The sequence below is a fragment of the Loxodonta africana genome, chromosome 14 (genome assembly GCF_030014295.1).
Source record: "Loxodonta africana isolate mLoxAfr1 chromosome 14, mLoxAfr1.hap2, whole genome shotgun sequence".
In the NCBI taxonomy this organism is placed as follows: Eukaryota; Metazoa; Chordata; class Mammalia; order Proboscidea; family Elephantidae; genus Loxodonta; species Loxodonta africana.
Genome location: NC_087355.1, coordinates 24663365 through 24807543, shown reverse-complemented (window position 1 = coordinate 24807543; position 144179 = coordinate 24663365). Strand labels below are relative to the sequence as shown.

At 41.0% G+C, this 144179-nt stretch overlaps 2 protein-coding genes and 1 long non-coding RNA gene across 7 annotated transcripts; all 3 read right to left on the bottom strand.

The window, feature by feature from the left end:
* Nucleotides 1-30157: 30157 nt before the first annotated feature.
* On the bottom strand, nucleotides 30158-48964 carry LOC135227616 (uncharacterized). Its single transcript, XR_010317783.1, has 3 exons — nucleotides 41493-48964; nucleotides 38639-38704; nucleotides 30158-32716 (listed from the first exon to the last, which is right to left on the bottom strand). It is a non-coding gene; the product is annotated as an uncharacterized LOC135227616 (long non-coding RNA).
* Nucleotides 48965-73374: 24410 nt separating this feature from the next.
* LY96 (lymphocyte antigen 96) lies at nucleotides 73375-106370 on the bottom strand. 5 transcript variants are annotated; one of them, XM_023545810.2, is made up of 6 exons: nucleotides 106172-106284; nucleotides 103185-103430; nucleotides 94473-94562; nucleotides 91049-91177; nucleotides 74710-74762; nucleotides 73376-73608 (listed from the first exon to the last, which is right to left on the bottom strand). In XM_023545810.2, exons 2-6 carry the CDS (start codon nucleotides 103342-103344, stop codon nucleotides 73525-73527), a joined length of 516 nt encoding a protein of 171 aa, XP_023401578.2. In that variant the 5' UTR covers nucleotides 103345-103430; nucleotides 106172-106284; the 3' UTR covers nucleotides 73376-73524. The 5 variants fall into 5 exon arrangements, with proteins under 5 accessions (XP_064123924.1, XP_023401578.2, XP_010586659.1 ...); XM_064267854.1 differs by lacking the exon at nucleotides 106172-106284 and having other exon boundaries at nucleotides 73375-73608; XM_010588357.3 differs by lacking the exon at nucleotides 103185-103430 and having other exon boundaries at nucleotides 73387-73608; nucleotides 106041-106272.
* Nucleotides 106371-115199: 8829 nt separating this feature from the next.
* On the bottom strand, nucleotides 115200-124249 carry LOC100656288 (transmembrane protein 70, mitochondrial). The gene is given in 4 exon segments (XM_064267857.1): nucleotides 115200-115451; nucleotides 115453-115846; nucleotides 122275-122380; nucleotides 124022-124249. Coding segments are annotated over 4 exon segments (744 nt in total). The 5' UTR covers nucleotides 124205-124249; the 3' UTR covers nucleotides 115200-115390.
* Nucleotides 124250-144179: the final 19930 nt, after the last annotated feature.

Sequence of the window (144179 nt, the reverse complement as noted above, 5' to 3'; positions counted from 1 at the left end):
AGCTGCCTCTCCAATCATATTCTCCCAAGTACAAAATTTTAAATAAATGATTAATCTACCAAAGAATTTTTTAGAAAGATAGGCAGGTTATCAATTGCAAAGCTGCCCAAATCATCCTTCTGAGCCCAAACTTGCCCACATTGCAGAAGATGGAGCCTAAGTAGGGTGTTTCCCTTTCCTAGAGGAGTGAAGCTACTTGCCCAGCCCACAGCTTTCTATTCCCCAGCTACTGGGGTAGGCTCTTAATGCTGCAGAGCGAGCAGGAAAGGGTTTTCTCCTTTGCAAGCAGTTGTCTTTTTCCTGGCAAACAAACCAGGTGCCAGAAACTTTACCCAGACTGGGAGGGAAAGAGATTAGAGGAAGCAGAAGAGGGAGGGCAACTAATGAAGAAAATAGAATCAGAGGGAAAAGTGCAAGATGGTGTCAAAATGGCTACAATTCGAAACAATTTCAGGAAATCTACTTGTTTTTCAAAGCATGTAAAGCCTCTCCAAATTCTGAAAAGGCGTAAGCCTGCGTGGAAGTGTATTTCCTCAGTATTGTAGTTCTCTCATCCAACTGTGGAAAAACAGAAAAGAGATCTTCCCACTCAGGAGTCACAAAAGTATGCGCACTGTGTGCACACAGTGGACTGCTGGGTTTAATTTATTTGTACTAAACAGAAACCATTCTCTCAAGTTACCACCAAACCCCAGGGACTCCTCGCCGGCGTGTTTCCCAGCACTTACGTCATTTTGTGCTTTCATTGCACCTGCTTCTTTCTATTTGTCCCACATTCCTCTCCCTTTCACCTGAGCAACTGATGGACCTCCCCCAAGTTCCTTAATTAACCCTGATTTTATCTTGCAGCTATCAGAAAAGAACAAAGTCAGTTGGGGTCATCCCTTCAAGGTTGAGAAGCCTGAGCCGCCCACCTGCTCCTGCTCGTCAAAATAAGATCTGCCAAGTGCTGAGTTGCTTGAAAATGTCCTGTTAAGTCATTTAAAGATGTAGTTCTGCGTGTATCTAGCAAAGCATAGCCTTAATTTGAGACATACTCCTTGTCACAATGACAGAACCTCTCCATATAGTCTTTTTCTTTATTAGAAAATAAACTCCCATCTGAAAATGTCATTATTATCCATATTTCTTATGGATATTTCCATATTTCTTACTTCCTTAACAAACAGAGAATTCTTTCATGCAACCAACCATGGAATCTTGTGCTTAGTAAGGGCTGTTTTAAAGTGAACAGGTCACTTGGACCTGCAGCGTCTTATACCAGTTGCCATGGAGTCAACTACAACCATGGCAACCCCATGTCTGTCAAAGTAGAACTGTGCTCCATAGGGTTTTAAATGGCTGATTATTCAAAAGTAGATTGCCTGGTCTGTCTTTCTTCTGTGTGGACTCGAACTTCCAACTTTTTGGTTAGCAGGCAAATGCATTACCATTTGTATTACTCAGGGACCTCCAGTGCCTTATGACAAGTTTCTATCCTCTCCTTCCTCGGTAAGCAGCTGGGATTACAGAATGAGTGTTTTAAGAGTTTCAGGTCCAAGAACTAGGCTGTCAATCTATACCAAACACCAAAAAACCAAACTGGTTGCTGTCAAGTCAATTCTGACTCATAGAGACCCTATAGGACAGAGTAGAAGTGCCACATAGGGTTTCCAAGGAGCGGCTGGTGGATTCCAACTGCCGACCTTTTGGTTAGCAGCCAAGCTCTTACCTACTGTACCACCAGGGCTGCTCATCAATCTATACATGTCCAATGACTTCTCCGGACATTTCCATCTAATCTATTTGCCTTAAAATCCCATACCACTTATCTGTCAGTTTGTTGTACTCTGGTGGCTTGCATGTTGCTATGATGCTGGAAGCTATGCCACCAGTATTTCAAATACCAACAGGGTCACCCATATTGGACAGGTTTCAGCAGAGCTTCCAGACTAAGACAGGCTAGGAAGAAAGCCCTAATAATCTACTTCTAAAAATCAACCAACGAAAACCCTATGGATCACAACAGAATATTGTCTGATTTAGTGTTGGAAGTCACTAGTGGAAGGCACTCAAAATACACAGTGGTCACAACGATGGGCTTAAGCATACCAGCAATCGTGACAATGCAGCAGGACTGGACAAGGTTTTGTTATATGGTACATAGGGCTGCCATGAGTTAGAGCCGACTTGATAGCAACTAACAACAACATCTTTTGAATAATCTAGGACACAATATTACCCTAAATTTAAGGCCTGAATAAATGCCTTAGTAAATGGTGCCTTTGCCTTACACCAGTCTCTGGTTGTTAAAAATTTTTATCACATTCTTCAAAATAAACTCCAGAGAATCATTTTCATGAAATGAGTTTAACATCATTTATAAAGTTCTTACTGTGTCTCTGAGAATTGCCCTGCACTTCCGACAGTGAGCTCAGTTTGGCCGGTGTCTGCAGAGGCAGAAACATTCCAAGAGTCTTGCTCCCTGGGGCCCTTTGTTGTGTCCAGCTCAGTAAGGACAGACACAGGCTTCCACTGTGGGTCCACTTGATTCAGACGAGGCAGGTAAGTCACAACTTCTTTTGGCCTCAGTTTCCTTGTATGAAATTTAGAGAGTTCACTACATGATCCCTTAATTCCCTAAGGGTCTAAATCCTCCAGATCTGTGACTATGACCAGGACGTTGCAAGATGACTTGATAACAGTTGGCCCAGTTCACACTCTTAGACACTTTGTAGCTCACAGAGCCTTCTCACACAGCCTACCTCCTAGAAGTTTCATGACACCCCATGAGGTAGCCAGCACAGAAATGTTATCCTCATTTTGCTAATATTGACACTGAGGCCCAAGGTGTCACAATCAGTAATAAGCAAGACCAAAACTCAAACCCCAACCTCAGGTTGTTTTGTTTTGTTTTCTTATTGTACTTTAGATGAAGGTTTACAGAGCAAACTAGTTTCTCATTAAACAATATACACATCGTTTTGTGACATTCGTTGCTGACCCCACGACATGTCAACACTCTCCCCTTCTTGACCTTGGGTTCCCCGTTACCAGCTTTCCTGTCCCTTCCTGCCTTCTTGTCCTTACTCCTGGGCTGGTGTGCCCCTTTAGTTCTCGTTTTTCTTTCTTTCTTTTTTTTTAACGGGCCTGTCTAACCTTTGACTGAGGAGTGAACCTCCAGGGTGACCTCATTACTGAGCTATAAGTGTAGCTGGGGGCCATACTCTCAGGGTTTCTCCAGTCTCTGTCAGACCAGTAAGTCTGGTCTTTTGTGTATGAGTTAGAGTTTTGTTCTACATTTATCTGCAGCTCTGCCCCAGACCCTCTATTGTGATCTCTGTCAGAGCAGTCAGTGCCAACGTCAGGTTTTTAGATTTCCATTCTGGTGCCCTTTCTACTCTACAGTGATGCTCCTCATAAAGTTTCTAAATATAATCACCAAACTGATTGTATGAGAAATTCTCACTCTCTATCCACGCTTCCACTTAAGTTCACCCAGACAGACTCACACGCAGGTGCCCTCGCTCCAGCACTGTGTCCTGGGCAGAAGTGAATATTATTTCCCTTAGGGAATGTGACGGTCTGGCAATGAGTGTTCATCCACTTAAGAAATGTTTGTGAACCACAAACACTGCAATAGTCAGGGCTCTGTGATAGGTACTTCATTGGCTCATAGATTCCCCTCCCACCTCCGGGAGTTGAAGTCCTAATGGAACAATGGGGTATACTTAAATAAGCTACTCTAGAGGATGGAAAGTCTAAGGATGAGGCACAAAGTCCCATGGGAACTTTCTCCGGGAGAATCAGAAGAGCCTTCACAGAGGAGATGTCATTTTAACAGAGCCTTGAAAATGAGCTAAAACTCTGACATGAGCAGCAGAGAGCAAAGCCATTCTAAGAGGATTCTTGAGCAGTGGCATGGGAGCAGACAATCAGGGGCACCCTGGTTGCATAATGGTTAGGACCTGTGGCTGCTAAGCAAAGGTTAGCAGTTTGAATCCACCAGCTGCTCCTTAGAAACCTTACGGGACAGCTCTACTCTGTCCTTATAGAGTCACTATGAGTCAGATTCCACGGCAGCAAGTTTGGTTTTTGTTTTTTTAGGAGACGGGAGTCCTTCGGTAGGGCAAATGGTTACAAGCTTGGCATGGTGGAATTTGGAGGTTCGAGTCCATCCAGAGGTGACTTAGAAAAAAGGCCTGGTGACCCACCTCTGAAAAATCAGTCACTGAAAACCCTATGGAGCACAATTCTAGTCTGATGCACATGGGATCGCCGTGAGTCAGGATCACCAGGAGTCGGGATTGAATCTACACCAACTGGTTAGAAGGACAGAAACATGCCTGAGGGCAACAGTAAGAAATAAAGTTGGAAGGATAACTTGAGGCCAAGTCAAGATGGGTCATGAATATGAACAAGGCCAAGGAGGTTGACCTCGGTTTTGTCAATGGTAAGGAGATGCTGGAAATCTTGCTAGTGCTTATCAAAATGTTTTTTAAAAGAAACCACACCCTTTTCAGTTTCCTGGTTTAGAAAATAAGAGCTATTTCTAGGAGGCCTTCCTTACTAACAGCAAGTGATTACTGACTGCATTTCAAAAGATTAATCTCTTAGAATTTCTTGTTCTCTCTGATATAAAACCTATGAGAAAATTATCTCACCAAAAGAGAGATAATTCTTAAAGGTCATTGTTTTTATTCTAAAAGTGTTTATGATTAAGACAAGTAGCTTCCACCAAGAGCACCAGAATCCTGCTAGTTCTTAGAGGGTGCCATCAAATAGACATTAAAACAAAATAAGACATACCCATGAGATTTAAAAAAAATACTAAAGTCCAACAATTTTCTCGTGGTTAGCTTGTGTATAGAGGGTATTATTTAGGAACATTTCTCCAAGGCCTTATTCATATTCGGTTTCCAAATAAAATTCTGGTCTATTTAACAATCTACTCAAGTTAAATGGGAACTGATGAGCAGCATTGAATCGTAAGGAGCCTCTGGGTGGTACAAACAGATAATGCACTCACCTGCTAAGTGAAAGATTGTAGGTTCAAGTCCATGCAGAGGTGCTTTGGAAGAAAGGCCTGGTGAACCACTTCCAAAAAAAAATCGGCCATTGAAAACTCTGTGGAGTGTAGTTCTACTCTGGTGCACACAGAGTCACCATGAATCTGAATTGACTCGATGGCAACTGGTCTATTGAACCCTGAAGAGCCAGAGCTGGGAGAATACTGCAGAAAGTATTCATTTCCAACTCTTTCAATTCACAGACAAGGAAGCTGAAGCCCAGAGACGTGCAGTGATTGGTCTGAGGCTCGACAGCTACTTATTAGAACAGAAATAAGTTTCAGAGGTCTGATTCATGAAGAAATACATAGTATTTGATATGTGCCAGGCACTGCTTTAATTCCATGTTTCTCAAACAAGGTGCACAGGAAGTACCTGGAGATCTTGTCAAAGTGCAGATTCCGATTCAGAAAGTCTCGGGTGGGGCCTGAGATTCTGCATTTCTGATAAGTTCCCAAGTATAGCTGATGGTACTGGTCTGAAGATAATACTTTGAGTAGTAGGGTTCTAAGAGTGTGTAAAACCTTAACACTTTTATTCTCCAAAATAACCTTGTGATACAGGTACTGCAACTATCCCAGTTTTACAGAGGAGGAAACTAAAGCACAGAAAAGTTAAGTGATTTCCCTAAGGTCACGCAGCCAAGATTTGCACCCAGATGGCCTAATGCTTAGCCTGTGCCCCTAACAGTTACTCTACCTTGGATTCTTGAAAACAAAGAAAACAAAACAAAATCCGTTGTCATCGAGTCGGTTCTGACTCATAGCGATCCTACAGGACAGACTAGAACTGCCCCATAGGACTTCCAAGGAGCAGCTGATGGATTCGAACTGCCAACCTTTTGGTTAGCAGCCAAGCTCTTAACCTCTGAGCCACAAAGGCTCCTCTTAAAAACAATCCATGATAATCTCCATGCTTAGCCATCTCAGTTTTCAAGGAAGTTTTCAATGACCATTAAGTATGCATTTTACTGACTGCATGTTCAATACATAGTCATTAAAATAATAATCTTGTAAAAAATTTGGAAAAGTGCTTATGGAATAGTATTAAGTAAAAATATCAGAATATTTTGCCACATATACATACAGAATATACCTGCCGACCAGGCCAGGACTTCTGAATCAACCAGCTTCATCGCTCAAGTAGGAACAAACCAACTGAGCACCCCAATAGCAGGACAGGTTTGCTTTTCTCTTTTTCTTCCCTCTCACCAGAAACCATTCCAAGGAAAACCTCACAACAAACATTTTAGAAAGTAGAGTCTTGATGGAGCAAAGGCCTGGGAGAGAACAAGTCACAGTACTTGGGAGCAGCCAGCCTGCAGCCTTCAGCATTCACAGCTCTTGTTCGTTCATTCAGCAAGTGTTTACTGGGAACCTACCGTGTGCCATGTACCATACTAGGTCCTAGAATACAAAACAGACAAAAGCCCCTGCCCTTGTGAAGATTACATTCTAGTGGGGAAAGGCTGACAATAAAAAAATAAGCATAATAAATAATTGTATGGTATAGTGCTTTACTAGATGATCAGTGTTACAGGAAAAGATTAGAGCAAGGCAGGGGGATCAGAAAAGCTGGCAGGATGAGAAGGGCAGATTGCTGTGTTAAGCAGGGTCATGAGGGTGGCCTCACCAAGGAGGGAACATTGGAGAAAGGCCTTGAAGTAAGGGAGTTAATTACACACATGTCTGAGAAAGAACATTCCAGGCAGATAGGACATTGGATGAAAAGGCCCTAAAATGGAAATACATCTGGAATGTTTAAGGAACAGCAAAGAGACCATTTTACTTGAAGGGAGTGAGTGATGGGGAAAGTAATAGGAGAGGAAGTCAGATGGGTAATGGGTGGGGAAGGGATGGATTGTGTACAGCCTTACAGACGTGAGAAGGGCTTTGGCCTTTATTCTGCGGGAAATAGGGAGCCACTGAAGTGCTTAGAGCAGAGAAGTGACAAAATCTGACTGATACATTAAAGAACCTGTCTCGCTAACCTATGGAGAAAATACTGTAGAAGAGCAAGGATAGAAGCTTGGAGACCAGTTAAAAGGCAATTACAGAGATCACAATAGAGAGTCCCCAACAGAGTGGGAGAAAAAATATAGAAAGAAAATCAAATTCATGAAAAAAGACCAGACTTACTGGCCTGATACAGATCGTGGCCCTCAGACACCCCCTCTGACTTGCAACTGCAGCCATCGTGGAAGCCACCTTCCAGCCAAGCAATAGACAGGCCTATAAAATAAACACTAACATCCGAAAAGAACACGCTTCATAGAACAAACAATTATATAAGACCAAAAGGGCAACATTTGCCCAAAAGTAAAGATGAGAAGGCAGGACGGGGTAGGAAAACTAGACAAGAGGGAACGGGGAACCCAGGGTGGAAATGGGGACAGTGCTGACAGTGTGGGGATTGTAACCCATGTCATGGAACACTTTGTGTACAATTTGTTGAATGGGAAACTAATTTGCTCTGCAAACTTTCACCTAAGACACAATAAAATATTTTTTTAAAGATTGTTATTATAATCCACGCAGAGGATGTCGGTGTCAGACTAATGTGGTAGCCATGGACATGATGAAAAGTGCTGAAATTCTTGGTATCAGGGTTCCTCAAAGGATTAGATGTGGAGTGAGAGAGAAAGAGAGGAGTCTGGGATGTCTCCAAGGTATTTGGTCTGAGCACCTGGAATAATGAAGCTGTCCTAACTGAGATGTAAAAGACTGCAAGGGAAGTCCATTTGGGAGAAAGATCCAGTCAGTTTTAGACATGTTAAGGTGGAAATGCAGAGATGTAGACTAGATGGTTGGATAAATGAGTCTGGAATGTAGGGACAGGAATGAGCTGGAGATCTACATATGGGAGCCATCAGCATATGAAGCAGGAGACCAGATGAGATTTCCAAGGGAGTGCTTAAGGTAGAGAAAAACAGGAGCTCTAAGATCTGAGCCCTAGAGGTGTCAGCGAAAAAGGAAGGAACCAGTAAGTGTCTGGGAAGAAGCAGCCAGTAAGGTAGTAGAAAAGGGTGGTGCCATGGATGTCTAGATAAGAAAGTGTTAGGCTGAGGAGGAAGTGATCAGTTGTGTCAAATGCTGCTGAAAGGTCAAACAAAAGAAGACTGCGACTGAGCATCGGATTTAGCAAGGTGGAGGTAGGTCATGGGTCACCCTAACAAATGTCAGGTTTAGCTAGGTGGAGGTAGGTCATGGGTCACCCTAACAAATGTCAGGTTTAGCTAGGTGGAGGTAGGTCATGGGTCACCCTAACAAATGTCGGGTTTAGCTAGGTGGAGGTAGGTCATGGGTCACCCTAACAAATGTCGGGTTTAGCTAGGTGGAGGTAGGTCATGGGTCACCCTAACAAATGTTGGGTTTAGCTAGGTGGAGGTCATGGGTGACCTTAACGACTATTGGATTTAGGGAGGTGAAGGTCATAGGTGATCCAGGGAGTGAGGAAAGGAATTTCTTTACCTAACGGGAAGAAAAGGAAAACCTCAGTGATAAAAAGAGGAAAGGAGTACAGTGCCTGGCGTTAAACCTTTAGGAAAAGGCGTAGAGGAAGCAACAGCGCCATTGGCGTTTAAGGGACAAACTTATGTAAAGCAGGCATAGATGTTTCTGAGTGTGTACATAAGCCTTGATTTTCTTGTGACTCAACAGATTATGCTGCTAACTTACTAACTCTTTGTTCTCTTTCAACTCTGCCCTAAATAAAGCTTAATCTTTTAAGTGGAAGAAAAAAATAAAAGGTCACCTACGAGCTGTTAAGCCATCGCTCAATATGAAACCTGGACTCAATTCATTACATGAAAGGGATGCTTGCAACATTCTTCTTCCATTTGAGATTCATTGCTCCAACAGTGGATTTTGTTTTTGATATTGTTGCCACACCTTTGGAACAATATTGGGAAATTCACACTGTCCTTTCTCAGTATTCAGCCCAAAGAGGACAAACTTCTGCATTCAAGGCCAAACTTGCTCTTTCTATCATCACACACTCCATCTCCCGTAAAATCTTCTCCCTTCACCAGCATTCCTGCCAAGCCACCCATTTAGAACTGTCTCTTTCTTTTTCACAGAAAGCCATATGTGGAATGCAGATGAGATGATATTCTTAAACCCATCAGAATAATTCATCTTTTTTATTTCAAAAATGGATGATCTGCCTCAAAAATTCCTGGACAGTACCCTCTAACTCATTAACAATTTACCAAATGCTGATTTCTCTACTTAAACCAGAAAATAAAATATATTTGGGGGGAAGCCTCTATTTATATCATTTATCTTCTGCTTTGGTACAACTTGATGGGAAGAACTATCATTAACTTTCATGATTAAAAATAGGAAATTTTCAGTAAGACCTCTTTATTTCAAATCCTGTTCCTTTGAAGATAATGGTAATTCGACCTTGACTGAAGATTACCTTTGCAGCATGTTTGAAAAAGGGGCATTGCAAAGCAAATTAATAACATTAATAATGCTCAGGAAGGATATTTAACCCATTCAAAACATACAGTGTTTCAAATATTATCTGTTTGTTAAAGGAGACCTGTCTGTGACACTACTAGTATAGAAAGGCAGGATATAGTTTATGGATAATGGCTATCCATTTATAAGTTCACTATATCATTCCCACTGTTTTTCTAAACTTAGGAGGTTTTGTCATAATCACTTATCTACACATACATAGTCACCTACAGCCATGCAAGTATACACAAACAACCTACCAACCCACTTACTGTATTTGCCAACACCCACAGCCCACCAGCAAGTCAAAGTTTCCCAGGTGAGAAGAAAAAGCAGAAATTCTGGGTCCTTTCTTTTCGGGCACAATAACAGTTCCCTCTAAACTTGAGTGGTAAATGGACCACACCCCAAACTGCTTTTACCTAATTATGTAATTACAATTTCAGCCATGTAAAATTAAAAGAAAAAAAATGTTATTTCTTGGGTTGACTAAGGAGTAACCTATAAAAGAGATTTGCCTCTTTTCCATGTCTGTAGAATTCATCACAGAGCAGAAAAGATCAGAATCTGTGCTTCACTGAGGACAATACGCGAAGATTCATTTACTAAACTCAAAATAAATAATATGCTTTCTTAAAATACTATTTTTTAGATGTTGGGTTGTATAAGAAACCAGCAGAAAATGAAATTTGAAGGCAGCTTCTCACAAGATATAAGTATGTGAGGCATATATTAAGAATCTTACCGGCCCAGGACCAGCAGATGATAAAATATGACAGATTGGCTGGCATTATCTTCCCCCATTCTGGGTGCTTGTCTCATGCAATCTGCTCCCACGGGGCTGAGCCATTGCCTTGTTCTAAAAACATCAACCACACACACACCACCTCCGATCCTGGAAACTAAAGAACTCTGCACTGTGGTAAACATTTGTTCTCTGAAGTTTTCTTAACTAAACTTTCAGTATTCATCTTTATCACATGTTAAGAATGTACTCAATATACAACATTCAGAAAATTTCCTCCATTGCTATCCACGATAGTTCAAAAATATTTGTTCAACAAACATCTATTGAGCACCTGCTATGTGCCTTGCACTGCAGCAGCTATTAAAGATGTAAAGCTGAATCAGAGACTGATCTTCTCCTAAATGAGATGGGCATGTACATTAAAAAAAACAACGTTGCGTCAACAAACTATGGCTTATGAGCCAAATCCATTCTGCCATCTGTTTTTGTAAATAAAGTTTTATTGGAACACAATATAGGTCACAAATATGATACTAACAGCACAATAGGAGAAAAGAAGGAAACGTGATTCATTCTGAGATTGAGGAAAGTCACGTTAAACAGGTTATGTTTGATCTGGGCTCTTAAGGATGAAAAGGAATTCACTGAGGAAGAAGGGCAGAAAGAACAGTCCAGACACAACAAAGCACTGAGACCTATTTGGGAAACCGAAAGCCTAGATTGACAAAGGTGTGAACACAGAGGAAATCAGACTAGAATGATGAGTTGGGCAGGAAAGGTCTTGGATGCCATGCTTTTATTTTATACTAAAAACAATAAGGAACCATGAAATATTTTTAATGAATGAGGAACAATCAAATCCACGCTGTATAAAAATAAGTAGGGCAGTTTGTAGGATGGATTGAAACAGCAAGAAAATGAAGACTTGAAGTAGAACTGTGGCAGCACAAAGAGAGAGAGTACAAGAGCTATCCCAGAGATAAGAGGAGCAGGACTCAGAGACTTTTGGGTATGAGAAGTGAAGAGAGAGGAGCATAGGACAAATCCAGTGATTCCAACTACAATGAGAGGGAAAGATACTTCTGTGATCTGAAAATGGGAGTAGAGAAGGAGGAGCAAACTTGAGTGAAGAAATGAGCTCAGCATTGGCGATTTTGTGGGTTGCCTAAGAGAAGTAGAGGAGAGGGCTGGCGGTGGAGGTCAAGAAATGCTAAGGCCACGAATCATCAATGCTGAAGTTAACGTCAGCAGCATGATATCAGGAAACAGAGACAGGAGAGAAACAGTGGCCTGGGAGTCAATGGATGTGACAGAGAGACCTGGATATTGATATGTTATGACAACTTGTGTGGAAAAGCATAATCCCTCGGGGCAGGTGTTTTTACTTAACTAACTGAAGAGCCATCCCCAACCCTTCTCCCTAAAGCCAGACACTAGTATTTCCAGTGTTCCTATTAGCTAGAGGTAGCAATGGTGGCAATGGAGATAATGGGAACTCTGCTGGGAGCCTTCTGTGAAAACGCTTGCTTCTCTAATAAAAGGAAGAGACGTAGTTGGTGAGTTCTCCTTCTTTCTGCCTTCAATGCAAAGATGATTGTCTAGAGCTTCTTGGAGCCAGCTTGTCACCCACGAGGTAACAAAAAGCTAATACGTTAATGATGGTAAGGTGGAAAGATAGAAAGCCTCACTTTCAAGCCCTGGGCTAAGGGGAGCTTTTAGACAAGGCTCAAAGAAACGCAGGATCATCAGAGGAAACTCAGGCTTCAAACGAATCAAGGAGGAGAAGGTTTATTCTAGGGGAAGGTTGAGGATGTGACGGTTCCCTGCTGTTTTCCACACCCAGCACAATGCCTGGTACATAGTAGATACACACCACTCATTTGCAGAACCAATAAGCACTGAGTAGATGGCATAGTAGAAAGGTTTGAAGAAAGGCCAGAGGGTGGACTTTGTCAAAGGAAAGAGCTGAGCAGGCTGGGGATATGGCAGAGCACTTTGTCCCCTACACAGAGGTCTCTGACCACAGTGAGGAGGGCAGAAGGTGCTACCTCGAGAGGAAAAGGGAAAGGCAGGCTAATTCTGTGCTCTCTGCAATTTAAGGCCCAAGATCTCGGAGAAGAAAAGACACAAATATTGCTTGAACAGAAAACAATCTTAAGTCAATATATTGGCCTGGGCACTTTTTTCAGGTCCACTGGTAGCGGCGGTTTTCAATGCCTACATTTCTGGAGATCTACATCGTAGGTGTTTCAGTGGTAGAATTCTCACCTTCCATACGGGAGACCCAGGTTCGATTCCCACCAATGCACCCCATGTGCAGCTACCACCTGTCCATCAGTGGAGGCTTGCATGTTGGTAAGATGCTGAGCAGGTTTCAGGGGAGCTTTCAGACTAAGACAGATTAGCAAGAAAGGCCTGGCAATCTACTTCTGAAAATTAGCCAATGAAAATCCTGTGGATCACAGTGGTCCCATCCCCAACAAATCATGGGGATGGCATAGGACTGGGCACCATTTTGCTCCATCGTGCAAGGGGTTGCCATGAGTCAGGGACCTGCTCAGCGGCAGCTAACAACAACATCATTAATACCGTGAAAGAGCACAGACTCAACCTCAGAAACCCACACCTCTAAAGCCCACCCAGGACCTCTTCAGAGGACACAAGTCATCTCATAAAGCAATGTTTATTCAGGCTGACTCATTGGAAAGCCATGAATTCACCCCAGAACATCTGACCTCCTGTTCTTCAGGCCTGGCAGTACGGAAATCTCAGAATGCCTGACTGTGGCTGTGTTTAATCTATAAGAACCTATTCTAATGGCAGGGAGCTGGGCACTGGACAAGAAGAAACCAGCCAGCTGCAGGGTTCTGGGCAAGCAGTCATTAAGGAAGTGGTGCTGCTTTCTGGGTAGAGAAAGATGGCCCAGCAGCGGGAGAAGGCTCGTGGTTGGAGAAACTCTGCCACCTGAAAAGCATTCGTAGAATTTCCCACAAAACGCACAACCTCTGAAACTTTACTGCAGCTTCATTTCCCCCTTGCATAGCCTCCTCCCTGCATGGTTCCTTCCTGAACTTCCACCTCCCTGAACAAATTCAATACAGAAAATAAATCCAATGATACCTTATGTGGTCTTTGTACAAATAGCAGCCAAAACATATATACTGAAAATACATGCATAAACCAGGATCACACAGAGAAGGAAATAAAGGAAATTTGTCATCAGGCGTTTAAGGCATCTGCACCATGTGGGCTCTGCTCTGTTTCCAGTATTGAGACTATATTCTATCATTTAGATAATATCTTAATGCTCCGCTTAAGGAAGAACGGCGTTTTCAAATGTTACTTTCTTACATACAATTCCAAGAAAATCCTGTGAAATTACTAGAGGAATTTATCTAATTTTCAATAAAACAAGTATATACTCCAGTCAAGCCGCATTTAACACTTTGGTCTACTTTAGTGAGCCTCCTCACACTTAGCCTAGTGGGAATGAAGCCCTAACAAGATACAGCACCACCTACTGACCTCACTCTAAAAATACAGTCGGGTGGTCCATCTTAGCACATTGAGGCTTACAGGCTGTAATGACCTTCAGATTCATAGTTTATTTCATATCAACTGATCTTTAACATCTTAACAGATTTAATAGAAGCAAGATGGGGGCTATATAAAACAACTATAAATAGAAGAAAAGTGAGGACTACATAAAACAACTATAAAACACTATCAAGGCATTCTGCCTTTCCCAATTCCTTTAGTGCGATTTCTTACATCTGGATTGCATGAAATCTTGTTATATATTGTGTTCACCCACTGGCTTATTAAATTCATATTTATTGAGCACCTACATGTGCCAGTCCATGTATGTAGAACTAGAACTACAGTGATAAACAAGACTGACCTGGCCCCTTGCTCCCTGGAACTTACAACTTTTCCAGATTCTGACCATTTCCCATCACCTCCACCATGAAAACCTTCATCAAAGCCATGGTGACCCTCCCTTCACTCTAACTCCTCCCCAATCTCTTCTCCACAGAGACCTAGAGCAAGTCCTTTAAAACATAAGGGAAGACCCTATCCCCTCTACTTTGGCACCCTAAACCTCCTTGACCTGTTTTATTTTTCTCCCCAGCATGTATCATCACCGTGCTTCTGTCAGTTTGTCATACTACGATGGCTTGTGTGTGGCTGTGATGCTGGAAGCTATGCCACCAGTATTTCAAATACCAGCAAGGTCATCCATGGTGGACAGGTTTCCATGGAGCTTCCAGACTAAGACAGACTAGGAAGAAGGACCTGAAAACATCGGCCAGTGAAAACCTTATGAATAGCAGTGCAACACTCTCTGACATAGTGCTGGAAGATGAGCCCCTTAGGTTGGTAGGCACTCAAAATATGACTGGGGAAGAGCTGCCTCCTCATAATAGAGTCAACCTTAATGATATGGATAGAGTAAAGCTTTTGGGACCTTCATTTGCTGGTGTGGTAAGACTCAAAATGAGAAGAAACCGCTTCAAACATCAATTAATAATTGCAACATGGAATGTACAAAGTATGAATCTAGGAAAATTGGAAGTTGTCAAAAATTAAATGGAAGACATAAAGGTCAATATCCTAGGCATTAAAAAAGTGAGCTGCAATTGACTGGTACTGGCCCTTTTGAATCAAACATGTGGTCTATTATGCTGGGAATAAGAAGTTGAAGAGGAATGGCATTATATTCATTGTCAAAAAGAACATTTCAAGGTCTATCCTGAGGTACAGTGCTGTTGGTGATAATATCCATATACCTACAAGAAAGACCAGTTACTACGATTATTATTTGAATTTATACACCAACCACTAACGCCAAAGACAAGGAAACTGAAGATTTTTACCAACTTCTGCAGTCTGAAATTGATCAAACATGGAATTATGATGCCTCAATAACTACTGATGATTGGAATGTAAAAGTTGTAAACAAAGAATAAGGATCTGTAGTTGGAAAATATGGCCTTGGTGATAGAAACGATGCTGGAGATAGCATGATAGAATTTTGCGAGACCAGCGACTTCTTCATTGTAAATACCTTTTTTCAACAACATAAACGGCCACTATACACTAGGCTTCACTGAATGGAAAACACAGGAATGAAATCAACTACGTGTGTGGAAAGAGACAATGGAAAACTCAATATCTTCAGTCAGAACAAGACCGGGGGCCAACCACGGAACAGACCATCAATTGCTCCTACGCAGGTTTAAGCTGAAGCTGAAGGAAATTCAAACAAGTCCACGAGAACCAAAATATAACCTTGAGTATATGCCACCTGAATTTAGAGACCATCTCGAGAATAGATTTGACGCACTGAACACTAATAACCGAAGACCAGAGGAGTTGTTGGATGACATCAAGGACATCATACACGAAGAAAACAGAAGGTTGTTAAAAAGACAAGAAAGAAAAGAAAAGGCCAAAATGGATTTCAGAAGAGTGTCTGAAGTTTGCTTTTGGATGTAGAGTAGCTAAAGCAATACCGAAAGATTCTATCGGCAAAATATTGAGGGGCACAGGAAGTATCAAAAGAAGATATAAGGAATACACAGAGTCACTGTACCAAAAAAATTGGTCAGTGTTCAACTTTTCAAGAGGTAGCATATGATCAAGAACCGATGGTATTAAAGGAATAAGTCTAAGCTGTATTGAAGACATTGGCCAAAAAAAGGCTCTAGGAATTGAAGGAATACCAACTGAGATGTTTCAAAAAACAGATGCAGTGCAGGAGGTGCTCACTCATCCAGGTCAAGAAATTTGGGAGACAGCTACTAGGCCAACCAGCTGGAAGAGGGCCAAGGAAGGTGATCCAACAGAATTAATGCCTTTGAATTATGGTGTTGGCAAAGAATATTGACTATATCGTGGACTGCCAGAAAAAACAACAAATCTGTCTAGGAAGAAGTACAGCGAGAATGTTCATTGGAAATACAGATGGAGAGACTTCGTCTCACTTACTTTGAACATGTTATCAGGAAGGACTAGTCCCTAGAGAAGGACACCATGCTTGGTAAAGTAGAGGGTGAGCAAAAAAGAGGAGGACTCTCAATGTGATGGCTTGACACCATGGCTGCAACAGTGGGCTCACACATGGCAATGATTGTGACTACGGCACAGGAACGGGACAGAGTTTCATTCTGTTGTACATAGGGTTGCTATGAGTTGGAGCCAACTGACTCAACAACACCTAGTAACAACAACAGCACATATCCCCATCTGACATATTATATGTAGGTATATGCCTGTTTGTTGTTGTCTTCACCCACTAGAATGCAAGTTCCAAGAGGACAGGGGCTGTGTTTTGTTTACTCTAGAATCTGCAGAGCCTAGAAGAGTGCATGGCACATATTTGTCAAATAAAATCTCACTTGCTTCTCCTGTGGATCTCTCTCACTTTCCAGAGTCCTGGATCCTGCGGACGGGGAAGGAATAAGATATGAGAAACCGTCACATCAATCCCCTGGTCTAAAACAAAGAAGAGCATGTCCCATGTACGTTTGGGGGCAGGGTCTGCTCCATAGGTGTACAACTTGTGCAATCACACAGAGCTCTCCACTCAGCAGGGCCCATGCTGGGTTTAATGCTGTGCAGTCACCAACTTGAAATTCTTACTAATTTTTGAACAAAAGGCCCTGCATTTTCCACTGGGCCCCATAAATTATGAAGCTGATGTCGGGAGTGAGGGGGATTGTGGTAAGAGATGTGTGAGTAAAATAGCCTATTGAGAACATCCACTGAAAGATGGACCATTTTCACAGCCACCAACTATTCCATCACTCATAACTGAAGGAAGGGAGCTTAGCCCCAAGGCACGTAAGATTTTACTACCTTCAGACTAGGATGGAGTCCCTGGATGGTGCAAATGGTTAACGCGCCCAGGTGATTACTGAAAGGCTGGAGGTTCAAGTTCACCCAAAGGAGCGTGGGAAGAAAGGCCTGGAGATCTACTTCCGAAAACTCAGCCATTGAAAACTCTGTGAAGCACAGTTCAGCTCTGACACACTGGGGTTGCAGTGAGTCAGAGATGACTCTATGGACACCGGTATTTTTCTTTTTTTTTTTTTTTTCAGACTAGGACAACGTAACCCATTAGTGAGTCATGGGGTCCTTCCTGACAGTTCTTTCCTCTGCACCTCCTCTCAACTCATATCCCCCTTTCCCCAGGCCACGTGCTGAAATCCCCCACTAGCAGACTCAAGGTCAACACGTGCCCGCAGAGAGAAGCAGTATCACATTAACATGGATAAAACTGCAACATTAACTACTGTCTACCTCAAATTTAAAATAAACTGCAGAGCGGGAAGAGAAGAAAATGGTTTGTGATTTTAGCATCTGATGTTGATGAGCGGGAAGAGAAGGTACTTGGCCCAGGAAAAAGTGAATATTTAGGCGTGTGTGATGCAAAAGCAAGAAGCAGAGGGAAATGGTAGGGAGGAGAAGTAAAACATCTCTGAAGCCTTAAATGACTGCTTTGTCCCAGCTCAGGATACCAACAAATGGCTGCTTGTGCTTTCCTGGGCGTAGGCGAGAGGCGTGGTAAACAGAAAGGACAAGTAAGTTCAGTGAGTGTTCCAGACGCCCCCTGCTGGCTCTTGACAGACATGTCCTCCGTGGATAGTGCTAGCAAGACTTCTGAGGGTTTTTGCAGAATGATGAGTACACACCCAAATGTGCACGATTCCTGGGAGTAGGGAGAACGGCAACATGTAGGTAAGGATCACTTTCTAAATTATTTCTCTCAACAGTGTAATTACTGGTGATCCACATAAAAACGTCAAGGGAAAAAGCTCAGCTCCTGTTTTCAGAGAAAGGTTAGAATGACGTCATAAAAGGCATCATCTCTTGAGATTCTTAAATACATACCGACTAGACACCAGCAGTCTACAGTCATGGAACAGAAAAACGTGGAACTCTTAAGATGTCTGCCTCTCTGTTTCTCCTCTCCCTCCCTGAGTGAAGGCAGTTATGAGAGGTTGGCAGACAAAAACCTACCTTCTACTACGTTCAAAGGAGCTGCCGGTAAAGTCTCTAGTCACCCCTCCTTCAGTTCTATTATGCATAAGGTAAAAACGACATTTCATTTTCATTAGATCCAAAGAAACTATCTGGAGAGAATTTTGCAGAAAACTGTTTAAAACCCCTTAAGATGGAACCAGAAAAAGATACATAGACTTTTACATGACACAGGGATTCATTTTCATTTCCTTCCTCAAGTTTTCTAGAACTTCTGGAAAAAAAAATGTTTCATTTGCTTACATTTCTCTCTAAAAAGCATAGTTTTATAAACACAAAGTGGTATTGCCTCACTACAAAACTTGAGGAAATAAAGGCATAAAGAGACGATGCTTCTAGAACAAGACCAGTTTTTAAATATATAGGTAGACTGACAAGTCTATAGCTGCCAAAAAGCCCTCCTCCCATTGCTAGCATAAAAATATCAAGAAACTAGGTAAAACTGCCTTTGAAATGTTCGCTTTTGAACTTCACTCCTTCCTGAGCCGTAATCATCCCAGCTGCATCCATCCCAATTCTTCTGCAATACTGACCTAACCATCTAGTCAATCAATCAATCAATCAACCTGAATTTATCAGATGTTCACCAGGCACCCAAAAAAGGTATCATTCAGGCTCCTTGTCTTCAAATTTATACCACAGAGAAAGCACAATTAAGTACTAAACAATATGTACAACTGCTTTGGGGATCCAAAGGAGGGAAAAGTCCAAGGTAGGTGGGAGTTTACTAGATAAAGACAGACTTGAATTTGATCTTGAAGGATAGGAAGGATTCAGCAAGTGGGGGAGGAGGGAATTAGAAGGGGGAGAGAAGCGTTCTGAGAAAGACACACAGAGACAAGGACAGATACAGAAGAGAGATGTTTGAGCCCAGCTAACACTTTGAATACTGAAGAGACATTGTTTGTATCAACAGTGAGCACAAACTATGCCTTTCCCAGGCAAAAATATAAAAGTAACATCTAAAAGAGTAAAGAAATTTCTACTGACAGGGCACCATCTAGAAAGTTTGGAGATATGTTTTATTAGACTTGTTAATCTGGAAGTCTCAATTTTCACACCCCAGTGAAGTAGAAAGCAGGCAGGCCACAAGCAAAAACCCCCAGGTGAAGCTATGTGATCAAAGCTCTTTAAAGCAATACAGGCAGTCCCCAGGTTATGAATGTCAGATGTAAAGAGCTGGTAGTTACCAACCAACCCCAGTAAAACCCATTATATTAAAAATTCAAGGGACATACAAAGATTCGTAACAAAAAACAGGCACTGTTTTGCAATGCACATCAAAATATTATTGTTATTAAAACTGTATTTTCATGTTAAAGATGTTTTAGTGAATGTGGGACTATTTCTTTAATGTTTTTTATGCATAGAAAGGTACAGTGTATACTATATATACTAAGACAAACAATTGACTGACGTTAGATATGAACCGTACCTAACTGTCCTGGCTTACATACAAATTCAACTTAAAGACAGATTTAGGAACAGAACTCACTCATAATCCAGGGACTGCCTGTGGTTACTTTTATTATTATTGTATTATTATTATGAACTATATTGTTATGTTTAAGATGTTTTAGTGTGTTTGAAAGTATTTTTTAAGTGTTTTTTATGCATAAAAAAAAATACTATGTACTAAGACAAACATTTGACTAACTGATGCTAAATAAAAACCATATGTACCCGTTTCAACTCACCTACAAATTTGAATTAAAGGCAAACTTACGAATGGATCTCATTCGTAACCCGGGGACTGCCTAAGGTTCTCAACCTTAGCTACTCCTAAGTTTGCAAAACTCCCGATGTCCAGATACACCAAGACTAATTGCATCAGAACCTTTGGGGGTGGGACTCGGGCATCTGAATTTTTTTTTAATTCCAGCAGTGAGCAAAACAAAAGTCTTTAATTTTGATGAAGTTCAATTTATCTAATTTGTCTTTTGTTACTCGTGCTTTTGGTGTCTTATCTAAGAACCAACTTTGAAAAACTAAATCCCAAAGCTTTACCTCTATGTTTTCTTATAAGAATTTTATGGTTTTAGTTCTCATATTTAGGTCATTGATCTATTTGAGTTAATTTTCATAAACAGTGTACAGTATGGGTCCATTGTCATTCTTTTGCATGTGGAGACCCTGTTGTCCCAGCACCATTTGTTGAATAGACTTGGCACCCTTAACAAATATCAGTTGACCAGAGATGTATGGGTTTATTTCTGGACTCTCAATTCTATTGCCTTGGTCTATATGTCTATCCTTATTCCACTACCACACTGCCTTGATTGCTGTAGTTTTATAGTAGGTTTTGAAATTGGGATATGTGAGTCCTCCTACTTTGTTCTTCTTTTTTCAAGATTGCTTTGTCTATTTGGGGCCCCTTGAAATTCCATATGAATTTGAGAATTGGCTTTCCCATTTCTGCAAAAAAGGCTGTTGGGATTTTGACAGGGATCGCGTTGAATCTATAGATCACTTTGGGTAGTACTGAGGAGTAGGAGCTTTGCTATCCAACTTTGGAAGAGTGCCTGAGATTCTTTCAGTTCTGTCATGATTTTCTTTTACTCAGAGGAATTCAATATTCACCCCAAGAAGGGAGAATTTGAGAGACTCACCATTTCAAAACTGAGGAGTGGTTTATCGCTAGGGAAAGTAGTGTAAAAACATCTTCCTCTGCCTCTTTCCTTTTCCCATCACAATCAAACTACTTCTGAACTAAATCACTCTCATATCAGGGGAGACAGACTAAGCTTGAGTAAACAAGTTTTAGTTAGAATATGAATCATCTTGGACCTCAGCCTAATTCCTAACCAAAACAAAGAGGAGAAAACTAGGTAGGGAAGGAGGGTTTAACCCCTGAAATCTTTGCACTATTTGGGAACAAATTTATTCTTTATTATCTATTAATAAGGGGAAAGAATCCTGTACAAACTGCATTTCAGGGTAACCAAAGGTGCATGGGAGGAAGTTTCTCTTTATAAAAATGTATACTAGCTAACCCATAAGAATCAATGATAGAATTGGAATATGACCATTTAGCAACTTCTAATGAATTAATGGAGCCCTGGTGGCACAGTGGTTAAGAGTTTGGCTACTAACCAAAAGACTGGCAGTTCAAATCCACCAGCTGCTCCTTGGAAACCCTATGGGGCAGTTCTACTCTGTCCTACAGGGTCACTATGAGTCAGAATTGACTGGACAGCAATGGATTTGGTTTTGATTTTTAGAATGAACTGATGAATCAAGGCAATGATCATCAAGGGCTGCTTGCATGACAAAAAGAGAGAAGAACTAGACGTTTTGTTTCCCCGGATGGAAGTATACACGACCACCTATGCAGTACTTATGCCGAAAACTCAAGCCTAAATCTTTAGATATAACCATCAGTTTTAAGGAAATACAAAGAACAGAGGAACATGTTCGATATCACAGGGAAGCAATCAACAAAATCCAGCCTGTGGGAAATTCTACAAGATAAACCGCCCAGCTTCTTCAATAGATAAATTGCAAGGAAAAATAATGTACAGAGAAACCTACAGATTAAAAAAAATTTAAGAGACACCCCAACCAACTATAACATATGGACCTGCTGAAGATTCTGATTGAAACAAATCAAGTATAAGTTTTAATTTTTATGATTAAAATCAGGGAAATCGGACTGGATACTCGATAACATCAAGGAATTGATGGTACATATTTAGATGTGATTATGGTATTGTGGTTTTTTGTTTTTTTTTTTAGGATTCCTTATCTTTTAAAGATATATACTGGAATGTTTATAAATATTTATATATGATATATATATGTATACTCTGTCCTATAGGGTCGCTATGAGTCAGAATCGACTCGATGGCACTGGGTTTTTTGGGTTATTTGTAGATATTTATAAATATCTATGAATATATATATTTATATATAAAGATGGAGCCCTGGTGGTGCAGTGGTTAAAGAGCTATGGCTGCTAACCAAAAGACTGGCAGTTCAAATCCACCAGTGGCTCTTTGGGAACCCTATGAAGCAGTTCTAGTCTGTCCTGTAGGGTTGCTATGAGTCAGAATCGGCTCGATGGCAATGGGTTTTAGATACATAAAGATACGTGTACCAATTTTTATATACTATCTGTGATTTGCATCAAATTAATTCAGTGGGGGGAGAGGGGAATGAGGGCTTTATTTTTAAGAATAGCACAACCATATTTTTAAAAAAATAAATAAAATCAAAAAATATTTTTTAAAATATCTTCATGGTTTTCCTTATGGTTAGTGCTTCCTATACACATTATCACTGAGTACTGGTATCCAAAGGCCTACTCAGAGTAGGAAGCATTTAAAAGCCCTTGACAGTGGGTGTAGTAACAGTGATGGTGATGATAACTAACATCTATTGACAACCTATACATTTGACTACAGCCAATCAGGAAAATGCTCAACCAGAAGAAAACTGGTGCCATCATACTGGAAAGAACAGAAAGATGAGAAAAGAGTCACTTGCTATTAGTTACTCACATTTGTCTCCCTCAGTTCACTGTAAGCTGCTAAAGACGAGAGGGCCAGATTCTGGCACAATGCCTAGTACATAGCAGCATCATGGAACCTAAGTGAGAAAGGACAGAAAAAATAGAAATACAGAGGGAGACGGTGCTCCCGGTATCTGAAGCGGGAAGAAGAAAGCTAAGGTAAATCTACTGGCCTAGCTGGGGAAGGGTAAGGGTAAAAGGCACCGCTCCATCTACACCAAGCCAGATGAAAACCAACCAGAGAAAACCAAGTGGATAGGAAGGGGTTCTACCACCCATCTGTCAGTTTGTCATACTGTGGTGGTTTACATGTTTCTACGATGCTTGAAGCTATGCCACCAGCATTTCAAATACCAGCAGGGTCAACCATGGAGGACAAGTTCCAGAGGAGCTTCCAGACTAAGACAGACTGGGAGGACAGGCCTGGCAATCTACCTCCAAAAATTAGTCGATGAAAACCATAAACCCTATGAATCATAACAGAATATTGTCTGATACAGTGCTGAAAGATGAGCCCCTTGGATTGGAAGGAGCTGCACTGTAACTACAACAGCCTCAAACATACCAGTGATCGTGAAGTTGACACAGGACCTGACTTTTCATTCTGTTATACATGGGGCCGCCGTGAGTCAGAGCGGACTCAATGGCAACTAACAACAACAGTGGGAAAGGGATTAGGAAATCAACAGGAATTAGGTGATGTCATTTGTGACTTTAAGCTAATTTAGTCTCTCTCCGTGCAAGCATCGCGCGTCCCCCCCCAGGCTGAGTCTGGGAATCTTTGAGCCTTGAAGAAAACCAAGCTCTTATCCGCCAGGGCCAGCAAGGAGCTAGAGATCCTAAGAGGTCTTGAAACCAGTCAACCAAAGAGAGGACTCTGGCATTTCCTGCTGCGAACTTCCAATCTTTGCATCAATGTTTACCTCTCACCGGGCAAGAAAAAAGTGCATAAGGAGCTTTTGGGAGGGAGGGTGAAAACAGGCAATCAGTAGCAGTGTGGGAAGAATAAACATTGCTGTGACAAAGTGATAGTGGAAAAGGTAGAGCATATCAAGCAGAAAGGTTTTCATATACACGTCCTGAAAACCTGCATGTATCTAAACCTCAGTTCCAAATCGTTCTGCAACAATTCAGTGCATGAGCGCAGCCATATAACAACTTCACAAAGCCTGATTCCTAGCACCTCCACAACTCAGCCATGAAGCAAAATCATCTGAAACCACTTTAAGCTTCAGTTCATTACTGGCATTCTTACCCCTGGATTCCTTGTTGCTCTCTCCAACCGTGGCCATAAGCACCAAAAAGAGCTTCTGATGAGACACTGGGGCTTTGGGGATAAATCACAGTCAACTGGGCTAAACACACAGCCACAGTGCACAGATTTTCTTGCAGCTTGTTTTCAAGACCTGCCGAACACCCCAGACAAACCTGCAATTGGCACCCCTGCTTGGGAAGAGCTTGGCTATGTTTCAACTGTCTTGTTTTCACACAGATAAAGGGATCTTGAACAATGCTTCCAGTGTCATCTGCAGAAATATACTTTCCCTTTAGTTCAAGTGCAGAATTCTCCATCCTCTTCTCATTGCAAACGGTGTTGGATGTGAACTTGAAAAAGAAATATTCCCTCCCTGTTTTTTTTCCTTCTCTCCATTCTCATTGCAATATCCCACAGAAATGATCAGGCCTTCCCCGATCTCTGCTACACACACATAAGCACGCACACACACACGTACATTTTGTTAGGGTCCATCTTTGAGAACCACCACTCATCTGTCAGTTTGTCATATTGTGGTGGCTTGTGTGTTGCTGTGATGCTGAAGGCCATGTCATTGGTATTTCAAATACCAGCAGGGTCAGTGTCATGGATTGAATCGTTTCCCCAAAAAATGTATGTCAACTTGATAAGGCCATGATTCCCAAGATTGTGTGGTTGTCCTCCATTTTGTGATTGATGTAATTTACCTATGTGTTGTAAATCCTCATCTCTGCCTGTCGTTAAAGAGGCAAGATTAGATTATGTTAAAGGGGATTAGGGTGGGATGTAACACCCCTACTTAGGTCACATCCCTGATCCAATGTAAAGGGAGTTTCCCTGGGGTGTGGCCTGCATCACCTTTAATCTTAGAAGAGATGAAAGAGAAGTGACCAGTGAGTTGGGGACCTCGGACCAGCAAGAAAGCAGCACCAGGATCAGAGAAGATCATTTGGACCCAGGGTTCCTGCTCAGAGAAGCCCTAGCACAATGAAGACTGATAACAAGGACCTTCCTCCAGAACTGACAGAGAGAGAAAGCCTTCCCCTAAGTGCTGGGGTCTGAATTTGGACTTCTAGCCTCCTAAACTGTGAGAGAATACATCTGTGTTTGTTAAGGCCGTCCACTTGTGGTATTTCTGTTATAGCGGCACTAGATAACTCAGACAGTCACCCATGGTGGATATGTTTCAGCAGAGCTTCCAGACTAAGACTAGAAAGAAAGATCTGAGATCTATTTCCAAAAATTAGCCAATGAAAACATTATAGAGCACAACAGATCATTGTCCAACTAATTTTGAACACATCATTAAAAAAAAAAAAAACCCTGTTGCCATTGAGTCAATTCTGACTGATAGTGACCTTATAGGACAGGGTAGAACTTGTCCCCTAAGGTTTCCAAAGCTGTCAATCTTTATGGAAGCAGACTGCTACATCTTTCTCCTGTGGAACGGCTGGTTGGTTTGAACCACCAACGCTTCCGTTAGCAGCCAAGTGTTTAACCACTTCACCACCACAGCTGCTTTTCTTTTTTTTTTTAAGAGAGAATCAATCACTAGAGAAGGACATCATGTTTGGTGAAGTAGAGGGCCAGCGAAGGCAAAGGAAACCTTCAGTGAGATGGATTGGTACAATAGCCTCAATGAGGGCTCGAACATGCCAGCAATCATGAGGATGATGCAGAACCAGGCAGCATTTTCTTTTGTTGTACATAAGGTCGCCGTGAGTCGGAAATGGACTCAACGGCAACCAACAACAACAGCTTTGAGAATCCACAGAGACCTCCTAACAAAACTCTCTCATGACTTCTCGCAGTGTTGTTACACAGGTTTTATTGGAGAATGAGATGTATTGGATTTAGGCAGACAACAAATTACAAAGGGCATCAGCAGAAGATGTGCAGATGAGTGAACAGAAAATAAGTACCATTAAAAGGGAAACCTCAGCACTTACTAAGATTCAGAATTAGCATCTTTCTGTCTTTTTTTTTTTTTTTAGGTTCAGGAATTGAGGCAAACCTGGTGGAACTCTCTGGAGAAAATGTTGTTCATCAGAGTTGTCCTTCATCAGGCCAAAAAGCTGGACCCTTGTACCCCTGCTTTGCTCAATCGCTGAGTGTAGGCTGCCAGGGGAGACATGATCTCAGGCGAGGTGAGGCAGCTCTCACACATGAATCCGTAGGAACTGAGTGCCAAAGGCCATCTGCTGACCTCACACTCCCAGCTGGGCAGCAGGTTCCCCCTGAGGGGGGGTGGGATACAGGTGGTGCACAACTGTGGCTACCGCAGAAACCGTTATAGATTAAAAGAGACTAAAGAGACATCAACCAAAGGTATATATAGGACTCCTGATTCTAACAAGCAACCATAAAAAAACACTTTTGAGATAACTGGGGGAAATGAATATCGATGAGGCATTAAATAATATTAAGGAATTATTCATAATTTTGTTGGGTGTGATAATAGTGTAGTTATGTTAGAAAATGTCTTTATCTGTTAGCAATACATCCTGAAGTTTTTATAGTGATTGTTATGGATTGAATTGTGCCCCCCCAAAAAAAGATATATTGAAGTCCTAGCCCCTGTACCTGTCAATGTGACCCTGTTTGTAAATAGGATCTTTGAAGATGTTATCAGCTAGGTTAACATGAGGTCATACTGGAGCAGGGTGGGTTCGAATCCAATGAGAGTGGTGTCCTTATAAAAGAGGAGAAGAGACACAAAGACAGAGAGACAGGAAATACAGTCCTGTGTTGATGAAAACAGATGTAGCTGTAAGCCAAAGAATGCCAGAAGCTAGGAGAGGGCCACCTTGAGCAACCACATGCTGTGGGGAAACTGCATGGATTAGAACCCAAAACCTATTCTAGAATACCTGATCATATAAATGGAAAATTAGCTGATCCAAAGAGGTCCTACCTCCATCCTTCCCTGACTACACGACTCCAGCAAGTTGCCTTCCCTCTAGAATCTCATTTTTCTCATCCATAAGTTAGAAATGATTACACCTCCCACTTCACAAGCTGTTGTGAGGACTGAACAAGATTGTGGGTGAGAAAGCACCTTGTACGCTATTAAACGTCAACACCTGTAAATCCTTTCCTTCTCTCTGGGCAGCTTCTTTCCCATTCCTCACAGGGACCCCTGCAAATGTAGGCTATTCACCTTAGGATACTTGTCCAGTTCCCACACCCCTCTCTCTGCAGAGACCCTGGCTCCAACTTCTTTGAGAAATAGGAGCTATCAAGCCCCCTCAACTTCCCCACTGTGATGTCTTTGCCATGTGTCAACTTGGCTACATGTCCTGGTGACAGTGAGCCACAGAGAGTTAAGTGGGAGGTTTTGGAGGGTAGCAGGGAAGAGGGAACCATTTTGTAGCTCTCACACACATCACAGTTGCTGATCTGCTGACTCGCCTAGGTGAGAAGCCGCAGCTGGAGCCACAATTGTCCCACCTTCCCCTGGCTCCTCCTTCTGCTTCTCTGACTCCCAGGCCAGGTGTGTGTTTAGCTCCATGACGGAGGGACCAGGCTTCTGCAGAGCACCTACACCATCAAGGTCAGAGGCAACCAGAACCAACACGGGATTCAGTCTGTTCTTGTGGGCTTCAGCCCATGCTTGTGAGGTCCAGCCCACTCTCGCTCTCCCCCACTTTCCATCCGTCTTCCATTCATGACTGTGTGCTCTCTGACTTCAAGCTCCAGCCTCAGACAGACACGGGACCACAGCTTTACAGAGCCTGCTGAACCAGCTCCCACATTGGCATAAGACCAAATCCCTTTATATATAGCTGCTAGTGGTTCTGCTACCCTGGTTGAACCCTGGTGAATACACCCACACACTCACCTCCATCTCATGCATATTTCTAACTTTTCTCAGAAGAGCCATCCAGAGCATGACCTCATTCTCTTCCAGTTCTTCCCAGGATTTGCCCATACCTTCTTCCTTTTATTCTAACTTGGTCAAAAGCCACAAAGCTGCCTAGGTTCCTCACAAGTTTAAAAGAAAGTCCCCTTCCTTAAAGATTGCCATCTTTTCTGAAGGCCAGTGTAGCAGGGTGTACCAAAGCCTTTCTAAAATGAGCATATCCACCACCTTTCCCTACTCCCTTTCTACGATTTATTGAAAGAAATGATCTTGGATGTATACAAAGGACTGTTATGTCAGTTTTACTTATAATAGCAAAATATTTAGAAAGAAAAAAAATGCCCAGCAATAAGGGACTGATTAAATTGTATTATAGCCATATAGTGGATTTTTATGCAGCTGTTAGAAATGGTACAGGAAAGGACAAATTGCAAGGAGCAGGCCTGTCACGAGAGAAAGAAAACACTCATGAAAAAAAAGGCTTAATTAATGTGTGTAATTATGAGAATATGAATGTCAAAAAGAATAACAATTACAATTGAATGACATGCATTGAATCTACAAAAACCCAACCAACCAATCAGTTGCCATCAAGCCCATTCCAACTCATGGAGTAGAACTGGGCTTCACAGGGTTTTCCATGGCTGAGTATTTTCAGAAGTAGATAACCAGACCTTTCTTTTGAGGTACCTCTGGGTGGACTCCAACTTCCAACCTTTCGGTTAGCAGCTGAGTGTATTAACCATTTGCACCCCCCAAACCAATCTATAAAAAATCCAAAACATACTGTTGAAAAAAGATAAAGCCAGGTGTCGGGGGGACTCATTTGTCACCATCTGAAGAAGCTATTAAACCAAATTATTATTTTTTTAATTGATAAAAGGAAAGAATTAAGCATTTATCTTGTCTTTCTAGTATAAAATATAAGACAGCATAGTCAAATGGCCCTAGTTGATGACGGGAAGCTCTGCTTTGAGGAGAATGCTAGCTGATTAATACAGAAGGGATAATAGAATAAATTATGGTTAGGAGCTAACCAATAGGTCCACAGTTCAGATCCACCAGCGGCTTCTTAGAAACCCTACAGGGCAGTTCTACTCTGTGCTGTAAGGCCACTATAAGTTGGAATCGACTCGATGGCAACAGGTTTGGTTTTTGGTTTAGTGAAATTATTGATTCATTTTTTAACAAATGAATGAATTGGTTGACCGTTGAGTAATGGAGTTAAAAACATTAGTTGAATGGTTGATGAGGGACTTGACATTCCTCTGGTGCTGGAGGAATACCACGTAGGTTCTTCCTGGCCATAGCTGGGGAATATCACTGTCCATCAGAGCCATCAGGCTTCTGTTCCCCCAATGTCTCTTCATGGCATGTATATGACGTGCACAACAGCACTTCTGACATATAAAAAAAAAAAATATGCTAGCCAAAAATCCTCTCTCCACACCTTTAATTCAAAATAAATTCCAGACCTAAACATAAAACAATAAAACTTCTGGAAGAAAACACTGGGGAAAATCTTCATAACCTTGGGTAAGGCAAAAAAAGTGTGAACCGTTAAAAATAATAATGATAAATTGGACTTCATGAAAATTAAAAATTTATCCTCTTCATATGACATTATTTAAAAAAAAAAAGAAAAGGCTGGGAGAAAATATTCACAATACATGTTTCAGACAAAGGACTTACATACAGAATATCTGAAGAATCCTTAAAACTCAGCAGCAAGAAAATAAACAACCCAATTTTTTAAATAGGCAAAAGTTTTGAAAACACTTTTATAAAAGAAGACATATGAATGGCCAATAAGTACATGAAAGATGTTCAACATCATTGCAAATTAAAACCACAATGAGATACCACAGTACACCCACTAATGGTTAAACTTAAAAAGACTGGCAATATCAAATGTTAGGATGTGGAGTAACTGGAACTCTCATACTTTGCTGGTGGGAATGTAAAATGGTACAGCTACTTTGGAAAACATTTTGGCAGTTTCTTAAAAAGTTAAACATATACTAACCATGTGAACCAGTAATTCTATTCCTAGGTATCTACCTAAGAGAAATAATTTGTTCACACAAAGATAAGCATATAAATATCTATAGCAGCTTTATTCATAATAGCTAAAACCTAAAACAACTCAAGTGTTCCTCAAAAGGTCAATGGTTAACAAATTGTAGTATATCTTTAAAACTGAAAACTATCCCAAAATAAAAAGAACCAAACTCCTGATACACATAATAATATGGATGAATCTCAAAAACATACTGAATAAAAGAGTACCTTCTCTATGATTCCATTTGTCTGATCTCTAGAAAAGGAAAAGCTAATTTATGGTGACAGTAAATAGACCAGGGATTTCCTGGACCAAGGATGGGAGATACTGACTGAAAAGAGAACAAGGAAATTTTGGATGGGAATGTTATACATCTTGACGTTGTGGCAAGTACAAAGATACTCTTTTTTAAAATATTTTATTGATTTTTGGTAAAAGTTTACACAAGTTAGATCCCTATTTGACAATTTCTGCTCAGTATTGAGTTCTGTTTGTTCCATTTCTAGTACTCTAGTATCCCTGCCCCTTATCTTCTCATCTTTGCTTTTGAGAACTTATTGCCCCTTGGTCTCATACTGATGGGTTTTGGTTTTTTGGGTTTTTTTGGAGTGCAGACAGCCCATTTTATTTTTCATAAAGGAAGAAATGCCCAAAGGTGAATGATGGATGAGTCTTAAAACTTTTTCAAACTTTTTACACAGTTTTATATTGACAGATACTAGTCAGAACTTACCAAAATATATGCATAAAATGGGTATATTTTATTGTATGTAAACTATTCCTAATTAAAGCCGATTAAAAAAAAAAAACTCACTAAATAACAAACCAAAACAAAAAACGCTCATGACCTAGTCTTATTCTATGAATAAGGATGGATTTAGCATTAGGTGGACAATTAGTATAGCTTACCACATTTTTTTTTTTACCACATTAACAAATTAAAGGAGAAAAATATATGATCATCTTTAGAAAAATCATTTGATAAAAATTCAGCAATCATTTTTTTTTTTTTAATTAACAATCTAGAGCTTAAAGGGAATATCCTTATCCTGATAAAAGGGATTCACAAAAAACCTGCAGTAAGTTTTTAGTTAGTATTAGCTGTGTTATACACATACAGGTGCTATCAGTTTATGGCTAATGTGACTTGCTGTACAATTCAGAAGATGTTTGTTAAGCCCCCTAGATGCCAGCTCTGGGCTGTAAAATGATATAATTCATAGATCCTGACCACACAGATAATAAAAACCCAGTTCAGAAGTTTCAAACATAGTCACTAAAGAAACAAACTCAGTTTGTAAGTAGGACTACATGATTAAGCACAGAGTACAAGGCACAGAGCAGAAACTTAATAAAGGTTTGTTTAATGGAGAAAAAAAAAAGAATCATACTCATTTTAAATGCAAAGCAATATGATTAATACCAAATGAACGATGTCTTTAATTCATTAACAAATATTTAAAGAGTGCAAATCATTATGATTGTTCCTGGGATTGTTACAATAAACAAGAGAGCTAAGAAGGCTATATTTTTTTTAATGAAATCATGTAATGTTCCAAAGATTTAATTTGCCATACAAGAGAGAGAAAATTGTCTCTTTAATTATGTTTTATTCTCTATATTTTACTTTTCTCATTCAGGAATTATATTATTAAGCAGGTTTTCCCAAAAGTACAGTCTTGTGAAAAATTCAGCACTTTATTAAGGACTGGGAATTTTCACAGCAAAAGAAGAAAACATCTTCTTTTTGATTTAGGATATCAAATAAATTATTAAGACCCATAAAAATGTTTTCTCAGAAGAACAACAAAAAGGGTAAAACAGAAAGCAATTGATCTTGCAACAAAATGGGGGTAAATTGGCAACATATGTCAGCCTCTCATACCAGAGCACAGCTTAAATCAAAGCAAATTGACAGCTTGGGTATGTTGCAAATGAAACCAGACTTGAGTAATCGTGTTGTTAATCCTCTCCAGCATCTCCGTCCTTTGAGTCTCTCCTCTTTTAGTATAGCATAACTACCGGGCTCCGATCATTTTGCGTTTATCTTTCCTTCTGGCTGCTGCCTCTCAGCACTTGGTGAAACTGCTCTCTGTAAGGTCACCAACAGTCCCATAACTGGCCAGCGGCCTTTTTTTGGCCTAACCCGTAAGTTGTTTCATAGCTGACACTCCTAATACCCTTCTCCTCATTTAGCTTTTGTGATACTTGTATTTTTTACTACTCCTTCTTCTAACATGACAATCCCCCTCAGTCTCCTTCTCTCTCCCAGAAGGAACCTCAAGGCACCCCATGGCTGCAGTCATCTTAGACAACAATGGCACAAACTCTGAGCCAACCCATCTTGATTCAAATCCAGGCTCCGCCACATACTAGCCATGTGACTATGAGCAGTGTCTAGCCATGTGACTACCTCAGTTGACTCACCTGTAAAGTGGAGATAATAACAATATACCACACAGGATCATGGTGAGAATTAAGTAGTCGATACAAGTAAATGACCTAGAAGAGGACCTGGCACATAGGAAACATCTGAGAAGTGTTGGCTGCTCTTATTAACTCACAAAAGAGGAAATCTGAACGGTCATTCTGCTTACAGCTGCAGAGACAGCTTGTAGAACATGTCTGACATGCTGAGCACTCAGCTACATGCCTCTGAAAAGAAGGGTGCCTGGAAGAAGCAGTATTCAGGATTCAAAAACGATGAAGGACTCAAAACCTGGAAAGGAATTAAGAATAAGTTAGACAAGAGGCCCTGGTGGCACAGACATTAAGCGCTCGGCTGCTAACGAAAGGTTAGCAGTTCAAACTTCTCATTTCGAAGCGGCTCTGCAGGAGAAAACACCTGGCCATCTGCTTCCATAAAGACTACAGCCTAGGAAACCCTAAAGGGCAGTTCTACTCTGTCACAGAAGGTTGCTGAGAGTCGGAATCAACTCCATTGCACCAAACAACAATGATGCTGAAGCTGAAAGAGATTTCAGTTTAACGAATATATTTGTAGGAAGGTAAGAAACAGTCTAACGGTAAATCATGTATTAAATTTTATGTTAATAAATTTATTTTTAAAAAAGAATGAGTCAGATAAAGGCAGTGAAGAGTGGAAGAGGTTATTGTCTTACAATTAATCCAGTAGTTCTGACAGATAAAAGTAAAATCTCCCTCCTAAAGTTATAAGGAAACCATATGAACTATCTAAAATCATTTAACCCATGCCCAGGTAGCATAGTGGTTAAAGCATTCGGCTGCTAACCAAAAGGTCTGTGGTTCAAACCCACCAGCCACTCCACAGGAGAAAGATGTAGCAGTCTGCTATCAAGATTTACAGCCTTGGAAACCCCATGGAGCAGTTCTACTCTGTCCTATAGGGTCACTGTGAGTTGGAATCAACTTGACAGCACTGGGTTTGGTAAAATCATTTAAAAGAAAATTAAAAGAAACAGCCATAAAGAGAAATGAAATCCTGATAGATGCAACAACATGGATGAACCTGAAAACACTATGCTGAGTGAAATAAGCCAGTCACAAAAGGACAAATATTACATTTTTTTTTTATATGAAATGTCTAGAATAGGCAAATGTATAGAGACCAAAGTTTGTTAGTGGTTACCAGGGTCAGAAGGGGGCGGAAAGTGAGAGTCGTTGTTTGGAAAACACTGAGTTTCTGTTAATGGTGATGGAATAATCAGAAACAGATAGTAGTGATGATTGCAAAACTTGATGGATATAATCAATGTCGCTGAATTGTCCAGGAGCCCTGAGAGTGTAGTGGGTAAGCGCTATCTATGGCTGCTAACCAGAAGATCAGCAGTTAGAATCCACCAGCCATTCCTTGAAAACCCTGTGGGGCAATTCTACTCTGCCTTATAGGGTCACCATGAGTTGGAATCAACTCAATGGCAATGGGTTTGGGTTTGGGTTTTGAATTCTACTTGTAAAAACTTGACAAATGTTTTGTTATATATTTTTTACCCCAATAAAACAATTAGAAAAAAATAAAATAGGAAGTTAAAAACAGAGTGAAATGTCTGAGAACCTTCTAGTCTCCATATGCTGTCTCCTGACTGAATACTTGTGTTGGGTCAGCAGCAGTGAACACATATGCTCCAGTGACAGCCACACTTGTAGGAAGACTAAATGGGAAAAGTCACTCATAAAAACCATTTGAAAAAAAAAAGCTTGGACACCACTGCCTGATAGCCAGTCCACATGTCATCCAAAGTCTTTTGGCTTTGGTAACGTTTGAAAGATCATTTGATTTGAATAAGATGCACTTAGAATTTTGTCTTTTTGTTTATTAGCTGCCATTGATCCGGCCCTGACTCATGGGGACACCATACACAATGTAATGAAACATTGTCGGTCCTATACCATCCCCATGATCGATTGCACTTTGGGCTGTTGTGATCCATAGAATTTTTTCATTGGCTGATTTTTGGAAGTAGATAGCCAGTCCTTTCTTCTCAGTTCAGAACCTCCCCTGAAATCTGTTTAGCATCACCGCAACCCACATCCCTCCACTGACAGATAGTTGCTGCAAATGAGGTAAATTGGCCAGGAGTCTAACCCAGGTCTCAAACATGGGGGTGAGAATTCTACCACTGAATTACCAGTGCCTCACATTTGAAATAGGTAATTATTTTTATTTCAAGAATCGAATGACCCAACCAGAGCCCTATCATAATTTCTAGAAAGTAGCACAGGAATGTGTTTAAATAAAACTTGCTAACCACAAGAGTCAAAGCAGCATAGTGAGAGTAGCACTGCTAAGTCAGAAGACTCAGCTCTTTTCAGGGTCCCCTACGACTGTGTAAGCCTCAGTTCCCTCGTTTGTAAAAAGACATAGGGGTAATACATAGAAGAATTGCTCTGAACAAACCATGGTACATTCACACAATAGAATACCATGCAACGATAATGAACAATGATGAATCTGTGAAGCATCTCACAACATGGAAGAATCTGGAGGGCATTATGCTGAGTGAAATAAGTCAATCACAAAAGGACAACTACTGTATAAGGCCGCAATTACAAAAACTCAAGGAAAGGTTTACACACAGAAAGAAACAATCTTTGATGGTTATGAGGGAGGGCAAGGGTAAGAAGGGAAAAACACTAACTAGATAGTAGATAAGTGGTAACTTCAGTGAAGGGTAAGACAGTACATAATACTGGGAAAGTCAACACAACTTAACCAAATCAAAGTCATAGAAGCTTCACAGACACATCCAAACCCCCTGAGGGACTGTTACTGGTCTGAGGGCTAGGGACCATGGTCTCAGGGGACATCTAGCTCAATTGGCATAACACAGTTTGTAAAGAAAATGTTCTACATCTGACTGTGGTATTGTCTGGGGTCATGAAAAGCCTTCGAGAAGCCATCTAAGATATATCTGCTGGTCCCAGCCCAGTTGGAGCAAAGGAGAATGAAGAAAACCAAAGACACAAGAGAAAGATTAGTCCAAAGGAATAATGGACCACCACCACCACAACCTCCGCCAGTCTGAGCCCAGAACAACTAAATGGTGCTTGGCTACCAGCACTGATGACTCTGTCAGGGATCACAATAGAGGGTCCTGGACAGAACTAGAGAAAAATGTAGAACAAAATTCAAATTCACCAAAAAAAAAAGACCAGACTTGCTGTTCTGACAGAGACTGGAGAAACCCCAAGAATATGGCCCCCGGACACCTTTTTAACTCAGTACTGAAGTCACTCCTGAGGTTCACCCTTCAGCCAAAGATTAGACAGGTCTACAGGGCAAACAATAACACAGGTGAGAAATGCACCTCATAGTTCAATCATGTATATGTGACTAAATGAGCACACCAGCCCAAAAGCAAAGATGAGAAGGCAGGAAGGGACAGGAAAACTGAATGAATGGAAACAGGGAACCCGAGGTGAAGGGGAAAGTGTTGACACATCACAGGGTTGGTAATCGATGTCACAAAACAATTTGTGTGTTAATTGTTTAATGAGAAACTAAGTTGCTTTGTAAACTACCACCTAAAGCTCAATTTAAAAAAAAGCAAAAAATAAATAAATCTGTGCTCTGCCTTACACACACACACACATCTCATTGTTAAGAACAAATGTTTTAGAGCTCTACATAGTAGGAGAGGAACTGCCTTATTAAGCTAAACAAAATATTCTGTTACACCCTTTAAAAAGACCTGGGTGCCTCTCTGACAGTGTTGCCCAGTGTGGTCTGCACTCCCCCCCTTAGTGACACCACTGCACTGGGGCTACAGAAGCTGAGATAAGGCTCTTCCCCTAGAGCCAACAGACAGACAGCCTTCCTCAAGAACTACTGCTCTGAATTTGGACTTCTAGCTTCCTAAAACAAGCCCATGACAGCCAAAGTACAACCTTGAATATATCCCGCTTGAATTTAGAGACCATCTCAAGAATAGATTTGATGCACAGAACACTAATGACCGAACTCCAGAAGAGTCGTGGGATGACATGAAAGACATCATACATGAAGAAAGGAAAACGTTATTAAAAAGACAGGAAAGAAAGAAAAGACCAAAATGGTTGTCAGAAGAGACTCTGAAACTTGCTCTTGAGTGCAGAGTAACTAAAGCAAATGGAAGAAATGATGAAGTACAAGAGCTGAATAGAAGATTTCAAAGGGCAGCTCAAAAAAGCAAAGCGAAGTATTATGAAACATGCAAAGACCTAAAGTTAGAAAACCAAAAGGGAAGAGCATGCTTGGTATTCCTGAAGCAGAAAGAGCTGAAGAGGAAATTCAAGCCTCGAGTTGTAATACTGAAGGATTCTGTGGGCAAAATATTTAATGACACAGGAAGCATCAAATAAAGATGGGAGGAATACACAGAGTCTCTGTACCAGAAAGACTTTGTCAATGTTCAACTATTTCAGGAGGTGGCATATAATCAGAATCAGTGGTACTGAAGGAAGAAGTCGAAGCTGCACTGAAGGCATTGGTGAAAAACAAGCCTCCAAGAATTGAGGCGATACCAGTTGAGATGCTTCAACAAACGGATGCACCCTGGAAATGCTTGTTCATCTATGCCGGAAAATTTGAAAGAGAGCTACCTGGCCACCTGACGACTGGAAGAGATCTATATCTGTGCCCATTACAAAGAAAAGCGATCCAATGGAATGCGGAAATTATTGAACAATATCGTTAATACCACGTGCAAGCAAAATTCTGCTGAAGATAATTCAAAAACAGCTGCAACCATACGTCAACAGGAAACTACCAGAAATTAAACCTGGATTTAGAAGAGGACATGAAACAAGAGATATCATTGCTAATGCCAGATGGATCTTGGCCAAAAGCAGAGAATGCCAGAAAGAATTTCCTGTTTTTTGTAAATGCATTCAACTGTGTAGATCATAAAAAATTATGAATAACATTTCAAAGAATGGGAATTCCAGAACAATTGTGCTCATGCGAAACCTGTACATAGATCAAGAGGCAGTCATTCAAACAAAACAATGGGACACTGCATGGTTTAAAATCAGAAAGGTGTGCGTAGAGGTTGTATCTTTTACCCATACTTATTAAATCTGTATGCTGAGCAAATAAAGAAGTTGGACTACACAAAGAAGAATGAGGCATCAGAATTGGAGGAAGATTCAATATGCAGATCACACAACCTCGCTTGCTGAATGTAAAGAGGGCTTGAAACACTGTTGAAGATCAAAGACTACAGCCTTCAGTATGGATTACATCTCAACATGAAGAAAACAAAAATCCTCAAAACTGGAACAATAAGCAACATCATGATAAACAGAGAAAAGATTGCAGTTGTCAAGGATTTCATTTTACTTGGATCCACAATCAATGTCCATAGGAGCAGCGGTTAAGAAATCAAATAATGTATTGCATTGGGCAAATCTGCTGCAAACAACCTCTTTAAAATCTTAAAAAGCAAAAATTTCACTTTGATGACTGAGGTGCAACTGACTCAAACCGTGGTATTTTCAATCACCTCACATGCACACAAAAGCTGGACAATGAAAAAGGAAGACAAAGAAGAGTGGACACGTTTAGTTCATGGCGTTGGTGAAGAACATTGAATATACTGTGAGCTGCCAGAAGAATGAACAAATCTCTCCTGGAGGAAGTACAACTAGAATGCTCCTTAGAAACCAGAATGGTGAGACTTCCTCTCCCTTACTTTGGATGTTATCAAGAGATACCAATCCCTGGAGAAGGACATCATGCCTGGTAAAGTAGAAGGTCAGCAAAAAAGAGGAAGGCCCTCAATGAGAAAGACTGACACAGTGGCTCCAACAGTGGACTCATAGTAACGGTGGTGGGGATTGCTCAGGAATGGGCAGTGTTTCGTTTTGTTATACATGGGGTAGCTATGAGTCAGAGCCATCTCGAGGGCACCGAACAACCCAACAACAAACTGCGAGCAAATAAATTCCCATTCTTTAAAGCTACCCACTTGTGGTATTTCTGTTACAGCAGCACAAAGAAACTAAGACACTGGCGCTTTATTGGACTAACCCAAAGATCCCCATCAATGAACAAAAAATTAGTTTTTAGTTTACATTAATCGACTACCAAATGATCAATATTTTTCACTATGTACCTACCCAGGTTAGCTGTGATTACACACTTGGCTTCTCTGGGTTTTTTTTTTTTTTTTTTCCTCACCTGTACTTAGATCTCTAAGGTCCTTTTTGACTTCAGCTTTCTGTGATGATATGGTTACAATACTAGCTGTGGAAATGAAAAAAAAAAAAAATCAAGGACAAGAGAAGAAAGAGAGGTATGTATATAGTGCCAAGAAGGAGCCAAGAGCATATTTCTCATGTGTATAATTTTCTACTTTCTCCATGAATCTTCTTTAGATTTTGGGAGTGCAAGTAATATGTGCCACAAAATCCAGCCCTTCATTATGTTTTAGGCCACGCTGTTACCTCTAACTGTAGCATATATGTAGGTTCTCACTTGCCTCCACGCATCCTCATCTGGCCACAAGCTCCTAAGAGTAGAACTATATATTTCTGCATCAGCGCTGCCAAAGCCCAATATGTTCTCACAGATATTCAATATATGTTTATGAGTTGAAATGGTGAACACTGATTTCCATATACTTCTGCCAAGAAATTTTTCCACACACTTTTATTTTCATCTGTTTTTTTGTTTGTTTAGTATGTTTTGTAGGAGGAAAAAAGTAGTGGCATTTTGGGGCTTGAATTATTTTCTCCCAGTTTGGAAATATTTATATTTAGAAAACTGGTATATTAAGGTAAACTACCCAAAACTAGGATAGGGTTATAAATAGACCCAAAATTTTAGTGGCTTAACCCACCCAGAGGCACCTCGGAAGACAGGCCTCGTGATCTACTTCCAAAAGGTCACAGCTTTGAAAACCCTATGGAGCAGTTCTGCTCTGTGCACATGGGGTCATCACGAGTCACAGAAACTAACAACTCCAGGACCCTTTTGTTTGCCTTGCATCTACTAGGTAGAAAGAGAAGGATTGTAGAGGGGGCAACGCCCATCTCTCCTGAGCCCCAGCCCAGAACTAACTCCACTGGTGAAAACATGGTCACATGGCCACGCCTAAATGTGAAGGAGGCTGGTGTCTTAGTTGCATAATGCTGCTGTAACAGAAATATCACAACTGGTGACTTTAACAAACAGAGATCTATTTTCTCAAAGTTTAGGAGGCTATTGTTTTAGGTGCCATCAAGTTGGTTCTGCCTCAAAGCGACCCTTTGTACAACAGAACAAAACACTGCCCCATCCTGTACCAGCCTCAGTTGGTATTTCGTCAGTTCCTGGAACCTTGTTTTCTTCCTGTGCCCTCAGTGCAGCTTGGACCTCTTCCTTCAGTACCATTGGCTCCTGCTCATATGCTACCTCCTGAAATCACTGAACATTGACCAATTCTTTTTGGTATCGTGATTCTGTATAGTCCCTCCATCTTCTTTTGATGCTTCCTGCATTGTTTGATATTTTCCCCATAGAATCCTTCAATATTGCAACCTGAGACTTGAATTTTTTCTTTAGTTTTCAGCTTGAGAAATGCCAAGCGTGTTCTTCTCATTTGATTTCCTAACTCCAGGTCTTTGCACACGTCATTATAATATTTTACTTTGTCTTCTCAAGCTGCCCTTTGAAATCTTCTGTTTAGCCCTTTTACTTCCTCATTTCTTCCATTTATTTTAGCTACTCGACATTCAAAAAAAAGTTTCAGAGGCTACAAGTCCAAATCTGTGATGCCAGCTCTGGGGGAAGGCTCTCTGTCTGCTTTGGTTTCTTGACTCTTTTCTGTTTCTATTCCTAGGTTTCTTAGAGATCACTTTGTGCGTATCTTCCCCTTTGGGCTTCCTGCTTGCTGCTTAATCTACTCCTTTATATCTGAAAATAGATTGAATTAGAACACACCCTACCCTAATACTGCCTCATGAACATGACAAAGAGAACTCATTCCCAAAAGGAATTGTAACCACAGGTATGGGGATTAAGATTTACAACACATAATTTTGGGGGACACAATTCAGTCTGTAACAGCTGTAGCCACGTGGCCAGCTACAGCATCACTAACATGGAACAAAGAATAGATTTCGTTAGACAGATAGTAGTCTGTGCCAGAAATGGGCAGTAAAAATTGAAGTAGCCTAAATCAGCTTCTTTGAAGAGTGCTGTTGTGTGTCATAGAGTCCATTCTGACCCACAGCAACCCTAAAGGAGAGAGTAGAACTACCCCTACAGGGTTTCCTAGGCTGAAATCTTTATGGGAGCAGATCACCAAGTCTTTTCTCCCATGGAGCAGCTGGTAAGTTCAAACCACAGATCTTTTGGTTAGCAGTGGACAGCTTAACTATTGCGCCGCCAAGGCTCCATTCTTGAAAGAGTAAATTACATTAATTCCTCTCCTTCCACTTATTGTTAATTGGGGAATTTTTTAAATACAGAAAAATACAAAGAATAGTATAATCAACACCTATAGTCCCACAACCAAAAAATGATTATTAACTTTTTGTCATGTTTGCTTTATATCAACTTTATAGATAAATGTGAAGTGCCCTTCCGTCTCCACTCCCTGCCCCAATTCCTGTATAGCCTTTCAATCCATTTTCTATGCTTTACATAAGACGTGGTGTATATCCATAAACACTATATATTATAGCTTCACATTGTGTGTTCTTTGAACTTATCTAACTGATATTATACCATAAATATCATTCTGCAACATGTTTTATTCTGAACCTTTTCTTGTTGGTATCTAGTCATATAAATACACGTAGATTCTATTGTGTGATTATTTCTCTGTTTCCTTTTCGTTTCCATCTTTTCACTGTTTCAAACAACGAACAGGCTTATCCATTTCCCCTGAGTGCGCTGTACAAGGGTTTCCTCAGACTATACACTAAAAGTAGAACTCTGGGTGGTAAAGTATACATATTTTCAACTTAACAGGGTATTAGACAGATTAGACAAACTGCTGTGAGAAACAATCCCAGTATTTTAATACAATGTTAAGTTTATTTCTCACCAATGTCACTGTTCATTGAGGCTTGAATTATTCTCCAGTAGTTTTCTTCCAAGTCATTACTAAGGGATCCAGTTCCCTTTAGCTTCACCATTCCCGAGACCCTCTTCGGAGCCTTCCCCTGGGTCTCCTGCATTCAGCTGGCCAAAGAGCAAGAGACAGATGGAGGCGTTGTCTATTATGTTAATATTTTACTGACCACAACCAAGCTGTATGATCTCCAACCTAGCTGGCAGAGGAGAACTGCCATCTCTCTGTGAATTCTAGAACAGAAGAGAGTTTTGGTGAGCATCTAGTCTCGTTTTTCTCAAGTTTGGCAACATTAGAATCAACTGGGAAACTTTTTTCTAAATTTGCATTCCCAGTAGGCACCCAGGAACAATTCAATCAGAATTGAGAGGACAAACCCAGGTATCAGTTTTTTTAAAGCTTTCCAGGTAATTTCAATATGCAGCTAAAGTTGAGACTAACTGATCTACATGCTACCAAAATGTTTCCCCAAAAGCGTCTAAACCAATTTGCATTGTCATCAGCAGTTTATACCGATATATTTTTCCCGTATCATCGATAATCAAATTTCTCTATTTTTGCCAGGATAAGAAGTATAATGTGTCATTGTTTTAATTATCATCTCTCTGATGTTATGATTGAGAATCATTTTACATTTATTGATCATTTGCATTTTCTCTTCAGTGAATGTCCTGCCATACCCTGTCTATTGTTTTATTAGATTTTTTAACTTTGCTAATTTACTTACTGACTTTTTAAAAATGTGCTCTAGATAACAAGCTTTTGTTAACAGTAACTGAAAACATCTCCCTGACTGACTCTTAACTTTTATCTTTGTTAATGGTGTCTTTTGACAGTAAAATTTTAAATTTTTTGGTATAACCAAATTTACCTTTTTTTTTTTTTCATTTATAGTTTTGACCTTTGTGTCTTTGGTAAATACTTCCCCACCCTTAGCTACTCTCCTAATAGCTTTAAATAGATTTTCTTGTAATAGTTTTAAAGTTTTGTTTTTCACATTTAGATCTTTAATTCATCTGGAATTTAGTTTTTAAATAATGTGAAATAGATTTTTTCCCCCCATGGGAAAGCCAATTTGCCAATGGCATTTACTGATAGTTCATCCTTTCCTCATTGATATGTGATGGCCTGATATTTAGGAGCCCTGGTGATAGACTGGAAACCCTGGTGCCGTAGGGGTTAAGAGCTATGGCTGCTAACCAAAAGGTTGGCAGTTTGAACACACCAGGTGCTCCTTGGAAACCCTATGAGGCAGTTCTACTCTGTCCTATAGGGTCGCTATGAGTTGGGATCGACTTGATGGCAATGGGTTTGGTTTTTTTGTTTTGGTGGTACAGTGGTTAAAGCACTCAGCTGCTAACTGAAAGGTTAGTGGTTCGAACCCACCAGCCGCTCCTCAGGAGAAAGACGTGGCAGTCAGCTTCCGTAAAGATTACAGCCTAGAAAACCCTATGGGGCAGTTCTATTCTGACACGTGGGGTTGCTATGAGTTGGAATTGACTTGATGGCAATGGGTTTTTGGTAAGCCAAATTCCTATCAAAATGATCTATTTCTAGATCTAGTCTATTCTTCACCAATAACATGCTGTTTTATTTACGTAGCTTTTATTTTTAGTAATAAGTAGTCATATCTGATAAATTCCCATCTCCTTCCTCTTTTCCAGAATTGTCTTAGCTAAAGCCAAAGTTTTTAGAATCGGTTTATCAAGTTCCACACAAATCATAGTGGGATTTTGATTGGAATTGAGTCGTACTTATAATTTAACTTATAGAGAATTGGCATGTTTTTATCAAGCATTCCTTTCCATAAATACTTTACATCCCTTCACTTCTTCAGCTTTTCTTATACGTCCTTCAATAAATTTTTCAAATGTTCCCCATAAAGGTTTTGCAATGGAAGATATTTTGTGAAGCTAAAGCTAACGAGTAACAGGTTTAAGGTAGAAATTGAGATTTCCTCTGGATCATCTCAACACGAATAAAACTATCTTGACTATTTAAACTGGAAACTCATTTTAATGGACCACTCTAGAAGACAACGGATATGTGCAGTATAATCTGTGCAGTAATATTTAGTATTTTTTTTTTCACTCGTATAAGGGATCCCTGGCGGCACAGTAGTTAAGAGCCCGGCTGCTAACCAAAAAGTCTGCAGTTTGAATCCACCAGCCACTCCTTGGAAACCCTATGGGGCAGTTCTACTCTGTCCTATAGGGTAGCTATGAGTTGGTTTAAAGGATCAAAATGCAGGCTACCCTACTGTTCATTGAAACTCAATAGGCTAGAGTCATAGGAGTCTGAAAGGCATGCTTTGTAAAAAGTTGCTCAACACTATACCAGTTGCATTGAGTCAATTCTGACTCATGGCAACCCCATAAGCGTTAGAGTAGAACTGTTATCCATAGGATTTTCAATGGTTGATGTTTTGGAAGTAAATCACCAGGCCTTTCTTCCAAGGTATCTCTGGGTAGACTTGAACCTCTAATCTTTCAGTTAGCAGTTGAGCATGTTTATTGTTTGCACTACCCAGGGACTCCTGCTCAACCCTAGGTCTGGGAAAGTATCCTTTTCAAATAGACTGCTGGTTGTTTACTGCCTGAAAAAGTGACTATGGGCACTTGGACTCCAGAAAGTGACTACGTGATCTTACCCGTCTCTGGAACTCCTTTGCGCTCCTCTCAGGTACATACTGTCCACTTCTCCCGTCTCCATTTTCTTCCAATTCCACACATTCACACTAAGGTATAACTAACTAGGTTAACACCTCATCCCATGGCTTGTTTTATTTCAACTGAGATAGAAACAAAAAGTAAGCTACTGAAGAATGAAATGGCAGATAAAAGCCAGACCACCAACTCACCATATTAGTGAGTTCAGGCCACTAAAATTAAAACTGATCTATATCAATGACCTAAAAGTAACCATAGCAGGATGAGGGAAATTTGTGTGTGAGAGTGTGAAGAAATGACCGAAAATGATGATTTCCGTGTGGCAGGGGACAGTGAAATTGGGGTCACCTACTCTAGAGGTCCTCTGAAATGTGAATCAGCCACATGAGATAAAGGGGAGTTTACTGTCCTAAGGGCCACTCAGGAAGGATTTCTTAGAAGGGAGTCATTATATAGATTCTCCGAAGGAGAGAAAGACCTTCCAGTTACCTTCTAAGAAGGAAGACAATACAAGTTAAGGTAGTGCTTGTAAGAGCACTATGAAGTGTCCTGAACTACAATGTCTGTGTATTTGCCATCTGTGTTAAAGTACTGTAATCCTTAGAAGTGGTCAGCAGTAAAATCCTGAAAATTAAAAAAGTCTGCAGGCTGCCTTTGAAGACATCAGGGAAGATAGGAGAGCTCCCCGACATAGTCTTAGAAAATGAGAATTGGTGAAGAGGAAACACCCATATTAAATTCTTTATTGTTGCAGGAGAAAAAGTGCACTATGGAAAATTACTGTCTGCATGAAGAGTGTGATTTAATCTTCAGGAAGCCAAACCGCATAATAATAAGATGTTTCCCAAGACAGCCTTCCTACATACAAGGCCTCTCCTTTTAAGCTCTGCCATTTTAGTTGGCTAGGAGTCTATGTTTGGGCAAACTGAATTAATGATGGTGCTAATAATGCTTTTTTTTACATAGCGTATGAGCTTCCTATTGCTGCCATAACAAATTACCACAAAATTAGCAACTTAACACAAAACAAATTTATTATCTCATCGTTCTGTAGGTCAGAAGTCTGATGGGCTTAGCTGATTCTCTGCTGTGTATCTCACAAGACCAAAATCAAAGTATCACCTGGCCTGGACTCTTATCTGGAGACTCTGGGGAACAATCTGTTGCCAAGCTTTTTCAGGTCTCTATTGTCTGGCTGGCCAGCTGCAGGAGCCACCTTTACCTCCTAGAGGCCTCTCGCAGTCCTTATGCACGAACACCTGGCTCTCTACATCTCAGAATCAGCAGTGGGGCATCAAATCCTTTGTACACTTGGAATCTCTCTGAATTCTCCTTTTGCTACATCTCTTTTGCCTCCGGCAGAGAACATTCTCTGCTTTTAAGGGCTCATGTTATTAGATTGGTCCCACTCAGACAATCCAGGCTAATCGTCCTATTTTAAGGTCTATTCATTTAATTACAGCTGCAAAGTCTCTTTTGCCATATAACATAACATTTATGAATTCTAGACATTTGGGCGTGGACATATTTGGAGAGCCATTCTGCCTACTGTTGTTGTGGTGATGGTGGTGGTGGTTAGTTGCCATGGGGTTGATTCAGACTCATGGTGACCCCATGTGTGCAGAGTAGAACTGCTCTATAGGGCTTTCAAGGCTGTGACCTTTTGGAAGCAGATTGCCAGGCCTGTCTTCCAAGTAGCCTCTGGGTGGGTTCGAACTGCCAACCTTTTGTCTGGTATGGAGTGCTTAACAATTTGTGCCACCCAGGGACTATTCTGCTTACTACATGGTATGTTTTATTTATGTACTGGACCCTGTCTCGGGTTCTTTATATACATGAGTTGACCTAATCCTCACAAAAACCCTATAATTTGTCACTGTTAATATCATAACCAACCAATCACAACCAAGGATGGGGAAACCAAGGCAAAAAAGGTTAAATAACTTGCCCAGTATCACACAGTTAGCAAGGGGCACTGCCGAGCTTCAGACCCAGGAAGCCTTGCTCCCAAGTCTGTACTCTTTCCCACCACAGGCCCCCCACCCCATATGACTGCTTCTGCCACCAAGAGCACGTGTTCTCACCATGTGTCAGAGGACCCAAGGATGGTTCTGATTGCTGAAACCATTTTGGGCTCAGCCAATACAAATTCATCACTGGTTTTTTCTTTTTATGGAGTCCCTGGGTGGTGCAAACAGATAACATGTTTGGCTGCTAATCAAAAGATTGGAAGTTCAAAACCACCTAGAGGCACCTCAGAAGAAAGACCTGACAATCTACTTCAGAAAAATCAACCATTGAAAGCCCTATGGAGCACAGCTGTACTCTGACACACATGGGGTCACCATGAGTCAGAATTGACTCGACAGCAGCACACAGAAGAAATCCCTGGCAATCTGCTTCGGTAAAGATTATAGCCAAGAAAACTCTATTGCGTTGCCATGAGTCAGAATCAACTCAATGGCAATGGGTTTGGTTTTGGTTTGGTTTTAAGGCTGGAGGAGTTGGGGAGAAAGGGGAGTAGTGACTGCTAATGGGTATGGAGTTTCTTTTGGGGGATGATGAAAATGCTCTAAAATTGATTGTGGCAATGATTGCACAACTCTGTGACTATACTAAAAACCATTCAATTATACATTTTAAACAGGCTCATTGTATGGTATATGAATTATATCTCAATAAAGTTGCCTTTAAAAAGAGAGAGAAGGAGACTACAATGTCTCATATGCCCTAGTCTCAGAAATCACACACTATCACTTCCTGCACATTCTGCTCGTTAGAAGTAAATCTCAACAGGGAATCATTCTCTGGGAAGTAGTGAATTTTTGTCTATGATGATGGGAAAATTGGCATTAATGAAGGATAATGGTCACATAACTTGACTAATGTAACTGATATCACTAAGCTGTACACCATAAAAAAAAAAAAGGAGGTAGGCAAAATGACAAATATAGTGTTATATATAATTTTACAACAGCAGCAGCCAAAAAAAAAAAAGGTTGTATTTGTTGTTACTACTTAGGTACAACTAAATACCTCTTGGGATTAGTTTTCTTGATTTGAAGGTTTAAGGTAATGGCTTCATGGGTCTCTCCTGTCAGCTGGCCTAATGTTGTTTTAGAGTTTTTGTTCTACCTCCTAGTTTGGTGAATAGTGCCTGGGGTTTTAAAAGCTCGCCCGCAGCCACCCAAGGCACAACAATTGGCCTCTGCTTACTCAGAGCAGCACAGGAAGAAGACCCAGAAATCAGAGAAGGAAATAGACTACAGGTGTAATTGCCTCCATGAACTACTACCTCCTTTGCCATGAGAGCAGAAGAAACGGTAGTGCCCAGCTACCAGTACCAAACGTTTTGATCAAGGAGCGAATAGATGGATCTTGATCAAAAGGAAGAAAAATGTGGAACAGAACATCTAATTCTGATGGAAACCAGACTTACTGGACCCATTGAGACTGGGGGAATCCCAAATCTATTGCTCTGAAATAATCTTTAAGCCTCAAACTGAAACTATCCCACAAAGTCATCTTTAAACTACACTTCAGCTCAATGAATAATGTCTCCTTGGAACATTGCCCTCTTTTGAAGAATTAAATATATGAGATCAAATTGTCAACAGTAACCCTGAAGCACAGATGAGAACTTTAAGGGGCAGAGAGTCTAAGTTAAAGGTGGTGAAACAACATGGGTAGAGATAATGAGAATGGTGACAAAATGTGAAGAATGCAACCAATGTCAATGAACTATACATGTAGAAATTGTTGAATGGGTGTATGTTTTGTTGCATATATTTTCACTAAAAAAAAAAAAAAGTGAGTCTCTAAGTTCAGCCTGCCCTCAAGGGGAGGAAAATCAAGCTCCACCTCTTGAAAGAAGGAGTATCAAATAATTTGTGGACATATTTTGAAACTACCACATGTTTCTCCAGACACTATCTAATTTTCTATAGGATTATCTACCTATCGACTAGGCTATTTTACAACTTCATCGAGATGATCAGGAGCTGATGGTACTGAAGGAAGAGGCTCAAGCTGCACTTAAAGCACTGGTGAAAAACAAGGCTCCAGAAATTGACAGAATACCAATTGGAAGTGCTCACTCATCTATGCTAAGAAATTTTGGAAGACAGCTACCTGGCCAACCAACTGGAAGATATTCATGTTTATGCCTATTCCCAAGAAAGGCAATCCAACTGAATTCGGAAGTATCATTAATACCACACGCAAATAAAATTTTGCTGAAGATCATTCAAAGTAGCTGCAGCAGTATATCAACAGGGAATGCCCAGAAATTCAAGCCGGATTAAGAAGAGGGCATGGAACCAGGGGTATCATTGCTGATGTCAGATGGATCCTGGGTGAAAGCAGAGAATACCAGAAGGATGTTTACCTGTGTTTTATTAACTATGCAAAGGCATCCCACTGTATAGATCATAACAAATTATGGATAACATTGAGAAGAATGGAAATTTCAGAACACTTAATTGTGCTCATGAGGAACCTGTACATAGATCAAGAGGCAACTATTTGAACAGAACAAGGGGATATTGCATGGTTTAAAATCAGGAAAGGTGTGTGTCAGGGTTGCATCCTTTCCCCAATTTATTCAATCTGTATGCTAAGCAAATAATCCGAGAAGCTGGACTATATGAAGAAGAACAGGGCATCAGGATTGGAGGAAGACTCATTAACAACCTGCATTATGCAGATGACACAACCTTGCTTACTGAAAGTGAAGAGGACTTGAAGCACTTACTGATGAAGATCAAAGACCACAGCCTTCCGTATGGATTACACCTCAACATAAAAAAAAAAAAAAAAAAAAATCCTCACACCTGGACCAATAAGCAACATCACGACGAACAGAGAAAAGATTGACGTTGTCAAAGATTTCATTCTACTTGGATCCACAATCAACACCCATGGAAGCAGCAGTCAAGAAATCAAAAGACATGTTGCATTGGGAAAATCTGCTGCAAAAGACCTCTTTAAAGTGTTAAACAGCAAAGATGTCACCTTGAAAAATAAGGTGCACCTGACCCAAGCCATGGTGTTTTCAATCACTTCATATGCATTTGATAGCTGGACAATAAATAAGGAAGAACTGAGAAGAATTTACGCCTTTGAATTGTGGTATTGATGACGAATATTGAATATAACATGGACTGACAAAAGAACGAACAAACTACGTCTCGGCTACTTTGGACAGAGTATCAGGATGGATCGGTCCCCAGAGAAGGACATCATGCTTGGTAATGTCTAGCGTCAGCGAAAAAGAGGAAGACCCTCAATGAGATGGATTGACACAGTGGCTGCAATGACGGACTCAAGCATAACGATTGTGAGGACAACGCAGGACCCGGCAGTGTTTCATTCTGTTGTACATAGGGTTGCTATGAGTCAGAACCAACTTGATGGCACCTAACAACAACAACATGGGGGTAAAAGTTAAGTTGTAAAAAGCTGTTAGTAAGGCAACTGTTCCTGTTGTAGCAATTCAGATGAGTTTGTTCATAGAGATACAATTAATTCTACCCTGTAGAAAGGATAACCCCAAATATTACATTTTGTTGCCCTATAGGATGCTAACCAGTTTTGCCTCTATTGATAACTTAATTTCAGCATTCCTGATTGCCTATATATCTCTATTCTTCCCATTCTTCTTTGAATTGGTTGTAACACTACTGGTTCTTTCATAAATTAATGAATTGAACACAATCCCTGATACATATTCATTTTATATTTGCATAATTCTTTCAACTTTTTAAAAATTATACTTTAGCATTATGATTCATGCATCTACACTGCTTTCTGTTAAAATGAGAAGATAAATACTCTCAGTACAGTGTTACATAGAATATCAGAATGATCAACCCAATAAAACAACCCACTACCATTAAGTGCATTCCGTCTCATATCGACCCCATAGCGTTTCCAAGGCTGTAGATCTTTACTGAAGCAGACTGCCATATATTTCTCCCACAGAGTCGGTGGTGGTTTCAAACCACCGACCTCTTGTTTAGCAGCGATCACTTTAACCACTGAGCCACCAGAGCTCCTTAACATGACCAAGAGGTCACAAATTACCAAGTTCTTCTATTCCTAAACTCTATACAATGTGTAGCACATATTTTAGAGTCAAGCATAATATGAGAGTTCATCAGATGTTTGGGATGGTGGAGCTGATGATAAAAAATATATATATATGACACCCATGTCAGGATCTCAAGCTCTGAAAGAAAAGGTGACTTACCCGAATTGTTGTGATACCTATAATTTACTTTAAAATGCTTCAGCATAAACAGGGTGAGACATTTGTGCGTACATGTGTTAGCTTTCGCCTATATTCAAGAAGCAACTGGTTGCCCCAGTCAGGCATGTGTACTCCAGGTGTGGTAAGCAAACATTTAAGCAAAAGGATACACTGACAGTGACGGTATAAGAGCTTTTGTTATATTTATCTCTGAGAAACTACAGAGATTTGGCTTATCAGAAAATGCGGTTATAAACGGTCTTTTAGCAGTGAAACTAGTTGTTCAAGAACTAGAAAAAATTGTTTCCACCTATTCATGAACAAGGTATGGAAATCCAGCTAGCCCCATATCTGCACACCTAATGATAGTGCTTGATTTTTAAATGGTCCCAAGTTTAGCCACTGGGCAAAGATTTTTGGACACCTGACTTCAATTAGCTGATGAGCTGGATCCTGAATGTTGCTTCATTTGCCTCAGGTAAAACTTTTACACAAGGTGCTGTTGGCACACCTAAAAGGACAAAGAACTGATGGAACGACTGTTTTGCGCCCACTGATTAATAAATCCCTGTGTGTGTGGTTGAAATTGGTCTAAGACTTGCTATCATTGTAAAGTGACAGAAATATAGTAGGGAGGAGACCTGGAGCCATCACTACCAGTAATTATTGGAGGCTACCACTATTTATCACATACACATCTGGTAAGTGGCAAGAACGATTCAAAATCGTGTTCATCTGACATCAGAGTCTGTGTTCATTTCCCTACCTACACTGCCTTTCAGAATTATTGTTATTAGATTATTATTGCTATTAACTATTATTACCTATTATTAATGAGTCTTTCTATATCTTCATTTTGTGCAAGGTCAATATATGAAAATCTAGATTTTTCCAAAAGAGAAATAATACAGTAAGATTTTGGGATTCTTATTTTGAAAAAGGCCTTGTAAAAGCTGATCCCTTTCAAAAGAAAGCTCTTTGGGTTCACATAAATGTGATCGAACTTATGAAAAATTAATACACAGAGAAAATGAGCAAAGGCAAAGAAGTAAGGAAAGACAGTGTGTTCAAAGAAGAATGAGTTATCCAATTTGTAAGGTACATATAGGCAAGTGCCAGAGATTAGACAGGAAAGGTAATTACAGTTGTTTATGTATGAAACTCATGTATGACTGTCTCATTAAGCCACATCTGTTTAGTCTCAGAAGTATCTAATCAAAAGCACAGAGGCAAATCCAATTAAGAAAGTATTGATGAGTAATGAAGTTTTTTTAAATACTTTTCATTGTTCTAACTCGCTATAAACAGCAAAAAATCTGAATTTACAGCTCAAAATATTTAAAAAATATTTTTACAAGTTTGTAGCTACTACCTAGATCAAAATATAGAACATTCCCAGCAACCCAAAAGGCTTCTTCACGTCCCTCAGTTAGTACTCCCCACCAAAAGGAAACCCACCATTCTGACTTCTGTCGTCACAGGTTGTATTTGCCTGTTTGTTCCTGAACTCCGTATAGATGGAATCACACAGTATGTATTGTTTTGTTTCTCCCTTCATTCAATCACTCAACAATATGTCTGTCAGATTCATCTATGTTGCTTCAAGTAGCAGTAGTTTATTTTTTTAGTATTCTTCCATCCAGCTGCTGATGGACATAAGGGTTGTTTCCAGTTTGGAACTACAGTGAAACCTGTGAGAGCTGGAACTCAGCTGGACTGCCTTGGTTTTTCCCAAGTCTCACAGGTTTTTTGCCTTTGACAGGATGCAGCCTTACTACTTTTCTATCCTCATTTTAGTGGTGATTTAGGAAACAATGCTGGAATCATTATTGCCTGTCCTTGAGCATAGAGAACATGACCCAGCTACAGCTGGATTCACAAGGACTCACAAGGACACATCAACTGGGCCCTGAGGTATTAAGGCAATTGCTAGGATAACCTTGGAAAATATCTTCTAGGGAACTTTTCACATAAGGCAATCAAACAGAACACAAAAGATTTTTCACAGTTATCTTTTTCTATTAGGGTTTAGTGAATAGAAAATTTGTGGGACTAACAAAGACCCTCCTGACTGTTGTTATTGAAACCTATACCAATGATTCTTAGTGGAACAGGCTGCCCGGCCATGGCATGAACAGGACCTACACCATTTTTCTGTATTTTAAACTTATCCTTGATTGTTCAGTTCCTTTTTCCTTGTTGAAATTTTCCTAATGACTACTGTGCTTTTCAGACTGTGAAAACAAATTATATAAGAAAGTCTTAGGACTACCGAAACCATCCCAGGAGGACAGTCACCCCCCGGGCAGATGAGATAATACCTTGGGACCATGAACCCCTGAACCACCCCAGGAGAGAATGACATTCCACAAATTCCTGAAACCCATGATTTTACCCTACAAACCTTTCAGCCTATCTCCAGTATGGGGAGACAGGCTTTGGAAGAGATCATTGCCCCCTGTCCCCTGTGTATCGATGCACATTAAAGTTCTTGCTACTCACCTCACCCCGTCTCAGGAATTGGCTATCTGCGGCAGGCCGCTCTGACCCGCGAAATTGCAGTACCATTAGGAAAGACAATTCAAAATGTAGAACCGCAGTTTCTAGCCAATCTGTGAAAAGGTAAAGCTTTTAATGGTTTTGCCCACTTGGAATGCGAATATCGAAGCCCTGGTGGCCCAGTGGTTAAGAGTTTGGCAGCTAACCAAAAGGTCAGCAGTTCAAATTCACCAACCGCTCCTTGGAAACCCTATGAGGCAGTTCTAGGCTGTCCTATAGGATCGCTATGAGTCGGAAGCAACTCGATGTCAATGGGCTTGGTTTGGTTTAATGTTAATATATACTGATGACTGTCAGTTTTCCCGTTCTTGCCTATTCTGTAATATTCCTTGGACTCGGGCAGACACGGCTCTAGCAGCATGCTTGTCAGATTTCCCACATTCGTCTGTTCTGTAACATTTCCTTGGAAACCCTGATGGCGTAGTGGTTAAGTGCTACGGCTGCTAACCAAAATGTCAGCAGTTCAAATCCACCGGGCACTCCTTGGAAACTCCATGGAGCAGTGCCACTCTATTTTGTAGGGTCGCTGTGAGTCAGAATCAACTCGAGGGCAAAGAGTTTTTTTGGTTTGGGTAACATTTCCTAGGATTTGGGCAGACATTAGCTCTGGCAGCATGCTTGTCAGTGTCCCACTTTTGCCTTTTTGAATATACGTGGAATAAAACTTTCTTGTTGCTTTACTAAACTTTGTGATGTTTTTACCCTACAACAGTGGAATATTTGAGTTTTCCTTCTCTGACAGGTTTCCACCTTACACAGTTTCCAGCTGTCACAGGTTTTACTGTATTACAAGTAAAGCTGCAACGACATTCTTTTACACGTCTTTTACTGATAAGCAGTGATTTCTTATACGGTAAAACCTGTGTCAGTCTTTTTCATTTTAACCATTCTGGTGGGGATGTAGTGGTATCTCATTTTGGTTTCCATTTGCATTTACCTGATGATGCTGAATAGTTTTTCAAGTGCTTGCTGGATATTTAAATATCTTCTTATGTGAAATGTCTGTTCAGGTAATTATTGAAGGCTGTTTATATTTATCAAAAATAACTGAATTGACTCACAGCATTGGTTTACTGCGTTAAAAGGATTGAGACCATAGTCTCAGGGGACAACTTAGTCAACTGATATAACATAGTTCACAAAGATAATATTCTCCATCCTAATTTCGTGTGTAGCGTCTCAGGCCTTAAAAGTTTACAAGCGGCCATCTAAGATACAACTACTGGTCTCTACTCATATGGAGCAAAAGAGAATAAAGGAAATCAAAGGTTCAGAACTAGTCCACAGGACAGACTAATAACCCATATAGACCACAGCCTCCTCTAACATGAGACCAGAAGCATTCGATGGTGTCTGGCTACCACTACCAACGGTTCTGACCAGGGACACAATAGAAGTTCCCATATAGAATGGAAGAAAAATATAGAACAAAACTCAGATTTCTAAAAAAGGCCAGACCTACTAGAGGAACCCCCAAGACTCTCACCCTAAGATACCCTGTGTATTTGGAATAGAAGTTGTTTCTTCAGGTCACATTTCGGCCAAATAATAGATTGGCTTATAAAATAGGTGATATCACCATGAGGAACATGTTCCCTTAAATAATTAACTGTATGAGACCAAATGGTCAACATTTACCCCGAAGCAAAGATGAGCAGTCAAGGAAGGGAAGGGAAGCTAGGTCAATGGAAACAGAACAAACAGAATGGAAATCATGAGAATGCTGACACATTGTAAAAATTGTAACCAATGGCATGGAAAAAAAAAAAGAAACTAATTGATCTAGGTGAGTTCATAACACACATCTAGTAAGTGGCAAAAACAATTCAAATCAAGTCCATTTGACATAAAAATCTAGGCTTATTCCTCTACCTTACACTGCCTCTCAGAATTGCTGTTTTTATTATTGCGATTAACTATTATAGGTAGCCCTGGTGGCACAACATTTAAAACGCTTGGCTGCTAATGTAAGGTTGACAGCTCTCCCTGGAGCGGCTGCGGGGCGATCAGAACTCTTATGCTGGTGGGAATGCAAAATGATACTACCATTTGGGAAAACGATATATGTATCTATATATATGTATATTATATATATATACCCATGTTCATTGCAGCATTATACACAATAGCAAAAAGATGGAAACAACCTAGATGCCTATCAACAGATGAATGCATAAACAAACTGTGGCACATACATACAATGGAGTATTACACAATGATAAAGAAGCACCTCATAACGTGGATGAATCTGGAGGGCATTATGGAATGCCTATGGTTATAATCCCATTTGGGAATGGGTTGTCTTTGTTATGTTAATGAGGCAGGATTAGTGTATAGTATGTCTTAAATCAATCTCTTTTGAGATATAAAAGAGATTAAACAATGTAGAGAAGCAGAGATGGGGAAGAGTCATGCCAAGTCACGTGAAGATCGGAAGAGATAAGGATGTTCCTCTAGAGTCAACAAAGAGAGAAAGACTCCCCCTAGAGCCAGCACGCTGAATTCGGACTTCTACCCTCTCCTAAACTGTGAGAAAATAGATTTCTGTTTGTGAAAGGCACCCACTTATGCTATTTCTATTTTAGCAGCACTAGATAACTTTTTTTTATAACTGGAGCAAATATAAATGACTAAAGAGATATTTTGGTTGCTGGGTGAGGCATGAGGAGACCTTTCTCCATGACCCCAAATTTTTGGTAAAAGCGGTACTACACCCTTATCCTTGATTTCTTAATTACTTTGATGGGGAGGATCAAGGAAAAGAACAACTGTGTCCTACTTTTGGTCCATGCAAGAGGGAATTTTACGAAACAGCTGCAAGAGAAAAAGCAGAAAATAAGTTTCAGACAGAAATCAGAGCCAGAGGTACCATGAGATCATAAGATTTCAAAAATTGCCTAGAATTTTGAAGGTGAGCTTTAGACTTAAGTATGGGGTGGGGGAAGCAGAAGAGGCCAAATTCACCTAGATCTCAAATGTTACGGATTCCCCAGTTGACATGGATTGTTGTTGTCATTAGGAGCCATTAAGTCGGTTCTGACTCATAGCGACCCTATGTACAACAGAATGAAATACTGCCCAGTCCTGAGTTATTCTCACAATTTGTATGCTTGAGCCCATTGTTGCAGGTACTGTGTCAATACATCTTGTTGAGGGTCTTCCTCTTTTTCTCTGACCCTCTAATTTGCCAAGCATGATGTCCTTCTCTAGGGATTGATCCCTCCTGAGAACATGTCCAAACTAGGGGAAATGAAATCTCCCCATCCTTGCTTCTAATGAGCATTCTGGTTGTACTTCTTCCAAGACAGGTTTGTTAGTTCTTTTGGCAGTCCGTGGTATAGTCAATATTCTTTGCCAACACCATAATTCAAAGGTGTCAGCTCTTCAGTCTTCTTTATCATCCAGCTTTCAGATATGTATGAGGGGATTGAAAACACCATGGCTTGGGTCAGGCGCACCCTAGTCTTCAAGGTGACGTCGTTGCTGTTTAACACTTTAAAGAGGTCTTTTGCAATAGATTTGCCGAGTGTAACACGTCTTTCACTTTCTTTGATCTTCATGAGTAAGTGCTTCAAGTCCTCTTCACTTTCGGCAAAGTATGCCATCTGCATAATTCAGGTTGTTAATAAGCCTTCCTCCAATCCTGATTCCCCATTTTTCTTCACACAGTCGAGTTTCTCAGATTATTTGCTCAGTTTACAGATTGTGTAGGTATGGTGAAAGGATGCAACCCTGATGCACACCTTTCTTGACATTAAACCATGCAGTATCCCCTTGTTCTCTTCTCTTGATCTACATACAGGTTCCTCATGAGCACAATGAAGTGTTCTGGAATTCCCATTCTTTTCAATGTTATCCAAGGATTAAAAAAAAATGATAATTAGATAAAACAGCACTCATTGCCATTTTGTCAAACAATTAAAGACAATTGGAGCTAAATTTTTTTAATAAATTAATAAATATTTTTAAAAGCTGACTACAGTGTAATGGGTCACTTTTGTGTGGCCTTTCTAGCTGTAGTCTTGTAACTCCCACCCAAGCGATTGGGCAGGCCTGTGTGATAGAGTAATTGTGGCCCGCCAAAGGGTTTGGTCAGCTTTGGCATCCTGCTGGGCTTGAAATGAGCCACCCCAGAGGCAAGAAAGGGAGAATCCCACCATCAACAAGGAAGAATAGCCAGGAGCAGAGAGCACATCCGTTGGACCCAGGATCACTGCTCTGAGGTGCCCCCGGAATAAGGAGGCTGAGAGAAAAAGTGAGCTGTAACCCTGAAGACAGTGAGAAGTGGTGGCAGGATAGACTGAACGAAAAAGCTGAGTGCCTGGGGGTGCCCCTGGGGACTTACTGGCAGGGGCTAAAAGAGCTTAGTAACGCTTGCCTGAGCAGGGCAGAGGCCTAGGGCCAGGGAGAGGTGTATCTACAAGCACAGCTGAAAAGAGGCTGTCCTGATGAAAGAACTGTATCCTGAGCATTCCTGAACCTGAATTGTAACCTGTTACTCCCCTAACAAACCCCACAATCTTGAGTATTGTCTGTGAGTTCTGTGTGGCCATTGCAATGAATTATGAAACCCAGCAGAGAAGTAGAGAGTGCCGTGTGAGGGACGGTTGGTGTCAAAATTGGTAAAGATGTTGGGGAGAGGAGACATGTCTGACTTCTGCCTCATAGGAATCAGTCTCGGGCTGTTGATCTTGATTCTGCTTCCCTCTCGTGAAGTTAGAGGAGGTCAGACTCTGCCCCCACACTGTTTTTACACTGTGTTTATACACTTACCAGGCAAAAGAACACATATTAGTGAAGAAATTTAGAGTAGTCCACTAAGGAGAAAAATGCAATACTTTTTTGAGTGTTGGGAAGGGTTTTCATGGTGGTGATGCTAAGCATTAAAAACTAGCACTCTGTATAGGATGGAATGACTACATAGGTCTGTGTGTGGTTGCTTAAGGTCTGGTTTCTCAAGATTACACAAAGTTTATTGTCATTTATTAGCCTCAGCTAATCAGAACCAGTCATAATGAAACACAACATTCATTTTTTATATCTCCTAGACAGATGCTGTTGTAAGTGGAAAATTTTCCTTTTACAGTGTCAATATGTTGCCACTCCAAATATTAAAATCATTTAACTCAGTCAAAATGTGTGCCTTCGAACTGGACTAATCCAAAAACTAAGAAGTTTCCTGAACACAACCAAACACTTTGAGTGACAGAGTAGCAGGGGCGGGGGTCTGGGAACCATGGTTCCAGGGGACATCTTGGTCAATTGGCATAACAAAGTGTATTAAGAAAACATCCTGTATCCCACTTTGGTGAGTGGCATCTGGGGTCTTAGAAGCTACCAAGTGGCCATCTAAGATGCATCAATTTGTCTCAACCCACCTGGAGCAAAGGAGAATGAAGAACACCAAAGACACAAGGAAAATATGAGCCCAAAAGAAAGAAAGGGCCACGTAAACCAGAGACTCCATCAGCCTGAGACCGGAAGAACTAGATGGTGCCTGACTACCACCAATGACTGCCCTGACAGGGAACACAACAGAGAATCCCTGACAGAGCAGGAGGGATGCAGGTCTGGGATGCAGACCTCAAATTCTAGTAAAAAGACCAGACTTAATGGTCTGACTAAGACTGGAGGAACCCCAGAGGTCATGGACCCCAGACTCTCTGTTAGTCCAAAACTAAAACTATTCCCAAAGCCAACTGTTCAGACAAAGATTAGACTGCGCTATAAGACATTCTGTAAGGAAACCCTGGTGGCGTAGAGGTTAAGAGCCACGGCTGCTAACCAAAGGGTCAGCAGTTCAAATCTGCCAGGCACTCCTTGGAAACTCTATGGGGCAGTTCTACTCTGTCCTGTAGGGTCGCTATGAGTCGGAATCGACTCTAAGGCACTGGGTGTTTTGGGTTTATAAGACATTAAATGATACTGATAAGGAGTGTGCTTCTTAGCTCAAGTAGACACAGGTGGGCAGCTTCTGTCTGAAGACGAGATGAGAAAGCAGAGGGGGACAGGAGCTGGTTGAATGGACATGGGAAAACAGGGTGGAGAGAAGGAGTGTAATGTCACATTGTAGGGAGAGCAGCTAGGCTCACATAACAACTGACTTAATTGTAAACTTTCACTTAAAGCACTATCTGTATATATACACACACACACGTGTGTGTGTGTGTGTGTGTGCCTCCCACCACGCAGCACACCAATTGCCTCTGTGAGGCCTATCTGTCATATTCCCTGACCTTGAACCCTTCCTCTAACTTGCCTTCTGGGTAGACTTCCACGTGCACTTCTCCAGTACCAGGCACAAAAACAATTCCTGGTTTAACAGTTGGTAGATTTAAGTAACTTAGCAACAGGTCTACCTAACGTGAATACCACTCTGTTCCTGTACACCAATTCTTGTGATTAGACTTCATTCATTCAACACACACCAACGGAGTTCCCGCTCTTCATGAAGCAGTGTGCCAGGCATTGGGGATTCAACAGAAAACAAGATATGTTTCCTGGCCTCATGAATCTCAGTCAGGTGGGGGAGACAGACAAGTAAACAAAAAACAAAATCATTTAATGGGGATCGTAATGGGCACTGTTGTTGTTCTGTGTCATCATTCCTACTCATAGTGACCCTATAGGACAAAGTAGAACTGCCCCACAGAGTTTCCTAGGCTGAAATCTTCGCAAGAGCAGATTGCCAGGTCTTTTCTCCTGCTGAGCAGCTGGTAGGTTTGAACCACGAACTTTTAGGTTAACAGCCGAGCACTTAACAACTGTGCCACCAGGGCTCCTTATAATGGGCATGTTGTTGTTGTGGTGTGCCGTCAAGTCGATTCTGATTCATATTGCATAGGGGATGACAAAGCTGGGCGTGGTCAAATCTAGCAAGTGAGATTAAGAAATGCTCAGAGAGGAGGTGATCCTTGAGTATAGTGTTGAAACTACTTACCCCCCACACAGTCAGGCTACAAACCTAGATATGATCCTTGATTCCTTCCTTCTCTCGTATCTCTCCCTCTCCACTCTCACCCCTCATACACAGACATCCAAACCATCAGCAACCTTTGTTGTCTCTACCTCTAATATCCGTATCTCTCCATCCCCTACGCTACAACACTAATTAAGATGTATCTGTTCTCGCCTGGACTATGGCAACAGCCTCCCAAATGATCTTCTGATTACATTCTTACCTATTTACCTACCTACCTATCAGTTTCTGAGTCAATTCTGACTCCGGGCAACTTCATGTGTTGCAGAGTAGAACTGCTCCATAGGGTATAAAAGGCTGTGACCTTTCAGGTGCCTCTGGATGGGTTTGAACCACCCTTTCAGTTTGTAGTCGAGTGCTTAACCATTTGCACCACCCAGGGACTCCTGATTACATACTTATCCACCTAAAACTCTGTTCTTTACATTGCTGCCGAAGTGAAGTTTTAAAATCATAAATTTGATCATGTCACTTCTGTGCTTTAAACTTTTCAATGACTTCCCATTACTATTTGAAAAACCCGGATCTCTTATAGTGACCAACAAGGTCTACATAATCCTGCCTGCCCCTTCCTGTTCCATGTTGCTCATCCATCACTCACTATTCTCTGCTGGCCTTGTCTACGTTCCTCACACATTTTGAGTTCACTCCTGCCTCAGGGCCATCATACTGTCTGTTCCCTCTACCTGGAACACTCATCCTTAAATCTTCACATACCTGGCTCCTTCTCGTCTTTTAGCTCTCAGGTCTTCAGAAAGGCCTTCCCTGTACACCCATCTAAAGAAGCTCTCTTTACCCTTTGTCATGTACTCTGTTCCTGTCTTCATAGCACTTATTCACTATCTCAGATTATCTTGTTTATGAATTAATTTACTTTTTTAATTTCTGTTTGTCCTCAGTAGAAGCAAGTGCTTCGTCTGTTTCATTCACTGTTGAATCCTTAGTCCCTGGAAGAGTGTCTGGCCCGTGGTAAGTGCTCAGTAAACATTTGTAAATATGTGTTGAGTAAAGAAGGAAAGATGAAAAAGAAAGTACTGAGGACATTGTAATTGCCTGCCCAACATTCATTCCCCTTCTCTTGAGGGCCAACCCAATTTCAGAATGAATATCCACATCTACCCAAGAATGCCTGTGTACTTTCAGAGCATCTAATTCCATCCCTGACTCTAAGGGTGAGCCAGGTAGCTCAGGCCTAATCTAAACTGTGTAATCCTATCTTCTGACCGAAGTTATTGAACCTAATTTCAGCCCATGAGATTGAGGGTTACGCTTGCAGGGGGATTCTCAGAAAGAGATTGTCTTGTTCTTCTGAGAGACTTACTGACAACCACCTCTCCTACCCACACACCCCACCACCCCCCAATGTGGACCAGGAAGCAGGTAACCCAGAGGTTGTCAGCAGCCATCTTGTAACACAACAGAGAGCCAGCTTTAGGATGAAAGAAAGAATCTGGATCTTCAGTGATGTCACTGAGCCACAGAATCAGAAAGCCCTGAAGCCTGCTCCACCATTTATATAAGTCAATAAATTCCCTTTATGAGTTAAGGCAGTTTGAGTTGGGCTTTGTGTAACTTACAACTGACCACATCCCAATAAAGAAAGGAAAAGGCATTCTAGGTAAAAGGAGCAGTGTGAGCAAAGGTAGAGAAAAATGGAACAGTGTGAACCTTCGCAGAGCTGCAGGCCATTCACTATTCTGTAGACAGTGGGGCAAGGTGGGCGTCAACTTGCTTCCATTCTTATTTTAGACAGGGCACTAGAAGATTAGAAATGCGTGAGACAAAAGACAGAGAAATGAGTCAAAAGACCAGGAAAGGAATTGTGAGAACCTGAACAAAGACATTGAGAATAAGGACTTAAAAAAAAAATAATTCACTGAAATAAAAAATAGGGGATACAAATTAATGAGTTCCATTTCTGACAGGTTGGGATTCAGGGGCGTGGGATGTACAACTGTTGTCTGGCAGACACAATAATATCCCACACAGTGCTTTTAAACTCTTTAAATTAACTGATTTTTTGTGATTAAATATTTCACATAAAAATCCAAATTTACCCCTCTCAAAAAAAAAAAAAATTTTTTTTTTTTCTTTAGAAATCAGATCTGACCTCAGTGGGTATTCCCATATAGTAAATTTAAATTGTTCATGTCCCCTTCTGTTCACCATAATCACACCTCTCCCTATTATCCTACACCCAGCCTGCTCTATCTGGCCCCCTCAAGTACCTGAGTTTGCAACCCCTCATATTTATACAATTGATGTCATGGAGTAAGTAACACCACCTGAAACAAGTTTCCATCACTCCCATGTATCTCATTTTCTAGGTAGATTTTTAGTAGCATCTGGAGCTATCTTTTATCACCCTGTTAGTGTACTCCCCAACACCAAACTCTCTGGTTACCATGCTCCACCACCTGGCCACACTTCCCTTCTTCTATAGCAGGTCTTGCTGCTGAGTCCCTATCCCAAAAGGAGTGGCTCCATTCCAGGTCCCACCGCCTATAAGCTCTGAGCTCTCATCTAGCATTTTTCCTTTCCTTTATCTCTTCTCCTCCTCCTCCTTCCAATAGGAGAGAAGTAGGCTCTAGGAAAGGATAGGTCAGAAGCAGGTCAGCCTAGGCAGAGCAAAGTTGGTTAAACTGGGGGAAGCTGAAGTTTACAGCCTTCCAGATCCATCTGCTTATACAAGGGCTGCCCTTCGGTGTTTTAAGTGAAATTGTACAGTAGGCAGTCTTATCACATTTCCACTTTCCTTTCTTAATCTCTGTCACTTCCATCTCCACCACCACCACAAAACACATACACACAGGGCACCCTCCTATCGGCCAAACTTTCCCATCCAGCAAAACCTCCTCCGCTTCTCCAAAATGGCCTCTTTTTCTTTCCCCAACCATATTGCCAAGTGTCATGGATTGAATCGTGTCCCCCAAAAATATGTGTATCAATTTGGCCAGGCCATGATTCCCAGTATTGTGCGATTGTCTATTTGGTGACTAATATAATTTTCCTATGTGTTGTAAATCCTACCTCTATGATGTTAATAAGGTGGCAGTTATGTGAACAAGATTGGATTGTGTCTTGAACCAATCTCTTTTGAGATATAAAAGAGATAAGAGGGCAGAGAGACAAGGGGACCTCATACCACCAAGAAAGCAGGCGCAGGACCCGGGGTTCCTGTGTGGAGAAGTTCCTAGTCCAGGGAAACATTGATGGCAAGGACCTTCCTCCAGAGCCAACAGAGAAAGCCTTCCCCTAGAGCTAACGCCCTGAATTTGGACTTCTGGCCTACTAGACTGTGAGAGAATAAACTTTGATTTATTGAAGCCATCCATTTGCGGTATTTCTGTTAAACAGGCACTAGACAACTAAGACACCAAGTATTTTCCTTTTATTATTTTTCTCTCTTTTTTGAGTGTTCAACACCACTAAGCTTAACACCTGAAGAAGTAAACTTCACTCACGCAACAGTTAAGCTTGAAAACTCAGTACAGGAGTCCCCCCCTTTTCCACAGAGGATACATTCAGATCCCTATGGATGCCTGAAACCAAGGATAGTAGTGAAATATATATACTATGTTTTGTCCTATACGTACATACCTATGATAAGGTTTAATTTGTAAATTGGCACAGTAAGAGATTAACAACAATAACTAATAATAAAATAGAACAATTATAACAATATACTGTAATAAAAGTTACATGAATGTGGTCCCTGCGTGAGATGGAGCAAGAAGGCACCGGATTTCGTTACTACTCATTTAACATTCTCAGACCGCGGTTGACTGAGGGAAGGTGAAACCAAGAATAAAGGGGTGCAGGGGGGCCCTACTGTAAAGTAATTTGAATTGAAAAGTGAGTAAAATTGAGCTCTGTCAAGGAATCCGGCATTTTGAAAGAGAAGCTTGTTAAACCAGATGATTAATAGAAAATGTGTGCTTTTGGAGACTTACATTCAAATGCATTTCTGAGCAGTCACTGAACAACTTACTAAGGGGCCACTCTCAGCCTTTTATCTCATGCCCAACTTGTTTCAAGAAGAAAAATGACTTCTCTGATTGCTGGAGTTGTGCTCGCCCTAGATTATCTGCACAGAGAGGCTGATGTATCTTTTTCATCTGAAAACGTGCTGTTCTCATTAGCAATAATGTCCGTTTCAGGCCTGCTCATGAACACGAAGGAAACAGAAGCTCTTCACTTCCTTTCCCTTCACTTTCCCTTGAGTTATTGCTTCCTCTTCTGGCTTTCAGAGTTATAATTGAGTCTTATAAAGCAAAATGTGTCTTCCGCACACTGGCCACAATCGTGCTTATATTTAGAACAGCTTTCTCTTTCTTCGTCTATTACCTATAATATCTTATGAGTCTCATTGATTTTTAAAAGGGCATTGCCAACAGGATTGTTTTGGTGATGGTAGTATAATTAGAGACAACATGACAACATTAAAGAAAAAATGTTAAAATAATAATAATAAAATCTAAATCCCAACACCCTCACATACTATCTCCATTTTTTCATATGACTTCACTCTAAGTAAACATATTATTTTGTATTCTCTTATTATCACTTACTACAATAAGAAAAATATCTCTACATGGTGCAGGGTGACTAAAGGTGGCCAGAATTCATACCAAGACCTATTTAAACTTCATTCATTTATCAATACAACATCAAGCTTTATGGAATTCGAAAAATCATAGCTATTCCTTTAATTGGCAACTTATTCATATTCTAAAACATTAAAAAGACAGGAAAGAAAGAAAGGACCCAAATGGATATCAGAAGGGACTCTGAAACTTGCTCTTGAACGTCGAGTTGTTGTTGTTGTTAGGTGCAGTTGAATTGGTTCCGACTGATAGCGACCCTATGTACCACAGAACAAAACGCTGCCCGGTCCCGCGCCATCCTTAATCGTTGTTATGCTTGACCCCATTGTTGCAACCACTGTGTCAATCCATCTCATTGAGGGTCTTCCTCTTTTCCACTGACCCTGTACTTCACCAAGCATGATGTCCTTCTCCAAGAACTGATCTCTCCTGACAAAATGTCCAAAATATGTAAGATGCAGTCTCGCCATCCTTGATTCTAAGGAGCATTCTGGCCGCACTTCTTCCAAGACAGATTTGTTTGTTGTTTTGGCAGTCCATGGTATATTCAATATTCTTCCCGACACCACAATACAAAGGCATCAATTCTTCTTCAGTCTTCCTTATTCATTGTTCAGCTTTCGCATACATATGATGTGGTTGAAAATACCATGGCTCGGGTCAAGTACACCTTAGTCTTCAAAGTGACATCTTTGCTTTTCAGCACTTTAAAGAGGTTCTTTGCAGCAGATTTGCTCAATGCAATGTATCTTTTGATTTTTTGACTGCTGCTTCCACGGGTGTTGACAGTGGATCCAAGTAAAATGAAATCCTTGACAACCTCAATCTTTTCTTCATTTATCATGATGTTCCTTATGGGTCCAATTGTGAAGATTTTTGCTTTTTATGTTGTGATGTAATCCATACTGAAGGCTTTGGTCTTTGATCTTCATCAGTAAGTGCTTAAAGTCCTCTTCACTTTCAGCAAAAAAGGCTGTGTCATCTGCATAACGCAGGTTGTTAATGAGTCTTTCTCCAATCCTGATGTCCCATTCTTCTTCATATAGCCCAGCTTCTCGGATTATTTGCTCAATATACAGACTGAATAGATTGAACGTTGAGTAGCTAAAGTGAAAGGAAGAAAGGATGAAGTAAAAGAGCAGAACAGATTTCAAAGGGCAGTTCCAGCAATCAAACTAAAGTATTATAATGACATGTGCTAAGACCTGGAGATAGAAAACCAAAAGAGAAGAAAACATTTGGCATTTCTCAAGATGAAAGAACCGAAGAAAAAATTCAAGCCTCTAGTCCCAAAATTGAAGAATTCTACAAGGAAAGTATTAAACGACTCAGGAAGCATCAAAAGAAGATGGAAGGACTACACGGAGTAACAATACCAAAAAGAATTGGTCAATATTCAACCATTTCAGGAGGTAGCATATGATCAGGAACCAATGGTACTGAAGGAAGAAGCTCAAACTGCACTGAAGGCATTGGTGAAAAACAAGGCTCCAGAAATTGACAGAATACCAATTGAGATGTTTCAACAAACTGATGCAGCACTGGAAGTGCTCACTTGTCTATGCCAAAAATTTGGAAGAGAGTTACCTGGCCAAATGACTGGAAGAGATCCATGTTTATGCCTATTCCCAAGAAAGGTGATCCAACCAAATGTAGAAATTATCAAACAATATCATTAATATCACTCGCAAGTAAAATTTTGCTGAAGATCATTCAAAAGCAATTGCAACAGTTTATCAACAGGGTACTGCCAGAAATTCAAGCCAGATTCAGAAGAGGGTGTGGAACCAGAGATATCATTCCTGATGTCAGATGGATCCTGGCTGAAAGCATAGAATACCAGAAAGATGCTTACCTGAGTTTTATTGACTATGTAAAGGCATTCGACTGTGTGGATCATAACAAATTACAGGTAACATTTCCAAGAATGGGAATTCCTGAACACTTAAAACTGTGCTTATGAGGAACCTGTACATAGATCAAGAGGCAGTCGTTTGAGCCGAACAAGGCGTTTAAAGTAAGGAAATGTGTATATCAGGGTTGTATCCTTTCAACATACCTATTCAATCTGTATGCTAAACAAATAATGTGAGAAGCTGGACTCTATGAAGAAGAACGGGGCATTGGGATTGGAGAAAGGTTCATTAACAATGTGCATCATGCAGATGACACAACCTTGTTTGCTGAAAGTGAAGAAGACTTGAAACACTGATGAAGATCAAAGACCAGAGCCTTCAGTATGGATTACATCACAACATAAAAAGCAAAAATCTTCACAACTGGACCCATAAGGAACATCATGATAAATGAGGAAAATATTGAGTTTGTCAAGGATTTCATTTTACTTGGATGCACTGTCAGCACCCATGGAAGCAGCAGTCAAGAAATCAAAAGACGCATTGCATTGGGAAAATCTTTTGCAAAAGACCTCTTTAAAGTGTTGAAAAGCAAAGATGTCACCTTGAAGACTAAGGTGTGCTTGACCCAAGCCATGGTGTTTTCAATCACCTCATATGCATAAGAAAGCTGCACAGTGAATAAAGAAGACCAAAGAAGAATTGACGCCTTCAAATTGTGGTGTCCGTGAAGAATATTGAACACAACTATTGACTGCCAAAAGAACAAACAAATCTGTCTTGGAAGAAGTACAACCAGAATGCTCCTTAGAATCAAGGATGGAGAGACTTCTTCTCACATACTTTGGTTATGTTATCGGGAGAGTTCAGTCCCTGGAGAAGGAGGACATCATGCTTTGTAAAGAATAGGGCCATGGAAAAAGAGGAAGACCCTCGACAAGATGGGATGACGGTGGCTGCAACAATGGGCTCAACCATAACAATGACTGAGAGCTTGGCACAGGACCAGGCAGTGTTTTGTTCTGTTGTATGTAGGGCTGCTAAGAGTCAGAACCCCCTGGACTGCATCTAACAACAACAAAGAGAGAATGTAACCTTTAACTCTTTGCTTTCCAACTCTTGTAGAAAGCTCAGGCTTTAGACATAGTTCAAGAATGACTCTATATTCTACCCGTCATCAAGCAAGTCCCTGAGTTATGCTGCCTAACTTGGATCTTACTGCTTTCACCGAAATTTGCTCTGTGTTAAGCGCTTGGTATACATCACGGAATGCTGTTAGAATTGGCCATATATTTTAAATGGCAATATATGAAAATATGTGTAACTTCAAAAGTCAACTCACTGTGAGATGACTCTTTTTTGCTTACAAGAAAAGATTTTTAGTTGCTAACGAATATACTATTAGGAAACCACAAATGGTTTAGTCTGAGTGGATTGTCAAGCCTGAGACAGAAAACATACTAGAAATCATGAGTTTATGCTTTAAAAAAAAACTGCCATTGATCCCAACTGATAGCGACCCTATAGGACAGAGAAGAACTACTCCATAGGGTTTCCAAGGCTGTAATCTTTACAGATTCCTCAGAGCAGCTGGCGGATTTGAAATGCTAACCTTGCGGTTAGCAGCCACGTGCTTTAACTACTGTGCCAACAGGGTTCCTGAGTTTATACTAATACCTTCAGTTCTAATACAATTCCACAGGTTGTTGCCTGCCTTCCCACTGTCCGTATTGGAACCTTTCCATATTTGTATCTCCATTCTTACATAGTCAACAGCAATGGGTTTGGTTTTGGTTTTAGTCTTACATAGTGAGAACACTAGCTCCCAACAAAATGAATTGACAGTATTTACTCCTTTGCTCAATTCTAAAATATACACAAAATTGCTTTAGAATTCCTATTCCCATACTACTATTAAAAAAAATTACTAAGAGAAACTTAAGATTTGTTCGCAGTTCTTTTTTTCTTTACACTCAGAGTATATAGTCAATCTATTGTATTCAAAAGTTACTTGGATTTGTTTTTTTTTTTTCCACCTTCAATGTGCTCATGATAGTAATTTAAAAATGTAGTAGGATTTATTTGCTTCTATTTACTTCCAGTCTTTGGGATTTCTTTCTCCCCATCCTTGCTGATATATTTTTATTTTGAAATATGTAGAACATTAACATAATCCCAAAATCAAAATTACATTAAAAGGTATGATCAGAGAAATATTACTCCCCTCTTGATATTTTCCACCCAGTTTCCTGCCTCCTCCCCATACACTTCTTGTAGGTAATCAATTTCACTAGGATTTGATTTGTGAAAATAAGCAGATATATGCATGATTTCTATTTCTCCTTCTCACTTACACAAAGGTAGCATACTATTTATACACTTTTGCAAACTTCTCTTTTCACTTAACAATATATCCTAGAAATCACTCCATGTCAGGTCATAGATAACCTCCTTGTTCTTTTATACAACTGTACAGAAGTCCCTGTGTGTATGTACCAAAGCCTATTCAGCCAGTCTTCTGTGTCTGGGTATTGAAGAAGCTTCCAATACTTGCAGTTAGAGATAATTCTGCAATGCATCATCTTGTGCATGTATTTTTGTATTGTTTAAGGCATTTTTTCATGGTGGGTTTCTAGAAGTGGATTGGCCAGTTAGTTAGATACTGTGAAACTCCTCTTTATAAAGGTTGTGGCGTTTACCTTCCCAGGAGCAATGTTTCTGAGGAAACAGAAACACTGTGAGCAGCCTCGCGAACAGAGTGTATGATCAAGCTTTCCAATCTTTGCCGATTGAAGGACAAATGGTGTCTCAATGTATTTTTAATTTGTATTTTTTTAATGAGTGAGGGTGAACATCCTTTCATATTTTTAGAGGCTATTTTCATGAGTAGATTCTCCTCATAAAAACTTGAAACACTATGGATAAAGCGTAAGTCCCTTCTAACCATCACCCACAATTTGGTCCCCTTTCCCCATAGCCACATATAACTACTCTGATAGCTTTGGCGTACCTTCTTCCAGTTTTTACCTAATGGCTTTACATAGGAATATATGTCCCTGTAGAAAACACACTGTATCCTTTTGTAGGTTTTAAGTTTTTTCCCTTACTATTTCAATATATCATACTGTAAATGTCTACCTTCAGCTTAACTTTTAACTCAGTAATATTCTCTGTAGATTTATTTACATTAGTACATGTAACATCTACTTCATTTTTTTCAAATGCTGTATAATATGACAGACAGCACCACTATTTACTTTGGATATTATCCAAAATGGTTGTCACTTATGTTGTTTCACTGCTTTTGATCGGAATTATTTAAATGTTTCTTTAATTTTAAATAAGTAAATGGACTTAGGTGATTAGTAATAAACCTTTGTTTTTTAATGTCATTTTAGCTGATAGATAAAAATCGATATTTATTGTAGAAAAGTTGGTGTAAAATACAAGGACAAAAAGGTTAAAACACCCATAACCCCACCAAAATGACTAAAAAAAAAAAAAATGTAGCAAAGATTTTGGTGACTTATAGATACTTCTTTGCTACTTACTACTGGGTGACTTTAGGCAAGTTAGTTAACCTCTCTAAGCTTTAGGTTCCTCACCTATAAAATAGAGATAATAATACCTACCTTCCAGAGGTTTTGTAAAATTAAGTGAACCAATATTTAGCTTAATGTTTAGCACTATATTCTACAACTGTTGTTGTTGTTCTTAGGTGTCATTCAGTCAGTTTCGACTCACAGCGACTGTATATACAACAGAACAAAACACTGACTGGTCCTGTGCCAGCCTCACAATCGTTGCTGTGTTTGAGCCTCACAATCGTTGCTATGTTTGAGCCACTGTGTCAATCCAACTTGTTGAAGGTCTTCCTCTTTTTCACTGATGCTCTACTTTACCAAGCATGATGTCCTTCTCCAGGAACTGGTTCCTCCTGATAACATGCCCAAAGTACATGAGACAAAGTCCCGTCATCCTCACTTCTAGGGAGCATTCTGGCTCTACTTCTTTCAAGACAGATTTGTTCATTCTTCTGGCAGTCCATAGTATATTCAACGTTCCTCTCCCGCATCATACTTCAAAGGCATCAATTCTTCTTCCATCTTCCTTATTCATACAGTCTATATCTATACTATATCCTGTATTATGGGGAAATGGATAACCAAATTATGGTATATCCAAAGAACGGGAATTTATGCAGCCCTTAAAAATAACTATACAAGCAAAAATTTAGAGATTAAATTTTAATAGTGATTACCAGAGGCTGGTGGGAGGGGGGAAGGAGCAATCATTGTTTAGGAAGCATTGAGTTTCTGTTGACGGTAATGGAAAATTTGGGAATGGACATTGGTGGTGGTTGCACGAAATGAGTGATGTAACTGATGTCACTGAACTGTACATGTGAAAAACATTGAAATGCCAAATGTATTATATATATTTTTACAACAATACAAAATAAATAATGAGGTAGACTTACACGTAATGGCTTGGAAATATTTTCAGATTCAAATTAAAAATGGCACATAGTATTTTCATGTTTTTAAAATGTACACACATATATATGTTGTGTGCATAAAAACAGTGTATATAGTGTGATACATATATGTAGCAAAAGTCTGGAAAGCTATCTACCTGAAAAGCCAACCAAAGTGTTAAGTATGGTTTGAGAAGACTGTGCAGAAAGAAATGAAAAAGGGGATTCTACTTGTTACTCTTTGTACTTCTGTACTTTGTGAATTTGTTACAGAGAAATGCATTATTTTGCAATTAAGAAGCCAGCAAATAGTTTTCTAATCTAAAGAAAAATGATCATTTTTAATAGACTTTATTTTTTAGAGAAGTTTTAGGTTAACTGAAAAACTGTGCAGAAACTAGAGTTACCATATACTACTCCCTCTCCCCCCCGCACACTGTTTCTCCTATTATTAATACCTTACACTCCTTGGTATATTTGTTACAATTGATGAACTAATATTGATACATTATTATTAAGTAAAGTCCATTCAAGTTCACTATGTTGTACAGTCCAATGGGTTTTGAAGAAAGCATAAGGTCCTATGTCCACCATCACGGTATCACACAGAATAGTTTCATTGCTAAATTCAAAAATCAGTGCTAAGTCATCATCTTATTTTAACATAGCAGTAGATTGACACAGTTGACACTGTGTCTTCACCTGGCTTCCAAAACACCAACACTCCAGGCTTTCCTCTTCTCCCCAGGGTCACTCCTTCTCAGACACTTTGACTGGCTCCTCCTCAGCCCCCCGCCTTTTGGTGATGGAGTACTCCAGGCTCAGTCTTTGGACCTCTTATTTTCTCTATCTACCCTCATTCCCTCTATCTGTTGACAACTTGCCAATTTTATCTCCAGCCCAAAACTGTCTCCTGAACTTTAGATCCATATATCTAACAATCTTTTTTATGTTTCATTTTGTTTCAAAATTTAATGGTTTTTTTGGCCTTATTTGGTAAAAATTATTACAACACAACATTTGGCAACTCAACATTTTTTAGGTGTACAATTTAGTGATATTTGTTACATTAGTCATGTTGTGGAACCCTCACCCTACCCAACTGCCTTTTCAAAGTCTCTACTTGGGTATCTAATAGATATCTCAATATGTCCAAAACCAAGTCCTTGATTTTCTTCCTAAAACTTAATCCTCCCTGACGTCCTCCATCTCAATAAACGGCAACTCTATTCTTCCATTTGCTCAGACAAAAAAAACTTGACTCTCTTTGTCCCATATCCTACATCTAATCTATCATCAAATACTGTTGGCTCTACCTTCAAAATATATCCAGAATGGATCACTTCCCACCACCTCCTCTATCATCTTACACCTGGATAACTACAAAAGCCTCCTAACTTCTTTCCTTTCTTACCTAGATTACTGCCCAGAGTCATCTCATGCCTATGCAAATGGATGCCAGCATAAGCCTTTTTTAAATGTCAGCTGACGTCATTCTTCTACTCAGAACCTTCCAGTGACTTTTCATGTCACTCACAGCAAAAGCCAAAGTCCTAACAATGGTTTATCAGATTCTACAGCACCTGTCTGCACCACCCCACACCTATCCCGCCTCATCTCCCCTCATTCACTTCACTTAACAGCTCCCTGCTCTTCCTCAAACAAACTTCTGCCTCAGGGCCTTGGCACCAGCTGTTCCCTCAGCCTGCAATGCCCTCCCCTGAGAAGGCCACATGACTTGCTGTCTCAACTCTTTCAAACATCACCTTCTCAGTGAGGCCTTTCCTGACATCTTCTTTAAAACTACAACCATGACCATCACCTCCAATTGCTATCTCCTTTCCCTGCTTTATTGTTCTTCATAGCACTTATCATAGTGTGTATGCCTCTAAAGAACTATGTAATTTACTTATTTATGACATTTATCAGTCTCTCTGTCATGGATTAAATTGTGTCCCCCAAAATATGTGTTGTAAATGCTAAACCCTTATATACGTGGATGTAATCCCATCTGGGAATAGGGTTTTCTTTATGTTAATAAGGCTATATCAATGTAGGTTGTGTCTGAAGCCAACCATTTTTGAGATATAAAAGTAGCAGCTTAGGCACAGAAGCAAGCACAAATGGAGGGGAAGCTACATCCCACATAAAGATGGCCAAGGCATAGAAGCTGAAAAGAGACAAGGACCTTCCCCTAGAGCAAAAAGAGAGAGAAAGCCTTCTGCTAGAGCCAGTGCCCTGAATTCAGACTTCCAGCCTCTTCAACGGTGAAAAAATAGATTTCTGTTTGTTAAAGCCACCCACTTGTGCTATTTCTGTTATAGCAGCACCAAGAAACTAAGGCACCCCCCTCATGAAAATGTAAGCTCCATGAGGACAGGACTTTATTTTGGGGGGGGGGCGTCTGGGTTGTTAAATGCTGGATTCCCAGCGTGTGGAACAGGGTCTGACATATAGGAGGCAGCAGCTGCTGAGATGCAGGGGAGCCCAGAGTAGCGGCAGGCAAATGAACTCAAGAGATTTCTTTATCCATGCAAAAAAAATTTTAATAAAGAACAAAACCTTTGAAAAATCAAAATACACTCAACTTATTCTATTTGAATTCGGATCAGTGTATCAAAGTAAAATTCAAACAAAAGAGCATCTCTTCAGGACTCCCAGTCATGGCTTCTGCAACACATCTGTATTGTCCCTGAAACAGGGAAAAAGGAATACAAGTAATAGAAAAGGTTAGATGCTTCTATTTTAAAGGCTTTTGTAAGAGTTTTGTTTTACTAAGAGGAAGCCATTTCAGTTGAATTGATTGCAGTTTCTCAGTTTTCTATTGAGATGAAATTTCCCAGGCCTTTGAATTCAGTGCACATAAAACCCATCTGTTTTTATGAGCTGGTGGGGTTTTTTTGCAGTTTTTAAAACGAGCCTATGCGGTTTTCAAACATTACATATCATTTGTAAAAAAAATGATAATAGTAAGCAAAGAATACGCATTGCTAAAGTTTATTTTAAGCCCCTAAAAAGTGAAACGTGGAAAATTTCATTGCTAGATATGTAATGCAACGATCTAAATTTACGTCTGTGTTTTTCATTGAGGCATTCATTATTTGTACAAAGGCCTGGATGTCCAAGCTAAGTTTTCAAGAAAGATCTTGGACAAAAACAGGTCTATAATTTCTGTGATTTTTATTCTCCTAAATAATTTTTACCATATATTTTATATATTATATAAATTGTATATATATAGTACGTATATATTTACTACATATCTATACATTTAGTATGTATATATATATGTATATTTAGTATATTATATAGGGAGTTGGAAACCGTGGTGGCCTACTGGTTAAGTGCCATGGCAGCTAACCAAGAGGTCAGCGGTTCGAATCCACCAGTCGCTCCTTGGAAACTCTATGGGGCAGTTCTGCTCTGTCCTATAGGGTCGCTATGGGTCGGAATTGACTCGACGGCAGTGGGTTTTTTGGGTTTGGTGTAGGGAGTTACTGAGTTATACACAGTGGTTGTCCAGTGTTTTGATCTGAATGAAAATCATTCCACATATTAATCCTGAGCATTTGCATTACTTTCAGCAAAGTAAGTTAGAGGGAAAAAGGAAATAAAAAGGAAATTTCTTTTGTGTAACGTTTTCATATTCTGCCGAAAGAAGAAATACCAAAATATCCGGTACCGAAAAAAAATCTTGAACTTCTTAATCTTTAACTTCTATTTTTAAAAGTTGTGAATTGCTTGTTTCAAATTCCAAAGGTTGAGAAAGCACAAAATAAATTTTGAACGATACCTTAGAAAATTTTATTCCCTTGAAGGAGAATGGTATTGTTGCAGTCACAGTTTCTGAAAAATACAAAAAGTTATTAGTCATTATTAGGTGATTTTTCTTTGGTTTTTGTTTATTTATTTATTCATTCATTCATTTTTGGTAGCATGGAGTACACCTTTCACACTTTTCCTACTGGCAGAGACAGAGCTGGTGAATCTTTTACCCTGGCTACTAACTCTCATGGAAACCCTGGTGGCGTAGTAATTAAGTACTACAGCTGCTAACCAAAGGGTCAGCAGTTTGAATCCACCAGTCACTCATTGGAAACTCTGTGGAGTAGTTCTACTCTGTCCTATAGGGTCGCTATAAGTCGGAATCGACTTGCCAGCACTGGGTTTGTTTGTTTTTGTTTTTTGCTAACTCTCATGTGCTTCCTCAGGCCTTCAGAGACTTTCTCTACCAGCCTGCACCTCCCTATTATGGTCTGTCTTATAGATGCCCATTGCTGTCAAGTGGATTCCAACTCATAGCAACCGCATAGGACAGAGCAGAACTGCCCCCAAAGGGTTTCCAAGGCTGTAATTTTTACAGAAGCAGTCTGCCACATCTTTCTCCTGTGGAGTGGCTGGGGGCTTCTAGCCAAGCGCTGAACCACTGGGCCACCAGGGCTTCTGATGTCTCCTAGATTGACCTGCTGATTTCCTTGACAGCATGTGTCACAATCTGAATCTATCTTATTCATTACTTAGTTATGATTTGTTTTCTCCACTAGTCTGTGAGCTCCGTGAGGGCAGGGGTTTTGCTTTGGTAACACTTGGCTCCAGGACCAGTTGCATAATTTGCAAGGCCCCATGCAAAACCAAAATGTGGGGCCCTGCAAAACGAAAATGTGAGGCCCCTTGTTCAAAAAGCAGGGGACCCAGTCAAAAACTGCGCAAAGAACTTAAATAGACATTTCACCAAGAAGGTTATTCAAATGGTCAACAAGCACATGAAAAGATGCTCAAAGTCATTAGAGAGATGCAAATCAAAACCACAAGGAGATAAAATCTCATCCCCATTAGAATGGCAATGATAAAAAAAAAAAAAAAAACTAGGTGTTGGTGAGGTTGTGGAAAAACAGGAACCCTCATCCTGCTGGGGGATTAAATATTGTAGGTAGAATTATAAATTGGTACAGCCATTGTGTAAAACTGTATGGTGGTTTCTCAAAAAGTTGAACATATTACTTAGCAATTCCTCTCTTAGGTATATACTGAAAAGACCTGAAAGCAGAGATTCAAACAGATACTTATACACCAGTGTTCATTGCAGCACTGTTCACAATTGCCTAAAGGTGAAAACAACTAAAATGCCCATCAACTGATGTGATATATATATATATACAATGGAATATTACTCAGCCATAAAGAGGAACGAAGTCCTACTGCATGCAACAACATGGATGAACCTAGAGGACCTTATGCTGAGTGAAATGCATGAGACACAAAAGGACAAATATTATACGTCATCACTCATATAAAATAAGCAAATACATAGAAACCACAAGTAGTGGTTACCAGGGACAGGAAGGAAGGGGAAAATGGGGTTTTTTGCTTAGAATGCATTGAACGTATGTTAAGGATGGTGGGATGATTTTGGAAAAAGATATCAAGAACGGTTGCACAAGTTGAAGAAGTTAATCAATGTCACTGAAGTGTGCATGTAGAAATTGATGAAATGGTGTATGTTGTGTTGTGTGTATCACTATAAGAAAAAAAAGCAGGAGAAAAGTTACATTAAATGTACTAAACAATACCCAGTTTCTTTTCTTCCACATGGTGTTTTTTATTCACTATTTAATATAATTCTAAGTAAAGAAAAATTAAAACTAAAATATCAGTAAGAATTTTACCATTTATATATTGTTTATACTATGCAATATAAACATAGGCAGTAGCCCCGTCTCCCCCCATCTGTGGTTTCGCTTTCCGAGGTTTCAGTTACTGCAATCAACCGTAGCCTGAAAATCCCACTCCTTCCTGCTCCGTCTCACCGGGGAACCACATTCACATAACTTTTATTACAGTATATTGTTATAATTGTTCTGTTTTATTACAGTTATTACTGTTGATCTCTTACTGTGCCTAACTTATAAATTAAAGTTTATCATGGGTATGTATGTATAGGTCAAAATATAGTATATATAGGGTTCCGTACTATCCAAGGTTTCAGGCATCCATGGGGATCTTGGAATGTATCCCTTGTGAATAAGGGGAGACTACTGTATCGGAATTGACTCGACGGCAACCGGTTTGGTTTTGGTTTACTGTATGTTTATATTATGTAATGCCCATTTTAAATGCAAATATTAGAGCATATAATTCTTATATGCAGAATCAGTAATATCACACAATTTGTATTTTGTGGCTCATCCCCAGAGGGTACCTTGAGCGAGCCAGAAAAGATTAACACAAGCCAGACTCAGGAAGTTTCAAAGGAAGAAGAGAGAATGCCTGTTATGGAGAAAATTGTGTCCACCAAAAATATGTGTTGTAAATCCTGACCCCTGTACCTGTGGTTATGATCCCATTTGGGAATAGGTTTTCTTTGCTATATTAATGAGACCATATTAGTGTAGGGTGTGTCTTAAATCAATCTCTTTTGAGATAAAAAAAAAAGCAGATTAAGCAAGCAAACACAGTTGGGAGGAAGATAGATGCCACACCACATGAGATCTCCAAGGAACCAACAAACAGAAGCTGAAAAGAGACAAGGACCTTCCCCCAGAGCCAGCAGAGACAGAAAGCCTTCCCCTAGAACCAGAGCCCTGAATTCGAACTTTAGCCCCTAAAAAGTGAGAAAATTAATTTCTGTTTGTTAAAGCCACCCACTTGTGGTATTTCTATTATAGCAGCACTAGGTAACTAAGACAGGGCCCCAGGCATAGAATAGCCAGAGGCTATTCCCATGTCCTTGGACATAAGGATGATCACAAGGTGAGTGAAGACAGTAATAGGTCACCTCACTACTTGGTGCATCTGTGCAAGGTGGAACCTGACAGCTGCCAGGTTCCCTCTCTCACCAGCTGCCCTGTCAGGGAGAAGGGAAGTCAAATCAGGCATCTCCCCTTCCCAAAGGCCGCCTCCCATGGGTGACCCTCAAAGGTATTACAACCTCTGTGCTAGGATGTGTTAGGTACCTATCTCAGAGGTGAGGGAGAATCTGCCTTCATCTAGTCACCTGGGTGCTGCCAGCCTGGGGAGGGGATGGCAACTACCATGCCCCACCTCAGACACTGCAGGACACCCACCCCTGACCCCAGCTCTCCCAGCAGAAGACAACAGGACTTGCTGGACAGGGGTGGGGAGGGGGATGCCAGGCAGAGCCCACGGCATTAGGGAGTTGATGAGTGAGCAGCCAAGAACCTATCCAAGGTAGGGAAGTGATAGGAGACGAGACTGTGGGTAAACTGAGGCTCCAAGACCCTGGTGCATGCCCCATTGTCCCTTCAGATTTCACTGACAAAACACAAGTTCAAAGATAAAATTATTAAGAATTTCAGGACAGGGAGGCACAGCCAAGATGGCGGAATAGACAGATGCTTCCGGGGAGCCCTCTTTACAACAAAGACCTGAAAAAACAAGTGAAACAAGTATATTTGCAACAAGCTGGGAGCCCTGAGCATCAAAGACAGGCTTAGACAACGAACTGAGGGGCAGGAGGAGGAAGAGGCCGTTCAGAAGTGGAGAGGAGTTACAGGACCTGAATCGTGGGGAGCCCTCAGGCACCATTCCTGGAGCGGCCGCAGCAGCTGTGGTGGGCTGGGACTAGCATTCGGCCGTACTTTCCTCAGGGAGAAGCAGCCAGCCACACAGCCCACTCACACCTCCGGAACCTGAGGAGAACGGTGCTCTCAGCAAAAGCTAAGTACTTGCGTATATTTTACTGTACCCCCCTCACCCCCAAGCCAGCTTCAGTGGCTGAATCCCTAGGCCTGAGATAGACCCTGGTGAACACCTACAGCCATCCTCCTAGCCTTGGAGAAGGAAAAAATTTGCAATAGGAGGGGAAAGATAATTTGCTAGCTCCATTAACTGGGGGAGCTCAGGACGGAAGCAGCTCCTGTCCAGGCACGAACTGTCCGTGGACCTTGAGTGCCTTTCCCTTCTGCATGAACCTGTGTGGGCCTATTTCGGGAAACTAGGCCCTTGTTGGCAAACTCCAACCGTTTCAGCTGTGCTGTGGAGAGGTGGGCGTTTGGTGTTTGACATTGCATTGCCTATTAAACAAGGTCCTCACCTGCCCACATCAGGGACCTAAGGACTGGTAGTTCCACTCAGGTCACCCAGCCACCCGTGACAGGGGTTCAAAGATAACTGGTACCTCCCAGTCCTTACAACCAAAAACTTTGGGTGCCCATGATCCCTCTGTAGAATCCACCCACCAGCATGCTCTAGGAAACAGAGATGTGATTTCCTCTGAGACACTTGGGGGTCAGTTCTCAGCCCCCTGCCTTGTTCAGAGCATAACCCCCTGATGCAATCAGATACGGGTATATACGCCAATCACCCCTGCCCCTCTAAGACTGTAGGACAGAGCCTGTACCACACACTTGATATCAGATACCTGGAAACCTGAGCTGAATTCATACAAGAAAACTGAATGGACTCCTAGACTGATATACCTGATAACAGCTCTAGCCAGCTGGGGACAGGACACCAGAGCTCCAAAGGCAAAAACAATCAAGCTAGCTCACTCAAGCAACCCACAAGGGTATATGAAAACAAAACAAACCAAGCAGCTATGACACAGTAAGCAAGTATAAATTAATACAATAAGTTATAGATAGCTCAGAGACAACAGTCAATATCAAGTCACATAAAGAAACAGGCCATGATCACCTCAACAGACTCTCAAAACAAAGAATCCAGGGATCTTCTAGATGAAAGTGCATTCCTGGAATTACCAGATGCAGAATACAATGTTTAATATACAGAACCCTTCAAGACATCAGGAAGGAAATGAGGCAATACACAGAACAAGCCAAGGAACACACAAAAGCAACTGAAAAAATTAGAAAGATTATTCAGGAACATAATGAAAAGTTTAATAAGCTGGAAAATCCATAGACAGCAATCAGAAATTCAGAAGATTAACAATAAAATTACAGAATTAGACAATTCAATGGAAAGTCAGAGGAGCAGAATTGAGCAAGTAGAAGCTAGAATTTCTGAATTTGAAGATAAATCGCTTGGCACTAATATACTTGAAGAAAAATCAGGTAAAAGAATTTTAAAAAATGAAGAAACCTTAAGAATCATGTGGGACTCTATCAAGAGAAATAACCTATGAGTGATTGGAGTACCAGAACAGGGAGGGATAACAGAAAATATAGAGAAAATTGTTGAAGATTTGTTGGCAGAAAACTTCCCTAATATTGTGAAAGATGAGAAGATATCTATCCAAGATGCTCATCGAACTCCACATAAGGTAGATATTAAAAGAAAGTCACCAAGACATATTATAATAAAACGCACCAAAACCAAAGATAAAGAGAGAATTATAAGAGCAGCGAGGGATAAACGAAAAGTCACCTACAAAGGAGAACCAATAAGAATAAACTCAGACTACTCGGCAGAAACCATGCAGGCAAGAAGGCAATGGGATGACATATTTAAAAAATTGAAGAAAAAAAATTGCTTGCCAAGAATTATATATCCATCTAAACTGTCTCTTAAATATGAAGGTGAAATTAAGACATGTCCAGATAAAAACAAGTTTAGGGAATTCGTAAAAACCAAACCAAAACTACAAGAAATACTAAAGGGAGTTCTTTGGTCAGAAAATCAATAATATCAGGTATCAACCCAAGACTAGAACACTGGGCAGAGCAACCAGAAGTCAACCCAGACAGGGAAATCCAAAAAAAAGCAAAGCAAGATTATAAAAAAAAAAGCCCAAAACAAGGTAACAGCGATGTTATTATATATGACAACATTAAAATAATAAAGAGGGACTAAGAAATGTAATCATACACCTTCAATATGGAGAGGAAGATACGGCGATACAAAGAAATAAAAGTTAGTTTTAAATTTAGAAAAATAGGGGTAAATAATAAGGTAACCACAAAGGAGACAAACTATTCTACTCATCAAAATAAAATACAAGGGAAACATACAGACTCAGCAGAAACAAAATCAACAACAACAAATATGAGGAAAGGGCAATATATAAAGAAAATCTACTCAGCACATAAAATCAAGTGGGAAAAAGAAACTGTCAACACACAAAAAAAGACATCAAAATGATAGCACTAAATTCATACCTATCCATAATTACCCTGAATGTAAATCGACTAAATGCACCAATAAAGAGACAGAGTGGCAGAATGGATTAGAAAACAAGATCCATTTATATGCTGCCTACAAGAGACACACCTTAGACTTAGAGACACAAACAAACTAAAACTCAAAGGATGGAAAAAATACATCAAGCAAACAACAATCAAAAAAGAGCAGGAGTGGCAATATTAATTTCTGACAAAATAGACTTTAAAGTTAAATCCATCAGAAAGGATAAGGAAGGACACTATATAATGATTAAAGGGACAACACACCAAGAAGATATAACCATATTAAATATTTATGCACCCAATGACAGGGCTGCAATATACATAAAACAAACTCTATCAGCATTGAAAAGTGAGATAGACAGCTCCGCAATACTAGGACGAGACTTCAACACACCACTTTCGGTGAAGGACAGGACATCCAGAAAGAAGCTCAATAAAGACACGGAAGATCTAAATGCCACAATCAACCAACTTGACCTCGTAGACACATACAGAACACTCCACCCAAAAGCAACCAACTATACTTTCTTTTCTAGTGCACATGGAACATTCTCTAGAATAGACCACATATTAGGTCATAAAGCAAGCCTTAGCAGAATCCAAAATATTGAAATATTACAAAGCATCTTCTCTGACCGTAAGGCCATAAAAGTGGAAACCAATAACAGGAAAAGCAGGAAAAAGAAATCAAACACTTGGGAACTGAACAATACCCTGCTCAAAAAAAGACTGGATTATAGAAGACATGAAGGATGGAATAAAGAAATTCAGAGAATCCAATAAGAATGAAAACACTCCCTATCAGAACCTTTGGGACACAGCAAAAGCTGTGCTCAGAGGCCAACTTATATCAATAAATGCACACATCCAAAAAGAAGAAAGGGCCAAAATCAAAGAATTATCCCTACAACTTGAACAAATAGAAAGAGAGCAACAAAAGAAACCCACAGGCACCAGAAGAAAACAAATAATAAAAATTAGAGCTGAACTAAATGAAATAGAAAACAGAAAAACAATTCAAAGAATTAACAAGACCAAAAACTGATTTTTTGAAAAAAATCAACAAAATTGATAAACCACTGGCCAAACTGACAAAAGAAAAACAGGAGAGGAAGCAAATAACCCAAATAAGAAATGAGACAGGCAATATTACAACAGACCCAACTGAAATTAAAAGAATCATATCAGATTACTATGAAAAGCTATACTCAAACAAATTTGAAAACCTAGAAGAAATGGATGAATTCCTAGAAACACACTACCTACCTAAACTAACACAAACAGAGGTAGAACAACTAAATAGACCCATAACAAAAGAAGAGATTGAAAAGGTAAACGAAAAACTCCCAACAAAAAAAAGCCCTGGCCCACACGGCTTCACTGCAGAGTTCTACCAAACTTTCAGAGAAGAGTTAACACCACTACTACTAAAGGCATTTCAGAGCATAGAAAAGGAAGGACTACTACCAAACTCATTCTATGAAGCCACCATCTCCCTGATACCAAAACCAGGTAAAGACACCACAAGAAAAGAAAATTATAGACCTATATCCCTCATGAATGTAGATGCAAAGATCCTCAACAAAATTCTAGCCAATAGAATTAAAGAGCATATCAAAAAAATAATTCACCATGACCAAGTGGGATTCATACCAGGTATGCAGGGATGGTTCAACATTAGAAAAACAATTAATGTAACCCACCACATAAATAAAACAAAAAACAAGAATCACATGATTTTATCAATTGATGCAGAAAAAGCATTTGACAAAGTTAAACACTCATTCATGATAAAAACTCTCAGCAAAATAGCAATAGAAGGAAAATTCCTCAACATAATAAAAGGCATCTTTATACAAAGCCAACAGCCAACATCACCCTAAATGGAGAGAACCTGAAAACATTCCTACTGAGATCAGGAACCAGACAAGGATGCCCTTTATCACCGCTCTTATTCCACATTGTGCTGGAAGTCCTAGCCAGAGCAATTCGGCTAGATAAAGAAATAAAGGGCATCCACATTGGCAAGGAAGAAGCAAAAGTATCTCTATTTGCAGATAACATGATCTTATACACAGAAAACTCTAAGGAATCCTCCAAAAACCTACTGAAACTAATAGAAGAGTTCAGCAGAGTATTCGGATACAAGATAAACATACAAAAATCAGCTGGACTCCTCTACACCAACAAAAAGAACATCCAAGAGGAAATCACCAAATCAACGCCATTTACAGCAGCCCCCAAGAAGATAAAATACTTAGGAATAAATCTTACCAGAGATGTAAAAGACTTATACAAAAAAAACTACAGTACACTTCTACAAGAAACCAAAAGAGACTTACATAAGTGGAGAAACATACCTTGCTCATGGATAGGAAGACTTAACATTATAAAAATGTCTATTCTACCAAAAGCGATCTATACATTTAATGCAATTCTGATCCAAATCCCAACGAGATTCTTTAATGAGATGGAGAAACAAATTACCAACTTCATATGGAAGGGAAAGAGGCCCTGGATAAATAAGGCATTGCTGAAAAAGAACAAAGTGGGAGGCCTTACTTTACCTGATTTTAGAACCTATTATACCTCCACGGTAGTCAAAATAGCCTGGTACTGGTACAACAACAGATCCATGGACCAATGGAACAGAATTGAGAATCCAGATATAAATCCATCCACATATAAGCAGTTGATATTTGACGAAGGCCCCAAAAGAGTTAAATGGGGAAAAGACAGTCTTTTTAACAAATGGTGCTGGCATAACTGGATATCCATCTGCCAAAAACAAGACCCATACCTCACTCCATGCACAAAAACTAACTCAAAATGGATCAAAGACCTAAGTATAAAATCTAAAACGATAAAGATCACGGAAGAAAAAATACGGACAACGTTAGGAGCCCTAATACATGGCATAAACAGTATATAAAACATTATAAAGAATGTAGAAGAAAAACTAGATAACTGGGAGCTCCTAAAAATCAAACACCTATGCTCATCCAAAGATTTCACCAAAAGAGTAAAAAGACTACCTGCAGACTGAGAAAAAGTTTTTAGCTATGACGTTTCTGATCAGCGCCTGATCTCTAAAATCTACATGATACTGCAAAATCTCAACTGCAAAAAGACCAAGAACCCAATTAAAAAATGGGCAAAAGATATGAATAGACACTTCACTAAAGAAGACATTCAGGTAGCTAACAGATACATGAGGAAATGTTCACAATCATGAGCCATTAGAGAAATGTAGATCAATACTACAATGAGATTTCATCTCACTCCAACAAGGCTGGCATTAATCCAAAAAACACAAAATAATAAATGTTTGGAGAGGCTGTGGAGAGATTGGAACACTTATACACTGCTGGTAGTAATGTAAAATGGTACAACCACTTTGGAAATCGATTTGGCACTTCCTTAAAAAGCTAGAAATAGAACTACCATACGATCCAGCAATCCCACTTCTTGGAATATATCCTAGAGAAATAACAGCCTTTACATGAACAATAAGTGTGTGCCCATGTTTGTTGCAGCACTGTTTACAATAGCAGGGAGATGGAGGCAGCCAGAGTGCCCATCGACAGATGAATGGATGGATGGATTGTGGTATATCCACACGATGGAACTCTATGCGTCGGTGAAGAACAATGAGGAGTCTGTGGGGCATTTCATGGCATGGAGGAACCTGGAGGGCATTGTGCTGGGTGGGATTGGTCGGTTGCAGGAGGACAGGTGTTTTATAGGACCACTATTGTAAAAGCTTGGGAAATAGTTTAAACTGAGAGGGGAACATTCTTTTGTGGTGGCGGGGGCGGGGGAGGGTGGGTGAGGGGCGTTCGCTGATTGGATTGTGGATAGGAACTGCTTTGGGTAAGGGGAGGGATAGCATGCAGTGCAGGGGAGGTCAGCATAATTGGACTGAACCAGGAGCAGGGAAGTTTCCTGAATGAGCTGAGTGCTTCGAGGGCCAGCGTAGCAGGGGCAGGGGTCTGGGGACCATGGTTTCAGGGGACATCTAAGTCAACTGGCATAATAAAATCTATTAAGAATGCATTCTGCATCCCACTTTGAAGAGTGGCGTCTGGGGTCTTAAATGCTGGCAAGCAGCCATCTAAGATGCATCAGTTGGTCTCAACCCACCCGGATCAAAGGAGAATGAAGAACACCAAGGACACAAGGTGATTGCAGGCCCGGGAGACAGAGGGGGCCACGGGAACCAGAGACTGTATCATCCTGAGACTGGAGGAACTCGATGGTGCCCGGCTGCAACCGATGGCTACCCTGACAGGGAACACAACAGAGAACCCCTGGGGGAGCAGAAGAGCATGGGATGCAGACCCCAAATTCTCATATGACCAGACTTAATGGTCTGACTGAGACTGGAGGGACCCCTGTGGTCGTGGGCCCCAGACCTTCTGTTGGCCCAGGACGGGAGCCATTCCCAAGGCCAGCTCTTCGGACACGGACTGGACTGGACAGTGGGTTGGAGGGGGATGTTGGTGGGGAGTGAGCTTCTTGGAACAGTGGACACTTGAGACTATGTTGGCACCTCCTGCCTGGAGGGGAGATGAGAGAGGGTGGAGGGGGTTAGAAGCTGGCGAAATGGACATGAAAAGAGAGAGTGGACGGAGAGAGCGGGCTGTCTCATTAGGGGGAGAGTAACTGGGAGTGTGTAGCAAGGTGTATATGGGTTTTTGTGTGAGAGAATGACTTGATTTGTAAACTTTCACTTAAAGCACAACAGAAATTATTTTAAAAAAAAGTGAAGAATTTCAGGACAGCAGTCACAGAGCATTAAACCCAAGTGTGGGGCCCTTCTGAGTATGGGGCCTTGTGTGACTGCACTGGTCAAATGCCCCTGAAGCCAACCCTGTCGACTTAGTGAGAGGGATAGAGATGGGTGAGACTGGAGGGCCTGAGAAAGAAACAAGGGTAACTCCCAGGTTTCTACTTTGAGAGACTGCCCAACTGCTTGGTTGAGTGGGAAGAAAGCACTCTAACTTCTTCTGTAAAGGATACTTTTTTTCAATTGTTTTATCTCTCTTGGAAAGTTCATATTTTTGTCACTTATCCCATTCTGTTCTTAGAGGCATTTCAGGAAAACAAGAGGGAACCAAGGCAGGACCAGGGAAAAGGAGAACTGAACAATTTCTTATGCCATTCCCTGCTCTTCCCAAAGTGCATCCTTATGGTTCACTTGTGGTCCAGTCCAGTTCTCCTGATAACTATGAGGGATGCAAGACGTAGGCCTCAGATGGCCTCAAAATGGGCATTTGCTGGCAAGTTATCCATACATACAGGAGCAACATGTAGTAAAGAGAGGTAGTTAGGTGGAGTTTGAGATCTTGGAAGGAGGACTAACAGGCTTGGTAAGTTTTAGAGGCCTTTGATATATTCATAAATGTAGGAGGGAGTAGTGGTTCAGTGGTAAAATTCTTGCCTTCCATGTGGGAGACCCAGGTTCAATTACTGGCCGATACACTTCAAGTGCAGCCGCCACCCATCTGTCACTTGAGACTTGTGTGTTGCTATGATCCTAAGACAGACTAGGAAGAAAGGCCTGGCAATCCACTCCCAAAAAATCAGCCAATGAAAACCCTATAGATCACAATGGTCCAGTCTTGTTGTGCATGGGGTCACCATGAGCTGGGGACCAACTCAATGGCAGTTAGCAATAATGACATTCATAAATGTGGTTTTGAAGGGAAAAAAATATATATATGTGTGTAAGAAGTGATAAGATTATGTGTGATTTTTATTTGTTCGTATTTCCTAATATTATATCCTAAAGATGCATTACTTTTGTAACAACAAAAAAAGGACAGTTATTTTTAAAATAGCAAGGTATGGTATTTCCAAGTTTGTCTCCCAAATATCAGGGGTCTTTTGGTACAGTACATCAATGATTCTTAAATAGGAATGTCACCTGGACATTTTCTCCTAAGCTCTGGGCCCACATACAACTCTCCACTGAACATATTTATTTGAATGTCTCAATATTACGTTGAACTCAACGTGCCTAATCTCAGAGAATGGTGCTTCGATACATCCAGTCACCGTCCCTTAAGTGGTTCTTGTTTTAATCTAGTCCTTGCCTGTCAAATCCAATTACTCAACATGTCCACCAATTCTATCTCCCAATATACTCTCCTCCTTCCTCCCTTCTACTCCCAGGGCCACCATCTTAGTTCAGTTCTCTCAGTCTCTCACACAGCCTCCTCACTATTCTCCTCCTTCCTCCCCAGTTTCCTGCCTCAGCCCACCCTGCCTCTTTTTATATGAACACTAACCCAAAACCAAACCCACTGCCGTGGAGTCCATCGAACAAAAAGCAACCCTATAGGGCAGAGTAGAACTGCTCCATAGGGTTTCCAAGGCTATAAATCTTTATGGGGAGCCATGGTGGCACAGTGGTAAAGAGCTTGGCTGCTAACCAACAAAAAGACTGGCAGTTTGAATTCACCAGCTGCTCCCTGGAAACCCTATGGAGCAGTTCTACACTGTTCTATAGGGTCACTATAAGTCAGAATCGACCAGAGGGCAACAGGTCTGGGTGGTTCTTTTTGGAAATCTTTACAGCAGCAGACTGCCACATCTTTGTCCTGTGGAGTAGCTGGTGGGTTCAAGCTGCCAATCTTTCGGTTAGCAACCCAGTGCTTTAACCACTCGGTTAACAGGGCTTGTTGGTAAGGACGACAACCAAAAAAACCAAACCCGTTGCCATGGAGTCGATTCCCAGTCATAGCGACCGTACAGAACAGAGTAGAACTCCCCCATAGGGTTTCCAAGAAGCAGCTGGTAGATTTGAATTGCCAACCTTTTGGTTAGCAGCCGAGCTCTTAACCACCGCGACACCAGGGCTCCGCTATGAACACTAGTTATCAGTAAAAAATAGAAATCTCACTTGGCCCTCCCTGCCCACTGGCTACAGGAGGGATCCCAAGGTTTTGCAGCAAAACTCACATGCTTGTCCCTGCTCCCTTTTCTAAGCTCGTCTCCAGCAATTTCCCACAAGCACATTCTGCTCCAGCTACAAAAAAAAAAAATACCCTCCAAATAAACCATGCTCTTTCATGACTAGATGGTTGTGCATATACTGTTTCCTCTCACGGGAATGCCCTTCCTCCTCACTCTCTGTCTGATGTTCTCAGATTCAAGGCTGTAATAAAATACCCTCTGCAGTCTTATCTGAGTTTTCCTGTCAGTCAGTTGATAACTACGTAATTAAAAGGGACGATGGTGCTTGGTGGTAGAATTCTCACCTTCTATTTATGCAGGAGATCCAGATTCAATTTCCAGCCAATGCGCCTCATGCGCAGCCACCGCCCCCTGTCAGTGGAAGCTTGCGTGTTGCTATGATGTTAAACAGGTTTCAGCAGAGCTACCAGACAAAGACAGACTAGAAAGAAAGGCCTGGCAATCTATTTCTGAAAATCAGCCAGTGAAAGCCCTTTGTATCACAACTAATCAGATCTGCAATTGATCATGGGGATAGTGCAGGACCGGGCACTCTTTTCTTCCATTGTGCATGGGGTCACCATGAGTCAGGGGTGACTCCGTGGCAGCTAACAACATGTTATTACTCATAACAGTAAAAAGAATCAGAAGGAAATTAAATGTCCAGTAGGAGAATGGTTAAGTAAACCAGAACATACTCGTTAAATGAAATAGGGAAGATAAAAATGAAGGTTAATAAAATATAAAGCAACACAAATATGCTTAATAGTTAACCAAATCTATTGACTGTTCTGAACAGGGACACGATAGAAGAACTTGGATAGAATGGAAGAAAAATGTAGAACAAGACTCAAATTCCTAAAAAAGGCCAGACTTACTGGACCGATAGACACTAGAAGAACCCCTGAGACTATCACCCTAAGATACCCTTTGAACTTAGAACTGAAGCTATTTCTGGAGGTCACCTTTCAGCCAAATAAAAGATTGGCTTATAAAATAAACAATACTACCCATGAGTAATGCCCTCCCTTAAACAGTCAACTGTATGAGATCAAACTGTCAACATTTATCCAAAAGCAAAGATGAGAAGGCAAGAAGGAGAGGGGAAACTAAATTGATGGAAACAAAACAAACAGATGGAAATAATGAGAATGTTGACACATTGTGAAAATTGTATCCAATGGCGTGGAACACAATAAATTTTTTTAAATAGTTAACCAATAAAGCAAGATTCAAAAATAGATTATTTAGAAAGATTTTTAAAATATTGGTAAAAAAAATTAAGTGAAAAAAGTCAAGGTGTGGGATAGAGTGTAAAACATGCTAACTCCTCTGTAAAAAGTGGGGGAAAATAAGGCTTTGTACCCATATTTACTACATATGCATAAAGAAACTCTGGAAAGATATCTTAACAACTACTGACAAAGGCTGGATATTAGGCAGACGAGAGGAAGAAGATGTTACACTGTGCACTGTTTATGCTCCGATTTTTAACCACATGGATTAGCTCTTCAAATAATTAAACAAATTAATTTTTTTTAATTGTAGTATAGTATATTTATAACTACATAAACAATATTTATACATAAAACATACCAAAAGGTTTTAGAAGGAAATATACCAAAATGGTTTTAGAAATATGATTCTATGACTTTTTATGGCCTACAGTTTCCAGCTTTTGGTAATGTGATAGTATGATATTTATAATCTTTTTAAACTATTTAAAATTACTAGTTTCAAAATTATTTAAGACTTTAAACCAAAAATATCCCCTGAAGTCTTCCTAAAACCAAGCAATAGTTTAGCTTAACCAGTAAAGAATATCTGCCTTGGGCATTATCCTCTTAAGATCTATTGACAATAGTAATTGGAAAGATTAGATAGAAACCTTAGGGGGCAGCGAGTTTGTATTAAGGGGGGAAAATAACTCAGAAAAGAAGGGTGAGAATGGTTGCACAACTTGAAGAATGTAATCAATGTCAATGAATTTTACGTGTATGTCATGGATTGAACTGTGTCCCCCCAAAATATGTGTCAACTTGTTTAGGCCATGATTCCCAGTATTGTGTGATAGTCTTCCATTTTGTGATTGTAAGTTTATGTTAAAGACAATTAGGGTGGGATTGTAACACCCTTACTAAGGTCACATCCCTGATCCAGTGTAAAGGAAGGTTCACTGGAGTATGGCCTGCACCACCTTTTATCTTACAAAAGATAAAAGGAAAGGGAAGAGAGCAGAGAGGGAAGACCTCATACCACCAAGAAAGAAGCACCAGGAGCACAATGAGTCCTTTGGACCAAGAGTTCCTGTGAGGAGAAGCTCCTCGTCTAGGGGAAAATTGATGAGAAGGACCATCCTCCAGAGCCAACAAAGAGAGGAAGCCTTGCCCTGGAGCTGACACCCTGAATTTAGACTTCTGGCCTACTAGACTGTGAGAAAATAAATTACTCTTTATTAAAGCCATCCACTTGCGGTATTTCTGTTATACCGGCACTAGATAACTGAGACAATGTAGAAACTTGAATTGGTATATGTTTTTGCTGTATACAGTCTCAACAAAAACAAAAAATAAAATAAATTATTTTTTTAATAGAAAAAGTATATTTAAGAAAAAAATTCATGGGTCTGGAACAAGTGATCTTTAAAGTCCTAAACTCTGAAATTTTATGATTCTGTGGGAATAATTACAATGTGGAGTGAAAAAAATGGGAAGTTGTTGGAAGAAACCAATATACCTGCATAGAAATATTTGGTGAGTTTTAATAAAAAGTAATTAATGTAATATTTAGAAAAAGAGACCTATAAGCAAGGGTAAATGTAAAATACTAATCTGAACAATATAAAAAATTTAATATCCCTTCAAACACACTCAAATAAGTGTCATCTTAATAACAACTTAATAACATAATTGTAAAATATTGTATAAGCTGCTGAAAGTCCTAAAAACTTTGGTTGGAATGAAGAATTATTATCAGAAAAGGAACTTCACATTTTCAGTGTATTTAAATTTCATAACATTCTCTTAAGGAATTACGTTACGTTTGAAGAGTAACATGAATGCTTACCTCCCTTCAGAGCTCTGCAAAAAGAATAATCATCCTCAGATCCTCGACAAACAACTTCTTTGCGCTTTGGTAAGCTTATGGAGTTGAAAGATATGTAGAGATTGAAATACAATTTTTTTATGTCTCTCCCTCAAAAAGAAAAAAAAAAGTTCCATTAGCCCCTCAAATAAGAGATTTTTTTATGCATAATACTAATATGTATTGGAATCGACTCGACGGCACTGGATTTTATTGTACACTTAAAATGTGCCATGTGTAAGGGTAAATATAAACTGAAAAGAAGAAAAAATATTAATTTTCCCTGATGCACAAAAGGAAAGAAGTCTCCCCTTCCCCTTCCCTTTTCCTTAGAGCATTTACTTCAGAAATCTTGTAATCGTAAATTTTTTCTTTGCCTCTTTTGGGGAATCCTCTTGAAAGAGTTAAATAAGCTTCTTGCCAGTTGTACAATCCAGGAGTGTTTCCTCAAGACCTGGGAGCCATCTCTTTAAAATGTAATCAGTGAGAAAGACAGCTTTCCTATCTCCCAGTCTCTGTGAGAGGGTCAGTTGCACTCCAAGCTGTAAAACCACCTCCCTTCGTAAAGGTATGAAGAGTTTTTTTTTGTTTTTTTTTTTTTTTTTATGGGTAAAAGCAATTAACAAACACTGGAGGCTTCCCCAACAACCAGGTGTATTTAAGGTAAACAATGTTTAGCAAATGGTGCTATCAAGTCCCTTTATCTCAGGACTAGGTTTTGGTTGAAGAGTCCGTGGATAGCACAAAAGATTAAGCACTCAACTACTAACTGAGCAGTTGATGGTTTGAACGCACGCAGAGATACCTCAGAAGAAATACCTGGTAATTTGCTTCCGAAAGGTCATAGCCTTGAAAATCTTATGGAGCGCATTTCTACTCTGCGATACATAAGTTACCATGAGTCAGAATCAACTCATTTACCTGGGGAACATCTATGAAATGGGTTGCATCTACTTGGCTGTATAAAGGGTGATATTTCTTTCTGTCTTTGCAATCTCTTTAGCAGATTTTCTGTGATGCATCACACTCTGGTTCGATACTTACTCAATAATTGTTTTCAGTCTCTTCTGCTTTTGTGGAGAGATTTTCTGGGTTGGGAACAGATTTGGTTTTTAGCTGTAGAAGCAGAAGGAAGAAAGAAGAGAGAAGAAGCAAAGAGAGGAGGCAGGGAACCTCCTGAAAGAACTATAATTCGAGTCAAGAACTGTTACAGTGAAGACAGTGAAAAGCCCGGAAGGGGTCTGGAGGCAGAGGCAGTAGTGACAGCGGAAACCTGGGGCTAGGAATGCAGCGAAGAGAGCTGAACGAAACTGCTACACTGGCTATGACCTGGGTCAGTTAGCAAGGGAGAGTCCGACAGCAGGGAAGCCAAAGGCAGAGAGACCTGTCCTGAGAGACCTGAGAGGAGACTTATCCTCAGCGGGTTTAGAGAAGGCCTGCACCACTGAGAGCGGGTGTGAATGGCAGAGAGAACGGCCTGCTTGCTTGCACAGCCAAGACAAGCTGAGAAAGTTGTCCCGCACTGAAGAAGGGAGACCTGTGCTTTCTCCTTCAGGGGAGCCTTCCAGGCTTTGCCTACATGCTTCCTGATCCTGATCCTGGGTTACTGTATCCTGTTACTTCCTTAATAAACTACTGAACTCTAAGTATGGTATATAGCTCTATGTGGCCATTGCAACAAATTATCAAACCCAGGAGAAGTAGAGACTGCCATGGGGAGGACAGCTAGTGTCAGAATTGGTAAAAAGTTTGGAGAGTGGAGGTATGTCTGACCTCCACCTCACAGGAATCGGCTTTGTGCTGATGGCAATTTTCATTATTCCCCCTGAAGTTAGACAAGTTCTGTCTCTACTCACACCATTTTACAACATTCTCCCTGGCTTTAAGTACCACATACGGTGTGTTATAGATTGAGTTGTTTCCTTCAAAACTTTATGTTGAAGTCCTAACTCCTGGTACCTGTGCATGTGACCTTGTTTGGAAGTAGAGTCTTTGAAGATGTTATCTATTAACGTGAGATCATATTGGAGTAGGGTGGGTCTGATTCATTCTGAGTTGTGTCTTATAAAAGAGAAGAGTTACAGACAGAGAAAGGAGAGCCATGTGAAGATGCACCTACAAGCCAAGGAACTCCTGGGGCTACCAGAAGCTGGGAGAGACAAGACAGGATCTTCCCCTAAAGCCATCAGAGGAAACATGGTCCTGCCAACACTCTGAATTCTGACTACTAGCCTCCAGAACTGTGGGACAATAAATTTATGTTCTTATAAGCCACCTAGTTTGTGGCATTTTCATATGGCAGCCCTAGGTAACTAATTAAAAAAAAGGTAACTAACATGGTGATAATTTCCAAAGTCCTTTAGTCCTGATTTTCTCCTGATCATCTGTCCCATTTGTCATTCAACATCTCTACACAATGTTGTTCAATTACCTTACCCAGCATTTCCAAAACTGATTTCCTCCTCTTCATCACAAATCTGCAGGTCTTCATTACTCTGAACCTGAAGTACTACGAAAGTTCCTAACTTGTCTCCACTTCTCTACCTTCAGGGTGGAGTGTGGAGAAGAAGTCATGGGGTCTATTTCAAACAGTAGTCCCATGGCCCACCCCACAACTTCTGCCTGAACTTCTCTGAAAGTATAGAAGTTGAAGGAACTGTTTTCACAAAGAATTTCTTGACACATAGGGTCCCAAGACAGCACTGTGGTGGTGTCCATCTGATGCATGACAAGGGACCTTCTTTCCATTTTTCATGAAGCTCAAATATAGTTAAGTACATTTTAAATTATATAAAGTGTTTCAAACGTGGCAGGCCAACTCTAAGGTGGCCCGCATTGACCCCTGCCTCTTGGTATTCAAAATGTACAATCCACTCTTCTTGAGGGTGGTCTGGACATTAGTAGCTTGCTTCCAACCAATAGAATATGGCAAAGGTAATAGAAGGTCTCTTCCGTGATTAGGCTACGTAAAATAATTATTTCCATCTTGCTAACAGACTCTCTCTCTTGCTGGCTTTAATGAAGCAAGCAGCCATGTTGGAAAGGCCCACATGGTAAGGAACTGAGTGAGGGTTGGCTAACAACCAGCAAGGAACTGGATTCTGCCAACAACCACATAAGCATAAAAGCAAATCATTCCCCAGTTGAGCATCCAGAAGAGACCCCAGCCCTGCGCAACACCTTGATTACAGTAGTGGGAGACCCTGAAGCAGATCCATCTGGGCCAGCCCCAGACTACTGACCTACAGAAATTAAGAGATAATAAATGTCTTGTTTTATGCCATTAAGATTCTGATAATTTGCTACCTAACAATAAATAACTATTACAAGTACTTTTGGAACAGAATTATCGCGAATATTTCTTGAACTCTTTTAGGTGATCTACAAAATCAAAAATTGGACTTACTTGGAACGTAGTAAACATGCAAATGTCCTTTGCTTGCCTTCAATGTTATACAGGGTGTAAGATTCAGTAAAATAGGGTATTTCAGGTTATCTAAATAAGATAAAGATAATGTCAATAAATCATTATAAAGCATTTCTAATAAGCACAGTATTCTGAATATCAGTCCCCAAAAGACACCTTTAGTGACTATAATGAGAAAAATTAAAAATGGTTAAAAATATCTCTCCAAAACATATTTTAATAGAATTGCTTGCTTCATTTTGGGACATTTAACCTATCTTTTTCTCCACTGAAGGAGTCACAGTAACACAGTGATTAAGCTCTCAGCTGCTAACCAAAAGGTCAGTGATTCTAACCCACCAGCCACTCCATGGAAGAAAGACATGGCAGTTTACTTCCATAAAGACTTACAGCCTTGGAAACCCTATGGGGCAGTTCTACTCTGTTCTGTAGCGCTACAGTGAGTTGGAATCAATCCAATGACAATGGTTTTGGTTTGATTCCTCCACTGCACCCCTTTTCTCCACTCTTTTTTACCTTTCTTGTATGTTCCATTGGTCCAAAATAGAAAATACACATTGAATAATCAGAGATCCAGTTGGAATATATGGCCTTGGTGATAGAAGTGATGCCAGAGATTGAATGATAGAATTTTGCAAGACCAAGGACTTCTTCATTACAAATACATTTTTCAACAACATAAACAGTGACTATACACATGGACCTCGACAGATGGAACATACTGGAACCAAATCAACTACATCTGTGTAAAGAGACAATGGAAAAGCTCAATATCATTGGTTAGAACAAGGCCAGGGGCTGACTGAAACAGACCATCAATTGCTCATATGCAACTTCAAGGTGAAGCTGAAGAAAATTAGAACGAGTCCACAAAAGCCAAAGTACGACCTTAAGTATATCCCACCTGAATTTAGAGATCATTTCAAGAATAGATTTGACCCATTGAACACTAATGACAGAAGACCAGACGAGTTGTAGAATGACAACAAGGACATCATACATAAAGAAAGCAAGAGGTCATAAAAAGATAGGGAAGAAAGAAAAGACCAAAATGGATGTCAGAAGAGACTCTGAAACTTGCTCTTGAATGTCAAGTAGCTAAAGCTAAAGGAAGACATGATGAAGTAAAAGAGCTAAACAGAGGACTTCAAAGGGTGGCTCAAGAAAACAAAGTATTATAACATGTGCCAACACCTGGAGTTAGAAAACCAAAGGGAAGAACACACTTGGCATTTCTCAAGCTGGAAGAACTGAAGAAAAAACTCAAGCCTCAAGTTGAAACACTGAAGTATTCTACAGGGAAAATATTACACTACCCAAGAAGCATCAAAAGCAGATGGAAAGAATACACAGTCACTGTAACAAAAAGAATTGGTCGATGTTCAACCATTTCAAGAGGTAGCATATGATAAGGAACTGATGGTACTGAAGGAAGAGGTCCAAGCTGCACTGAAGGCATTGGCGAAAAACAAGGTTCCAGAAATTGACAGAATACCAATCGAGATGTTTCAACAAACCGATGCAGTGCTGGAATCGCTCACTTGTCTATGCCACTAAATTTGGAAGATAGTTATCTGGCGAAACAACTGGAAGAGATCCATATTTGTGCCCATTCCAAAGAAAGGTGATCCAACAGAATGTGGAAATTATCAAACAATATCATTAATATCACATGCAAGTAAAATTTTGCTGAAGATCATTCAAAAATGGCTGCAACAGTATGTTGACATGGAACTGCCAGAAATTCAAGCTGGATTCAGAAGAGGATGTGGAACCAGGGATATCATTGCTGATGTCAGATGGATCCTGGCTGAAAGCAGAGAATACCAGAAGGATGTTTACCTGTGTTTTATTGACTATGCAAAGCATTCGACTGTGTGGATCATAACAAATTATGGATAACATTGCAAAGAATGTGAATTCCAAAACAATTGTGCTCATGAGGAACCTGTATGTAAATTAAGATGCAGTTGTTCGAACAGGACAAGGGGATGCTGTGTGGTTTAAAGTCGGGAGAGGTGTGTGTCGGAGTTATATCCTTTTGCAATACCTGTTCAATCTGTATGCTGAGCAGATAATCTGAGAGGCTGAACTGTATGAAGAAGAATGGGGCATCAGGATTGGAGGAAGACTCATTAACAACCTGAGTTATGCAGATGAGACTACCTTGCTTTCTGAAAGTGAGGAGAACTTGAAGCACTTACTAATGAAGATTAAAGACTACAGCCTTCAGTATGGATTACACCTCAGTATAAAGAAGACAAAAATCCTCACAACTGGACCAATAAGCCACATTGTGATGAATGGAGAAAAGATTGAAGTTGTCAAGGATTTCATTTTACTTGGATCCACAATCAACACCCATGGTAGCAGCAGTCAGGAAATCAAGAGATGCGCTGAATTGGTCAAAAGACCTGCAAAAGACCTCTCTAAAGTTTTTAAAAGCAAAGATGTCAACTTGAAGACTAAGGTGTGCCTGACTCAAGCCATGGTGTTTTCAATTGCCTCATACGCATGTGAAAACTGGACAACGAATTAGGGAGACCGAAGAAAAATCGATGTCTTGAATCCTGGTATTGGTGAAGAATATTGAATATACTGTGGACTGCCAAAAGAACAAACAAATCTGTCTTGGAAGAAGTACAGCCAGAATGTTCCTTAGAAGCCAGGATGGCACGACTACATCTCACATGCTTTGGACATGTTATCAGGAGGGATCAGTCCCCGGAGAAGGATATCATGCTGGTAAAGTAGAAAGTCATCAAAAAAGAGGAAGACCCTCAACAAGATGGATTGACACAGTGGCTGCAACAATGGTCTCAAGCATAACGATCGTGAAGACGGCACAGAATCAGGCAGTGTTCCATTCTCTTGTACAAGGGGTTGCTATGAGTCGGAACCGACTTGATCACTTCATAGTTTATGACCAAAAAAAGTGGGAGGGGGGAGAATAAAAACAAAAACCTTAAATGTCCAAAAGTAATTAAATAAACAAGTTACGGCACACCTATTTATTGAAGTAATATGCAGTCATTAAGAAAGAATTTTTCAGATTTGTCCAGAGGACTAATGGACCACAACTACCACAGCCTCCACCAACCTGAGCCTGGAAGAACTAGATGGTGCCTGGCTACCACCACGGACTGCTCTGACGGGGATCACAATAGAGGGTCCCAGGCAGGGCTGGAGAAAATTTAGAACAAAATTCTAACTCACAAAAGAAGACCAGGCTTACGGGTCTGACAGAGACTGGAGAAAGCCTGAGAGTATGGCACCTGCACACCCTTTTAACTCAGTACTGAAGTGACTCCTGAGGTTCACCCTTCAACCAAAGATTAGACAGGCCTATAAAACAAACAATAATACATGTAGTTCAACCATGTATACGAAAATAAATGGGCACACCAGCCCAGGGGCAAGGACAAGAAGGTAGGAGAGGACAGGAAAACTGGATGAATGGAAATGGGGAACCCAGTGTCAAGAAGGGAGGGTGTTGACATGAAGCAGGGTTGGCAACCAATGTTATACAACAGCATGTGGATGAGTTGTTTAATGGGAAACTGATTTGCTCTGAGAACTTTCACCTAAAACACAATTAACAAAAAAAAGAGAGAATAATTTTAGGATATTTAGTTACACAGATGTTCACGGTGTATTATTAAGTTTTTAAAAGCTGGTCACCCAACCCAAAAACATCCAGTGCCGACGAGTTGATTCCAGCTAACGGCGACCCTATAGGACAGAGTAGAACTGCCTAATAGAGTTTCCAAGGAGTGCCTGGTGGATTTGAACTGCCAACCTTTTGGCTAGCAGCTGTAGCACTTAACCACTACGCCACCCACCCAGAGGCACCTCTGAAAAAAGACCTCACAATCTGCTTCCAAAAGATCACAGCCTTGAAAACCCTACGGAGCAGTTCGACTTTGCACACGTGGGGTTGCTATAAGTTGGAATTGACTCAATGACGACTCATTTGGTTTGGTTTTTTATGGGTGGCCAGTGTTGGGCCAGGCACCAGAATAAATCATGCTGGTGTAGGGATAGGGAGTAGGGAATAGAAGTATAAGACTTGGGCCTTGCGTTAGGAAGCCTGTGATTTTTCTGGGTAGACAAGAACAACACACATAAAATAATTAGACGTAAGATTCAAAACAGTATATGACAATGTACAGCATGTAATTTTAAGTAACATCGTTCATTTGCAGGGGGTAGGGAGCTCATGGAAAATAGTTTTATTACTTTGAAGCTATCATGAATACAGTAAGGTTCTAGTTTTGTTTTATTAAATACAGAAGATGGTGACCAGGTTCTGCAAATGCACAGAACAATAGCCTCCAATTTCTCCTGCAGTCACAAAGATCATCATCGCTAATCCATCATGGCACTTTTTCCCACTGAGCTCAGCCTTGGAATCCTTCTTAACCCAACATTGAAGGCAACTGCAGATGGCACTGGAAATAACACCACTGCCACACTGAGTATGGGCAGTGAATGCTGCCGGATGTCAAGAGGGGAAAAGATGAGCGTTGGCTAGAGTTGAACCATCATAACACCGCATTAATTATAACACCTCTTTAATGGAGTTTTCTTCACATAAATACGTAATTCCTTCTGACAGGAACATCCTTGCCTTCATCAGTTTGGAAACTCCTCCTCCTTCAAAATGTGTTCAACGGAGACATGGTCTCGGGAACATCTAGCTCAACTGGCGTAATATAGTTTATAAAGGAAATGTTCTACATCCTAACTTGGTGAGTAGCTTCTGGGGTCTTAAAAGCTTGTGAGCGGCCATGAAGACACTCCACTGGTCTCACCCTGCCTGGAGCAAGAGAGAATGAAGAAAACCAAAGACACAAGGGAAAGATTAGCCCAAAGGACTAATGGACTACAGCTACCACAGCCTCCACCAGACTGAGTTCAGCACAACTAGATGATGCCCAGCTGCCACCACCGACTGCTCTAACACGGATCCCAATAGAGGGTCCCAGACAGAGCTGGAGGAGAATGTAGAACAAAATCCTAACTCACAAAATTGAGAAGACCAGACTTACTGGTCTGACAGAGACTAGAGAAATTCTGAGAGTATGGTCCCTGGACTGCCTTTTAACTCAGTACTGAAGTCACTACTGAGGTTCACCCTTCAGCCAAAGATGAGACAGGCCCATAAAACAAATCAAGACTAAATGGGTAGACCAGCTCAGGCGCAGGGACAAGAAGGCAGGAGGGGACAGGAAAGCTGGTAACAGAGAACCCAAGGTCGAGAAAGGGAGAGTATTGACATGTCAGGGGAGTGGCAACCAATGTCACAAAACAATATGTGTATTAATTGTTTTATGAGAAACTAATTTGCTCTGTAACCTTCGTCTAAAATACAAAAGAAAAAAAAAATGTGTTCAAATATCATCAGCTCTGGTAGGCCTTCCCTGAATCCTTCACAACTCCCCATCCCCACAGTCACAAACACGCTATCGTTCATAGTACTTGTTCGTTCTTTATTATAATAAATCTTTATTTATAAATCTTTATTATAGTTGTTTTCAAGTCTGTCTTTTTCATAAGAATATAACATGCCTCCAGGGCAGGAAGCATGTCTTATTAATTCTTTCACAGTACTGGGCACAAGGTAGATAATTAAAGTGGGTTCATTCATTTGCATCTGGTATCTGTTGTTGTTAGCTGCCATGGAGTCTGCCCCTGACTCGTGGCAACCCGAATCACAACAGGATCAGACGGTTATGATCCATGGGGTTTACACAGACTAGTTTTTTTGGAAGTAGATCACCAGGCCTTTCTTCCCAGTCCGTCTTATACTGAAAGCTCTACTGACCTGTTCAGCATCATAGCAATGCACAAGCCTCCACTGACAGACGGGTATTGGCTGACCATGAGATGCACTGGCCAGGAATTGAACCCAGGTCACCTGCATGGAAGGCGAGAATTCTACCACTGAACCACCACTGCCCCCAATCTGGCATTTACTAGGTGCCTTTAAACTTTGTTTTAGGCACTAGAGAAACAATAAGCAAGACAGTCGTGGGACCTACCCTTGAGAAATATACTCTCTAGTGAGGAAATAAACTAGGATAATGGGATAAAGCATGAGTGTGTGATGGGGAGGGAGGAGCAGGGAGAAGGTAGAGACAGTTCACCTGTTACTCGGTAAGTGAGTGAGGGGGGAAAAAAACAGGCTTGAAGATGTTGGGGGAAGAGCATTTAAATCAGAAAAACTAGTCGTAGGTGCAAAGGCTCAGAGGTGAGAATGACTTTGATGTGTTCAAGAAAAAAAAAAATGCCAGTGGGAATGGAAAATAATGAGTTGGGGGAGAATCACAGGTACCAGACAGGTAAGCAGGTGGGCAGGTAGTCAGGGCCATAGCATGAGGGGCATGGAGGCCTTGGTATAAAGTTGGGGTTTTTCCCTACTAGCAGTGAAAAGCCACTGGAGGGTTTTAAGCATAGGGGGCCACACTATCTGATTTATGTACATTTTGAAAAGACCACTCTGGCCTCTCTGCGGAGTACGCATTGTATGGAGTCAAGAATTGAAGCAGAGAGAGGCAATTTAAGAGGCTGTTGCAGAAACCAGGAGCCCTGGTGGCACAGTGATCAAGAGTTCAGCAGCTAACGGAAAGGTTGGCAGTTTGAATCCATCAGCTGCTCCTTGAAAACCCTATGGGGCAGTTCTACTCTGTCCTATAGGGTCATTATGTGTCAGAATTGACTCAACAGCAACGGGTTTGGTTTGGTTTTGCAGAAACCAGAGGAGAGATGAAGGTATGATCAATAACAGACATAGATGGATTCTATCAACAACACTCTGGAGATAATGAAAACAGGAATTACTGATAATTGGATGTAGGGGGCTGAGGAAAAGAGATCATTAAAGGAGATGGGGCCTGGCTTGGGGCCTGAGAAATTAGGTGGAAGATGAGATGGAAAAGACTGAGGCAGGAATAGGCTTGAAAAGGTATAGATCAAGAGTTCAAGCTCAAGATGGCTATTAGACCCCTCCACGGCCACAGAGAGCTTGTACAATAAATGAATGAATCCTAGCAATTTGTAGTTATGCCTCCTACTCCACATATATAAAACGAAAGCTAGAGTTTCTGAGGGTACGGACTGTATCTTACTAAACCTTCGCATTCTCAGCATTCCTTAGCATAATGATTAAACATAATGTCCATTCAATAAAAACTTGTTAAACTGAGTTAAATTGAACAGACTTGACCATGCTCCATGATGCAGAGAGAACTTTTGACCGGCCTCCAAGGGTTTGCAAGAAACAGAAGGAAGGGTAAGGATGTTTCAGGTTAGAGGAAATATAAGTACAATAGAGAGGCGGGTAAAGAGGCTGGCCTGCTTGTAGTGGAGGGACATGCCACATCCTAAGATAAACAGGCACAGGAGGGAAGACTAAGGGCAGTGGTGGTTCAGTGGTAGAATTCTTGCCTTCCTTGCGGGAGATCCGGGTTCAATTCCAGCCCGTGCACCTCAAGCACAGCTACCACTCGTCTTATCGGTGGAGGCCTGTGTGTTGCTATGATGCTGAACAGGCTTCAGCGGAGCTTTCAGACTAATACAGAGGAGGAGAAAAAGGCCCGGCGATCTACTTGTGAAAATCAGTCAGTGATAACCCTAGCGATAGCAGCAGTCCAGCCCCTTTGTGCATGAAACCACCATGACTTGAGGACAGCTAACACCAATAAAAGGGATGACCATGCTGATACCTCACATCCAGTCTATCAGCAAATCCTGTCAGCTCCGTGTCCACCATAGTTCCAGAATTTACTCCTTCTTATCACCTCCATCACTATCACTCTGGTCCAAGCCACCATGATCTCTCACCCGGATTACTGCAATAGCCTCCCAAGAAGTCTCCCGCTTCCACTCTTGCCACCTTACAGATTATTATCAACACAGGGACCAGACCAAGCTTCGCCCACAGCAAAAGACGAGTCCTCACCCTGACCTGCAAGGCCCTCATGCCCTTCTCCATTGCTTCTATGACCTCATCTTCTCCTGACCTCTCCTCACTCACTCCACTGCAGGCACCCTGGCCTCCTTGCTATTCTTCCAACACGCCAGAGATGTTCCTGCCTAAGGCCTTTTGGGCTTACTTTTTCCTATGCTCCTTCCCCCCGATTATCATCAGCACGACTCACTTCCTCAACCATTCCTGGTCCTCGCAAATGTTTCCTTCTTGGTGAAACCTTCCCAGACCATCCTAATTCAAAATGCAACCACCATCTCCTCCATCTCTGGACTTGTATGCCCTCCTCTTCTTTATTTTTCTCTCAGTCTTTACCAACATCTGACATGCTGAATATTTTGCTATTATGTAATATTATACAAACTTCACAAGGACATGGACTTTTGTTTTTGTTGTTCACTGTTGTATCCTCCGTGCCTAGAATAGGCAAATACTAGGTGTTCAGTAAATATTGGTTTACATAATTAATCCATTAGTTCCTGGGGTTTATGGGCTATCTACGGAAAAAAAAAAAATCAAAACTGAGTCTGCCTACTCTGGAATGCCGCAAGGCACTGTAGACTGACTCACACACCCACATTTTCAGCCTTTTCAAAGTTGGGGAATCAAAACAGCCAAGTCTTGCCGTTTCTGTATATATATGCCCAGTAGCTTGGCCAAATGGAAATTTACCTCTCCTTTTTAATGGAAATCATCCTCACCCTCAGGATTGAGTAAGGGGTTGCTGTTGTGCTTCCCACGCTGGGTGCCTTTCGGCTGGGCCAGACAGTATTCTCCAAGGTGCAGAAGCAGTGATACGGCCATGGGGATGGCAGCGAGCAGAGGTTTGCTGCAGCCAGGTATTCCATCTGCTCCCGCCATCCCCAGCTCAGCGAGGCAGCAGCAAAGAACCACCAGGATTTCTCCGCGTCAGGCAGAAAATGTAAGATTCTCCTCCAGAAAATCAACTCAAAAGACAAATCGAGTTACGGTTACTAAAGGATTAAAAAAAAAAAAAACCAAACCCGTTGCTGTTGAGTCAATTCCGACTCATAGCGACCCTATAGGACAGAGCAGAACTGCCCCATAGAGTTTCCAAGAGGCGCCTGCCGGATTCGAACTGCCGACTCTTTGATTAGCAGCCGTAGCACTTAACCACTACGCCACCAGGGTTCCCAAAGGACTCAAAGCTAAGTAATAATATGAAGTATTATGTCAAGAAAGGCCAAACGAACAGTGTAGCACCAAGCAAGTGGTCTAATCAACACATGGTAGGTAAGGGCTAAAGAAGGAGAGAGAACCGTAGCCTGTCTGGACTGAAGGGTCTTTCTCAAAAAGGAGGACTATAAGGTTATCTTGTTGGATGGAAAGGTCCCTGGGTGGCGCACACAGTTGCCCTCAACTATTGACATAAAGGTTGGAAGTCTGAACCCACCCAGTGGTGCCCTGGAAGAAAGGCCTCCTGATCTGCTTTCGGTAAAGACTAAAGCCAAAAAAAAAAAAAGCACCCTATCAAGCAGTTCTACTCTGTAACACATGGGGTCACCATGAGCTAGGAGCAACTTGCCGGCAACAGGTTTGGTTTGGTTTTTGTCTGAGAGATAGACAAATTGAGAGGGAATTTAGCGCAAGCCACAAAGAAAACTACAGGTGTGGAATTGGTCACACACCTAAGCCTTGTTCTCACACCCATGTAATTACACTAATCCCCCAGAAGTAACTTTTTACCAGTATTTCCCAGAGTGTGTTCTGTAGGAGAGGCAACACACCACATATACACACAAAAATTTAATAAATTGGAATTTTGGGGGGTTAATAGATTTCTCTGGAGCCCTAGTTAAGTGGTTAAGAGCTGGGCTGCTAACCAAAAGTTGGCAGTTCAAATCCACCAGCTGCTCCTTGGAAACCCAATGGGGAAGTTCTACTCTGTCCTATAGGGCCTCTACAAGTCAGAATCACTCCACGGCAACAGTTTTGTGTGTGTGTGTGTCTGTGTGTCTGTGTGTCTGTGTGTGTCTGTGTGAATAAGTCTCTTTATTGCAGAATTTTTCAGAACTCAAGAGTACATTTGTAAATCTATCCCAAATACTTAGGCCATGGATCCTTTTTTCCCAAGAGTATCAAATAACTAGTATTTTGAGAAGCATCAGTTTAAACCTTCCTGGTATTGCTAGTGGATAGAAAAGGCCAGCCAACCCATGGAGAGCAACTCAGTGGAAATTACCCAACTAAAACAATGGTCAGGCCCTGAAACTGTACCTTCAGACCAGCCAAAATCTGATGCTGACAAGGGGGAAAACAGTGATACAAACAGTTAAAAGCTAGGTATGGCTAATTAAAAAAAAAAAAAAAAAAAAAAGCTACTACTTGTTGTTTCTGTATGTCCTGTGCTAAAACTTCACCTCCCTCCAATCATTACAAAGGCAGTTCTAAAATCATTTTCATTTTACAGCTAAGAAAGCTGAGGCATAAAGAGACACTTTGCTCAAGGTCACACAGCCATTAGATCACACATCAGCTTACATCTGATACACAGGTAAATTAGTAACAGACATCTTATGTTGATTTAAGAAAAAAAAAAACCTGTTGCCGTCGAGTCAGTTCTGACTCATAATAACCCTATAGAACAGAGTAGAACTGTCCCACAGGGTTTCCAAGGAGAGGCTGGTGGATTTGAACTGTTGACCTTTTGGTTAGCAGCCAAGCTCTTAACCACTGCATCGCTATACAGGAAACCAAATATTAACCATAAAAAGCCTGACCCAAACTGCAAAAGCCTGCCAGAAACTGCTCTACAGCAATGTAAATTTGTCTTATCCTGCTAGAAAACGATAATCGTCAAACCCTTACCTCCTAATTTAAATCTCAGAAAGCCTCATGACTGCAGGTGGGTACCAAACCCAGTGCTGTCGAGTCGATTCCGACTCATGGTGACCCTATAGGACAGAGTAGAACTGCCCCCTAGAGTTTCCAAGGAGTGCCTGGCGGATTCGAACCGCTAACCCTTTGGGTAGCAGCCGTAGCACTTAACAACTACGCCACCAGAGGGCCTAATTACTAACAGCAGGCCAGAAGTAAATTGATGTCAGTTGACCCCAATAAAAGTGGGAAGGCAGAGTTTATGAAAACACATTAACATTAGCCAATAGTTGCTATTCTGTATATCTCTTTATAAGCCTCTTTGTGCCTAGCTTCTTCGAACCATTTCCTTTTTCTAGAATCAAAATGGTCTCCCTATAATGCATATAGAATAACTGTTCAGAATAAGCCTGATGTTCAAATTTGAGGGAGTTTTGATTATTTTTAACATATCCAATTAGGAATATAACTCCAAGAGTCCTAAAAAAAAATCGCAGCCCGGAGCAGAAACCAATCCCAGGAGGTGGCTAGGATTTGATTTTATTTACTCAAAAGGAAGAACCAATAAGTCTTGGGGCTTGGGCAAAAACTCAGAAGCAGGCGGTTCTACTGAAACTAGGAAAAATCCGAAACCGGGCTGAAGGTAGAGCTAGCTAACCACAGGAAACAACAGAAGCATTTGAAGGTCAACACAACACAGTTTAGAGACAGTTACCAACCATGACTTTTCCTGTCAGCAGCAGCTGGAACGCGCGGTTGTTTCCTGTGTCTGGCCAACAGCAAACTCCGGTTCCTGTGAAAACTCACCGTTGAAATAGCTGAAACCATTTGTTGCTGCTGGTTTACTTACCACAGTAGGTGTACCAAACACTTAAATCGGAGGAGTTGCAGACCCAACGTTGCTCCCCGGGTTCGGGAAAGATGGAAGAAAAGAGGGTGGAAAAAAGCACAAATGGGAACATGACTGAATTATCTCCAAAACTTTAAAAGTGAAAGGAAGATTGGTAACTAATCATCAGACTCTTCTCTTGCTGTAAGCGGAAAAGATTTAGTCATCAGTCATGTGATTTCTGAGTTCCTATTTGACCATTTCCTCTTTTTGTGTGTGTGCACATGTGTGTTTTAATTATTTGAGCACTTCCTGTGGTGGAAGAAATGAAAGCTTATTAGAATTTGCTCTTTTTGAACACTTGATGCAAATGAAAGTGACTGGAGCTTTAAAACAAAACAAAACATTTCCCAGTCAACAGTAACAAAACCAGTCCTAGGTCTCCTGTAGAGTCTCAACGGTGCTCCTTTTCCAATTGCAATACTATTCTCTCCAAGAATTCTTTATACAACAACTTCTCACGGTCCAGAAACCTGGATCTAGAGAGCTGAACTGAACAGTCTCATGCAAACTATTTCTGCTCAGCAACAGGTTTAGCCACAGGGCAGGGTAAGGCTGGATAAGACCCCAGACATGGGACACTTGCTGTAGTGTGCTCTGAGGGTGTGGAATTTATCAGTCGTCTGCCCCTATAGGGTCACTATGAGTCGGAATCGGAATCCGCTTGACGGCTGCCCCTACCAGCTTTAAGAATGTACTCATCTACAGCAAATACAGCCCAAGGCAATGTTTTGAGTCCTCATAATGGCCATTATTTTGTATGCAATATGCATTTCATTTCAAACCTTTCACTCCATTTTAGAAAAGTAGCTGATCCTTTATATGCTTTGCTACTTGAAATTCCTTTATAGGATATAGTTTTGAGGTTAAAAAAATTAGTAGCCAAAAATGGCATAACTCTATATCTAGTTGGGGCCTAAAAATCGAAAGTTAAGAGGAAATTAATCATATGATGGTAAAAGGTACAGATCTGTGCCAGCCACTCTTCCATTTCTAAAAAAGGCAAAAACCTAGAATGTAGTCTCAAAATATCATTGCCAACTAAAAGGAACCAGGACTCCTTGGGGAAACAGCTGATTCCATGTCTGGGGCAGAATATGTATAAGATGAGCCTAGAACATTTTATCATATTAGATAGCCAATTCGAAGAGGGCCCCATTGACCAAAGATGGGTGTATCAGTTTCCTATTGCTGCTGTAACAAACTTAGTGGCTTAATACAATGCAAATATATTCTCTTATCAAGTCCCCGAGAGCCAAAATACGACCTTTAGTATATCCCACCTGAATTTAGACGTCAACTCAAGAATAGATTTGACGCATTGAACACTAATGACCGAAGACCAAACAAGAAATGACATCAAGGATATCAGACGTGAAGAAAGCAAGAGGTAATTGAAAAGAAAGAAAAGACCAAGACGGGTGTCAGAGGAGACTCTGAAACTTGCTCTCGAACGTTGAGCAGCTAAAGCAAAAGGAAGAAATGATGAAGTAAAATAACTGAACACAAGATTTCAAAGGGTGGCTTGAGAAGACAAAGTAAAGTATTATAAGGACATGTGCAAAGAGCTGGAGATGGAAAACCAAAAGGGAAGAACACGCTCAGCGTTTCTCAAGCTAAAAGAACTGAAGAAAAAATTCAAGCCTCAAGTTTCGATAGTGAAGGATTCCACGGGGAAAATATTAAATGACACAGGAAGCATCAAAAGAAGATGGAAGGAATACACAGGGTCATTATACCAAAAAGAATTAGTCGAGGTTCAACCATTTCAAGAGGTAGCATATGATCAGGATCCGATGGTACTGAAGGAAGAAGTCCAAGCTGCACTGAAGGCTTTGGCAAAAACAAGGCTCTAGGAATTGACAGAATATTAATTGAGGTGTTTCACCAAAAGGATGCAGCGCTGGAAGTGCTCACTCGTCTATGCCAAGAAATTTGAAAGACAGCTACCTGGCCAACGGACTGGAAGAGATCCATATTTATGCCTATTCCCAAGAAAGGTGATCCAACTGAATGCAGAACTTATAGGACAATATCATTAATACCACACACAAGCAAAATTTTGCTGAAGATCATTCAAAAGCGGCTGTAGCAGTATATTGACAGGGAACTGCCAGAAATTCAAGCCGGATACAGAAGAGGACGTGGAACCAGGGATATCATTGCTGATGTCAGATGGATCCTGGCTGAAAGCAGAGAATACCAGAAGGATGTTTATCTGTGTCTTATTGACTACAAGGCATGCAACTGTGGGGATCATAACAAATTATGGATAACATTGCGAAGAATGCGAATTCCAAAACAATTGTGCTCATGAGGAACCTGCACATAGATCAAGAGGCAGATGTTCAGACAGAACAAGGGGATGCCGAGTGGTTTAAAGTCAGGAAAGGTGTGCATCAAGGTTATATCCTTTCACCACGCCTACTCAATCTGTTTTGGAATCGACTTGATTGCAGTGGGTTTGGTTTTGGGTCTTATTCAACCTGTATGCTGAGCAAATAATCCAAAAGGCTAGACTATATGAAGAAGAACCGGGCATCAGGATTGGAGGAAAACTCATTAACAACCTGCGTTATACAGATGACACAACCTTGCTTGCTGGAAGTGAAGAGGACTTGAAGCACTTACTAATAAAGACCACAGCCTTCAGCATGGATTACACCTCAACATAAAGAAAACAAAAGTCCTCACAACTGGACCAATAAGCAACATCATGATAAACAGAGAAAAGATTGAAGTTGTCCAGGATTTCATTGTACTTGGCTCCACAATCAACACCCTTGGAAGCAGAAGTCAAGAAATCAAAAGACGCATTGCATTGGGTAAATCTGCTGCAAAATACCTCTTTAAAGTGCTGAAAAACAAAGATGTCACCTTGAAGACTAAGGTGCACCTGACCCAAGCCATGGTATTTTCAATTGCATCATATGCATGTGAAAGCTGGACAATGAATACAGAAGACCAAAGAAGAACTGATGCCTTTGAATTGTGGTGCTGGCAAAGAATATTGAATATACCATGGACTGCCAAAAGAATGAACTAATCTGTCTTGGAAGAAGTACAACCAGAATGCTCCTTAGAATCAAGGATGGTGAGACTGCGTCTTACATACTTCGGACATGTTGTCGGGAGGGATAGTCCGTGGAGAAGGACATCAGGGTCAGTGGAAAAGAGGAAGACCCTCAACGAGATGGATTGACGCAGTGGCTGCAACAATAGGCTAAAGCATAAGAACAATTGTAAGAATGGCGCAGGACTGGGCAGTGTTTCGTTCTGTGGTACGTAGGGTCGCTATGAGTCAGAATCAACTCAATTGCGCCTAACAACAACAAATTCTTTTATACCTCTGGAGGTCAGAAGTCAAAAATGAGTTTCACTAAAGTTATCAGAGCTGGTTACTTCTAGAGACTCAGGGGAGAATTTTTTCCTTTCCTTTATCAGCTTTTAGTGGCCACCTACATTCCCTGTCTTATAGTCCGTTCCTCCTTCTTCAAGGCACATCATTCCAATCTCTACTTCCACCATCCTATCACCTTTTCCTCTAATCTCTTGTCTCTCTCTTACGAGGACTCCTGTAATTAATTACACTGATCTACTAGTATAATCCAGGATAATCTTCCCACCTCAAGATCCTTAACTTAATCACATCTGCAAAGTTCCTTTTGCCATATAAGGGGCCAGAGATTTAAACACGAACATCTTGGGGGGCCATTATCCAGCCTACCACAGTGGTGGTGCGGTGGTTAAGAGCTATGGCCGCTAACCAAAAAAAGATCGGCAGTTCAAATCCACCAGCTACTCCTTGGAAACCCTATGGGGCAGTTCTACTCTGTCCTATAGGGTCACTATTCGGAATCTACTCAACAGCAATGGGTTAATAATAACTGCAATGAATTAAGACGCACCGAATACGTTTAAATTCACAAGCACACAGTAATTTTTTAAAAGTCTAATTGGTCATTGTCAGATGATCTTAGGAAACCTATCCTATTTTGAAAACTGATAAATAAAGGGAGAGAATCAAGCATTTATCCTGACTTTTCTACACAAATTGAACTATTAAGCAATCAAACAGTAGAGAGGGGAAAGTTTTTCTTACTTTCTTGTACTCTTCTACCTATAGAAGTATTCCACCTGATAAATAAAAAAGGGATAATAGAATACAACCATTTTGCAACACCTAGTGAATTAACTAAAAAAAAAACAAAAATTTTTTTGTTGTTGTTTTTAGTGAATCAGGCAATCTAGGCATTGAGCCTCCAGGGTTGCTATCATCACAAAGAGAAAGATAAAAAGACCTCTGAACCTCCCGATGGAGGAACATCGTGGTAGCTCGTCTCCAAGATACTCCCAATGATCCTTAAAAAAAATTGTGTAGTCCCCTCCCACAGTGAATGAAGCTGACTGTGTAACCAATAAAATATTGTATGATAACAGGGTAGTCATAAAATGTATTGTGGCTTTCAGCTTGCTCTCCTTTGGATCACCTGCTCTGGGAGAAACAAGCAGCCCTAAAGAGTGATCCACATAGTGAGAAACTGAGGCCTCCAGCCAAAAGCCAGCACCAACTTGGCTGTTGTGACCCCTCTTGGAAGCATGTCCTCCTGCCTCAGTCAAGCCTTTAGATAGCAGCAACACAAGCATCTTGGCTACTGCCTCATCCGATACCCTGAGCTAGAACCTCCCAGCTAAGCCACTCCTGAATACCTCACCTATACTCATTGTGCAATACTATAAATGTTTATTGTTGTTTTAAACCTCTAAGTTCTTAGGGTAATTTGTTATTAAGCAATAGGTAGCTAAAACAAACAATATCATCTATGAAGTAGCCTTGTCCAGAGTAATCAAGCCTGAATCTCAGAAAGCCTCAAGATACAACTACAAATTTACTGGAGATACAGAAGTCAGAGGAACACGTTAAACAATACCATAGGAATGCAATCAGAAAAGTCTAGATCATAAGATCTAAAGAACAAACAACTCAAGTTTCTTCATTTGCGAGGAAAACACACACACACAGAGTAAAGAAATAGAGGGCCCATAGATCGGAAGAGTCTTAAAAGACATTTCAAAATCGCAATGCGTAAACCATATTTGGATGGTGAAATGGTTGTGTGTCAGTGGTCTGGCTGTTATGATGTAGTTTGGCAGCTATGTAATGATATAATCATCTGTATGATGAGCTCTGATATAATCACCTCCATGATAAGATTGGCTATGAAGCAGCCAATCCGCTGAAAAGGAGTTTCCTTGGAGGTGTGGCCTGCATCCAATATATCTGGACTTTCTGGCAAAGCTTGCTGGCTTTTGCTCTGCTTTGGATCCTGCATTCAGCTTGTCATCATCTGACCTCCGGTTCTTGAAACTTGAGCCTGCGGCCTGCTGTCTTACCTGATGATCTTGGATTCATCAGCCTCTGCAGCCTGTGAGCCAGAAGCCTGCCATCTGACCTGCCAATTTGGGGTTTGTCAGCCCCTTCAGGTACATGAGTGAGGAGAAGCCTCCAGCCTGGCACCTGACCTGCAGACTTGGAACTTTCCAGGCTCTACAACCATGTGAGCCAATTCCTTGATGGAAATCTGTCTCTCTCTCTCTAAATATACATATATATACATACACATATATATATATACACACACACACTGTGATGGTTAAGATTGTGTGTCAGCTTGGTTGGGCCATGATTCTCAGTGTTTATATGTGATCACTCCCATGATGGGATCTGCTGTGAGTAGCCAATCAGTTGAAAGGGAGTTTTCTTGGGGGTGTGGCCTCCATCCGAATATAAGCAGACGTTCTGCCTTTTTGCTCACTCTGGATCCTGCAGCTGCCTCCTGTTCACCTGACCTCAGGTTCTTGGGACTTGAGCTATCAGCTTATCTGCTGATCTTAGGATTCATCCATTTTCACAGCCTGCGAGCAAAGCCCTGCTCTCCAACCTGCTGATCTTGGGTTCCCCAGCTCCTACAGCTATGTGAATCAGGAGAAGCCTCTATCCTTATGCACAGACTTGGGATGTTCCAGCCTCTACAATCCCATGAGCCATTTCTTTGATATAAATCTCTCAGTATATATTTATACAATTTACTGGTTTTGCTTCTCTAGAGACCCAGCCTAATATATATATATGTTAAAAAAAAAAAAAAAAAAAAAAACCCGTTGCTGTCGAGTTGATTTCAACTCATAGTGACCCTATAGCTGCCTCATAGAGTTTCCAAGGAGCACCTGGTAGAGCAATGGACTGCTTTTGTGTGGCCATTCTCTCCATGGTCTTGTAACTCCTACCCAAGTGACTGGGTGGGACTGTGCAAATAGGATAATTGTGGCCCACCAAAGGGACTGGCCAGTTTTGCCATTCCAGACGTGGGAAAAAGAGGATCCTACCACCATCAAGGAAGAACAGCCAGGAGCAGAAAGCACATCCTTTGGACCTGAGATCCCTACCCTGAGAAGTTCCTGAAACCAGGAGACAGAGAGAGAACTGTAACCCTGAAAACAGGAAGTGGCAGGAGAGACCGGCAGATCACACAGTGGGCTTCCTGGCCCAAGAAGCTAGAAAGCTGAGTGCCCGGGGTGCCTCAGGGCACTTACTGGCAGGGGCTAAAAGAGCTTTGTAACACTTGCCTGAGCAGGGCTGAGGCCCAGGGACAGAGAGAGAGGTACGCTTGCAAGCATAGCTGAAAATGGGCTGTCCTGATGGAAGAACTGTATCCCAAGTGTCCCAACCTGAATTGGAACCTATTACTTCCCTAATAAACCCCATTAACCATGAGTATTATCTGTGAGTTCTGTGTGGCCATTGTAATGAGTTATTAAGCCCAACAGAGAAATAGAGAGCACTGTGGGAGGTGCGGTTGGTTTCAGAATTGGTAAAGATGGTGGAGAGAGAAGGCATGTCTGATCTCCACCTCAGAGGACTCAGCCTTGGGCTATTGATCTTCATTCTCCTTCTCCCTTGTGAAGTTAGGTCAGATGCCGCCCCTACGCCATTTGTACAGTAGAACCCAGCCTAAGACAGACCTTGACCCAAAATATTTTTAAAAATTATGTAACGATTGAAAATTTGAACATATTGAATATTTGATAACATCAGGAATGTTTTTAGGATATAATGGATGATACTGTGGTTATGTTTTTTAAGATGTCCTTATCTTGAACAGTTACAAAATTAGATATTTAAGAAAGGATTGTTAGGATGTCTGCATTACTTAGGAGGAACAGGCAGGGAGGGCGGGACATGAGTTCAGAGTCAGCACTCAAGGAATAAGGGAGGGACTTCTGAGAGTCTATTTGGCTTTTTTTAATGAAGGGTGGGCTCTAAGTCTCAGGTTAAAGGAGGCTGATGGCAAACACTTTTCTGCTTCAAGCTGTGCCCTGTGAATAAGCTTCTAGCAGCCTCAGACTCAAACGATCCTTCCCTACAAACTAGTGATGCCCTGCAGCTTCCCCGGCACCCTCCCTCATACACACACGAGATGTGAAGATTAAGTTCGCCATCATGGCTGGCCATAGGAGACGTCAGGCAGCTCCATAAACACTGGGTGTTTTTTTCTTAACCGTGACTCTGGCAAGCAGCACAGTACCTGACACACTGTTGTTGTTAGGTGCTGTTGAGTCGATTCCGACTCATAGCGACCCTATGCACAACAGAACAAAACAATGCCCAGTCCTGCACCATCCTTAAAATTGTTGTTATGCTTGAGCTCATTGTTGCAGCCACCGTGTCAATCCACCTCATTCAGGGTCTTCCTCTTTTCCGCTAGCCCTGTACTTTGCCAAGCATGACATCCTTCTCCAGGGACTGATCCCTCCTGACAACATGTCCGAAGTATGTAGGACGCAGTCTCACTATCCTTGCTTCTAAGGAGCATTCGGTCGGAAGAAGTACAACCAGAATGGCACGCTCCAGGCACTCAAAAAAAAAAAAACCTAATGATATAAATAGCACAGTTTGTCGCCTATTCCTTCCAAATGGCTGAAAATCTTTCACAAGAATAAACTTTCCGTTTACAATTAGAGGTGCAAAGCTTAAAATCCAAGTGCTTGGCAAAGTTCGAATAAAATTACTGTTTTATAAAGGTACTGTCCATCTATTTAGTACAAACGACTTTTCTACTCTGATAGGGAACACCAAGAAGAGGGCAAATAGAGGGACAAATGGGACCACTGACACTACTTAGATCACCATTTCCCCTAACCACACGTTCAATTGCACGTGAACATTCTTACTATTCAGACAGAGCCCCTACAGTGCTGTATTAAAAATCATGTTTTCTTGCCTAGCTTCCTCTTCCACAGTGCTGTATTGAAAAATTCTGTTTCCTTTGTTAGGCTTGTCCCTTCCCCCCTGCTTTGCATTTGAATCCTGCTTTTCCTTGGAGGTAATTTGTAAACCCTGTTGCACCAACATTTTTTTTGGTGTTGTTGCACTCACATAGTAAGATTAAGACTGTTGCTGATTTAACTTGTATGATGTCCCTACTTGTAAACCCCTTTAAAAGTAACTTGCCTGCCCACCCTTGGCCAGCAGTCTTGGCAGCAGCTGCTCCAACTGACTCTTTTTTCTTATACAACAAAATAAAGGTACCTTTCCTGTTCTCCTACCTCAAGGTCTTGTTTATTGGCCAATACGAGTCATGTCACGCAAGAACCTGGAGTTTCCACCTGGTAACACTATGGGCAACCGTGCCAGAGGAATTAGGCAAAAACTTGTATTGTGAACCAAAGCAGACAGATTAATATTACTTCCCGTAATTTGTAAATTAAAAAAAATGTTTTTTAATGTGGGAAAAGATAGTATCTATAGTTAGAAAAAATCCAAACACTAAGAAAAAGCTAACTCTCCAGTTTACTTCTGACTTACGATCCCCTGGCTTAGAGGCAACCACGCTTACTATATACAGCGTTTATAAAATTATCCAGGTATACACCAGCATGTACATACATATTCATGTACTTTTTTAAAAAGAAATAGAATAACGTATGCTTTGCTTTTCAAATACAGCCTATTTTATTGTAAACGATCATCATTCACTGAAAATTAATTCTAAGGTCTGTTTGATACAGTTTCCAAGTGTTTTAGCAATCAGACACTGACAGATACAAAAGTAATGGCAATTTTATTATTGTACATTGAAAGATAAATCACAGGTAAGCACAGACATACAAATGATAGACTCACTTCTCATCTCTTAGCTGTTCCTTTTCACTAGCTTCTTCCATACCGAAAGTGAACGGGTTTGTCATAACCCATTAGATGGTTATAGTCTTCAGGGTTTGGAAAGAGCGCTGGATTAACAAATAATGATTTTGTTTTAGCATAAAATGTGGTAAACGCATCTGTGCTGTTTACAATCTTTACATCATTCCGGTGAAACTCTGTACTTGTTTCTGACAGCACAAAATTATAAGTAATGGCTTTATAAGTGTCTGTTGTGGCCTCATGATACAACCGGATGACATAGGCGCTTGTAATCAAGTAAGACAGCACTGGAATGATTGTTGCAAGACCTATGATGCCACAACATAAGATTTGCAAAGGCCGACTTCCAAGTACAATATTACTTTGTGTCAAAATATATGACAGAGAAACAACAATGAACGTATTTGTAAAATAAGAGAAACACGTCACACCTAAACGGGAGGAAAAAAAAAAAGAAGGAGGTTAATACTTTTACACATTTTATAAAAGAATCAACCTGTTCTACTAGCTTTTCTGCCTTTTTTCTTACTATATTGTCATCAAAAAACAATAAAACCAAAACACATATACAGTTCTTATTACAGGCTGTTTTAGGCACTTCATACTTTTATTCATCAGAAAAAGCCTGATGAGGCACATATGTAATTATCATTACCATCGCACCCATCTAACAGATGAGAAAAATGAGGCACTCATCCAACATCCTAACAAATGACAGAAAGGGGACTCAAGCCCAGGCAATTTGGCTCTAAAGCCCATGACACTGCCCATTACAAAGCACTGCCTCTCTAGGCAGGAAACTGCTTTAGGGTTAAATGGCTCCTAGCTCAGTTCCCCCAATAAAAGATTTTATTCAAAGACCTTTATTAATACCATAAAGATGATTCATCCGCAGACCATCAAATAAAACTTCCTATTAACAAGCACTTCCACATATCTAACATACAATAATCAAACATGGGAACTTTATCAGGCTAAGTGCCAAGGACTGAAACAACAAATCCCCACAAAAATACCACCAGTGGCTAAAAAATATATGGGAAAAGTATTCGGTGTCTCTAGCAAGGAACAACACTCAATTTAAAATTAGAAAGATTAAAAATAAATGAATTAAAATTTAATTTTCCTTAGTTTTAACTTACAATTTTAACATGATCCCCCAAAAAATATATGTATTTTTTTACACAGACAAGTTGAGTATAAAACTTATTTAGAAGAAAAAGCAAAAACAAAAAGAGAGCAACAAGGGGGTAGTTAGCCCTCCCAAATATTAAAACATAACATAAAGCCTTTATTATTAAAACAATATGGTACCATTATACAAATAAAACAGACAGATCAATGGAACAAAATCCAACTGCAATAAACTCAATTGCATATGGAAATTTAGTATGTGATAAAAGTAAAATGTAAAACCAGTGGGGAAAGATAGACTTTTTAATACTTGATGTTGGGACAACTGGGTAGCCATATAGAAAAAGATGAAATTCATTTCATCCATCACACCATAAACTAGAAATACTCCAAATAGCCTAGAGATTTAAATGTAAAAAGCGAGATCACAGAGCTACCAGAAGAAAATATTCATGAAGTCCTTTACAATCTGGGAGTGGAAACTTTTCAATTTATGATTCAAAATACAGAAGCAATTAGATAGAAAGGCTGATAAATCTGACATTAAAAATATGCACAAAGACAAAGACATCATAAAGTAAAAAGACAAATGAGAAACTAGAAAAAAAATTGGCAACTCCTATCACAAAAGGTTCATATCCCAAATATATAAAACGTTTCTAGAATATGAGAGAAAAAGACTAACCACTCTTTTAAGAAAAAAAAAAATGAAACCCACAGCCGTCGAATGGATTCCAACTCATAGCAACCCTATAGGACAGAAGAGAACTGCCCGATAGAGTTTCCAAGAAGTGCCTGGTGGATTCGAACTGCTGACCTCTCGGTTAGCAGCCGTAGCACTTAACTACTACGCCACCAGTGTTTCCAAACCACTCTATACATATTCACAAACATATGACAGCTATGAGCAGATAGTTCATAGAAATAGAAATGCACACGGCCCTTAAAGAGATGAAATAATGCTAAACCTCCTTTATAAAAAGCGTAAGAGTAAAACTACAATAAGTGTTGTAGGTTGATTTGTATCCCCCAAAAGGATAGGTTCGATCGAGTCCTAGCCCTGGTTTATCAGTGAATTTGACAGTATTTGGAAACAGCATATTTGCAGATGTAATTAAGTTCACAAGAGGTCATACTGGCATAGGGTGGCCCTAATTTGAGATGACTGGTGTTCTTCTAAGGAAGAGACAACAGGATGGAGACACAGAAAGGGAAGACAGCCATGTACAAATGGAGGCAGAGATTGGAGTTAGGAGGGAAAAGCCAAGGAATGCATGGGCTACCAGAAGCTGGAAGAAACAAGGATCTTCCCCTTGAGCCTTCAGAGCGAGCATGGCCCTGCTAATATACTGAATTCTGACTTCTAGTCTCCAGAATTATGAGAGACTAGAAATTTCTGTTGTTTTTAGCCACCCACGTTGTGGTACTTTGTTATGGCAGCTGTATGAAAATCATAGTTAGGTACTGTTTTTCACACAAATTGGCAAAAACTCAGAAGTCTGATAACATATTCTGTTGGTGAGATTATGGCAAAGCAGACAGTAACAGAAAATACTGTAACTGCTAAGGAGGAAAAATTTGGCTACATCTAGCAAAACTACATCTGTATTTATGCTCTAACCCCAGCAATCCTACCTCTAAGAATCTATATCAAAGATACGCAGGTAAAAATATGAAATGACGTATGGGTGAAAATATTCATTACAGCACTACTCCTACTGAAAACTACCCAGATGGCCATCGATTGAGGACTAGATGAATAAATTATGGCAGGTGTACACAATGGAATACTGTGAAGCTGTTAAAAGGGACAAGAAAGAGCTTTCTGTATTGTTATGGAGTCATCTCCAGAGTATGATGTTAAGTGAAAAGTGAAGGTGCAGAGCAGTGTATATAGTATGTTACCATTTACCTAAGAAAGAGCAGTAAGGAATAAACACATTCTCTCTCATATTCTCTCTCACACACACACACATCCCAAAATAAAAACAGTAATCCATAGAAACATAAGGTAGAGGGTAAGCGAAGGAGAAGGAACTTTATTAAAACTGATTTTTTTAAAAAATCAACCATTATTCTGCCTTTCTTATAAAACTCATATCCTGGAGTACCAAATAGTCGATGAGTGTTTTTTGTTTTTTTTTTTTTTAATAGAATTCCAGCTACAAAATGGAGAAGGAATGAGAGAAAATCACCATCTTGCAACCCTTTATGAAATAATGCACCTAGACAATGATCATCAATTGTTTAAACATTAGGTGAAAGGCTGATGGGTCAGGCCGACAATACCTGAAACCATGAGCAATTATGCAACCTGATGTGATGCACAGGAAGTACAACACACCATCCATGGACGATTCCTGCCCCAAAACTAGAATTATGCCCTTTGGCTCAGTAATCCCACTTCTGAGACTTTATCCTTAAAAAAAAAAAAAAAAAGTAACCATTTGTAGGTTAAAAGTTATTTATCGTAATGTTTCTTATAATACTCAAATGCTAGGAATAGCTGAAATGTCCAACAATAGGGTAAATGATTAAATTTTAACATTTATATGCTGGAGTATTATATAACAATCAACAATGATGTGTAAAAAAACATTTTGAAAACACTGGGAAATACTTTTGATACAATGCTGAAAGGAAAAAGATCAATATACAGATTTATATGCTCAAAAAAAAAATGCAGAGAAAAAGAACTAGAAAGAAATAAGCCAAAGTATCTACCTCTGCATGGTAGAATTATGGACAATTTTTTTCCTGCCTATTTATACTTTTCTATTGTTTTTTAATCAAAAACCACATACTACTTTGCTAATTGGGCAGAAAAACATTTTAAGGTGTAATCTTATTCAACCAGGATAATAAATTATTTTAAGTAAATGCTGCACTAGAGTATATTTGAATACACTCAAATTAATAGAAAATGGCTAACATATGCGGTACCACTGGGGAATCAAAAAAGCTTCCAGGTTTAAGGTTTAATTCTCTACCTTGCATCAGTAATTTCAAAATATTTCCTTCCTTCCTCCCACAGGCAGTTGCTATGACACTGGAACTCATGGGTTACAATGAGGATCAAGTTGTCTCCTGTGTAAAAAGCTGGAACTCCTCAGCCCTTCCAAACTCCATCTTTTTTTCCCATTACTCTTGTTACCTTGTAGCGAGTTGAACTGTGTCCTCCCCAAAACTCGTACCTACCCCGAACCTCTGAATGTGGCCTTATTTGGAAACAGTGTCTTTGCAGATGCAATTAAGGTAAGGATGGAGATGAGATCATACTGGATTAGGGTGGGCCCTAAATCCAATGAGAGTCTTTATAAATAGAGACAAGGACACACAGAGACAGAGACAAACGCCAGTGAACTCGGAGGCAGAGATTGGAATGATGCAGCTACAAGCCAAGAAACACCAAGAACTGCCAGAGCACCAGAAGCTGGGAGAAGAAAGGGAGGATTCTCCCCCAGGACCTTCAAAGGGAGCATGGCCTTTCGGCTACTAGCCTCCACAACTGTGAAAGAATCCATTTTTGCTGTTTTAAGCCACCAAATTTACGGTACTTTGTTACGGCAGCTCTTGGAAAATAATACGCACATATACTTTCATTTTGCCTAGAGCTACGTGCTATTTTCTAAACACATATTCTGGGCTTTCCCACCTTTTCATCTTTGCTCATGCTACTTCTGTGCCTGGGATGGCCTTCTTTCACATCTCTTCATGTTTAAATTCCACTCATCTTAAAACGATGAAATGCCATCCTGATGAAGACCTTTCTGTACTATCTCTTTCTTTCTTTAATCTGAAAATAATGTCTTTTCTGAAATCAAATCCACTTTCTAATATTATAAATGATTTATTACGATTATTTTGATGTATTCATCTCATCTTTCCAACCAGACTCTAAGATCCTGAAGGGCAAGATCTGAAGGGCTTTATCTCTGAATAACATCTCTCCCCCAAAGCCCCTGGCACAATGCACAGCACTTATCAGGTAATTATTTGTTGTTGAATTAACAACGGCTATCAACTAAAAGGCCCTTCAATTGTCTTTAGGACCCATTTGATAGTTTAGAGAACTTTCAAGACTGATACCTCTATCTTAATGTCTCTCCCTCAGCTCTACATAGAAAAAGTGTAGGATAATCCCTGATATAGAATGATTTTCTACTAATTATAATATTGAAAAAATTCAAACATTAAATTCCTCTACAAATTACAATTATAGAATTTTGAATACCATGGACAGTTATACTCTTCCACACATATTACATACTACCCATATCAAAATTACATGTACTCTTTTATATTTATATGCTTCTTCTGTCCAGATGAAGTCAAGTAAGAACAAGAAATAAATTGATTTAAGCCTTCCTTATATTTGAAGGAATGGTCTGTGTTCAGGTGGAAGGGTGCCTTGGGGGTCACCGTTAAAACACGTCTCAGTGGCATAAATCCAGGTAACCCAGGCCTGATACGGGACACCAAGTTCAACAGTCTGCTCGTATATTGTCTTCTGAAGAAATTTCTAAGCACCCAAAATCGATTATTCCAATAACTCTACTCACTGGTGATTACAATGAGTCTTTATTCTTTAAGAACTTCTCAATTCGCTAAAATTGTACTTTAAACATACCTATTTAAACTTGAGAACTTACAGGCTTCCAGAGTAAATTTTAGATGATTGCTTAACATCAGCATCATCAAAAACACAAATGCAAACGTGGGTGCTGAAACCTTATGGCCATACTTGATTATAAAACAATCCTCCGTGTTTCAGGTTACTGTTTTTTTTAGATTATAAAAAGGAAACACAACCTCAGGGAACTTAACAAATCACATACCTCCCTAAGTTCTTCCGACCTTCCTTACTAAATTATTCCTTACCAAATACTAAATTGGAAACCCTGGTGGTGTAGTGGTTAGGGGCTACAGCTGCTAACCAAAAAGTCGGCAGTTCAAAACCACCAGGCGCTCCTTAGAAACCCTGTGGGGCAATTCTACTCTGTCCTATAGGGTCACTATGAGTCGGAATCAACTCCATGGCAATGGGCTTTTTTTTTTTTTAATACTAAATTACAATCTAAAAAAGTGCTTTAACTCGGAGATATTTAATATGCTATCTTTCTTTTCCATGATCTAACTCGATACCACCTGGAAAACCCACTAAAATGTTGAAAATTCTAAGATTACCTTAAAAATACATAAAACATATTTTGTTTAATTACAAAAATACTCCGCGCTCATTTTATTCCTCTACCCTACTTCCCAAAGATAACGACTCTTAAGAGGTGGTTTCTGTCCATTTTTTTCCTTTGCATATTCAAACATTACTGAAATATACAATTTTTTGGTTTTGTTTTGCTGTTCAACATTTCGACAGAGAGGTGACCACAGTATGGAAACTCATGGAAAATTTATGTGATCTTTGTGAATCCCCAACCATAAGCTCACAAAGTTATAACGAAGCCTTCAGAAATCTTTTTAAACCTCCAAAAAATGCAAAGGTCTCAATCTCTACATCTTACTAACAGGTACCAAGAATAAGAAATTATAATCTAATTTTTCCAGTGCCTTATAATTGTTGTCGCTAAGCCTCATAATTAAGACAGGTTAAAAGTGGTTTTTGTTTTTTTTTTTTTTTTTAAATAATACACTAATAGGTAACGTATGCTAAGTATATTTTTTACAATTAAAAGAAAAGTAGATACCCCTACTCCTGATTACTCACCAAATACTGCTCGGGCCTGATGCCCAGTGTAAATCAGCCTTCCATCTTCTGATTTTTCAAGTTGTGCATGTAAGCATCGAACGCATCCTTCCCAACAGACAGGTTTCTATTGAAACAGACACCGTTATAATGTGAGTACACAAGTAATTTGCATTTGAGACCAACGATAAAATTTAAAAAAAAAAAATTTTTTTTTTAACGCAGAGTAGAAAACAGCTTGTCATATGAGGTGACACAGTTAATTCTCCCAAATAATCTATCCAAAACCCATAACCGTAGAGTCAGTTCTGACTCACTGGGATCCCATAGGGCTTCTGAGGCTGTAAATCTCTACAGGAGACTGCCACATCTTTATCCCACAGAGCCGCTGTGGTTTGGAACCACTGACCTTTCAGTTAGCAGTAGATCACTTAACCACTGCGTCATCAGGCCTCTTTAACTAATCTACCAAAACCCAAAACCAAACCCAGTGCTGCCAAGTCCATTCTGACTCATAGCGACCCTATAGCGAACTAAACAAATCACGCTGGCTAAGAGAACGGTTTTTCTCAATTCCAGCCACAAGTAGAAATGTGCTGAGTTGGAGTTTGAAGACCTAGGTTTGAATCCCAACTCTTCAGCTTTTTAGATCTAGTGTAATCTTAAATAATTTAATACTTTAAATAGTTCCCTCTATTCTGCTGTTAAATGAGGACACTGCTCTCATAGGATTGTTTTAAAGACTTAAATGCATTATCTTTTCAAAATAAAATAAAAATAAAAGAACACTCTGCAGAGTATTATTTACTTAAAGTCCAGACAATTTTCAATACTTCTAAAATAAATATACCATAACTAGTACTAAAAAAAAAGAAGAGCAACAAAAATTTCCCTATAGATCTTGTAAATACTTTACACCTTATTTCTCTTAATCGTTTACAAAAAAATCTTACTTGAGATCTCTTATCAAATTTCGCAAAGAGTTCCCAGAAAGTCAGAAAACGAATTTCACAGTGCACACTTCGAAATGTAAATGGCTTGATTAATTCCTTTATGCTGAAATTTAATTGCATTCCAATTTCATTTTATGCATTTCTTTCAACGTTCGATCAGGTTTGCCAATCCTGACATTTTACAGGGCAGGATCAGGAGATAATTTCTTCAAATTAAAGTGGATGGGTTAACGTTCACATCCCTTCCTTCCCAGAGGACAAAACCCAAAACAAATCAAACCCACTACGACCGCAGAGGAGAAACGATTCCTAAAAACAGACCCATCTAATAAAAAATATAATAGACTAAAAGTCTGTCTCCAGGTTCTACATGCAATTTCTTTGCAAATTAACCCTTCCCCACTTCTGCTCAAGGGTAGAAAAGGGGAATAAACCCGGCCATGATGAGCCCGCACTATTTGGAATCCACTGGGAAAGTCACCACGTTCCCACGTGCACTTCTAGACTCTAGACTCGCTGGCGCTGTGATCCCCGGAGTTGTTCAGACCTGTTCCCGGGGCCGAGGCCTGCTACTTCTGCGAGCCGGCAGAGTTGCTTCTGCACTGCGGCCATGGGGCAGGCGGGGGCAGAGACCGTAGGTTGCAAACAGCGGCGGGGTGTTCCCTCAGACTCGACGCTACGCCCCCCCGACCCCACCCCCACCCCCGACCCCACCCCCACCCCACGCCCGCCAAAAACACCACCCCGCCCCCGCCCCCGCCCCCCCCACCCCACCCCCACCCCCACCCCGGCGCGCTCGCCCTCCGACCGCCAACCTGCGCTGGCGCCGGAAGCCCTGCGCGCCCGCAGCGAACCGGCGCCAAGGGACCGCTGCAGGACGCCACCCATAAAGCAGCCGCCTTGGGGTCTCGGAACGCAGCAGACGCCCACGGCGCCGCCCTCTTCCCAGCGAGCCGCAGACCAGTCGCCCACCGGCCACCCAATTGCAGAAGTAGCATCCCGCGCGTGAGAAGAGACCCCGGCGGCCAAGCAGCTGGAGCCCACCCCTCCCCGCACCGCACCCTGCGCTAGCCGCGCACGCCCCGCCCCCAGAGGCCCGCTAGGCGGGACTGGCGGCACGCGCGTGCGCAGGATATGTGGCCTTCCTGCAACCTTCCGTCTCCAAGTGCTGTCCCTGAAGGCTGAGAACGGGGCCGTCATGCAGTCACCCGAGAGCCTGAAAATGTCCAGACTACACGTGGCTCCCCTTCTCCGAGAATTTATTGCCCTTCGACCGTCCTACGAGGTCGCTATGAGTCGAAAATCAACTCGATGGTACCTAACAACAATAACTTGACATTGTATTGGGGACAAAGCCTTGACGCCAGGGTTAAATCATTCACTATTGTGGATGTCATTTTCTAGGCCCCTAAAAATCGTTTCCTTTGCGGAAAATGATTCTAGCCTTTTGGCACATAAAAAAAATCCATTGCCTTCGAGTCAATTCTGAGTAGAACTGCCCCACAGGGTTTCCAAGGAGCGCCTGGTGGATTCAAACTGCCAACCTTTTAGTTAGCAGCCATAGCACTTAACCACTATGCCACCAGGGTTTCCAAGCCTATTGGCACAGAAGGTGTAATACTTTTTTATGATACAATTTCAACAAAAACGCATGGCGAGTTATCCCATCGTCGGGTTGGTATAAGGAGGCCTGCTGGTGCCGTGGTTAAGCCTTCCGCTAACTAAATGATTTGTGTGCAACCTACCAGTGGCTCCACAGGAGAAAGATGTGGCAATCTCCAACTATCTGCTTCCGGAAAGATTACAGCCTCAGAAACTCTATGGGGCAGTTCTACTTTATCCTATAGGGTCAACAGATATCAGCATGACTCCACCTCGAGGGGTTGGGTTGGGTTGGGTTTGGGCTTGTAGAAAACAAATGGAAGTTGTTCATGTAATGTTGGTAACTCATAAACTCATTGCTGACTCCTAGAGACCCTATAGGACAGAGTAGAACTGCCCCCATAGGGTTTCCAAGGAGCAGCTGGTGGATTTGAACTGCCGGCGTTTTGGTTAGCAGCCAAGCTCTTAATCACTGGGCCACCAGGGCTTCATAATGTTGGTATCTGTTATCCAATCTGTCTTTGAGAATCATTCTTCAGTACACACGTTTGTTCATTTACTTCTTAAAGAGGTATTCAGCGCCTAATGCCAAGCACTATTCTCGGAGCTCAGCTGCTAACCAAATAGTCGGCAGTTTGAATCTACCAGCCGCTCCTCGGAAACGCTATGAGGCAGTTCTACTCTGTTCTACAGGGTAGCTATAGTCGGAATTGACTCGTCAGCAACCGGTTTGGTTTTTTTGGTTTTGGTATTCTAGGAGCAGAGGATACAAAGATGCTAGAAAAAAACTGGGAATCCACAGTGCTCGTTTTGTAATGGAGGAAATAAACCTAAAGGTAGAACATGATGCTGTAGTATATTTAAGATATACAAAATGCTACAGAAGTCTAAAGAGGGCATGATTAATTTGGCCACCAATGATGAAAAGATGTTACATTCAACTGAGTCTTGAAGGATAAGCATCCAAGTAGTGGGGACACACTTTTGTTTACTACTACTTCAGAGCTATGACTGTTTTTGACTTGGCACGTTATTTGTATAAGAGAGGAACACATTTATATCCTAACACAATTCCCTTGATAATGCCCAAATACTGTCTACTTTTTTCTGGATAAAATGAAATTACTTCTTTATAAATAGCTTTATTTTCTTGGAGTTATTTTCTACTTACATTTTTAAAACTTTTGTTTTTAAAAACTTGTGGCAATTCCCTGTGGATGGACTGCTGAAGCCATTTCAAATTCAGAAACATTTTACTTGCCTGTGATATTAATGATCTTGTTCAATAATTTCTGCATTCTGTTGTATCACCCCTCTTTGGAATAGGCACAAATATGGATCTCTTCCAATTAGCTGCCCGCGTAGCTGTCTTCCATTTCTTGGCATAGACAAGCGAGCTATTCCAGCACTGCATTCATTTGTTGAAACATCTCAGTTGGTATTCCGTCAATACCTGGAGCCTTGTTTGGTTTTTGTTTTTTTTTTTGCCAATGCCTTCAGTGCACTTTGGACTTCTTTAATACCATCAGTTCTTAAATGGCTATCCTAAAATGGTTGAATGTTGACCAGTTCTTTTGGTACAGTGACTCTGTGTATTCCTTCTATCTTCTTTTGATGCTTCCTTGTATCTTGTCCATTAAAAAAACCAAACCTGTTGCCATGGAGTTGATTCCAACTCATAAATTACCCTATAGGACAGAGTAGAACTGCCCGTGGGGTTTCCAAGGAGTGGCTGGTGGATTGGAACAGCTGACTTTGGTTAGCAGCCAAGCTCCTAACCACTGCACCACCATTTTCCCCATAGGATCCTTTAATATAGCTACTCGAGGCTTGAATTTTTCTTCAGTTCTTTCAGCTTGAGAAATGCGGAGCATGTTCTTCCATTTTGGTTTTCTAACTCCACATCTTTGCATATTTCAATACTTTGTCTTCTCAAGCCACCTTTTGAAATCTTCTGTTCAGCTCTTCTACTTTTCATTTCTTCCATTAACTTTTACTACTCCACGTTCAAGAGCAAGTTTCAGAGTCTCTTCTGACATCCATTTTGGTCTTTTGTTTCTTTCCTGTCTTCTTAATGACCTTTTGCTTTCTTCACGTATGATGTCCTTGATGTCATCCCACAAGTCTTCTGATCTTTGGTCATTAGTGTTCAATGTGTCAAAGCTATTCTTGAGATGTCTCTAAATTCAGGTGAGATAAACCCTAGGTCATATTTTGGCTCTTGTAAATTTGTTTTAATGTTCTTCAGCTTCAGCTTAAACTTGCATATGAGCAATTGATGGTCTGTTCTGCAGTCAGCCTCTGGTCTCGTCCTGACTGATGATATTGAGCTTTTCCATCATCTCTTTCCACAGATGTAGTCGATTTGATTCCTGTGTATTACATCCGGCGAGGTCCACCTGTATAGTTGCTGCTTATGTTGTTGAAAAAGGCGTTTGCAATGAAAGACTCGTTGGTCTTGCACAGTTCCACCATGCGATATCAGGGCATTGTTCAGTAACGCAATGAGAAAAAGAGGAAGACAGAAAAGAAGAAAAAGTACTTTCTGAACTAAAAGGAGGAAGGATATGACTGGAAATGTTTCTGTAGCCTTGTCTTCTACACCCCACTGCCTTTCCTCCCACCAAACTGTAACTCTCAGATACCATTACAACCAAGCAACTTTGGTGATGATTTGTGCAAAGGCTTTGAAAGATTAACCCAAGACAGTTTGTTCCCTTTTTGCAATTGATTGTAAAAAAGCCATACATGTCATCTGCCACATCAACTAAAAATGCCTTTCAGACAAAAGTCATTTATTCCACAAACACTTGTCTGTATGATTTTGCCTTTGTTGATATGTTACAGTGCCTAATTGAACAACTTGTAATGGCGTTTGGGCCTTACATTCCCTTCGTGCCACAGTCCCCGAGCACAGCAAAGGATGAACTTTATTTAGCTGTTTCAGCCTTTCTGGAAAGGCGCCTGAGTTTAACCACAAGAAAGCAAGTAAAAAGGAGGAAGGCAGGGTGAAGGCAGAGGAGGCTTGGAGTGAGAAAGATGGCCCCAGAACTGAGTAGTGGTGGCAGTCGCCTGGACTTCTGTGAGTGAGCTCCGAATGGAGAACTGAGCCACTCCGGAGTTGGGAAGGAAGGGCCCCCACTGCGGGCGTGGAGGGCGTGGTTAGTTGTCAGTAAACACTTAACAGTACCGGGAAGAGAGGAAATGAGGCCAGGTGTTTGCGCGAGCAGTTCTGATGTTCTTGCACATCACTGCAACTTTTCACAAAGGACAGAGGCCACTTCATAAAGAGCACGATCTTCTTAGGATACAAACCGCACTTTTCAATCCTTCCTCTGAAGACAGCTCCCCCATCTCCAGACGACCCACAAACCAGAGGCAGGGACGACCTCTAAAACCCCCGAAATCTTAACAGGGGACGTGAGAAACGACAAGTCCCAGGATGCAGTGACGTCTCAAGCCAAACGCCCACACTACCGTCCGGTGAAACTACATGTCCCAGAATGCTGTGTTGCCTCGGGCCCCGAGCGCCTCCTTAATAAGGATGCTGTTCCTTCAGAAATCCGAGCCGGATCGGCGCTGCATGCCGGGACTCAGAAGACCCAGAATCGTATTGGCTGAGATTTGGCAGTGAATGCCATTCCCCTAGGCTTGTTTGAGGTGATGTGGGGGGAAGGGCAGGGACGCTGGGCACTTCCGCCAGACGGAAGCCGGCTACAGACTCACTGCCTCCCGCCTTACCAGGTACTAATCTCCCGCCCGTTGGCACAAGCGACTGTGCACTGGCGGAAGTAATTCCTCCAGCTGCCCCGGAACCCACGGCGGTAGGCTGCTGGGGTGGGGGGGCGGCCCTGGAATAGGGGCTGTGGCGGTGCGCGGGGGCCCGGCTGCGGTGGCTGCGGTGGCTACGTTGGCTACGGGACTGGCGAGTGAGTCTTGGGCTGGAATGGAAACGATGCTCCGGGACCACGTGGAGGAGGAGGGTGACTTGTACGGGACGCACTATCAACCCCACTTCCCACCCCTTCCCATTTGGGCGGGGAAGAAACGGAAGCTCTTAACCTCCCCAGGCCTTCCCAGCTCCTAGTTTGGGGGAGGGGAGAAGAGGGCGGCGGGACCTTTCCTGGCGCCTTTCGGTGGGCTTGGAAAGGGATGGAAGGAGGGGCTGTGGCCGACGAGACTGGCCCTTCTCTGGACTGAGCGCAGGGAGGGTGGAGTTAGGAGCACGGCAGCCCAGTCGCTTTTCCATTTTGCATTCCCGTGTGCACTCAGATTCCTTCTTTTCTTGGAATCACTCCCTGGTCCCAGAGAAGGGCCCTAGCTCCTTCCAGCTGAGGGATCACGAGAAGTTTACCTTCTGGGCAACTCGTTCCTTAGAAGCCAGGATGGTACGACTACATCTCACATGCTTTGGACATGTTATCAGGAGGGATCAGTCCCCGGAGAAGGATATCATGCTGGTAAAGTAGAAAGTCATCAAAAAAGAGGAAGACCCTCAACAAGATGGATTGACACAGTGGCTGCAACAATGGTCTCAAGCATAACGATCGTGAAGACGGCACAGAATCAGGCAGTGTTCCATTCTCTTCTACAAGCGGTTGCTATGAGTCGGAACCGACTTGATCACTTCATAGTTTATGACCAAAAAAAGTGGGAGGGGGGAGAATAAAAACAAAAACCTTAAATGTCCAAAAGTAATTAAATAAACAAGTTACGGCACACCTATTTATTGAAGTAATATGCAGTCATTAAGAAAGAATTTTTCAGATTTGTCCAGAGGACTAATGGACCACAACTACCACAGCCTCCACCAACCTGAGCCTGGAAGAACTAGATGGTGCCTGGCTACCACCACGGACTGCTCTGACGGGGATCACAATAGAGGGTCCCAGGCAGGGCTGGAGAAAATTTAGAACAAAATTCTAACTCACAAAAGAAGACCAGGCTTACGGGTCTGACAGAGACTGGAGAAAGCCTGAGAGTATGGCACCTGCACACCCTTTTAACTCAGTACTGAAGTGACTCCTGAGGTTCACCCTTCAACCAAAGATTAGACAGGCCTATAAAACAAACAATAATACATGTAGTTCAACCATGTATACGAAAATAAATGGGCACACCAGCCCAGGGGCAAGGACAAGAAGGTAGGAGAGGACAGGAAAACTGGATGAATGGAAATGGGGAACCCAGTGTCAAGAAGGGAGGGTGTTGACATGAAGCAGGGTTGGCAACCAATGTTATACAACAGCATGTGGATGAGTTGTTTAATGAGAAACTGATTTGCTCTGAGAACTTTCACCTAAAACACAATTAACAAAAAAAAGAGAGAATAATTTTAGGATATTTAGTTACACAGATGTTCACGGTGTATTATTAAGTTTTTAAAAGCTGGTCACCCAACCCAAAAACATCCAGTGCCGACGAGTTGATTCCAGCTAACGGCGACCCTATAGGACAGAGTAGAACTGCCTAATAGAGTTTCCAAGGAGTGCCTGGTGGATTTGAACTGCCAACCTTTTGGCTAGCAGCTGTAGCACTTAACCACTACGCCACCCACCCAGAGGCACCTCTGAAAAAAGACCTCACAATCTGCTTCCAAAAGATCACAGCCTTGAAAACCCTACGGAGCAGTTCGACTTTGCACACGTGGGGTTGCTATAAGTTGGAATTGACTCAATGACGACTCATTTGGTTTGGTTTTTTATGGGTGGCCAGTGTTGGGCCAGGCACCAGAATAAATCATGCTGGTGTAGGGATAGGGAGTAGGGAATAGAAGTATAAGACTTGGGCCTTGCGTTAGGAAGCCTGTGATTTTTCTGGGTAGACAAGAACAACACACATAAAATAATTAGACGTAAGATTCAAAACAGTATATGACAATGTACAGCATGTAATTTTAAGTAACATCGTTCATTTGCAGGGGGTAGGGAGCTCATGGAAAATAGTTTTATTACTTTGAAGCTATCATGAATACAGTAAGGTTCTAGTTTTGTTTTATTAAATACAGAAGATGGTGACCAGGTTCTGCAAATGCACAGAACAATAGCCTCCAATTTCTCCTGCAGTCACAAAGATCATCATCGCTAATCCATCATGGCACTTTTTCCCACTGAGCTCAGCCTTGGAATCCTTCTTAACCCAACATTGAAGGCAACTGCAGATGGCACTGGAAATAACACCACTGCCACACTGAGTATGGGCAGTGAATGCTGCCGGATGTCAAGAGGGGAAAAGATGAGCGTTGGCTAGAGTTGAACCATCATAACACCGCATTAATTATAACACCTCTTTAATGGAGTTTTCTTCACATAAATACGTAATTCCTTCTGACAGGAACATCCTTGCCTTCATCAGTTTGGAAACTCCTCCTCCTTCAAAATGTGTTCAACGGAGACATGGTCTCGGGAACATCTAGCTCAACTGGCGTAATATAGTTTATAAAGGAAATGTTCTACATCCTAACTTGGTGAGTAGCTTCTGGGGTCTTAAAAGCTTGTGAGCGGCCATGAAGACACTCCACTGGTCTCACCCTGCCTGGAGCAAGAGAGAATGAAGAAAACCAAAGACACAAGGGAAAGATTAGCCCAAAGGACTAATGGACTACAGCTACCACAGCCTCCACCAGACTGAGTTCAGCACAACTAGATGATGCCCAGCTGCCACCACCGACTGCTCTAACACGGATCCCAATAGAGGGTCCCAGACAGAGCTGGAGGAGAATGTAGAACAAAATCCTAACTCACAAAATTGAGAAGACCAGACTTACTGGTCTGACAGAGACTAGAGAAATTCTGAGAGTATGGTCCCTGGACTGCCTTTTAACTCAGTACTGAAGTCACTACTGAGGTTCACCCTTCAGCCAAAGATGAGACAGGCCCATAAAACAAATCAAGACTAAATGGGTAGACCAGCTCAGGCGCAGGGACAAGAAGGCAGGAGGGGACAGGAAAGCTGGTAACAGAGAACCCAAGGTCGAGAAAGGGAGAGTATTGACATGTCAGGGGAGTGGCAACCAATGTCACAAAACAATATGTGTATTAATTGTTTTATGAGAAACTAATTTGCTCTGTAACCTTCGTCTAAAATACAAAAGAAAAAAAAAATGTGTTCAAATATCATCAGCTCTGGTAGGCCTTCCCTGAATCCTTCACAACTCCCCATCCCCACAGTCACAAACACGCTATCGTTCATAGTACTTGTTCGTTCTTTATTATAATAAATCTTTATTTATAAATCTTTATTATAGTTGTTTTCAAGTCTGTCTTTTTCATAAGAATATAACATGCCTCCAGGGCAGGAAGCATGTCTTATTAATTCTTTCACAGTACTGGGCACAAGGTAGATAATTAAAGTGGGTTCATTCATTTGCATCTGGTATCTGTTGTTGTTAGCTGCCATGGAGTCTGCCCCTGACTCGTGGCAACCCGAATCACAACAGGATCAGACGGTTATGATCCATGGGGTTTACACAGACTAGTTTTTTTGGAAGTAGATCACCAGGCCTTTCTTCCCAGTCCGTCTTATACTGAAAGCTCTACTGACCTGTTCAGCATCATAGCAATGCACAAGCCTCCACTGACAGACGGGTATTGGCTGACCATGAGATGCACTGGCCAGGAATTGAACCCAGGTCACCTGCATGGAAGGCGAGAATTCTACCACTGAACCACCACTGCCCCCAATCTGGCATTTACTAGGTGCCTTTAAACTTTGTTTTAGGCACTAGAGAAACAATAAGCAAGACAGTCGTGGGACCTACCCTTGAGAAATATACTCTCTAGTGAGGAAATAAACTAGGATAATGGGATAAAGCATGAGTGTGTGATGGGGAGGGAGGAGCAGGGAGAAGGTAGAGACAGTTCACCTGTTACTCGGTAAGTGAGTGAGGGGGGAAAAAAACAGGCTTGAAGATGTTGGGGGAAGAGCATTTAAATCAGAAAAACTAGTCGTAGGTGCAAAGGCTCAGAGGTGAGAATGACTTTGATGTGTTCAAGAAAAAAAAAATGCCAGTGGGAATGGAAAATAATGAGTTGGGGGAGAATCACAGGTACCAGACAGGTAAGCAGGTGGGCAGGTAGTCAGGGCCATAGCATGAGGGGCATGGAGGCCTTGGTATAAAGTTGGGGTTTTTCCCTACTAGCAGTGAAAAGCCACTGGAGGGTTTTAAGCATAGGGGGCCACACTATCTGATTTATGTACATTTTGAAAAGACCACTCTGGCCTCTCTGCGGAGTACGCATTGTATGGAGTCAAGAATTGAAGCAGAGAGAGGCAATTTAAGAGGCTGTTGCAGAAACCAGGAGCCCTGGTGGCACAGTGATCAAGAGTTCAGCAGCTAACGGAAAGGTTGGCAGTTTGAATCCATCAGCTGCTCCTTGAAAACCCTATGGGGCAGTTCTACTCTGTCCTATAGGGTCATTATGTGTCAGAATTGACTCAACAGCAACGGGTTTGGTTTGGTTTTGCAGAAACCAGAGGAGAGATGAAGGTATGATCAATAACAGACATAGATGGATTCTATCAACAACACTCTGGAGATAATGAAAACAGGAATTACTGATAATTGGATGTAGGGGGCTGAGGAAAAGAGATCATTAAAGGAGATGGGGCCTGGCTTGGGGCCTGAGAAATTAGGTGGAAGATGAGATGGAAAAGACTGAGGCAGGAATAGGCTTGAAAAGGTATAGATCAAGAGTTCAAGCTCAAGATGGCTATTAGACCCCTCCACGGCCACAGAGAGCTTGTACAATAAATGAATGAATCCTAGCAATTTGTAGTTATGCCTCCTACTCCACATATATAAAACGAAAGCTAGAGTTTCTGAGGGTACGGACTGTATCTTACTAAACCTTCGCATTCTCAGCATTCCTTAGCATAATGATTAAACATAATGTCCATTCAATAAAAACTTGTTAAACTGAGTTAAATTGAACAGACTTGACCATGCTCCATGATGCAGAGAGAACTTTTGACCGGCCTCCAAGGGTTTGCAAGAAACAGAAGGAAGGGTAAGGATGTTTCAGGTTAGAGGAAATATAAGTACAATAGAGAGGCGGGTAAAGAGGCTGGCCTGCTTGTAGTGGAGGGACATGCCACATCCTAAGATAAACAGGCACAGGAGGGAAGACTAAGGGCAGTGGTGGTTCAGTGGTAGAATTCTTGCCTTCCTTGCGGGAGATCCGGGTTCAATTCCAGCCCGTGCACCTCAAGCACAGCTACCACTCGTCTTATCGGTGGAGGCCTGTGTGTTGCTATGATGCTGAACAGGCTTCAGCGGAGCTTTCAGACTAATACAGAGGAGGAGAAAAAGGCCCGGCGATCTACTTGTGAAAATCAGTCAGTGATAACCCTAGCGATAGCAGCAGTCCAGCCCCTTTGTGCATGAAACCACCATGACTTGAGGACAGCTAACACCAATAAAAGGGATGACCATGCTGATACCTCACATCCAGTCTATCAGCAAATCCTGTCAGCTCCGTGTCCACCATAGTTCCAGAATTTACTCCTTCTTATCACCTCCATCACTATCACTCTGGTCCAAGCCACCATGATCTCTCACCCGGATTACTGCAATAGCCTCCCAAGAAGTCTCCCGCTTCCACTCTTGCCACCTTACAGATTATTATCAACACAGGGACCAGACCAAGCTTCGCCCACAGCAAAAGACGAGTCCTCACCCTGACCTGCAAGGCCCTCATGCCCTTCTCCATTGCTTCTATGACCTCATCTTCTCCTGACCTCTCCTCACTCACTCCACTGCAGGCACCCTGGCCTCCTTGCTATTCTTCCAACACGCCAGAGATGTTCCTGCCTAAGGCCTTTTGGGCTTACTTTTTCCTATGCTCCTTCCCCCCGATTATCATCAGCACGACTCACTTCCTCAACCATTCCTGGTCCTCGCAAATGTTTCCTTCTTGGTGAAACCTTCCCAGACCATCCTAATTCAAAATGCAACCACCATCTCCTCCATCTCTGGACTTGTATGCCCTCCTCTTCTTTATTTTTCTCTCAGTCTTTACCAACATCTGACATGCTGAATATTTTGCTATTATGTAATATTATACAAACTTCACAAGGACATGGACTTTTGTTTTTGTTGTTCACTGTTGTATCCTCCGTGCCTAGAATAGGCAAATACTAGGTGTTCAGTAAATATTGGTTTACATAATTAATCCATTAGTTCCTGGGGTTTATGGGCTATCTACGGAAAAAAAAAAAATCAAAACTGAGTCTGCCTACTCTGGAATGCCGCAAGGCACTGTAGACTGACTCACACACCCACATTTTCAGCCTTTTCAAAGTTGGGGAATCAAAACAGCCAAGTCTTGCCGTTTCTGTATATATATGCCCAGTAGCTTGGCCAAATGGAAATTTACCTCTCCTTTTTAATGGAAATCATCCTCACCCTCAGGATTGAGTAAGGGGTTGCTGTTGTGCTTCCCACGCTGGGTGCCTTTCGGCTGGGCCAGACAGTATTCTCCAAGGTGCAGAAGCAGTGATACGGCCATGGGGATGGCAGCGAGCAGAGGTTTGCTGCAGCCAGGTATTCCATCTGCTCCCGCCATCCCCAGCTCAGCGAGGCAGCAGCAAAGAACCACCAGGATTTCTCCGCGTCAGGCAGAAAATGTAAGATTCTCCTCCAGAAAATCAACTCAAAAGACAAATCGAGTTACGGTTACTAAAGGATTAAAAAAAAAAAAAACCAAACCCGTTGCTGTTGAGTCAATTCCGACTCATAGCGACCCTATAGGACAGAGCAGAACTGCCCCATAGAGTTTCCAAGAGGCGCCTGCCGGATTCGAACTGCCGACTCTTTGATTAGCAGCCGTAGCACTTAACCACTACGCCACCAGGGTTCCCAAAGGACTCAAAGCTAAGTAATAATATGAAGTATTATGTCAAGAAAGGCCAAACGAACAGTGTAGCACCAAGCAAGTGGTCTAATCAACACATGGTAGGTAAGGGCTAAAGAAGGAGAGAGAACCGTAGCCTGTCTGGACTGAAGGGTCTTTCTCAAAAAGGAGGACTATAAGGTTATCTTGTTGGATGGAAAGGTCCCTGGGTGGCGCACACAGTTGCCCTCAACTATTGACATAAAGGTTGGAAGTCTGAACCCACCCAGTGGTGCCCTGGAAGAAAGGCCTCCTGATCTGCTTTCGGTAAAGACTAAAGCCAAAAAAAAAAAAAGCACCCTATCAAGCAGTTCTACTCTGTAACACATGGGGTCACCATGAGCTAGGAGCAACTTGCCGGCAACAGGTTTGGTTTGGTTTTTGTCTGAGAGATAGACAAATTGAGAGGGAATTTAGCGCAAGCCACAAAGAAAACTACAGGTGTGGAATTGGTCACACACCTAAGCCTTGTTCTCACACCCATGTAATTACACTAATCCCCCAGAAGTAACTTTTTACCAGTATTTCCCAGAGTGTGTTCTGTAGGAGAGGCAACACACCACATATACACACAAAAATTTAATAAATTGGAATTTTGGGGGGTTAATAGATTTCTCTGGAGCCCTAGTTAAGTGGTTAAGAGCTGGGCTGCTAACCAAAAGTTGGCAGTTCAAATCCACCAGCTGCTCCTTGGAAACCCAATGGGGAAGTTCTACTCTGTCCTATAGGGCCTCTACAAGTCAGAATCACTCCACGGCAACAGTTTTGTGTGTGTGTGTGTCTGTGTGTCTGTGTGTCTGTGTGTGTCTGTGTGAATAAGTCTCTTTATTGCAGAATTTTTCAGAACTCAAGAGTACATTTGTAAATCTATCCCAAATACTTAGGCCATGGATCCTTTTTTCCCAAGAGTATCAAATAACTAGTATTTTGAGAAGCATCAGTTTAAACCTTCCTGGTATTGCTAGTGGATAGAAAAGGCCAGCCAACCCATGGAGAGCAACTCAGTGGAAATTACCCAACTAAAACAATGGTCAGGCCCTGAAACTGTACCTTCAGACCAGCCAAAATCTGATGCTGACAAGGGGGAAAACAGTGATACAAACAGTTAAAAGCTAGGTATGGCTAATTAAAAAAAAAAAAAAAAAAAAAAGCTACTACTTGTTGTTTCTGTATGTCCTGTGCTAAAACTTCACCTCCCTCCAATCATTACAAAGGCAGTTCTAAAATCATTTTCATTTTACAGCTAAGAAAGCTGAGGCATAAAGAGACACTTTGCTCAAGGTCACACAGCCATTAGATCACACATCAGCTTACATCTGATACACAGGTAAATTAGTAACAGACATCTTATGTTGATTTAAGAAAAAAAAAAACCTGTTGCCGTCGAGTCAGTTCTGACTCATAATAACCCTATAGAACAGAGTAGAACTGTCCCACAGGGTTTCCAAGGAGAGGCTGGTGGATTTGAACTGTTGACCTTTTGGTTAGCAGCCAAGCTCTTAACCACTGCATCGCTATACAGGAAACCAAATATTAACCATAAAAAGCCTGACCCAAACTGCAAAAGCCTGCCAGAAACTGCTCTACAGCAATGTAAATTTGTCTTATCCTGCTAGAAAACGATAATCGTCAAACCCTTACCTCCTAATTTAAATCTCAGAAAGCCTCATGACTGCAGGTGGGTACCAAACCCAGTGCTGTCGAGTCGATTCCGACTCATGGTGACCCTATAGGACAGAGTAGAACTGCCCCCTAGAGTTTCCAAGGAGTGCCTGGCGGATTCGAACCGCTAACCCTTTGGGTAGCAGCCGTAGCACTTAACAACTACGCCACCAGAGGGCCTAATTACTAACAGCAGGCCAGAAGTAAATTGATGTCAGTTGACCCCAATAAAAGTGGGAAGGCAGAGTTTATGAAAACACATTAACATTAGCCAATAGTTGCTATTCTGTATATCTCTTTATAAGCCTCTTTGTGCCTAGCTTCTTCGAACCATTTCCTTTTTCTAGAATCAAAATGGTCTCCCTATAATGCATATAGAATAACTGTTCAGAATAAGCCTGATGTTCAAATTTGAGGGAGTTTTGATTATTTTTAACATATCCAATTAGGAATATAACTCCAAGAGTCCTAAAAAAAAATCGCAGCCCGGAGCAGAAACCAATCCCAGGAGGTGGCTAGGATTTGATTTTATTTACTCAAAAGGAAGAACCAATAAGTCTTGGGGCTTGGGCAAAAACTCAGAAGCAGGCGGTTCTACTGAAACTAGGAAAAATCCGAAACCGGGCTGAAGGTAGAGCTAGCTAACCACAGGAAACAACAGAAGCATTTGAAGGTCAACACAACACAGTTTAGAGACAGTTACCAACCATGACTTTTCCTGTCAGCAGCAGCTGGAACGCGCGGTTGTTTCCTGTGTCTGGCCAACAGCAAACTCCGGTTCCTGTGAAAACTCACCGTTGAAATAGCTGAAACCATTTGTTGCTGCTGGTTTACTTACCACAGTAGGTGTACCAAACACTTAAATCGGAGGAGTTGCAGACCCAACGTTGCTCCCCGGGTTCGGGAAAGATGGAAGAAAAGAGGGTGGAAAAAAGCACAAATGGGAACATGACTGAATTATCTCCAAAACTTTAAAAGTGAAAGGAAGATTGGTAACTAATCATCAGACTCTTCTCTTGCTGTAAGCGGAAAAGATTTAGTCATCAGTCATGTGATTTCTGAGTTCCTATTTGACCATTTCCTCTTTTTGTGTGTGTGCACATGTGTGTTTTAATTATTTGAGCACTTCCTGTGGTGGAAGAAATGAAAGCTTATTAGAATTTGCTCTTTTTGAACACTTGATGCAAATGAAAGTGACTGGAGCTTTAAAACAAAACAAAACATTTCCCAGTCAACAGTAACAAAACCAGTCCTAGGTCTCCTGTAGAGTCTCAACGGTGCTCCTTTTCCAATTGCAATACTATTCTCTCCAAGAATTCTTTATACAACAACTTCTCACGGTCCAGAAACCTGGATCTAGAGAGCTGAACTGAACAGTCTCATGCAAACTATTTCTGCTCAGCAACAGGTTTAGCCACAGGGCAGGGTAAGGCTGGATAAGACCCCAGACATGGGACACTTGCTGTAGTGTGCTCTGAGGGTGTGGAATTTATCAGTCGTCTGCCCCTATAGGGTCACTATGAGTCGGAATCGGAATCCGCTTGACGGCTGCCCCTACCAGCTTTAAGAATGTACTCATCTACAGCAAATACAGCCCAAGGCAATGTTTTGAGTCCTCATAATGGCCATTATTTTGTATGCAATATGCATTTCATTTCAAACCTTTCACTCCATTTTAGAAAAGTAGCTGATCCTTTATATGCTTTGCTACTTGAAATTCCTTTATAGGATATAGTTTTGAGGTTAAAAAAATTAGTAGCCAAAAATGGCATAACTCTATATCTAGTTGGGGCCTAAAAATCGAAAGTTAAGAGGAAATTAATCATATGATGGTAAAAGGTACAGATCTGTGCCAGCCACTCTTCCATTTCTAAAAAAGGCAAAAACCTAGAATGTAGTCTCAAAATATCATTGCCAACTAAAAGGAACCAGGACTCCTTGGGGAAACAGCTGATTCCATGTCTGGGGCAGAATATGTATAAGATGAGCCTAGAACATTTTATCATATTAGATAGCCAATTCGAAGAGGGCCCCATTGACCAAAGATGGGTGTATCAGTTTCCTATTGCTGCTGTAACAAACTTAGTGGCTTAATACAATGCAAATATATTCTCTTATCAAGTCCCCGAGAGCCAAAATACGACCTTTAGTATATCCCACCTGAATTTAGACGTCAACTCAAGAATAGATTTGACGCATTGAACACTAATGACCGAAGACCAAACAAGAAATGACATCAAGGATATCAGACGTGAAGAAAGCAAGAGGTAATTGAAAAGAAAGAAAAGACCAAGACGGGTGTCAGAGGAGACTCTGAAACTTGCTCTCGAACGTTGAGCAGCTAAAGCAAAAGGAAGAAATGATGAAGTAAAATAACTGAACACAAGATTTCAAAGGGTGGCTTGAGAAGACAAAGTAAAGTATTATAAGGACATGTGCAAAGAGCTGGAGATGGAAAACCAAAAGGGAAGAACACGCTCAGCGTTTCTCAAGCTAAAAGAACTGAAGAAAAAATTCAAGCCTCAAGTTTCGATAGTGAAGGATTCCACGGGGAAAATATTAAATGACACAGGAAGCATCAAAAGAAGATGGAAGGAATACACAGGGTCATTATACCAAAAAGAATTAGTCGAGGTTCAACCATTTCAAGAGGTAGCATATGATCAGGATCCGATGGTACTGAAGGAAGAAGTCCAAGCTGCACTGAAGGCTTTGGCAAAAACAAGGCTCTAGGAATTGACAGAATATTAATTGAGGTGTTTCACCAAAAGGATGCAGCGCTGGAAGTGCTCACTCGTCTATGCCAAGAAATTTGAAAGACAGCTACCTGGCCAACGGACTGGAAGAGATCCATATTTATGCCTATTCCCAAGAAAGGTGATCCAACTGAATGCAGAACTTATAGGACAATATCATTAATACCACACACAAGCAAAATTTTGCTGAAGATCATTCAAAAGCGGCTGTAGCAGTATATTGACAGGGAACTGCCAGAAATTCAAGCCGGATACAGAAGAGGACGTGGAACCAGGGATATCATTGCTGATGTCAGATGGATCCTGGCTGAAAGCAGAGAATACCAGAAGGATGTTTATCTGTGTCTTATTGACTACAAGGCATGCAACTGTGGGGATCATAACAAATTATGGATAACATTGCGAAGAATGCGAATTCCAAAACAATTGTGCTCATGAGGAACCTGCACATAGATCAAGAGGCAGATGTTCAGACAGAACAAGGGGATGCCGAGTGGTTTAAAGTCAGGAAAGGTGTGCATCAAGGTTATATCCTTTCACCACGCCTACTCAATCTGTTTTGGAATCGACTTGATTGCAGTGGGTTTGGTTTTGGGTCTTATTCAACCTGTATGCTGAGCAAATAATCCAAAAGGCTAGACTATATGAAGAAGAACCGGGCATCAGGATTGGAGGAAAACTCATTAACAACCTGCGTTATACAGATGACACAACCTTGCTTGCTGGAAGTGAAGAGGACTTGAAGCACTTACTAATAAAGACCACAGCCTTCAGCATGGATTACACCTCAACATAAAGAAAACAAAAGTCCTCACAACTGGACCAATAAGCAACATCATGATAAACAGAGAAAAGATTGAAGTTGTCCAGGATTTCATTGTACTTGGCTCCACAATCAACACCCTTGGAAGCAGAAGTCAAGAAATCAAAAGACGCATTGCATTGGGTAAATCTGCTGCAAAATACCTCTTTAAAGTGCTGAAAAACAAAGATGTCACCTTGAAGACTAAGGTGCACCTGACCCAAGCCATGGTATTTTCAATTGCATCATATGCATGTGAAAGCTGGACAATGAATACAGAAGACCAAAGAAGAACTGATGCCTTTGAATTGTGGTGCTGGCAAAGAATATTGAATATACCATGGACTGCCAAAAGAATGAACTAATCTGTCTTGGAAGAAGTACAACCAGAATGCTCCTTAGAATCAAGGATGGTGAGACTGCGTCTTACATACTTCGGACATGTTGTCGGGAGGGATAGTCCGTGGAGAAGGACATCAGGGTCAGTGGAAAAGAGGAAGACCCTCAACGAGATGGATTGACGCAGTGGCTGCAACAATAGGCTAAAGCATAAGAACAATTGTAAGAATGGCGCAGGACTGGGCAGTGTTTCGTTCTGTGGTACGTAGGGTCGCTATGAGTCAGAATCAACTCAATTGCGCCTAACAACAACAAATTCTTTTATACCTCTGGAGGTCAGAAGTCAAAAATGAGTTTCACTAAAGTTATCAGAGCTGGTTACTTCTAGAGACTCAGGGGAGAATTTTTTCCTTTCCTTTATCAGCTTTTAGTGGCCACCTACATTCCCTGTCTTATAGTCCGTTCCTCCTTCTTCAAGGCACATCATTCCAATCTCTACTTCCACCATCCTATCACCTTTTCCTCTAATCTCTTGTCTCTCTCTTACGAGGACTCCTGTAATTAATTACACTGATCTACTAGTATAATCCAGGATAATCTTCCCACCTCAAGATCCTTAACTTAATCACATCTGCAAAGTTCCTTTTGCCATATAAGGGGCCAGAGATTTAAACACGAACATCTTGGGGGGCCATTATCCAGCCTACCACAGTGGTGGTGCGGTGGTTAAGAGCTATGGCCGCTAACCAAAAAAAGATCGGCAGTTCAAATCCACCAGCTACTCCTTGGAAACCCTATGGGGCAGTTCTACTCTGTCCTATAGGGTCACTATTCGGAATCTACTCAACAGCAATGGGTTAATAATAACTGCAATGAATTAAGACGCACCGAATACGTTTAAATTCACAAGCACACAGTAATTTTTTAAAAGTCTAATTGGTCATTGTCAGATGATCTTAGGAAACCTATCCTATTTTGAAAACTGATAAATAAAGGGAGAGAATCAAGCATTTATCCTGACTTTTCTACACAAATTGAACTATTAAGCAATCAAACAGTAGAGAGGGGAAAGTTTTTCTTACTTTCTTGTACTCTTCTACCTATAGAAGTATTCCACCTGATAAATAAAAAAGGGATAATAGAATACAACCATTTTGCAACACCTAGTGAATTAACTAAAAAAAAAACAAAAATTTTTTTGTTGTTGTTTTTAGTGAATCAGGCAATCTAGGCATTGAGCCTCCAGGGTTGCTATCATCACAAAGAGAAAGATAAAAAGACCTCTGAACCTCCCGATGGAGGAACATCGTGGTAGCTCGTCTCCAAGATACTCCCAATGATCCTTAAAAAAAATTGTGTAGTCCCCTCCCACAGTGAATGAAGCTGACTGTGTAACCAATAAAATATTGTATGATAACAGGGTAGTCATAAAATGTATTGTGGCTTTCAGCTTGCTCTCCTTTGGATCACCTGCTCTGGGAGAAACAAGCAGCCCTAAAGAGTGATCCACATAGTGAGAAACTGAGGCCTCCAGCCAAAAGCCAGCACCAACTTGGCTGTTGTGACCCCTCTTGGAAGCATGTCCTCCTGCCTCAGTCAAGCCTTTAGATAGCAGCAACACAAGCATCTTGGCTACTGCCTCATCCGATACCCTGAGCTAGAACCTCCCAGCTAAGCCACTCCTGAATACCTCACCTATACTCATTGTGCAATACTATAAATGTTTATTGTTGTTTTAAACCTCTAAGTTCTTAGGGTAATTTGTTATTAAGCAATAGGTAGCTAAAACAAACAATATCATCTATGAAGTAGCCTTGTCCAGAGTAATCAAGCCTGAATCTCAGAAAGCCTCAAGATACAACTACAAATTTACTGGAGATACAGAAGTCAGAGGAACACGTTAAACAATACCATAGGAATGCAATCAGAAAAGTCTAGATCATAAGATCTAAAGAACAAACAACTCAAGTTTCTTCATTTGCGAGGAAAACACACACACACAGAGTAAAGAAATAGAGGGCCCATAGATCGGAAGAGTCTTAAAAGACATTTCAAAATCGCAATGCGTAAACCATATTTGGATGGTGAAATGGTTGTGTGTCAGTGGTCTGGCTGTTATGATGTAGTTTGGCAGCTATGTAATGATATAATCATCTGTATGATGAGCTCTGATATAATCACCTCCATGATAAGATTGGCTATGAAGCAGCCAATCCGCTGAAAAGGAGTTTCCTTGGAGGTGTGGCCTGCATCCAATATATCTGGACTTTCTGGCAAAGCTTGCTGGCTTTTGCTCTGCTTTGGATCCTGCATTCAGCTTGTCATCATCTGACCTCCGGTTCTTGAAACTTGAGCCTGCGGCCTGCTGTCTTACCTGATGATCTTGGATTCATCAGCCTCTGCAGCCTGTGAGCCAGAAGCCTGCCATCTGACCTGCCAATTTGGGGTTTGTCAGCCCCTTCAGGTACATGAGTGAGGAGAAGCCTCCAGCCTGGCACCTGACCTGCAGACTTGGAACTTTCCAGGCTCTACAACCATGTGAGCCAATTCCTTGATGGAAATCTGTCTCTCTCTCTCTAAATATACATATATATACATACACATATATATATATACACACACACACTGTGATGGTTAAGATTGTGTGTCAGCTTGGTTGGGCCATGATTCTCAGTGTTTATATGTGATCACTCCCATGATGGGATCTGCTGTGAGTAGCCAATCAGTTGAAAGGGAGTTTTCTTGGGGGTGTGGCCTCCATCCGAATATAAGCAGACGTTCTGCCTTTTTGCTCACTCTGGATCCTGCAGCTGCCTCCTGTTCACCTGACCTCAGGTTCTTGGGACTTGAGCTATCAGCTTATCTGCTGATCTTAGGATTCATCCATTTTCACAGCCTGCGAGCAAAGCCCTGCTCTCCA

Excerpts from the sequence above, each read along its gene's own strand:
- LY96 (XM_023545810.2), bottom strand. The coding sequence starts at position 103,344 with ATGGCGGGAGCAGATGGAATACCTGGCTGCAGCAAACCTCTGCTCGCT. Across the intron at positions 91,178-94,472 it reads GCATGTTTACTACGTTCCAA|GGAGAGACATAAAAAAATTG; the intron begins GTAAGTCCAATT and ends TTTCTTTTTGAG. Across the intron at positions 73,609-74,709 it reads AGGGAATAAAATTTTCTAAG|GGACAATACAGATGTGTTGC; the intron begins GTATCGTTCAAA and ends TCCCTGTTTCAG.